Source organism: Limanda limanda, chromosome 4 (genome assembly GCF_963576545.1).
Source record: "Limanda limanda chromosome 4, fLimLim1.1, whole genome shotgun sequence".
Lineage (NCBI taxonomy): Eukaryota > Metazoa > Chordata > Actinopteri > Pleuronectiformes > Pleuronectidae > Limanda > Limanda limanda.
In genome coordinates this window covers 19,029,728-19,162,283 of record NC_083639.1, presented here as the reverse complement: position 1 = coordinate 19,162,283, position 132,556 = coordinate 19,029,728, and the positions used below count along the sequence as shown (strand labels likewise).

Here is a 132,556-nt window from a genome sequence, read left to right as displayed (position 1 = left end):
TGACAGATATTTATGCTGCACAGGGAATAAATCATAATGTGTTTTACATTTATGTTTTTAGTTAAATGTGTTGACGGCAATTGAATTAGTACAAACCCTGCTTGCCTGTTTGAATGTTCTCTCTGTGTGGATGGATGGACATTCATATCCCCTCATATTTCTTGAAACCGGAGAGGGGTTAGTTTGACAATTCCCATCAGTTCCTATTGTGCCAACGTGCATAGTCTCATAAAGTGCTGGGGCGACTTTATACCTTTAGCTCTTTCTAGTTAGACTTAAAAGCACTGCACAACTGCAGCTTTAGCCCTGTTTGTGTCTACAGAGGAAGCATTCAGGCACAATATTTAGTATAGGTCATCTGCATTTTGTCAATGGCTTTGCATAATCCCTGTAGCATTGCACCCTTCAGGTCACAGTTATACAGGTAAAATGCAAGCAGTTTTCCAGTCTGAATGTCAGTCTCAATGCTCCCCTGAGTAGACAAGTTTCAACAGTCCTGTCCAGTTCTCTGAGGCTGGCTCAAAGTTGTTGTGGCTCTGTTAAAATCAAATCTGCGGCTTATTCCCAGTTAGCTGGATCATTGCTTTTCAGGGTGAAACCACAAGAAGCCATTTCCAGATATGAATAAGCCATTGAATTATGGTCACTGTCAAGTGTGAGACCTCACAAACAGTTGTTTGTCTTTCAATTGATCTCACTACAGATGAACTCTAATCAAGGCGAGAAATATCTAAATGATGATCAAGAGTGCTGGCCCCTGAGCCACAAAGGCTCTGAATATTTAAGTCAATGTGATTTGTCAGTGTTTCTTTTTTAACAAATTTGCATCAACATTGTCTTGTTTTATTTACACTATAAACTAAGGTTTTTTTTCCTATTTCAACATAACAAAATGAGAGGAAAACAAAAGTGACTGAATATTATCTGATTGAACTATAAAAAGTCCAAATGATTTAGCTTAACTTGATCTTTAGAACCCTTTTCTTTAGAACCCCTAACCCTTTTCTGGTTTAGAACACAAAATCCCATAATATTTGGCACAGAGCAAATCTGACCTCATCTCCAAAGCATATCCACTCGATTTCTGAAAGACACATGTGAACACGCAGCCTCAGACGAGGATTGAAGCTCCACAGTCCACTGTACACACTGGATAACACATATTGATTTGTTTTGCCACTTGGTTCGTTAATGATGTTGATTTAATTTGCATGCTCGTGTAACTCAAGTGTAAAGTGTTATCAGCCGCCTCTCAGTTAAATCAAATGCACGGCGCCCACGTGGTGCACTCCCGCTTACTCTGCCCCTGGCAGACAGCAAAGGGCAAACTGTCGCCCAGGGCAAGGAAATCAGGTGTATTAACAAGTCATTGAGAAATTCATGTGTGTATAATTTCACAGTGAGCACATCTGACCTTTGTTAATGATGCCACTCAAACCTGCAGGTGGTGTTTCTCAAATAAACTCCCGTGGGAGCTGCGTGCCTTCCTGCTGCTGCTGCTGCCTCTGCGTGAGCGGCTCTTTCCTCCAGACGAGAGGAAGGAAGAACACACACTCAATTAAAGGGAAAAAAGTGAAACTGAATAGGAATCCATTGTCCTAACCACTTTACATCAAAACTCAACGGGGGCGCTGTCTTTAGATTTTTCTTCTTCATTCTGAGTAATTTTTTTGTGGCACTGTCAGAAAAGATATGTCTTGGCATCAAAGTGTTTCTGGTATGCAAACATGTTTCCATTTGAGAGAGCTCATCTGTGCTCTTTCTTTTTTTTTTCTCCCACCAGAGTTGAGAGGAGGGGGGAGGGGCAGGATAAGTGCTGGTTCCTAAACCCTTCCTTTTCAGCAGCTCTAGTGCAGTGAAGAGCCGAGAGTAGAAGGGGGGGTTAGAAAGTCCTTGAAAAGCAATTTATCCTCTTCCATCTACAGCCACCTTCTACCTGCTGGCTCTTCCAACTGTTGTCCACCATCTCCTCTTCTCATCTCCCGGAGCCCTCTTACTCCATCTTAATTTTGTGCTGCGCTTTCATCCCCTGCTGACTCACGCTCTCCATCAGCTGTGCCCACCCCCCCTTACCCTGAGCTATACCTTGCGTATTACTCTCTTTCTCTGAGCCGGATCACACACTTATCACATCTAGTATCGTCAGAATCAAATGTGAAGGCCGGCCACTGTCTCCATGCTTAAATCTCCCCATAATGGAGCCCAAGGGTATCTGAAATTGAGTGTGAAGAAGGCATCAAGGTCATTTACTCCACCCCACAGGATAGTGATGGATGTGTTGTCTGATTGCTCAATTTGGCTGCCCTACTTGAGAGGGGGGGGGGGGGGGCATATCTCATTGCACTTTGCGAGCAAGGGAGTGTTCCTTTTCGCACGGACGGCGAGAGAGTCCTTCCAGGCAGAGAAGGAAAAAGATGGAGGGGTGGGAGGTGGGTGTAATAGGAGAGTGGAGACTGTACAATAGCCACTGCCGCCTGGGAAGAAATGAGTTCTGTGTCTCTGTACCCGAGTAAACATTTGAAGGAATAAAATAAAACATATTGATTGCTGGATGGATGGCGCGCCATCTGTCAATACGCTAATCTACCAAATTGACTGCACCTCGCGGAGTATTGTGCAGCTGCAAACAGCTGGATTCAGTCACTGAGAACCATAAACACCAGCCGGAGTCAGCGGAACCCTTTCCCAAGTGCTTGTGATTTATAATCCCTTGGATTGTGTGTGCGTGCACTTGTGGGAATTACTAGACTGTGGATGGACATGTGGGGCTCAGCCCATGCAGTAGTATTAAAGGGCGTAAAAAGGATCCTTCCCGTAGAGAAGCGTGATCTGAACTACGTTGTGCTTCTCTGCCAGTTTTGTTCGTCCGACCAGCTTCTTAAAAGCAGCATTGTGAAGTGGAAACTGTTGAGCACTATAATCCAGTGTTTATCCTCCAGTTTAAGGGTTTGGTATCTTGAAAGTTCTCTGATTAGCTAAAACCAAGTGCTGTTCTTGTCTACAAATTTGAGCTACTGCAGTTTTACTTGAGTATTTCCATTTTATGATTGATTTTCGTTTTCTGCTGATCATCTTATAACGTACCCGAACAACATAATAAATATAATAAACACTATGTGGAGTATTCGTTCAAACCACGACACTGAGGTATCGCTCACAAATAAACTAGAATGTCATTCAGTAAAGTTCATACCTCCACCAAGACCCATAATTATCCTTAAGAAACCACATTTAAATTGGCTAGATCCACATTTTTATTTAATTTTAACTTGCATACAGTCGTAATTTTATTCACCAAGATCCATGAATTATTCTCTGAGAAATCCTTACACAAAGTTAATCTATCCAGGGCCTTTTGTGTATTCTTGCTTACAGACACACAATCTCTAATTAAAACATCCCTGGCAGAAGTAATGATGCTATGATGTAATATGATGGACTAGAATAAATCGCCATTGTATTATGCATACTTTTACTTTTGACTTATAAGTACATCTTATTGCCAAGTAAACTTTTGAATTGCAAGACTTTTATTTAAGGAGATATTTCAAAAACCTGGCTTTGTTATGTCAGAGAGCACACTGTGACACTGAAAGATCTTACTGAAGGTTATTATTGTGCAGTTGCGTGCTTAACACCAAACACGCTGATCATCTTAGTGAGCGAAGAATTGACTTTTGTTTGCTCCTAATTATCAATTCTTTACCTGATCACAATTTCTCTGCAAAATATAACTTTTCAGGGTGAACAAAATCTGCTTAAAATAACCTGTGACGATTCAGAATTGAGTCACACATTTAACACCCACGAACACAGGGCACAGTTATCCTGCATTACAGGTACAGCAGAATCAGACATGAATCCCAGTGCATGAGTCGGAGTTATTGCGCCGTAAGGCTAATAATCAACAGGCACACACGTGATAGACGAGTGAGGCGGGATTGTCTTAGTCTCTATGCAGTGTTATGTTTGAGGGTTAACAAAGCATAAGATTGGGCCGTGCCTCCGTGCTGCACATTCTCAGCTTGCAGGCCTTTTGTTCAGCAGCCCTTTGTGGAGCCTGCCCCGGATTCATTGAAACTCTCCACTGCTGAGTGAGCTGGAAGAGCTGCTTTTTTTATTGTCACACACCCTTATTCTCTCCTCAACACACGCAGGCATGCACACACACACGTGCACATACACACACAGGCATGCACAAAGGCTGAAGCCCTGCCAGCATTTCGTGGGATAATCTACCTTCCTGGAGGTTCGCTATAAAGCACCCTTCCCTTCCTCCCTTCCAACCGCACAACCCCACTTCTTCTCCTCCCCTCAACCCCTCCTCCCCTCCCAACTCCTTCTACGTCTTATCGGCCCCAGTGTTAGAAGCATGTGGTTTCCTGCCAATTTCTGGGAGCCGTGAGCAGCCTCTCCAAACAGGAACACGCATGAAGACATTCCACTGTTGAAGGAAATGGTGTCCTCAACCGCCCTCCCCTCTTTTTCAAATCCCCACTGGACGCTTCTACACATCCCGGGGTAGAACGCACAAACATCCACAGATGAACAAGAGCGGGCACGGGATATGCAGCCATTCATTACAGCCATGGACACGGCAATGAAGATGGCTGTGTGACCGTGTGTGTGACAGAAACAAACCAGAATAGTGTGAGAAAGAGCGTATGACAGGAACAGAGGAAAAGTGTGCATGGGTTTTACCGTATGAAAAAGAGAAGGGGATGTTTCAGTCAACAAAAAGAACTAAAATTAAGTTTTTTATAGAGAAATGTATCATCATAATCACATCATAATGTATCATCATGTCAGAACTTTGGCTTTGAAATGGGAGTCCGAGAGAAACAGAAAACTCTTTAGCGCGCTTGCTCACCACACTTAACCATAAGTTGTTTGAGAGGTGCTTGTGCTGTATGTTTTTTTATTGGAAATCTATAAAAGCTTCAGTTGAAAAGCAAACATCAGTGTGAAGAGCACTGAGCGAGCTGCTGGAGGGCTGTTATGTGCCTGGTAGAAGAGTTGTTTAACATCGCAGGGAGCTGCTCTTTGAAAGGCAGACGGCAGGTCATGTGGCGAGATGCGGAGAAAAAAGAACAATAGGCACAGACTCACGTGGGCATCATCTGCATGTGGAAGGTCAAGTAGTTCTAATCGAGGTAATACAGTGGAACTGGAACAGACGCACCAACAGCCTCTGTGTCATCCCGACACCACGGAGAAATGAGTCTCGATGACAAAGGCAGCCAAACTGTGAAGAAAGACTGAAGTGTGTAATTAGGAGGTTTAGAAGGAAGCAACCTCAAGGGACTGATTCTCTACAAAAGTCAAACAAAAACTGGGATTCAAGCAAGTTAACGAATCACAATAGCAGGCTTTAAATCATTCAAAATCTTATTTATAAGCTCCGTGCTCGCTCCCCTGGCATGCGAGGCGTATCGATCGGGGAATTTTATTGGAGAATTCTGCAAGAGATGATTAATCATAAGTCACTTTTCTCCCCTGTGCGTAATGGATCAGTGCCAGGGAGAGAGAGGCAGAGAGGGCATGTCCTCAATCTGCCGTGCCGTTTGCCTTTTTAGCAGCCAATTCTCCCACTTCACATCTTATCTGCACTCCGCCGTGACTGAAGGTTTTGGAAGGTAGAGTACACAGAGCGAAATGCCCCAGACAGACGTTGCTCTACTCCCTTCCCTTTCCAAGGTGGTTGTGCTCACCAGGCATGTACGTGGCATGGCTTCTTTTTTGTGTGCCCACATAAATGATTCAGTGCCATATTGATATAACACAGTGAGCTCCTCCGGTGAGAATGCAGAGTTGTTTTGAGTTTCAGGCCAACTGTTGGATGCTCAATACAAAAACCAAACCAAGTACAGATTAAGTTGATCTTTAGTTGCCTTATACCTGATTGTCTTGTCTCTTGCTGAATTAAATAAGGTCTTTGAGGAAATGTCATTTGTTTTTGTGTCATGACAATTAAATCTCCAAGAGAGTCATCCACCATGATCGTTGGATGCCGCTTGATTAAACTGACAATCAAATTTCAATACACTCAATCAGTATACACAAAGTGGTTGGATTTCATGAATTGGTCTAAATTTCTGATAACACATTACATTTTACAAGTCAAAAGACTACATTTAGTTTAATCTTGTTGAGTTAGAGTTTTTTGAAACCCCTGTGAAGTAGTGGATTGTCTCCTTGATTCAGACAAGTAGTTCCAGCCTCGTTTCCTAATCATCATACAGCCCCCCCACCCACCAACCCTCCCATCAAGGGAGACATTTCTTGTCACATGCACATGGCCACGGTTGAGGGTCTGTGTCAGTCTGTGGTACCAAACATCAGACCCTGATCATACATCCCATTCCATTCCAATATTTGACCTGGAGCATGCACAGTTGATGCATATATTTAAGATGGTCAAAACTTTTGATTGGAAGACGACATTTGCATGATGAAGAACATAATGAACCCCTGCACACTGGCAGATGCAGAAACCATGAATTCACCTTAACCCTTCACCCTACCTATTCTGTAAAGCCCTGGAGAGGTACATGAATAACTTTACATAGCTTTCTGCAATATCAGGCCAAAGCCAATTTTGCCAAGTGTGCGCTGCTACCCCCAGTTGTACAAGTATCATGTTTCACCTGTTGCTATGAAAGTCAGCTTTAAGGGGGCTCTTCAGAACAGTTAAAAACATTTTTTTTCCCCAGTCATGTTGAGACAACAATGAAGTTTTGTACTGAAAATACTATAACCTTTGGGGTTGTGGAAAATAATTGGTTATGTCTAATGAATTTATGGTTAAGGTGGGGTTAGGGTTAGGCAACAGAACAGGTTAGAGATTGTGGTTACGGTTAATCAAAGGTGAAAAGTAAAATCCTGACATTCACAACCAGTTCACGCCATGATTCAGCAGCTGTGCAGAGGTGAGAAAAGAGTCATGGTATAAACTTCTCCCCCAAGCTCTCATTTTTCATTCTTTTTCAACTGACTCTGACACTTTTCATGAGAACAACCAAGTGCAACAGTATGACGGTTTTCTAGGAATGACTGTCAGAAAAAATACGCTACATTTTTTAAAGTAACTGCAACCCCCCTCTCTATCGGCTGTTCAATAGAAAGAACTACAAACGCATGATTTCTGATGTGGTTGGACAACATGTTTTACCATCTGGGTTTCATAGAGTTAAGTCCGGCCCTGAATCAGCCAGTGTGCTTCATCAGAACTGGTTCTCTGATGGTTGGCTTCAGAAACCCCCCTCTTTCTTTTTGATATTCACATCAGTTTAACTTGTAGACCCTTTTACAGAGCCTGTTCAAGGCGAGAGTGTTATGCATTCCATTCTGTATAAAGGGTACAAATACGGAATTTGGGGGTTGGTAGGCTATTGTTGTTCCATCATTATGCCAACAGAAGAGATGGTCACATCCTGATCGACAAGACAGACACCAACACTGTTTTGTTAAAGCCATGCCCCTGATTCTGGAGCGTTGGCTTGATGTGTTAGGTCACTCACCAGGCTTTGTGTTTCAGTGAAAAAATATATATATTAAGGGGTCTTCTCAACTGCAATACTGCAAGATCTCTGTATCAGGCCACATCCATCTGTTTCATTTGAAAACGTATTAACTCCTCTGCAGATAGTCCACACTACACCAGAGTTTTAGAGCTACTAAAACAGAACTGTTTGGAAATGCTGCTTGTCCCATTTTTGTCTAAAATCTCCCTGGCTGCATTTTAGTCTTGAAGGTCAAAGACGGATATGTTTTGAGACAATGACATAGACACACACAACCACTTGCTGATTGGGTCTTTTCAGTGAGGACCTACTCTTCGCTGATTCTTCAGGCTCCAATCAAATTAACCCCTTTTTGTAGAAAACAACCTCGGCTGCCAGTGCAGAACACAACATGGATTATCAATTACAAGCATTGCTGACCCTGTTGTCTTCAGAAAGTTAAACTTTTGTGCAGTTAAACTCTAGATTTCCCTTCCTGCCATTGCTGCTTCTGGTTTGTAGCCTAGATCTTTCTGCAACAAACAACTAAGTGCTTCCTCTGTAGACCCGCACAAGCAAAGAAAGCTGGGGAATTATGGTTCCACCTTTGTGCTGCCTGTTGATGTAGTCACCGAGCCGAATCGATGTCTGTGTACAAGGGAGATTTAGAACCGTGGGGACAGACACCAACCCTGTTGTGCCACAGGTCACGCCGCTGATTCCGGAACACTGGCATGATACAGTTTGTCAAATCACACACAGGAATAGCAATATGCCGACTTGTTGGGTTCTGTGTAAAAAAAGGCAAAGGAGGAGCAACAAAATCTCTTAGTAACGGCAATGCAGCTGGATCTCTGTGTGAAAGAGGCTAGTGTAACACAACATCCCCCCCTTCTTTACACAAAGAGCACACTGCTTCCTGTAGTGACACTAGACGTACATAATTCACACATGGACATGATTCATATACTGGAATGTGTATATCCTGTCTCACTGCGATGATGATGTTTGATGGGAATATTGGCTACTGTTGTGGTCGAATCTGTGATTTTTCTACACACCGAACATTACTCAGTTTTTACACATTCATGCCCAGAGGCAGTACAACCTCAATCTTCTACTGTCAGAGGCCGAGCAGCCCTCTGGAGTTATTGCAATTCAAGGCTGCTACGTGCTTCAAACAAACTGCTGCTGACTGACGAAGGATGCAGTCAGATTGAGTCTGAACAGTTTTTATGTCGTGGGTAAACAACAACCTGACAGTGACTCACTTTCCTTGAGTCGACTGGAGTGATTTTTTTTTCCCCGCACAAACATGATTGGCACGACTGTCATCCTCCTTTGCATCATAAAGAGTCCTCAAAGTTGTTCCAGCACATCTCTCCCCTGATAAGTTTCTCCATCTTGATGTCATGCTGTTCAAACTCAGCTGCACACCTCTCATACATTATGAATGAGGGCTAACTGTTTGTCTAGTGAAGTCGTCTGCGAGTAACGCAAGCTCCTTGCTCAAGGGTGTCGTTGATGAGGGGAGAATCCACTCCACAAGTGCACGTCTCTCACCTCAGTGAAATGCCTCTTTTAATATGATCTTCATCCCTGTGGTATCAATAAATTAACCAGTCTGCAGATATTGTGGTCTCTCTGAATAAAATTTAAAAAATAGATGTAGCTCCAAGGACTCATCCAACCTGTGAATATAAATGAACTCAATGCCATAACTCGCAAGTTAAAACAAAAAAAAAAAAAATCAGTTTTCCCAGGAACTCATTACAGAAGCAGTGAGGCAGGGCTTAATGTTGTTTTGACTGAATTGTAGTTATCAGTAGGCCACCGTGATGAGGCTCAATTAGAGCAGCATGCTATGAGCTAAGCAGAGGTAATCACTGGGCGGAGGGCAGACTTATGTGGAGGCACGGATATTCACTCTGAACAGAAAAAAGCCAGGGATTCACAATAGGACCTGGAGCCGTGGAGAGCAGCTAATGAGCCTACATGATTCACGCTTGGTCTCCCCCACAGAGAGCCTTGTCCTGGGCAGAGCGGAGGCGCACAAGAGGTGCAGTTTTTGCTCCAACACATTCCACGAAGCAGCCTGTCAGAGCCAGGAGGGTAACGGGGGCGATTAAAAGTTTCTCTTGCAAATGCTGAGATGAATGAAAGCTTTTTTTTCCTGCATCTTATTTGAATTGTGAATTAATCTGGACATTGTGGACGTGTTTATTTCATTAAACAGAGCAGGACAATGTGTCCTGACACCAAGACTCCATCTTCCCCCATTCAACCTTATGTTGCAGAGAGCTCCCAAGAAAACCTGCTTGTGGTTTTTTAAGGGGTAATTTTGTTGAGAATAACTATTTACACTGCAGACAAGTGATGATCTGAGCAGATATATCTAATCCTCCATGCAGGAAAATTGCTTTAAGATTTAAATGGGACAAATTTAAAACACGGTTGTTTGGTTTTCTTTGTAATATTGTTAGGTCTCGACCTTACTATATTAAGTGACTTAAGATAATGTATGTTGTGGTTTTAAAATTCATATGAATTACTGAGGTGTGAGAGGCATTGCCTAACTGATCTGCGCTATCAGATCATTTAGTCGGTCCTGAGGTAGAACAGGTTGTTCACTAACAAGAAGGTCAGGGCTTCGATCCCAGTCTCCCCCTTTCCACATGCTGAAGGCAAGACACAGAACCCCAAATGCACTGTATGAGTCTGTTTGTATGTAGGGGAAAAAAGGACTGTAAAAGTGCTTCAAGGGGTCATCAGGTTCAACAAGCAGAAGATGGTGCAGTAACTGGTCCATCATGGTTAACTGTATAACACCATAATAATCAAAAAGGTGCTATTATTATCCATAGATTAACAATAATAATAATTATGTCACTGTCATTTCACTGCGCCTTCTAGGCATCCATGGGCACCTCACAATATATCATATATAGACAAATTAGCAAACATGCAGCATATGTGACACAAGAATGGTTGGAAGTTAAACCAAGATCAAAATCAGGTTTAGAGGCAAAGACACCTAACAGTACATCACATGTGAACACAGGAGGGACTAAAGGTAAGACCAGGGGTTAAAAACTGATAAGTAAGATTTTATGTTGACAGATCAAAGCAGATATGTTTTTAGTTGGGATTTGACCAGTCCGGCTGGAAGATGTGAGGTGGCAGGGATGTCCAAAGGCTCTGCCACCCACAGTGCTGAGTTTTAATATGGGGACAAAGAGAAGAGCAGCTGAGGAGGAGCCCAGGGCACAGGAAGATGAAAAAAGTCCAAAAGGTATGTGGGAGCCAGGTTATGGAGGGCTGTATTTATATCGTGATTTTCAAGTCTTGATGAGTGCTTTAGACAGATCAATCCAGGTCCACTAGTCCACCGCCTCTCATGTATTGTTTGTCGGGAGACTGGAATCAAATCGCTGAACCTTTGGTTAAAGGACGATCCGCTTTACCTCCTGAACCACAGTAGCATCTTGAAGAAGATGAACAAGGAGTAGTGTGAGGTATTGATTTAAAAGAGCTGGGAGAGGTGGTGGACTAGTGGCAGAAACTTGGACTATGGGCAGAAAAGGTCTCTGGTTCGTCTCTTGTTCGACTCCACGGAGAAACAACAAAAAGACAAACCTGGATTGATCTGTCCAAAAATCCAAGAGGATTCTCCCTACCCTGTCTAGTGCCCCTGAGCAAGGCACCTTACTCCCCCAACATCTGCTCCCCGGGCGCCGAACATGGCTGCCCACTGCTCTGTGTGTCCTGGATATGGGTTAAAAGCAGAGGTTAAATTCCCCTCCTTGCATGAGTGTGTCTGTGCATGTGTTTGGGACAAATAAATGTATCTGAAATCTTAGAACCTTGTGATGTATTGTTTGCTGGGAGACTGGGATCAAATCGCTGAACCTTCGGTTAAAGGACGATCCGCTTTACCCCCTGAGCCACAGTAGCATCTTGAAGAAGATGAACAAGGAGTGTGACTTGTGAGGTATTGATTTCAATGAGCTGGAATAGTGATCTTGTGTTTCCTCCAGATAAAGGTGAGAATCAAAAAGAGAGTTTTAATATGGGGACAAAGAGAAGAGCCGCTGAGGAGGAGCGCAGGGCACAGGAAGATGAAGAAAGTCCAACAGGTATGTGGGAGCCAGGTTATGGAGGGCTGTATTTATATAGTGATTTTCAAGTCTTGATGAAAGTGCTATACAGTCCTTCACCCATTCACACACACATTCATTAGAACCTTGTGATGTATTGTCGCTGAACCTTTGGTTAAAGGACGACCTGCTTTACCCCCTGAGCCACAGTGGCATCATGAAGAAGATGAACAAGGAGTGGTGTGACTTGTGAGGTATTGATTTAAATGAGCTGGAATAGTGATCTTGTGTTTCTTCCAGATAAAGTTGAGAATCAAAAAGAGATGTTTTTTTTAATCAACAGATCTCCACCTGCCTCCAGAGCTGAAATTATTATATTAAATGTTATCAACATGAGCCACTTGTTGCCTGTGTGTGTGGGTGTGGGGGGGGTCGAGGTGATGTCCATGAAGAACCTCTGGGTTTTTACTCATTAAAAAAAAAGCCACTAAATGAGCGTCCGGACTTTTAAACCTTGGCTCGCTGTGATTGGTCGGCGGCGGACCACGTGGTGCGGTGCAGTGCTGTGCGGAGCCCGGAGCCAGCGCTGAGTGGAGCCTGTCTGCCAGCAGCCTCAGCAGCGGCTCGATCTGGATCCTACTACTCTGACAATTAAACAGGAGGCCGCTTTTCTCCTCTTATTCCCGAGGACCACTCTCCACCATGGGCGACAAGAAGAGCCCCACCAGGTAATAATGCGACCAGCCGGGCTGTGTGGTTTCCCCGAGCCGTGCCGAGCCGTGCCCGTCCCCTCGGCTCGACGTTCGGATGCGTTTCTCCGCTTCTCGGGGATCGTTTCTCTCCCTTTTTTCACTCGCTAGCTAGAACAGTGCCGTCACTATGGCGGCTTCTCTCTCCCCTCGCAGCCCCAGTCGCTTCGCAGACAAAGGGAATTTTTTCGGCGGAGACGCCTGACATTCCCCGGAACGCTCTTCCGTCTCCGAGGAGCCTTTCGGAGAGTCACTGTCGAAATGGACACGGTGTGATCTCCGCTTCGTTAGCCGACATGCTAAGCGTCGATGCCGAAAATCGTGTAGCAGCGCTCCGCCTGCCTGCTAGCTCGTAGCCGGGCGGTGTGGATGGTGGTCCGCTCCTCTGCTAAGGGGGGACACACACACACACACACATCCGAACCGAGGGGCTCCACTAACCGGGACTCGAACCCAATATTCATGACAACACCCGCATGCTTTGTGCAGGACAGCGGCTTTTAACACCGCACAACAGGTTATGTCTGTCACCGCCACCGCCACCGTTCGTGTAAATTCCGCGGAGAGAGAAAACGTTCTTTGACATTTTGTTCAACTAACTTGACCTTAAACGTCTGTGTGTCATTTATTTATTGTGTGATTTTTTTTGATTTTTTTTTTCCTGCAAAAGGCCAAAGAGACAAGCCAAGCAGAGCGCGGACGACGGGTACTGGGACTGTAGCGTGTGCACCTTCAGGAACACCGCCGAGGCTTTTAAATGCAGCATCTGCGACGTGAGGAAGGGCACATCCACAAGGTAACGTAGCTCTCTCTCCAGCTCTCTCTCTCTCTCTCTCTCTCTCTCTCTCTCTCTCTCTCTCTCTCTCTCTCTCTCTCTCTCTCTCTCTCTCTCTCTCTCTCTCTCTCTCTCTCTCTCTCTCTCTCTCTCTCTCTCTCTCTCTCTCTCTCTCTCTCTCTCTCTCTCTCTCTCTCTCTCTCTCTCTCTCTCTCTCTCTCTCTCTCTCTCTCTCTCTCTCTCTCTCTCTCTCTCTCTCTCTCTCTCTCTCTCTCTCTCTCTCTCTCTCTCTCTCTCTCTCTCTCCCCTCCAGTCTGAGCCCCCCCACCCTTGCTTGCTTGGCTGGCTGGCTGCAGCAGCGTTGCATCGCAATTTATGGGAATGACAACTTTGATCGACAGCTTATTTGTCTGCGAGCTAACAGGAGACTTGTTGATTGACCAAAAAAAACAACAACACACAATCTCCTTCAGCCGTTGTCTGGATTAATCCACAGATTTGCCTCCGTGCATTGGTCTAGGTAGGCTGGAGGGGGGGGGCATACTTCATGATGGCTGTACAGCTACAGTGCATCAACAAGAGCAGCAGCAGCGAGAGAGACTGCCTCCCTCCCTCCCTCTCTCTTTCTTTTCTTCCAAGGAGTGAAACGAGGTGAATGCATGCATGGGCATTTCAGGTACCTGTAGGAGTGTGCAGGACATAGATTGGGCTGACAAGTAAGATTTATTGTGCCTGGAGCTGCTGCACAGCGAAGGAATGATTGTGTTTCTCAGGGCAGGAAAAGTGTCTGTAAGCTGGATCAGAGACACCAGCTCCACACGCTGTCATTTTATATTATTTCTCTATTGTGTCATTTTATACTCAACCTGGTGTGACTGTTTAGAGGAGGTTCACTAGATTGTTTTTAAATGTAAAAAAAATAAATAAATGTTTTCGTTAATTCCTATTATTATTAACATAAATTAGGCGATTATTCATTTTTTAAAAATTTAAATCTGCTACAAATTTGCTTTGTTCCTTGAAGTGAATTTTTTTGGCATTTATAGTAACAGGTGGCGTGTATGTTCCAGACAATTCCCCTGAGCTCAACTCTCACAACATCCTGTGATGTCACTCAGAGACAGCGTCTTATGGGAAACTGAGATGAAATCAGCATGTAACCTGAATATCATGACGGGATTCCCTTTCGGTTCTAGTGTATACTGACGCCTCCTCCTTCTGTTCTGGGGGAAGGTGTTTGATGATAAATTGTGTGTGTCACGGTGTGAGTTTGTTTTCTCACATCATCAGTTGTATGAAGAAGTGGAGACAGAGATTAGTCATCTGTGGGTTTGCTGACAAGTCCCCTACACTAACCTTTCCAGCTGTGGTTTTACAATGAGTGGCTCGACTGACACCCATGGTGCACTGCAAAAACGGTGGAGAGCATACTTGGCACTGCTGTACTGAGAATCCTAAAGATTCAGCTCAATCCTAATTGTGTGGCTCCCCTCCCCCTATGAGCTTTTCCCAGCAGCGTGTAGCTTAAGACCACAGCTGATGATGCAGGCTGAGCTCGCTGAGCGAAAGCAGGAAGCGCAGACAAGTGCGTCGGAGTCATCCTGCCACTGTGCTTCTGGCAACAGCCCAGTTGCCTGTATTTTGTAAATGGGAGCACATGACATCACTGGAGTGTGTGTCGCAAGTCACTATTTGATCTGAATTGTTAACCTTTGAGTAATGCAATTTTATAGTTATGGGGCTGCCTCTTATTCTAATGAGTACTAATGAGCTGTCTTTTCTTCACTGTGTGATGTGTTCCAGCAAAGCATGGGACAAAGCAACATGCTCTTAGCCAAAGGATTCACACTCAAGGCGATGTGTGGATGTTTGCCTCGCTGCTTTTTTCTGATGCTCTACTTGAAATGTGCTTTTATGCACGAGGACATGTGTGTTCACTCATTAGAGTTCCTCACTGCCATGATTTGGTGCTACAGGAGAGATCGGTTTAGGTATTGGCTTGTGCAGACACTGACATGATTATATTGTCTGACTTCTCCTGCAGTGACTGTAACTGCTAGTTGACTTGGCCATAGTATTTTATTGACGAATTGTTTTATACCTTGTATTACTGTGTATATATATATGCATATTTATTTAATTCCTATTTATTCAATGTATTAACTTTTAATGTATCAACTTTTTTAATTGCACCCTCGGCACCATTGTAAATGAGGGTCTTATCCCTCAATGTGTCTTCAAAGGCTTAAATAAATATTCAAAATCAATATTGAAGGCATATTTGAAATGGCTTATTTTGGATGGTGTAGCCAGTTCCACACCCTCCTCCCTCTGTTGCCAATTGTAGCTGTTTTTCTCCTGTGTCCTGGGACAAAGGTCAGCTAGTATTGGCTGTAGCGGCTGACTGTAGTAAGAAGAATGTTGATGTAGCAGAAGTTTAGGGCACAAACATGATCAGTCACATATTCATGTATTGTGGAAAAGCTGTTGGTACAACAAGTTGCATTAGTGATGACCTACATTAGTTGTCCCAGCGTGCCCCATGGCCATTCTGGGAACGATGGTGTCGTGTGCATTCATGAATATCAATAGATAATAAAATATATATTTAACATAATGTTTAACATTTAGGTGAGTTAGTAAAATTACCTTTCCCTTGCTTCTATTTTTCTCTCCGCCTCTCTCTCTCCCTCTGGCAGGCTGCTGCTGCAAATTGTATGTAGCAGAAATACTGGGCTGCAGCCAGCAGACAGTAGCGCATTGATGTGGTTTCTAGCTGCACTTTTGAGTCATACAGGGTTATAACCTACCTCACTTAAGTGAAATCTAAATCCGATGAATATTTCCATCCCCTTACGATCGATACATCCATAATTTACAGTCTGCTCGGGGTAATCGATCCTGCTCTTACCTGGTATTAGTCTGAGGTGAGCCAGTCACAAGTGGCTCACCTCAGATCACCCAGGCCACTGTCTGCGGATGCAAATGTGTCCTGGGCCAAAGTGAAAGACCACCTACTCACCTGATGCCCCCTGCACAAGCTGAAGTATTTTCAAAAACGCCCGCTGGGATTCTGTGTGTTATGAGCGTGCACCATATCGTTGGCGATGTGGTTTGCCTGAGAAATTCAAAGGAATAGACCAGGTCTTCATTGTTTCTACTTCTTATAATATCTGGCAGACAGGCACAGGGAGTGCAGTGCTGCCACCTGCCTTTTAAAACACAATTGTTTTTGCATACAGAACTTGTGAATTTATTTGCATATTGAGCAGCACATGGTGACGCATACTAATGCCAGGTGTGAACTGACATACTTAGAGCTGTTCACTTGTGATTGGATTATCCAAGGCCCTTATTAATGCCAGGTATGAACAGGACCGCTCAGATACTAGCTGTTTCCACCAGTGTTGTTTGAGAATATACAGTTAACACGAACCCTGGTAATTTACAGATAACTGCTTACACTTGACAAGACTTGAATCACACCTGGTCCCCTACTAGCGGTAGGTAAGCCAGATAACTGTGGGTCATGCCGTTTTGATTTGTGCTACTGGAGGCAAGAATATGTTAACGAGAGCTGTGGCATCAGCATGCGGAGAGAGGCCCCACTCTCCCCAGCCGAGTGCAGCCTAATGAACCTGTTGACCTAGTCCAGCTCGGTGATGTAACATGATACCCAAGTCGGCTAAATCTAGCTTCTGCCACTCTTGACTCTTAAACAAGAAAGCACATTGCTTTTTGCACCTGACCTCACCGTTATTATACAAGTCCAAGTAGCCAAAGTGTTCAGCCTCTGCATCCAGTGCTGACTTCTTTGGTAATTAGAGAAGGGGTCGTATTGGCATCCCCTGTGAGGCACATGCTATCATATTTAAATGTTTCTGGCATCTGAACCTGATCAGTGTGTGAACGTGACACCTTGTTGCTGTACATCAGTTTGCTTTGTGGTGGTGTTTGGTATGCACCTCTGGCAGCCCGGGGCCCAGGGAGAAACCATTAGGAGCCCTCTAAAGTTGATTGATGGTGGGGATCACAGGAAGTCTTGAGGTACCTCAGTCTTTGACTGCTGCGTTGTTATCTGTGCACTGTTGCTCTGTTGTCAACCATTTCAAGGAGCTTCAATCTGTGCCCTATATAAAACAGAACAAATGGGTGTCTCTCACTTGTCCGCAAAATCCATCACTCTGACTTGAATGAATACATTTATATGGTCCAGACTGCTACAGGCATACACTCAACCAAACCAACTGATATGCTGTGTATATAGCAGTATGATATACAGGGGTTATTTGTATAGGTTTTGAGAATAAGACAAGTAGAAAATGTTCTTAAAAGTTTTAAATGGGTTTAAAAATGTGAGGAGTGAAGAGGACTCTCATCCCTCTAGATAGAACAACATTTATGTCGTCTATGGACGCTTCATATTCACTTAAATTCACACGCCTGTGAGTAAAGCATGTGAATGTTACACGTTGCACCACTTTGAGAACAACAAGCATCGTCAGATGTCAACAATGAAGTGAGCAATGCTCATAACAGATTTAGAAAACAATACTGCAACTTAACAGGAGTATCGCTCAGTAGTGTTAGAGCTAACACACTCACTTGATAGAAACACACAAAGATTTATGCACCTAATCTCTGACATAAACAAATTTGAAAGATCCAGCTTGTTACAAAGACACATGGTATTCCTTACTTTGTGCGAGGGCCACTGTAATATGCAATTGCTGTTAAACTCGAAGACAATATACAGATTCCCTCACAGTGTTTAGTTGTCATTACATAATATTTGGATAGGAATCGCTAAAAGAAATGTTGTTGGTGTATTCTAGCATTACATTTAAGTAAATTAACACTTAAATGTTAACATAACGGTGTGGTAATGCAAGTGAATTCTGGATAAAAGAACAGCTAACAATGAGTAATTGGAAGAATGAATGCCTGTTAGCTAGCTAGACACACATTTCCTCTCTTCTTTACTGTTTGCAAAGGTTCTGTATGTACTCAGGCCTCAAGAGCCCTTCTGGTGCGGGCAGATGCAAAGAAACCTCCCAGCAGGGTGCGCTTTGCAAGCACACTAAAGAATTTTCGCACACATGCGCCTCATCTCCACTGCTACAACTCCATCCCAGGAGAAACGCTGTGATCACTGTGGCAAACTTAAATAAGTCAACAATAGGCAGTTACTGTCACTTGTCCATGACTCAGTGGATATTTACAGATGTTAATGTGCTTAAGTAAATGTGTTTTGCATTTAGTCTGTGGCTTTATAGTGAGACCATATGGGCAACTCATAAATCCCGAGATTATGAATGGTTGAAGCAGGATGGATAAGTAGAGTCAGAATGGATAGAATCTAAGGGACACTTAGCCAAAAAGATGGGGTTAGTATTTGGGCCAAAAAAAAGTTAAAGTGCATCTCTCCCGTTCTGTGACTACAAAATTATTGGAAAGTGATTGCAGTGTGTGTGTGTGTGTGTGTGTGAGTCGTTGTGTGTGTGCCTTTTACAATGATGGAATAGAGTCATTATAATCCGTGGATTCTCCCACTGTCACATTAAGGCAAATTGTCTTGGATAATGGAATTACATAAGAGGGACATGCTGGCGCTCAATTTTTATCTGCACTTCCTAGCCCACCCCTTGCCCCTACAACCGCCCCTGCTCAGAGGAAACTGCTTTTGCTTATCCAGCATTATCAGCATCTGCACTAGAACCCTACGCACGAGCTGTTAGCCCTAATCTTTACGTTAATTGCTGGATTTAAAAGTTCTTAATTACTTCATGGGATTTGGCAGAGTGTGAGTGATTAAATACAATAGCCAATTTGGCAATCTGACAAAACAAGAGAAATGTTTAGAGAGTTGTTGAATTGGGCTCCTCCCATTCAAAAAAAAAAAAGATGAGGCAAGCAAATGAGTGTGACAGAGGGAGAGGGAGAGAGAGAGCTGCTCCGAAAACTACAGGGTAAGAAAGCATATGAGGACAAGGAGGAAGGGAACGAGGGAGTTGTTAAGCATGCAGTCACAGCGAGCTGAGGAGTCAGAAGAGGAAGAGGGCAAAAGAGGACAAGGAAAGAAACAGAGTGGTGAAGCGACGGAGAGGAGTGTAGCGTGTGGACATTTATGTGTGTGTGTGTTGAAGGAAGGGGGGCTATGGATGGCTGTAAGGGGGATGTGCTCACTCAGCCAAGAGTCTCCAGGGGCTAAAGCAGAGCGAAGCACATCATTACCCAGGGAGGGGGTGACTGGACAGCCTCGTCTGTTTCTACCAGCACCACCATCCATGCATGGCAAAAGAACAGAAGCATTCAACGTGCCATTTGCTACAAATGAGAACCAGAATTTTCCTTGTGATTTCAAGCGTTTTCATGCTATTGAGCCTCAGTCCAGTTTCAAATCTAGTTGGCCATGGTTATTCTAAATGTTACTGAGACGTTAAGGTCCAGGAAAAAAAAGATTCAAGGTAAATTTGAATCTTGGCTACAGTTTTAGCTCTCAGGTTTCCCACTTGCTGTTTGATGGCTTTATGTTGCACCCCTTGTGTAGAACATTGACTATATAAGGATAAATGATGCATCACCACTTTCCCTCACTGTACAAAATGGACCCAAAATAGTCTAGATGCAGATGCTACCATATTGTTATAGTGACGTCATAGTGATCAGGAGGTAGAGCTTTGGTATTCAGGTGCGGCCCATAGGACCACTCAGTTACATAGTAAGGCTGTGCAATATAACCCATATCCTGTTATCACCTTATTATTATTTCCAGATAATGGTACATATCACTATATAGTTCATTTATTCTATTGTGATTTAATAGTTATATTGTTCAAAAAATGACCTCATGGAAGGACCCATTTCTCATTCCATTTTCAAATTTTTTTCAACAAATGAAGGACTTTTACACATGTGGTTATTTTTCCTCTATAGAACCTTTGTGACATTTTTGCAATTAAGCATATAACAATATGAAAGAATGGATTATAAATGTGAACACTTTTTGGCTATAGTTGCAATCAAAATAAATACAGGCCTAAAATGCAAATATTTTCAAAAATATCAAAACCAAACATGTAAAGCTGTAACAGTAGAACTCTGCCCCTTTTACAAGCTCATAATATAAATGATTGATTTCGATAGAGGTTTTTGTGTAATCAGAGCCCTATAACAGTGCTGCTGGATGATTTGCTGAATAAATTAAAACCAGGATTACACTAAATCAAATGGGCAGGGAAAATGAGTGGACAGAGAGATTGTCTGCTTGACGGATAACTCATGCCCACCAGAGGCAAGCAGCAGGAGAGAGGGTGAAGAGAGGTGAAGAAGAGACCTACTTAAAGCCGGCAGGATTTACGAAAGGGCGATGGTGGGAGGAGGATAATGTGCAGTTAGAAAGGGAAGACTTGAAGAATGATGGAATAGCAATAGAGAAGAGGATACAGAGCAATGTCACACAGTGCTGCTGATGGAAGTAACTTATACGTGCTTCGTGCCTTTGCAGTGACTTCACTGTCAGTCTACCCGATGCCAGGCAGTTTATAGCCTGAAAGCTCCGGCATGGAATGGGATGAGTTGGGAGTGTGGATATGAAGTGTCTTTTACACATTTTCTCTATAAATTCCCGAATTTCCTCTTGCTCTGTCCCACTCAAATGTAGAGAAACTGGGAGCTACATCCATACTGCTACGTTTTTGTTTGAAAATGCATCAATTCTGCTACGGATAAGCAGGGCACCTAGCTTAGCTTGGAAACTCTGCTGACCCCATTTTCATCTGAAAATTGCTGCTTTTTAGTCTGGATGGGCAGAGAAGAAGATTGTTGGAAACAATGACAGACACTCGCAACCACTTGCTGGTTGGGTCTTTTCAATCAAATGCTTCCTGCCCAGTATACTGTACATGAGTGGACATGTTTTATGCATTTTCAGACGTATTAGTATGGACGGGGATTAAAACTTAGTCGAAATTTTCATGGGGACAGAGATAATGTTCGTTTGAAAAAGTTGAAAAAGACTTTTCAAACTCATTTGTATGGATGCAGCCTCAAATACCCAGACACTGTCAGGAGAAGCAGATAAACACACTCCTGGCAGCCGTCGTGGCGCATAAGGTTCACAGTTGTTGCTGAAAAGTTCAGATATTTCTCTTCAGATTTCCCTGAACTTCCTTCACTCTCTCGTAATATCAGTTCTCAATACTGCGGTTACTGAATGCCAAACCTGACTAATGTGTTATTTTTTTGTTAGATAAAAAGTTGTTAGGTGTAGATGCTTTCTGAGAGATAGCTGTGCACTGTGCGTACTTTACATGTTAATAATAAACACCAACACTAATCCGAAGTTATAAGGGTCAGAGCAGTACTTGAAGTTACTTTGTTAGTGTGATTCACTTTAGAGTTTATGTAACACATTTTTATGAACATTAAAAGAGTGCAAAATTTTTGTGCAGTTCACTCCACAAGAGACGTGACGCCCAAAGACAGGACATCAGGGTTAAAGTGACTGGAACGATCCAGATTCATGATCCAACAATTATCGATCGATTAATAACTAAGTACATGTGATTGTTTTTGTGAGCAACAGAGACGAGCAGACACGCACTCCTGCAGACCGAAGAGAAGTTCTTCAAGATTCAAGATTTTTTATTGTCAAACGACCAGAGATAACATGAAGTAGTCACTGTCAATTAAATGCTTCCACAGATTATGACACAACGCAGCGTCTTAACTTCATTGTTGCAGGAAAACAAAGCCTCTTTATTCATCAACATAAAAATGAATCCAGCAGGTTTTTCTAATGATCGGCTCTACGTGTGAGTGATTAGAAAAGAGCAGAGGCGCAGAATCACTTGTTGGCTGACGCTGAGTATTGCACATCAATGCAGTGGCACTGCCAGCAGGGCCACCTGGACACTGTGATGGCTATAATCAGAGTTTTTTACCACACATCCTTAGTGTATTGGGGCCAGACTGTCGCTGCTGCTAAAAAATCCTAGGGAAACGCTGACTACCTATAGAAATTTGATGGAGACATTGTAGGAGATCCAAAGACCCCCACAAGGAGGGTAAGGAGAGGTGGTTAGAGGGGGGAGAAGTGACAGTAACGTTAAGCCCTCAAAATCCTGACTGGAAGGGAGGGATGAAAGAATGAATGCTTAATGCCTCTGGTGGGCAGTGGGAATGAATTGAGGAGCACTATAGCCCCAGGCGGCTCTTCGGGTGTTATCCTCATTCAACCTCCCTAAGACGCTCACTCACACAGATTGCTTTACCCATGGATGGCTAGAGGTGACAGCACCACTTCAGTCACGCCAGGCATGATCAAGAATGGTCCAACAGGGAATGGGTAGTCACTCTTCAGTTTATTAGGAACACCTTGCTTACACTAATCCAGTCTAATACAACAGGCCTCCAAATATGTGAACAGCAGTAGTAAAGAGGTTTTGATTCAGCGGATTGTTTTAAAGGCTGCAGTTTATGGTGATGTTGAAGTGGGTTGCATTGTACAAAGAGGTGTGTCATTAATTACCCTAGTAAAGAGTAGAAACGCCTGTCAACGTAACAGAATGCAGTTCAACAGGACCACAAACTGCATCCTCCATAATAATGATTCAGTTGTAAATGGTATACATTTATATAGCAGAAGTAGTATTAGCTGGGTGTTTCTAATAAATACAAAATGCAAGTCCTGTGTATTTTATGTAAATACACATGTTAAACTTGGCCCATTTTGTCATAATTTTGTTGGGGCAGGGTCGGGTGGGGAAAAATATTCTAGCTCCAAAGTGGGGCATGACAGAAAAAGTTTGAGAACCTAGAGACTGAACAGGTGCGCAGCAATCAAGCGAAAAGAGGGAAATTTTACTTGTGTGTCGGCGACTTTTGTAAATAATGGGGAAGTGTAAGTTTAACCCATCTTGGTTGCATAAAAGCACGTTTAGTGCGTGGCTAAAACCAGTGGAAGGGAATGCTTTTGAAGCCCACTGTACTCTTTGCAAGAAAACGGTAAAACTTGGAACATTGGTTGTAAGGGCACATGCCCAGTCAAATAAAAACAAAACCCACGTGAAAAGCCAACTAAAAACTCCTGCCATCTCGTCGGTGTTCGCCCCTGCTTCGGGACCATCACCTGTGTCAAATGCTCCATTAGCGAGTGTGCCTGTCATACTGGGTAACTGTTTGAAAAAAAAGCATGTTTATTGATTACAAGTTATTAAGTTAGTAAGGCTCAGTTATTTCTGATTTTATTTGTTACCATTTTGGACTTGTTTGACTTGTGTACTGTTATGTTCAGACATTGTTCTTATGTTGAATGGATATAAATTTACTTTGTAAGTAATTCTGTGACTTATTTCTTCTTTCATAGTAATTTTCCTTCATACTTTTTTGCCAGTATGGTCGTGAAATAGGTCTTAAATGCTATTCAAAGTGGTCTTAAAAAGGTCTTAAAAAGTCTTAAATTTATCTTGTTAAAACCTGTAGGAACCCTGGATTAATCACTTCAATAATCGGTGACTAATCGACTATCAGAATAGTCGTTAGTTGCAGCCCTAGTAGTGATCTGACAATTGGGTCCAGACATTTTCCAGACTTTGTATTTCACATATGAAGAACGCAGCAGAAGATTGTCCAGGTCAGTAGTGTTCACAACAACACGGACATTACTAGGGGGGGCAGGAAAAGTTATGGAAAATATCTGGAGTATCTGACTCAAACATTTGCCTTCTCACATTACAATTTAACCGCACCTCTAGAAATTTCCAAAATTCATTGCATATCTGAAAGTAGCTTTATGGATGTTAAGGTGTTGAAATCGCCCACTGTGTAATAAAGTAGAGACAACATGGTATTACTAGCATTTGACAAGAAAAAATATTATGTTGGCCCATTTTTAGCGTTGACACAATGCTGTGATCTTCAACAATAGATTTTGCTGTCGGCAGCCTCGCTCTTCTGCTGTGTGAGCCTGAACACCTTGTATCACCGGTAACACTGACTACCATGGCAACTTAATATTCTTTGAGGTATTCAATTTGCCAACTAGGGATGCACGATATATATCGGTCCGATATATTATCGGCTCGATAACAGGAATTTAATATTATTATTTATTTATTTACCCTTAGGTGTGCATAAACTTAAGGCTATGAACTTCTTTTTAAGAAAAGTGAAATTATCGGTATCGGCCATGTGAAGAATGTAATTATCGGTTATTAGTATCGGCCGGAAATATCCATATCTTGCATCCCTATTGCCACCTGTTAATTTCACGTCCCAATGAAAAACTGTGTCAGGCAGGGGCTGTGTGGTGCTCTTCTCAGACATGCTTAGTCATTCAGCGTTTAACAAAACAACAATAGACCATACATCTGTATGTATGAATGCCTCTGACTGGTCAACAAACCAGAGTTCCATCCACCCCCATACTTGTTGTGAGGGAGGGGTGGCAGATATCACGTGTTTCTACGTAATAATAAGGGTGTAAAACAAGTGTGCACATGGATCCTCAGTTACATGGTTGACAGCGTTTCATACAGGGGCGTCATGATCAAACATTAGCCCTGTGGCATTCTCACATGTTGAATCTGAGGGATGTGCTCAAAGCAGAGGTTGTGATGGAGGTCACAGCATGTCACTGGCGAAGCACGTGAAGAGCGGATTCATGTTTCCCAACAGCGCTTTATGTCACTGAGCACAAGGAGCCCACGTTCATACTGTGTTATATACAGAGTCTAAATGAGCGAGTGGGTGATGGTAATAGCTGGAGCTCTTCAGTGGCTGTCTCACCCTCGCTCTCATTCTCTCTCTCTCTCTCTCTCCTCTCCCCTCAGCTGTTTGTCATTGCATTCCCTCAGCCTGGCAGGAAATAATTGCTTGTCCTCCACACAGTGCTTCACATAAAAGAGCTGTGTTAATGAGGGCTTTCCTGCACCCCTCTCTCTCTCTCCCTCTCTCCCTCTCACTACCACACCCTCCATCACTCACTCATTGTCTTTATTGCTCTGTATCTCCATGGCGTGTTCAACCTCGTTGTTTTTGGTTGTCTGTAGACATGGTTCAGTCTGCAGCAGCTTCTTGGTGAAAGCGGCATCAACAAGTTTTCCTGGCTAGAGAAGCAGAGCACCAGCTGGGCGGAGGTGTGTCTGTTCCTGCGATGGTTCAGGCAGAGCAGTCTAACTATGGGTGTCAGTCTGACTGAATTAGGAGCTTTTAAGCATGATGATAGTTATTTCTGGGCATCCTGTGGAGGGAGTCTCCGAACCCCTCCTTCCTCTAGAAGGTGGAATTGAGGGGCAAGCATAGGGGGAGCTGTCAATCACGGCCTATTGTTGCACACAGAGGAGGTAATATGCTGTAAGCCCTCACAGTGGGAAATGATTCAACAGAAGGCTTTATGCACTTGACACACACACATGCACACACACACATTCCCCGGTAATATATTGGCAGCAGTTGGAGGTTGGAGCAGCTTTTCACAATTGGACCCGGGGGTTCACTCCTGGTCCGTCTCCCAGTGTCATTTCCAGTACCTGTTTGTAAATACACTAGATCGCTCCTTTTTGATTTGGGTGTTTGCACACTATAATTAATTTGTAGTCAATTTAAACAATGTTTTAGTAATTGGTATATTATATGCTTAACAATGTGCAGATTATTTTATATGAGCTTAATAAATTTGATATCTTAAGTTTATTATTTTCAGGACTGGGGAGACTTTTGCCAGCTGTTTAGGGCCACAACAGTTGAATCAGTTGGGGCGTGTGCACATACACATACACGCACGTGGTGTCATGCTGTCTCCATGCATGTTAATGGGCCTAAGAGCAGTGCCGTGTAAAGCCATGATGTTTGGTCAGTAAATAAATAATTGGGCAAAGACAGTATTGGCTCTATCATGCCAGCAGCACCTCATGGCTGACTTACTGCTGGCACTGAATCATAGTTAAACTACCGGGGCTGCTTCTGACGCCATGCCCACATCTTCTGCAGCCGCTGACACAAATCTCCGGCTCTGACCAGGGCCCCAGCTCCAGAGCAGGCAGAGGAGGTGTGGATCTTTTCCATCAGTCAATCACTACTTCTGTTTTCTTGGCTAATAGCTATCCCTGCCAAAAAAAAGATTTCTGGTCTCTCTGAATGCCGTATGTGTTCAGAATATGTTTACTCATGACTGTGGGTTAGATACACAAATATTTTTTCTTGATGGGTTTATGTGGGTGAGCACATGTCATTATTGTAGCTTTGATCACTGGTAGATTTCTCATGTAGCTCAAACTGCTCACCCAAAACTTGAAGTCTTTGTCAGAGTGCTTCAGTTGCATGTTGACAGTTTCCCACAATATGTTGAGTGGATCAGGAACAGGAATGGTACACCAGGGACCTGCTGGATTCCCCATGGGGTGGACTGTATTGGCAGAAGGACAGCACATGGAAATCCTTGGCTAATAAGTTTATGAGTTTGGAAGAATTTAAATTGATATCCGCCGACATTTTATATCTTTGCTCGTGATCCACACACTGGGAAAATGCAGTTGTGACAACAGACAGGTCAGATTGAGGTAGACATGAGAATTTCAAAAAGGCCATAGAATAAAAAATTTAATAGAACATTCAGAGTATGCATATAATATACACCTTTCACTGTAGTGGCTTGTATAGAAATGTTCTGTAAAAGTAAGTGCAGCATATTGTAATCTGGAGATGACACATGTGCAAAAAGTTTTATCCGTTAGAATTAGTGGAAGTAGTATGAGTGACGTGAGAAAAGAACCATTGCAGTATTTTATTTTTCATTTTGAATGTTATAGAGTCTGACAACAGTGGGAATAAAGGACCTTCGGAAGCGTTCCTTCTTGCACTGTGGGTGGAGCAGTCTGCTGGTGAAAGATCTTGTAAGGGCCCCCACAGTGTCATGTAGGGGGTGAGAGGTGTTGTCCATGATGGAATTCAGCTTGAACCAGTTTTAGTATTTTTCTGTACCTCTCAGTTTGTCCGCACCCCCAGCAGACATTGGTGTAGAACACTGCAGAAGCCACCACAGTGTCGAAAAAAGTCCTTAATAATGTTCTGCACACTCTGAAGGACCTCAGTCTCCCCAGCAGATGGAGATGTCCAGTTTGTTGTTGAGGTCAAAAGCCAGGTATCTGTAGTCCCACCCGATCTCAATGTCCACATCCTGGATGTTCACTGGAGTCTGGTGCGACTTCCTGCCGAAGTCTAATACCATCTCTTTTGTCTTGCTGGTGTTGATGTGCAGGTGATTCAGTTCACACTAATGGAAAAAGTCAGTGACGACCCCCCTATACTCCTCTTTGTTACCCTCCGACACACGACCAACGATGGCTGTGTCATCAGAGAACTTCTGGGGATGACAGTTGTCTGTGTTGTGTCTGAGGTCCGATGTGTATGTGATGAGCAGCAAAGGAGAGAGCACTGTTGTTCCCTGTGGAACTCAGCCGGGGACCTGATTACTCTAGATTGAAATGGAATTGGATCAAATTGATGGGAACGGGCAATTATGACGCTAAGTTGGGATGGGAGGAAAATTGCTCTCCCACATCACCCACTTAATTCTCACTTTCTTCCATGCCCCAGAATGTGCCAAACACAAGGGCAGCAGGTAGAAATATCCCAAGGCTCCGGAGAACCATGACCGCTAATGGATACTGCATCAACAGTCCGGGGCTCATTGCATTTGCCACAGCTGGTCTATTGATTGGAATGTAGTGCAAGCATTACGACATGACGCTCTATTATGGCCCGATGGATTGCTCTCTGATCAGCTGTGCGACCCAACCCCCTCCTCAAGGACAGCTTCTCTCAGTCTGTAATAGGCTGCTGCAGGAGGACACTGAATGAGTGATGGAGCAGCACAGAAAGTTGTAAAATAATTATTCTGAAAACTGGAGAGAAAATGTTACTTTTAAAGTGGGTAGTTACTAAAAGATAGAGAGACTTGAGAGTGAGCTCTGAAAGACTCGAGAGGATTTAAGTGCAGAGACAGGAAAACCAATCTCCATAGCAAGTCACTGATATCTACATCATCAGTCTGAGACAGCCTTGAGCCTCGACAGTGTTTGCCATACATATTTGATTTTAAACTGTACTCTATAGTGGACCGTTCCTACGGCAAAGCCAACAACATTAGTTTTCTCTTGTAGAGCCTTATTTTTCAGCATTTAACACTTGTTTATCTGGCCTGAAGCTCAGACTGCCAGAGTTTCTACAAGTTTCATAACTCTCTACTTGACCACAGGCCTCATAGAGCAGTCCTCGGGATCAAGAGCCCTTAACTTCACTGGTGGAATATCACTAAATATCCTCCTGCCAAAACTGGAATTGGTTTTGCAAGGATTGAGTTATGCTCAGCTAGCGAGTATAACTTGTTGTCTTCCTGTTGAAAGGCCTCCTGAGTGGCTATCGAGCCATGCCAGGCTCTGTGCTTGCAGACTAATCTTTTCAAGTGTGTGTGTGTGAGCACACTTTTGGTGTAGTCCTCACCATGCTTGCCCAGCAATGGCCTGTGATCATCCATGTTGCTGGCTACAGTTAGGTCTCGTGTGAGTCTGTGGAAGACTGCAGTCATCCTTCTCTCTCTCCCTAAGGTACTCAGTTTCCCTCCCAGATGCTGCCAGCTGGTTTCCATTATACTGTAGGTGTGTGTGTACTCAGGTGGTTGGACTTTGATTTAGCATTTTGCATCGAAACTTCAGGCCCTGTTCATCTGCACAGCTGATAGAGCAAGATGCTGCTCTTGCTTGCATGTCTGCCTCAGTTCAGGGGTGACAGTCCATATAAAATGATAGATTTATGTGAACTGCCAGTTTTAGGAAATCCCTGGGATTCTTTTAAAACTTTCATGTGACATTAATCTTCCTGGCATTTATTGTCATTGCTGAGTAAGACAGATCAAACTCAAAAGAGGTTATGGTTTGTATTTGTTGGTGTATGTGTTTGAACAGGGAAGACAGGATGGATCTGTGGTTTCTGGTGAGCTCAGTGTGTAGAGCAGCGTCACCATGTCAACCTGAATCTCAGTCTGTGACGAATGGGGCCAACCCTGCAGTAATCAGATAAGAGGACCTAAGTGACGTGCTGCAAATGTCCCACCTTGTGATCCCGTGCATTCATTTTATTACAGCAGTGAACTAATGAGATTAGCCCTCAAAACAGAGCTGCTCCATCAGGAAGCGGCCGCATGAAGCTACCTCAGCAGCAGCTGGGCGCAGCCCTCCTCTAGGTTCAGTCGCCTCTCTATGTCAGCCGTCGTTTAAATGTGTCACTGCGTCGCCACTGTCACCTTGCAGCTCTGCTATGAGGCTAATCCATGTTTGTGCCTTGGATTCCCTCCACAGGAAACCCCGGATCAACTCCCAGTTGGTTGCCCAGCAGGTGGCTCAGCAATACCCGATGCCTCCCCCACCCAAGAAGGAGCGGAGGGAGAGGAGCGAGCGCACAGAGAAGGAGCGCCCAGACGGAGAAGGCGAACGTGCTAATGGCGAGGGGCGTCCAGAGGGTGAGCGTCCGGAGGGCGAGCATGCCATTGGTGAAGGGCATCCGGAGTGTGAGCGTCCAGAGCGCGAGGGTGAGCGTGCCAATGGCGAGGGCCGTCCGGAGAGCGAGCGTCCGCAGAGCGAGCGTCCAGAGAGCGTGAGGCCAGAGGGAGACACCCCTGAGAAGGACAAGAGCGACAAGGAACAGCCAATCAAAGACAAACCCGACAGAGAGAAGGAAATCATCCCGGCCATCACGAAGAAGCCCAGCAGCAAAAAGACCAGGTCAGCGGAAATGTCAAACTTTCATCTATCTGGATCTTGTCCCTTGTGTTGGTTTTGTCCTAACCTGTTGTGTACGTTGTTTTCTTCCAGACCCAAATCAGACAACCACCAGAGCCCACCCAGTGACAAACACAGCATACAGTCTGGAAAATCAGCAACCAAGACCAACAAGAACTCTCACATTTCCAGGTGTGTAGCAGTATTTCTCACAGAACACACACTTTCACATCTATGGCTTCTCAGCACCTCTGTTTAGAGCAACTCATATAGCACCAGGCTGGTGGGAAACCTCAAATGATTCACAAATGATCTTTTACACTAAACACCCACTCTCACTTTATATACACTTGTTCTGACTGTTCATGTGTCACACAATGAATTTAGCAATTTAGTGTAACCACCCCCACAGTGCTGGCAGCCTCTGTCTTGTTGCTGAAACGCACACATATTGTGGTTGGCCTTTTTGGTCATTAATTTTAGTTTTTTTTGTTTTTCTCTCTTCTTGTCTGTGCCCCTCAGACCCAAACTGAAGAACATCGACCGGAGCACCGCCCAGCAGTTGGCCATTACCGTAGGGAATGTGACGGTTATTATCACAGACTTTAAGGAGAAGACCCGCTCCTCCTCCACGTCCTCATCCACCATCACGTCCAGTGCGGGCTCTGAACAGCAGCACCAGAGCTCTGGCTCCGAGAGCATGGACAAGAGCTCGTCACGCGCCTCTACGCCTAAAGGGGATCTCTCTGTGGGGCATGACGAGTCATTCTGAGGGTCCCGCCTCATTCCTTCCCCACAGTCTTCACCCTGCGCCACTACCCCTTTTTCCCCCCACGTTTTGGACACTATGGATCCCATAGGGGGAGATGTCACCTTTTCCCATTGCTGCCCTGCCTCCATTCCATGAGCCACCCCTGGATGCAGAGAGGATCTGGTTGCCTGAGAGGAACAGTGCGATGCTTCTGTCAGGGAAAACAAACGCCCTGCTTGGAGGACTTCCCTCGTGGTTACAACCGTGGCACAGCAGGGAGAGTTGCTCTACAAAGAGTAATGCACCCACCCCAAACGCCCCCCCTGCGGTAGCATCCAGACACTTGTATGTATTGTTTTATATTTGTATGTGGATGTGAGGCTAAGTCGACTTTTTGTTGTTTTTGTAAAGAAGAATTATTCGCTGGGCACAATAACCACCATCATTTTAATAACTTTAAACTATTATTACCCTTATTTATTACCTGTTGCACCTGTATACTTTGATATTCTCCTTTTTATGTTGATGCTTTGCTGTGTAGCTCTGCCGATCGATCGTTCCTCTGGTGTTTTTCTTACAGTTTGAAAATGATAGGACATGACTCGAGTCACAGACAGACACACATACACACACACACAAACACACACACACTGGTGCTAGATACACTGTGAAGCGGTTTTGCAGATCTGGGACTGCCCATTCACTCAATGTGACAAAGTGCTGATGAATCAAATTCTCATTCACTTTTCTCTACAACACTGTCTCACTCTGAACACTGTCTGGACCTCCATCAGGTCCGTCTGCTTGTTCTGTACAGGTCAATGTGAGTCAGAAGAAAACCACCTGACGTTTTCAACAAGACTGTCTATGATTTAGTATGCTATAGCAGATCTCTTATACAGTATCTTATGTCCTTAACTGTACAGTGTAGGCTGTTGTGTAAAACACTAAAAGCTGTTGATATTTTTCTGCATCCCATACTTACATAATGAGTTTCCTGGCAGAAGGTAGAGCTATTCTCTCATCTCTTGAGCCAGACGGTTTTATTCAGTTGTGACTGAAGGAGGGTTCCGCGTAGTTCCACTTGGTCAAACCAAATTGAACTGTAAAAACAGACCTGTTGTGTCAAGCTGTTGTGAATCAAGTTCATTTTTTATTTTGTGGTGGTCCTGAAGACGACTTTGAATCTTCACTTTTTCAACCTGATAAATCCCTCAAAACAAGTACAAAGACACAAACAAGTTACAAAGATTGACAATTCAATTGACTTGTGTTTATTTTTTTTTATTAATTTAAGACTCCTGTCATTGAAGGCAAAAAAATAAAGTTGCAGTAGTTAATAAAACTTAATTGCTCTTTTCAATTTTTAGAACAGCAAGGCTTATTTAAGGGTTTTAATTCACTTCCACATTAGCTGATACTAGACCAACATAATTTTCTTTAACTGTATGAAATTGTATAAAGAATAAATGTGTATATGATATCTTAGTTTTATTTATTGAAGGACCAAAGGAATTTCATAATGACATGATACATAGACAGATGAATAACAATTTGAAATGCAATTATCTAATGTGTGAGATGAATAACAGTTTAAATAAAGACTAATATAATCCATGTAAATGGTGTTCTTATTGTCCACTTGTCTCTGTGCGCGGCTAAATCTGGGCAGAGAAGGGTCAGAGCAGAGTTAAAGAAAACTCTGGGCTCTGCTCTCAGTGGTGGCCGTGGCCTCGTCGTGCAGGTGATGTGGAGCAGACTGAGTGTGTGTGTGCGAGTGGGTGGGAAGATGAGGAGCGGTCTGGTGCCGCTGAGTTGAAGCCTCAGCAAATCTCCTCTTCACTCTGCTGGACCACCACAGCACATGTCGCCGCCCCTGAGTAACACAGGCTCCCAGAGCATCAAAAACCAGGTTAGTTGAGGAAAACGCATCCCAGTAAACTCCTGAGCGACAGGATTTGATCTGTCTTGACATTAGAAATTCAGCCCTGCAGGTGCACACGTATGGATGATAATCACCTGTGTTGTAAGGAATGTCCAGGAGATGTCTGTTCCTAACTTTTGTTCTGCTCTTATACTGATGGTTATCTTTGTAATTATGTACTTTATACAAATATGGAATCAGTGTTCAAAGTGAGGAAAAGCAATGTGATTACAACTAAAAAAATAAATAAAAAGGGGAAAATGTTCTGTCCGAGTTTTAATGAGAATAAAACTCTGCTTTGTGATGCAATCTGTTAGAAATGGGCCTGAGAAGCCATCTCTTCACCTGCCTTATCTGCAACCGTTCACTTGACTGAGTACTCGAACAGGAAGGATTCATTGTTAAATTATTGATAAATTGCCATTTGCTGAGTATATGAATTATTGCTTGTAAATAGAATTCTAAAAAGGTGCAAAAGCAAACACTATGAATAATGGCATCAGAGCTGAAGTCTTTTGTTCCTGTTTCCTTTCCGCGCAAGCAGTTCTGTTCTTGTGTGCGACCAGTAACCTTAATTTACTGTGTAAAGATGGTTACATTTTTTAGCTTTGTTTGTCAGAGACCCAAATATAGAATGCTTGTTTTAATGACTGTATAACCTTAACCGTGAATTTCCAATTAAGTGTATTATACAAACTAATTTCTTCCTATAACAATGTCTTGTACAATGCTTTTAAAGTTATTGCTCTGTTTAAAAGTAAAAATGGGGGAAAAAATGTAGGGACAGTACAATAATCCATTCTTTGTTTCATCCAGTTTTACTTTTGTTTTACTTATAGCTGATGTGTCATTGTTTCCCCTTGTGAAATGGTCACATTATGTTCCTGGTGTGGAAATGTATGCAGCATTTTCAGCAGATCACAGCTCCTTGTCTAGCTTATAATGTTAAAATACTACATGTTTCTGGCATGTGCACGACTTTTTGCTTATAGGCTAACCTGATCATTTTCCTCTGCTTCAAATAGAAATGTCTATTTATGAATTTTGCTTGTAGTTTTTCACAAATAAAATGTTAAAGTTACCTATTTCCTGGCTGCTCTGTGTCCTTCATTGATGCTATTTGTTCACATGCACACATGTACTTTGCAAACAGGGAGTGTGTATGTATCTGGAGATGGCAGAGTATTGATTGAGATGTCCCAGGGAGAGGAAGCCTCCACAGTGCAGCGACACACGACATGAGGGAGCCCTCACACTGACAACAGCTCTCAATCATGTCTCCCTCCAGGGGCTGGTTAGCAGCCCACTAATGCGCTGCCTAGAAGCTCCGACAGATGACTGCAGTCTTCTGTTGTCACTAATATTCCATGCAGATATGAAAGTAAGCAGAAGAGAATAGTTAATGTTTTGTGCAGAGTCAGTGCGGTCTTGATGTTATCCTCTAAGTCATCATGGCTGATCGCGATTCTCTCCGGTTGATGCATTTATCCGCTCGATCCTCTTGTACCGAAGAACAGCTCTGTGGCTTCATCTTTTAAAGGCTGTCATTGCAAAATGAATATAGGTGGGGGGTCCAATGTTTTCAATCAACAATCAAGACCCTATGAAGCAAACCCCAATTTGTCTCATAGGGCTTAACAAGCTGTGACATCCTCTATCCTCAAGTAAGAAAGAAAAAAATACCCTTTTAGCAGGTGAAAAAAATGTAGAAACCTCAGAGAGAGCCTGTATAAGGAACTCATAGTCATTATATCTCGACCCCCTCCGTATGGGATAACTCCTCTAAGGCTCAAGCCCTATGTTGCCATGTGAAAGAAAGTTTATGGAGGAATGACTCCTCCTGCTGCATGTCCTCCCCAATTTTCTTTTCTCATTCACACATACTGTCCTGTCAATAAAGTCGAAATGCCTGAAACACAATATATATATATGTATTTAAAAAAGGAAAGTGTAAAAAATGTTGCTGGAACCGCCCATTTATCTGGATCCATTTCAAGTTTTAATGGGTTATTCCTGGGGTCATTCCCCACTTTTCTTCTTTCAGGACATTAGTGAGATGCTTATGGATTTTAGTTTCATAAAGGCTAATTTAATAAACATATTTAAAAATATAATAAAGACAGCAGCTCTTCAGCCAGAGCAGGATATTTTGGTCTTCTCTCTGCCCCTGGCTACACATCCCCATATATCCTTGAGATCTGATATTTAACCTGCACCTGCTTCGGGGCCTGCAAAGAGGGAGCACAGATATCTTCCCCTTGAGGGATAAATGTAACTGTATCATAAGAAGACAATTGCTTTTTGGTCACTAACCAAGTAACAAGGACAAAAATCTAACATATAAGGTGCATTTCAGTCTTTTCTCAAATATTGTGAGAGCACATCCGAACAGAGCAGGTGGAGTAATACATCTTTGGTGGATTATTTGGAAAGCTATGAATGAGTCCGGCCCCAGGGGTGACTTTAGGAACATTTTAGGGTGCTCGGGCAGGCACCCTTTAATGTGATCCAAGCACAATACCGTGGACCTGCAGTGTCCAAAAGCCCCTGCCCTAAAAATCATTATGAATGACAGTCATTATATTTTACCAATAGGTGGCGCTATGGCATCATAATCACCAGGCTTTTAACACCAAGTAGCAGAAGAAGCTTGATCTCAAAGCAGACATGTGAACCAATGTAAGTTGGAAATTGAACTGCTGAATGTTCCGACAGAGAAATATGTCGGAGCATTAATGTCAGTTATATTAATGATTATATTAATGTCAGAAAATGTTTTGTAACAGCTCCACAATGTTTCAGAGACCACCAGCTAACGTAGTTCATTCAACATTATCAGCTAATATGAGCTTTCTGAGAATATGAGCTTTCTGTCTACAGGGACAGAGGGCAAGAAGAAGCAGGTGAGAAACAAGTGAAGACCACACTCACAGCAGATTCCATGGACTGAACAGCGATTTCGCTACTTAGCAAGCAGTATGTTTATATAAATGTGGATTCTGACAATCCTCTGACATCTTTTTACTGAATATATGTAATATATGTAAGGTAAAACTGTACTGTAAAGTGCTTTGAGTGGTCATCAGGACTAGAAAAGCATTATACAAATACAGACCATTTACTATTCATCAGATCATGGCAGAGGTGATGTTATTCAGTTCCTACCTACTATATCACACTGTAAGATACTACACTACAAAAAACACACTACACATCCTGCTTTATGAAAATAACTTCATAAAATAAATAAAAAATTAGATACAAATACTTAAGTAAAGTACAGGTACCTTAAATTTGGACTTAAATATAGTGCTTGAGTAAATGTCCCTAGTTACTGTCCAGCACTGATTATATATCATTGTTTTAGTTGAGCTTGTTGTGTGTGTGTGTGTGTGTGTGTGTGTGTGTGTGTGTGCGCGGCTGAGTGTGTGTTTTTGTGTGTCAGTGCAGATAGGGAGAGAGGAGGATGGACTTGGAGAGAAACGAGAGAGAGAGAGAGAGAGAGAGAGAGAGAGAGAGAGAGAGAGAGAGAGAGAGAGAGAGAGAGAGAGAGAGAGAGAGCAGGAGCAAGACGGACCAGGTGAGAAACTGGACACTGGTCAAAACCACATAGTTATAATGCCACGTCAGCGTCTGTTTGGCCCATATTTATTGCATTGGACTCCATTTCCCATAGCAAAGTAACTAGTAATTAGTTCCTAACTTCACTAATATTCTGTATCACACCTTCATACAGTCTGGGTTTCATGGCAAAGGGGCAACAAGGGATAATGAAAGAAGTTTAATTTGTACACACTCACAGCTCTCTAAAAGGCCTCTGAGGTTACATTATTTCAGATCTGCATGCATTCTTAATCAATCATAACCAGCCCAGTCAACACTTTAGGGGGTGCCCTTGGGAAAAATCCATTGTGTCGAAGCAGCTCAACATGTTGTCGGGATGACACTCACCTTGGTCTCTGCCCTGCTGCCTTGCTCGCTTCCGCTTCCAAAACCTACCAAGCTGTCAGGAAGAAGGGAGATTTGTCCAATGCTGAATGCAGAGGGTCTCTATCAGGTTAACATCATACACTTCTGCAGTCAGCTGCACAGCTTGGGATCGTTAGCGTCTTCTGACCCTTCGCTCACAGTGAGTCGAGTCAGAAAAGGAGCTTCCATGCATCTAAATATAATTTCTCCATGAATCAAATGATTTTTTTAATTGATTATACATGGCCACGGTCCTCACAGAGGCTATGTGGCTATTTTCACCTAGCCACTTTTCATCCTAGCCACTAGACCATCAGGGACATTTTTTCTGGATTGGAAGGCACCTTTTCAGGAATTTCTGGCCATTAAAGAGAACCGGAGTTGAAGTAGCACAATCTAAAGACTTAAAGAAGTACGCAGGAGAAGACAGAATGTTTGAAGCAGGGAATGAATGAGGCCATCTTTGTCAACCTGATATAACCATGATGTAATAGAGGAGCCTGTTTAAACCATCTACACCGCAACTTCCAGGGACCTATTTTCTCATACAATAGCGAATGGTTCTATGACTTGCAGGCATCATCAGCCATTCACAGCTTGACTCAGGACCAGAACATTTAACTGAACTGATATGGATTGTGTAACAATGTCCGTCTGATTCATTCACAACATGATTCTCTCCTATGTGCACAAATTTGGTTCCAATTGACATTTTTCAATAGTTTAGTTCCCTGACCTGGAATCGAACCCGGGCCGCGGCGGTGAGAGCGCCGAATCCTAGCCACTAGACCATCAGGGACAGTTTTCTTGGTTTGGAAGGCACTTTTTCAAGAATTTCTGGCCATTAAAAGGAACAGGAGTTGAAGTAGCACCATCTAATGACTTAAAGAAGTAAATAGGAAAAGACAGATTGTTTAAAGCAGGGAATGAAAGAGGCCATATTTGTTGACCTGATATAACCATCATGTAAAAAGGGAGCCTGTTTAAACCATCTACACCGCATATTCCGGGGACCTATTTTCTCATACAATAGCGAATGGTTGTATGACTGGCAGGCATCATCAGCCCTTCACAGCTTGACTTAGGACCAGCCTATTTAACAGAACGGATATGGAACGTGTAACAATCTCCGTCTCATTCATTCTCAACATGATGCTCTCCTATATGCACACATTTGGTTCCAATTGACAGTTTTCAATAACTTAGTTCCCTGACCGGGAATCGAACTCAGGCCGCGGCGGTGAAAACGCTGAATCCTAGCCACTAGACCATCAGGGACATTTTTCCTGGTTTGGAAGGCACTTTTTAAGGAATTTCTGGCCATTAAAAGGAACAGGAGTTGAAGTAGCACCATCTAAAGACTTAAAGAAGTAAATAGGAGAAGACAGATTGTTTGAAGCAGGGAATGAAAGAGGCCATCTTTGTTGACCTTATATAACCATCATGTAGAAGAGGAGCCTGTTTATTACATGGACTTTCATCAAGCTACAATGCACTGTCGTGTTCTCTACCCATTCAGCTCACAAAACATCTACACCGCAATATCCGGGCACCTAATTTCTCATACAATAGCAGGATAGGTCTATGACTTACAGCAATCATCAGCCCTTCACAGCTTGACTTAGGACCAGCCTATTTAACAGAACGGATATGGAACGTGTAACAATCTCTGTCTGATTCATTCTCAACATGATGCTCTCCTATGTGCACAAATTTGGTTCCAATTGACAGTTTTCAATAGTTTAGTTCACTGACCGGGAATCGAACCCAGGCCGCGGCGGTGAGAGCGCCGAATTCTAGCCACTAGACCATCAGGGACATATTTTCCTGGTTTTGGAAGGCACTGTTTCAGTAAAATCTGGCCATTAAAAGGAGCAATAGTTGTAGTAGCACCATCTAATGACTTAAAGAAGTAAATAGGAGAAGACAGATTGTTTGAAGCAGGGAATGAAAGAGGCCATCTTTGTCGACCTGATATAACCATCATGTAAAAGGGGAGCCTGTTTAAACCATCTACAGCGCAACTTCCGGGGACCTATTTTCTCATACAATAGCAAATGGTTCTATGACTGGCAGGCATCATCAGCCATTCACAGCTTGACTCAGGACCAGCACATTTAACTGAACTGATATGGATTGTGTAACATTCTAGGTCTGTTCATTCTCAACATGATGCTCTCCTATGTCCACAAATTTGGTTCCAATTGACAGGTTTCAATAGCTTAGTTCCCTGACCGGGAATCGAACCCAGGCCGTGGGGGTGAAAACGCCGAATCCTAGCCACTGGACCATCAGCGACATTTTTCCTTGTTTGGAAGGCACTTTTTCAGGAATTTCTGGCCATTAAAAGGAACAGGAGTTGAAGTAGCACCATATAAAGACTTAAATAAGTAAATAGGAGAAGACAGATTGTTTGGAGCCTGTTTAAACCATCTACACTGCAAATTTCGGGGACCTATTTTCTCATACAATAGCGAATGGTTCTATGACTTGCAGGCATCATCAGCCATTCACAGCTTGACTCAGGACCAGCACATTTAACAGAACGGATATGGAACGTGTAACAATCTCCATCTGATTCATTCTCAACATGATGTTCTCCTATATGCACAAATTATGTTCCTATTGACAGTTTACAACAGTTTAGTTCCCTGACCGGGAATCGAACCCGGGCTGCGGCGGTGAGAGCGCCGAATCCTAGCCACTAGACCATCAGGGACATATTTTTCCTGGTTTTGGAAGGCACTTTTTCAGTAAAATCTGGCCATTAAAAGGAGCAGGAGTTGTAGTAGCACCATTTAATGACTTAAAGAAGTAGGTAGGAGAAGAAAGATTGTTTGAAGCAGGGAATGAAAGAGGCCATCTTTCTTGACCTTATATAACCATCATGTAAAAGAGGAGCCTGTTTATTGCATGGACTTTCATCAAGCTACAATGCACTGTCGTGTTCTCTCCCCATTCAGCTCACAAAATATCTACACCGCAACATCCGGGGACCTAATTTTTCATACAATAGCAGGATAGGTCTATGACTTACAGCAATCATCAGCCCTTCACAGCTTGACTTAGGACCAGCCTATTTAACAGAACGGATATGGAACGTGTAACAATCTCTGTCTGATTCATTCTCAACATGATGCTCTCCTATGTGCAAAAATTTGGTTCCAATTGACAGTTTTCAATAGCTTAGTTCCCTGACCGGGAATCGAACCCGGGCCGCGGCGGTGAAAACGCCAAATCCTAGCCACTAGACCATCAGGGACATTTTTCCTTGTTTGGAAGGCACTTTTTCAGGAATTTCTGGCCATTAAAAGGAACAGGAGTTGAAGTAGCACCATCTAAAGACTTAAAGAAGTAAATAGGAGAAGACAGATTGTTTGAAGCAGGGAATGAAAGAGGCCATCTTTGTCGACCTGATATAACCATCATGTAAAATGGGAGCCTGTTTAAACCATCTACACCGCATATTCCAGGGACCTATTTTCTCATACAATAGCGAATGGTTCTATGACTGGCAGGCATCATCAGCCATTCACAGCTTGACTCAGGACCAGCACATTTAAATGAACTGATATGGATTGTGTAACTCTCTAGGTCTGATTCATTCTCAACATGATGCTCTCCTATATGCACAAATTTTGGTACCAATTGACAGTTTTCAATAGTTTAGTTCCCTGACCGGGAATCGAACCCGGGCCGCAGCGGTGAGAGCGCCGAATCCTAGCCACTAGACCATCAGGGACATATTTTTCTGGTTTTGGAAGGCACTTTTTCAGTAAAATCTGGCCATTAAAAGGAGCAGGAGGTGCAGTAGCACAATCTAATGACTTAAATAAGTAGGTAGGAGAAGACAGATTGTTTGAAGCAGGGAATGAAAGAGGCCATCTTTGTTGACCTTATATAACCATCATGTAAAAGAGGTGCCTGTTTATTACATGGACTTTCATCAAGCTACAATGCACTGTCGTGTTCTCTCCCCATTCAGCTCACAAAACATCTACACCGCAACATCCGGGGACCTAATTTTTCATACAATAGCAGGATAGGTCTATGACTTACAGCAATCATCAGCCCTTCACAGCTTGACTTAGGACCAGCCTATTTAACAGAACGGATATGGAACGTGTAACAATCTCTGTCTGATTAATTCTCAACATGATGCTCTCCTATGTGCACAAATTTGGTTCCAATTGACAGTTTTCAATAGCTTAGTTCCCTGACCGGGAATCGAACCCCGGTCGCGGCGGTGAAAACGCCGAATCCTAGCCACTAGACCATCAGGGACATTTTTCCTTGTTTGGAAGGCACTTTTTCAGGAATTTCTGGCCATTAAAAGGAACAGGAGTTGAAGTAGCACCATCTAAAGACTTAAAGAAGTAAATAGGAGACGACAGATTGTTTGAAGCAGGGAATGAAAGAGGCCATCTTTGTCGACCTGATATAACCATCATGTAAAAGGGGAGCCTGTTTAAACCATCTACACCGCATATTCCAGGGACCTATTTTCTCATACAATAGCGAATGGTTCTATGACTGGCAGGCATCATCAGCCATTCACAGCTTGACTCAGGACCAGCACATTTAACTGAACTGATATGGATTGAGTAACATTCTAGGTCTGATTCATTCTCAACATGATGCTCTCCTATATGCACAAATTTTGGTTCCAATTGACAGTTTTCAATAGTTTAGTTCCCTGACCGGGAATCGAACCCGGGCCGCGGCGGTGAGAGCACCGAATCCTAGCCACTAGACCATCAGGGACATATCTGCCTGGTTTTGGAAGGCACTTTTTCAGTAAAATCTGGCCATTAAAAGGAGCAGGAGTTGTAGTAGCACCATCTAATGACTTAAAGAAGTAGGTAGGAGAAGAGAGATTGTTTGAAGCAGGGAATGAAAGAGGCCATCTTTGTTGACCTTATATAACCGTCATGTAAAAGAGGAGCCTGTTCATTGCATGGACTTTCATCAAGCTACAATGCATTGTCGTGTTCTCTCCCCATTCAGCTCACAATACATCTACAACGCAACATCCGGGGCCCTAATTTTTCATACAATAGCAGGATAGGTCTATGACTTACAGCAATCATCAGCCCTTAACAGCTTGACTTAGGACCAGCCTATTTAACAGAACGGATATGGAACGTGTAACAATCTCTGTCTGATTCATTCTCAACATGATGCTCTCCTATGTGCACAAATTTGGTTCCAATTGACAGTTTTCAATAGCTTAGTTCCCTGACCGGGAATCGAACCCGGGCCGCGGCGGTGAAAACGCCGAATCCTAGCCACTAGACCATCAGGGACATTTTTCCTTGTTTGGAAGGCACTTTTTCAGGAATTTCTGGCCATTAAAAGGAACAGGAGTTGAAGTAGCACCATCTAAAGACGTAAAGAAGTAAATAGGAGACGACAGATTGTTTGAAGCAGGGAATGAAAGAGGCCATCTTTGTCGACCTGATATAACCATCATGTAAAAGGGGAGCCTGTTTAAACCATCTACACCGCATATTCCAGGGACCTATTTTCTCATACAATAGCGAATGGTTCTATGACTGGCAGGCATCATCAGCCATTCACAGCTTGACTCAGGACCAGCACATTTAACTGAACTGATATGGATTGTGTAACATTCTAGGTCTGTTCATTCTCAACATGATGCTCTCCTATGTCCACAAATTTGGTTCCAATTGACAGGTTTCAATAGTTTAGTTCCCTGACCGGGAATTGAACCCGGGCCGCGGCGGTGAGAGCGCCGAATCCTAGCCACTAGACCATCAGGGACATATTTTCCTGGTTTTGGAAGGCACTTTTTCAGTAAAATCTGGCCATTAAAAGGAGCAGGAGTTGTAGTAGCACCATCTAATGACTTAAAGAAGTAGGTAGGAGAAGAGAGATTGTTTGAAGCAGGGAATGAAAGAGGCCATCTTTGTTGACCTTATATAACCATCATGTAAAAGAGGAGCCTGTTCATTGCATGGACTTTCATCAAGCTACAATGCACTGTCGTGTTCTCTCCCCATTCAGCTCACAAAACATCTACACCGAAACATCCGGGGACCTAATTTCTCATACAATAGCAGGATAGGTCTATGACTTACAGCAATCATCAGCCCTTCACAGCTTGACTTAGGACCAGCCTATTTAACAGAACGGATATGGAACGTGTAACAATCTCCGTCTGATTCATTCTCAACATGATGCTCTCCTATATGCACAAATTTGGTTCCAATTGACAGTTTTCAATAGTTTAGTTCCCTGACCGGGAATCGAACCCAGGCCGTGGGGGTGAAAACGCAGAATCCTAGCCACTGGACCATCAGGGACATTTTTCCTTGTTTGGAAGGCACTTTTTCAGGAATTTCTGGCCGTTAAAAGGAACAGGAGTTGAAGTAGCACCATATAAAGACTTAAATAAATAAATAGGAGAAGACAGATTGTTTGAAGCAGGGAATGAAAGAGGCCATCTTTGTCGACCTGATATAACCATCATGTAAAAGGGGAGCCTGTTTAAACCATCTACAGCGCATATTCCGGGGACCTATTTTCTCATACAATAGCGAATGGTTCTATGACTTGCAGGCATCATCAGCCATTCACAGCTTGACTCAGGACCAGCCTATTTAACAGAACGGATATGGAACGTGTAACATTCTAGGTCTGATTCATTCTCAACATGATGCTCTCCTATGTCCACAAATTTGGTTCCAATTGACAGGTTTCAATAGTTTAGTTCCCTGACCGGGAATCGAACCCGGGCCGCGGCGGTGAGAGCGCCGAATCCTAGCCACTAGACCATCAGGGACATATTTTCCTGGTTTTGGAAGGCACTTTTTCAGTAAAATCTGGCCATTAAAAGGAGCAGGAGTTGTAGTAGCACCATCTAATGACTTAAAGAAGTAGGTAGGAGAAGAGAGATTGTTTGAAGCAGGGAATGAAAGAGGCCATCTTTGTTGACCTTATATAACCATCATGTAAAAGAGGAGCCTGTTCATTGCATGGACTTTCATCAAGCTACAATGCACTGTCGTGTTCTCTCCCCATTCAGCTCACAAAACATCTACACCGCAACATCCGGGGACCTAATTTTTCATACAATAGCAGGATAGGTCTATGACTTACAGCAATCATCAGCCCTTCACAGCTTGACTTAGGACCAGCCTATTTAACAGAACGGATATGGAACGTGTAACAATCTCTGTCTGATTCATTCTCAACATGATGCTCTCCTATGTGCACAAATTTGGTTCCAATTGACAGCTTTCAATAGCTTAGTTCCCTGACCGGGAATCGAACCCGGGCCGCGGCGGTGAAAACGCCAAATCCTAGCCACTAGACCATCAGGGACATTTTTCCTTGTTTGGAAGGCACTTTTTCAGGAATTTCTGGCCATTAAAAGGAACAGGAGTTGAAGTAGCACCATCTAAAGACTTAAAGAAGTAAATAGGAGAAGACAGATTGTTTGAAGCAGGGAATGAAAGAGGCCATCTTTGTCGACCTGATATAACCATCATGTAAAAGGGGAGCCTGTTTAAACCATCTACACCGCAAATTTCGGGGACCTATTTTCTCATAAAATAGCAAATGGTTGTATGACTTGCATTCATCATCAGCCAATCACAGCTTGACTCAGGACCAGCACATTTAACTGAACTGATATGGATTGAGTAACATTCTAGGTCTGATTCATTCTCAACATGATGCTCTCCTATATGCACAAATTTTGGTTCCAATTGACAGTTTTCAATAGTTTAGTTCCCTGACCGGGAATCGAACCCGGGCCGCAGCGGTGAGAGCGCCGAATCCTAGCCACTAGACCATCAGGGACATTTTTCCTTGTTTGGAAGGCACTTTTTCAGGAATTTCTGGCCATTAAAAGGAACAGGAGTTGAAGTAGCACCATCTAAAGACGTAAAGAAGTAAATAGGAGACGACAGATTGTTTGAAGCAGGGAATGAAAGAGGCCATCTTTGTCGACCTGATATAACCATCATGTAAAAGGGGAGCCTGTTTAAACCATCTACACCGCATATTCCAGGGACCTATTTTCTCATACAATAGCGAATGGTTCTATGACTGGCAGGCATCATCAGCCATTCACAGCTTGACTCAGGACCAGCACATTTAACTGAACTGATATGGATTGTGTAACATTCTAGGTCTGTTCATTCTCAACATGATGCTCTCCTATGTCCACAAATTTGGTTCCAATTGACAGGTTTCAATAGTTTAGTTCCCTGACCGGGAATTGAACCCGGGCCGCGGCGGTGAGAGCGCCGAATCCTAGCCACTAGACCATCAGGGACATATTTTCCTGGTTTTGGAAGGCACTTTTTCAGTAAAATCTGGCCATTAAAAGGAGCAGGAGTTGTAGTAGCACCATCTAATGACTTAAAGAAGTAGGTAGGAGAAGAGAGATTGTTTGAAGCAGGGAATGAAAGAGGCCATCTTTGTTGACCTTATATAACCATCATGTAAAAGAGGAGCCTGTTCATTGCATGGACTTTCATCAAGCTACAATGCACTGTCGTGTTCTCTCCCCATTCAGCTCACAAAACATCTACACCGAAACATCCGGGGACCTAATTTCTCATACAATAGCAGGATAGGTCTATGACTTACAGCAATCATCAGCCCTTCACAGCTTGACTTAGGACCAGCCTATTTAACAGAACGGATATGGAACGTGTAACAATCTCCGTCTGATTCATTCTCAACATGATGCTCTCCTATATGCACAAATTTGGTTCCAATTGACAGTTTTCAATAGTTTAGTTCCCTGACCGGGAATCGAACCCAGGCCGTGGGGGTGAAAACGCAGAATCCTAGCCACTGGACCATCAGGGACATTTTTCCTTGTTTGGAAGGCACTTTTTCAGGAATTTCTGGCCGTTAAAAGGAACAGGAGTTGAAGTAGCACCATATAAAGACTTAAATAAATAAATAGGAGAAGACAGATTGTTTGAAGCAGGGAATGAAAGAGGCCATCTTTGTCGACCTGATATAACCATCATGTAAAAGGGGAGCCTGTTTAAACCATCTACAGCGCATATTCCGGGGACCTATTTTCTCATACAATAGCGAATGGTTCTATGACTTGCAGGCATCATCAGCCATTCACAGCTTGACTCAGGACCAGCCTATTTAACAGAACGGATATGGAACGTGTAACATTCTAGGTCTGATTCATTCTCAACATGATGCTCTCCTATGTCCACAAATTTGGTTCCAATTGACAGGTTTCAATAGTTTAGTTCCCTGACCGGGAATCGAACCCGGGCCGCGGCGGTGAGAGCGCCGAATCCTAGCCACTAGACCATCAGGGACATATTTTCCTGGTTTTGGAAGGCACTTTTTCAGTAAAATCTGGCCATTAAAAGGAGCAGGAGTTGTAGTAGCACCATCTAATGACTTAAAGAAGTAGGTAGGAGAAGAGAGATTGTTTGAAGCAGGGAATGAAAGAGGCCATCTTTGTTGACCTTATATAACCATCATGTAAAAGAGGAGCCTGTTCATTGCATGGACTTTCATCAAGCTACAATGCACTGTCGTGTTCTCTCCCCATTCAGCTCACAAAACATCTACACCGCAACATCCGGGGACCTAATTTTTCATACAATAGCAGGATAGGTCTATGACTTACAGCAATCATCAGCCCTTCACAGCTTGACTTAGGACCAGCCTATTTAACAGAACGGATATGGAACGTGTAACAATCTCTGTCTGATTCATTCTCAACATGATGCTCTCCTATGTGCACAAATTTGGTTCCAATTGACAGCTTTCAATAGCTTAGTTCCCTGACCGGGAATCGAACCCGGGCCGCGGCGGTGAAAACGCCAAATCCTAGCCACTAGACCATCAGGGACATTTTTCCTTGTTTGGAAGGCACTTTTTCAGGAATTTCTGGCCATTAAAAGGAACAGGAGTTGAAGTAGCACCATCTAAAGACTTAAAGAAGTAAATAGGAGAAGACAGATTGTTTGAAGCAGGGAATGAAAGAGGCCATCTTTGTCGACCTGATATAACCATCATGTAAAAGGGGAGCCTGTTTAAACCATCTACACCGCAAATTTCGGGGACCTATTTTCTCATAAAATAGCAAATGGTTGTATGACTTGCATTCATCATCAGCCAATCACAGCTTGACTCAGGACCAGCACATTTAACTGAACTGATATGGATTGAGTAACATTCTAGGTCTGATTCATTCTCAACATGATGCTCTCCTATATGCACAAATTTTGGTTCCAATTGACAGTTTTCAATAGTTTAGTTCCCTGACCGGGAATCGAACCCGGGCCGCGGCGGTGAGAGCGCCGAATCCTAGCCACTAGACCATCAGGGACATATTTGCCTGGTTTTGGAAGGCACTTTTTCAGTAAAATCTGGCCATTAAAAGGAGCAGGAGTTGTAGTAGCACCATCTAATGACTTAAAGAAGTAGGTAGGAGAAGAGAGATTGTTTGAAGCAGGGAATGAAAGAGGCCATCTTTGTTGACCTTATATAACCGTCATGTAAAAGAGGAGCCTGTTCATTGCATGGACTTTCATCAAGCTACAATGCATTGTCGTGTTCTCTCCCCATTCAGCTCACAATACATCTACAACGCAACATCCGGGGACCTAATTTTTCATACAATAGCAGGATAGGTCTATGACTTACAGCAATCATCAGCCCTTCACAGCTTGACTTAGGACCAGCCTATTTAACAGAACGGATATGGAACGTGTAACAATCTCTGTCTGATTCATTCTCAACATGATGCTCTCCTATGTGCACAAATTTGGTTCCAATTGACAGTTTTCAATAGCTTAGTTCCCTGACCGGGAATCGAACCCGGGCCGCGGCAGTGAAAACGCCGAATCCTAGCCACTAGACCATCAGGGACAGTTTTCCTTGTTTGGAAGGCACTTTTTCAGGAATTTCTGGCCATTAAAAGGAACAGGAGTTGAAGTAGCACCATCTAAAGACTTAAAGAAGTAAATAGGAGAAGACAGATTGTTTGAAGCAGGGAATGAAAGAGGCCATCTTTGTCGACCTGATATAACCATCATGTAAAAGGGGAGCCTGTTTAAACCATCTACACCGCAAATTTCGGGGACCTATTTTCTCATACAATAGCGAATGGTTCTATGACTTGCAGGCATCATCAGCCATTCACAGCTTGACTCAGGACCAGCCTATTTAACAGAACGGATATGGAACGTGTAACAATCTCTGTCTGATTCATTCTCAACATGATGCTCTCCTATGTGCACAAATTTGGTTCCAATTGACAGTTTTCAATAGCTTAGTTCCCTGACCGGGAATCGAACCCGGGCCGCGGCGGTGAAAACGCCGAATCCTAGCCACTAGACCATCAGGGACATTTTTCCTTGTTTGGAAGGCACTTTTTCAGGAATTTCTGGCCATTAAAAGGAACAGGAGTTGAAGTAGCACCATCTAAAGACGTAAAGAAGTAAATAGGAGACGACAGATTGTTTGAAGCAGGGAATGAAAGAGGCCATCTTTGTCGACCTGATATAACCATCATGTAAAAGGGGAGCCTGTTTAAACCATCTGCACCGCATATTCCAGGGACCTATTTTCTCATACAATAGCGAATGGTTCTATGACTGGCAGGCATCATCAGCCATTCACAGCTTGACTCAGGACCAGCACATTTAACTGAACTGATATGGATTGTGTAACATTCTAGGTCTGTTCATTCTCAACATGATGCTCTCCTATGTCCACAAATTTGGTTCCAATTGACAGGTTTCAATAGTTTAGTTCCCTGACCGGGAATCGAACCCGGGCCGCGGCGGTGAGAGCGCCGAATCCTAGCCACTAGACCATCAGGGACATATTTTCCTGGTTTTGGAAGGCACTTTTTCAGTAAAATCTGGCCATTAAAAGGAGCAGGAGTTGTAGTAGCACCATCTAATGACTTAAAGAAGTAGGTAGGAGAAGAGAGATTGTTTGAAGCAGGGAATGAAAGAGGCCATCTTTGTTGACCTTATATAACCATCATGTAAAAGAGGAGCCTGTTCATTGCATGGACTTTCATCAAGCTACAATGCACTGTCGTGTTCTCTCCCCATTCAGCTCACAAAACATCTACACCGAAACATCCGGGGACCTAATTTCTCATACAATAGCAGGATAGGTCTATGACTTACAGCAATCATCAGCCCTTCACAGCTTGACTTAGGACCAGCCTATTTAACAGAACGGATATGGAACGTGTAACAATCTCCGTCTGATTCATTCTCAACATGATGCTCTCCTATATGCACAAATTTGGTTCCAATTGACAGTTTTCAATAGTTTAGTTCCCTGACCGGGAATCGAACCCAGGCCGTGGGGGTGAAAACGCAGAATCCTAGCCACTGGACCATCAGGGACATTTTTCCTTGTTTGGAAGGCACTTTTTCAGGAATTTCTGGCCGTTAAAAGGAACAGGAGTTGAAGTAGCACCATATAAAGACTTAAATAAATAAATAGGAGAAGACAGATTGTTTGAAGCAGGGAATGAAAGAGGCCATCTTTGTCGACCTGATATAACCATCATGTAAAAGGGGAGCCTGTTTAAACCATCTACAGCGCATATTCCGGGGACCTATTTTCTCATACAATAGCGAATGGTTCTATGACTTGCAGGCATCATCAGCCATTCACAGCTTGACTCAGGACCAGCCTATTTAACAGAACGGATATGGAACGTGTAACATTCTAGGTCTGATTCATTCCCAACATGATGCTCTCCTATGTCCACAAATTTGGATCCAATTGACAGGTTTCAATAGTTTAGTTCCCTGACCGGGAATCGAACCCGGGCCGCGGCAGTGAAAACGCCGAATCCTAGCCACTAGACCATCAGGGACATATTTTCCTGGTTTTGGAAGGCACTTTTTCAGTAAAATCTTGCCATTAAAAGGAGCAGGAGTTGTAGTAGCACCATCTAATGACTTAAAGAAGTAGGTAGGAGAAGAGAGATTGTTTGAAGCAGGGAATGAAAGAGGCCATCTTTGTTGACCTTATATAACCATCATGTAAAAGAGGAGCCTGTTCATTGCATGGACTTTCATCAAGCTATAATGCACTGTCGTGTTCTCTCCCCATTCAGCTCACAAAACATCTACACCGCAACATCCGGGGACCTAATTTTTCATACAATAGCAGGATAGGTCTATGACTTACAGCAATCATCAGCCCTTCACAGCTTGACTTAGGACCAGCCTATTTAACAGAACGGATATGGAACGTGTAACAATCTCTGTCTGATTCATTCTCAACATGATGCTCTCCTATGTGCACAAATTTGGTTCCAATTGACAGTTTTCAATAGCTTAGTTCCCTGACCGGGAATCGAACCCGGGCCGCGGCGGTGAAAACGCCGAATCCTAGCCACTAGACCATCAGGGACATTTTTCCTTGTTTGGAAGGCACTTTTTCAGGAATTTCTGGCCATTAAAAGGAACAGGAGTTGAAGTAGCACCATCTAAAGACTTAAAGAAGTAAATAGGAGAAGACAGATTGTTTGAAGCAGGGAATGAAAGAGGCCATCTTTGTCGACCTGATATAACCATCATGTAAAAGGGGAGCCTGTTTAAACCATCTACACCGCAAATTTCGGGGACCTATTTTCTCATAAAATAGCAAATGGTTGTATGACTTGCATTCATCATCAGCCAATCACAGCTTGACTCAGGACCAGCCTATTTAACTGAACGGATATGGAACGTGTAACAATCTCCATCTGATTCATTCTCAACATGATGTTCTCCTATATGCACAAATTATGTTCCTATTGACAGTTTTCAATAGTTTAGTTCCCTGACCAAATCGAACCCGGGCTGCGGCGGTGAGAGCGCCGAATCCTAGCCACTAGACCATCAGGGACATTTTTCCTTGTTTGGAAGGCACTTTTTTAGGAATTTCTGGCCATTAAATGGAACAGGAGTTGAAGTAGCACCATCTAAAGACTTAAATAAGTAAATAGGAGAAGACAGATTGTTTGAAGCAGGGAATGAAAGAGGCCATCTTTGTCGACCTGATATAACCATCATGTAAAAGGGGAGCCTGTTTAAACCATCTACACCGCAAATTTCAGGGACCTATTTTGTCATACAATAGCAAATGGTTCTATGACTGGCAGGCATCATCAGCCATTCACAGCTTGACTCAGGACCAGCACATTTAACTGAACTGATATGGATTGTGTAACATTCTAGGTCTGTTCATTCTCAACATGATGCTCTCCTATGTGCACAAATTTGGTTCCAATTGACAGTTTTCAATAGCTTAGTTCCCTGACCGGGAATCGAACCCGGGCCGCGGCGGTGAAAACGCCGAATCCTAGCCACTAGACCATCAGGGACAGTTTTCCTTGTTTGGAAGGGACTTTTTCAGGAATTTCTGGCCATTAAAAGGAACAGGAGTTGAAGTAGCACCATCTAAAGACTTAAAGAAGTAAATAGGAGAAGACAGATTGTTTGAAGCAGGGAATGAAAGAGGCCATCTTTGTCGACCTGATATAACCATCATGTAAAAGGGGAGCCTGTTTAAACCATCTACACCGCAAATTTCAGGGACCTATTTTCTCATAAAATAGCAAATGGTTGTATGACTTGCATTCATCATCAGCCAATCACAGCTTGACTCAGGACCAGCACATTTAACTGAACTGATATGGATTGAGTAACATTCTAGGTCTGATTCATTCTCAACATGATGCTCTCCTCTATGCACAAATTTTGGTTCCAATTGACAGTTTTCAATAGTTTAGTTCCCTGACCGGGAATCGAACCCGGGCCGCGGCGGTGAGAGCGCCGAATCCTAGCCACTAGACCATCAGGGACATATTTGCCTGGTTTTGGAAGGCACTTTTTCAGTAAAATCTGGCCATTAAAAGGAGCAGGAGTTGTAGTAGCACCATCTAATGACTTAAAGAAGTAGGTAGGAGAAGAGAGATTGTTTGAAGCAGGGAATGAAAGAGGCCATCTTTGTTGACCTTATATAACCGTCATGTAAAAGAGGAGCCTGTTCATTGCATGGACTTTCATCAAGCTACAATGCATTGTCGTGTTCTCTCCCCATTCAGCTCACAATACATCTACAACGCAACATCCGGGGACCTAATTTTTCATACAATAGCAGGATAGGTCTATGACTTACAGCAATCATCAGCCCTTCACAGCTTGACTTAGGACCAGCCTATTTAACAGAACGGATATGGAACGTGTAACAATCTCTGTCTGATTCATTCTCAACATGATGCTCTCCTATGTGCACAAATTTGGTTCCAATTGACAGTTTTCAATAGTTTAGTTCCCTGACCGGGAATCGAACCCGGGCCGCGGCGGTGAGAGCGCCGAATCCTAGCCACTAGACCATCAGGGACATTTTTCCTTGTTTGGAAGGCACTTTTTTAGGAATTTCTGGCCATTAAAAGGAACAGGAGTTGAAGTAGCACCATATAAAGACTTAAATAAGTAAATAGGAGAAGACAGATTGTTTGAAGCAGGGAATGAAAGAGGCCATCTTTGTCGACCTGATATAACCATCATGTAAAAGGGGAGCCTGTTTAAACCATCTACACCGCAAATTTCGGGAACCTATTTTCTCATACAATAGCAAATGGTTCTATGACTGGCAGGCATCATCAGCCATTCACAGCTTGACTCAGGACCAGCACATTTAACTGAACTGATATGGATTGTGTAACATTCTAGGTCTGTTCATTCTCAACATGATGCTCTCCTATGTCCACAAATTTGGTTCCAATTGACAAGTTTCAATAGTTTAGTTCCCTGACCGGGAATCGAACCCGGGCCGCGGCGGTGAGAGCGCCGAATCCTAGCCACTAGACCATCAGGGACATATTTTCCTGGTTTTGGAAGGCACTTTTTCAGTAAAATCTGGCCATTAAAAGGAGCAGGAGTTGTAGTAGCACCATCTAATGACTTAAAGAAGTAGGTAGGAGAAGAGAGATTGTTTGAAGCAGGGAATGAAAGAGGCCATCTTTGTTGACCTTATATAACCATCATGTAAAAGAGGAGCCTGTTCATTGCATGGACTTTCATCAAGCTACAATGCACTGTCGTGTTCTCTCCCCATTCAGCTCACAAAACATCTACACCGAAACATCCGGGGACCTAATTTCTCATACAATAGCAGGATAGGTCTATGACTTACAGCAATCATCAGCCCTTCACAGCTTGACTTAGGACCAGCCTATTTAACAGAACGGATATGGAACGTGTAACAATCTCCGTCTGATTCATTCTCAACATGATGCTCTCCTATATGCACAAATTTGGTTCCAATTGACAGTTTTCAATAGTTTAGTTCCCTGACCGGGAATCGAACCCAGGCCGTGGGGGTGAAAACGCAGAATCCTAGCCACTGGACCATCAGGGACATTTTTCCTTGTTTGGAAGGCACTTTTTCAGGAATTTCTGGCCGTTAAAAGGAACAGGAGTTGAAGTAGCACCATATAAAGACTTAAATAAATAAATAGGAGAAGACAGATTGTTTGAAGCAGGGAATGAAAGAGGCCATCTTTGTCGACCTGATATAACCATCATGTAAAAGGGGAGCCTGTTTAAACCATCTACAGCGCATATTCCGGGGACCTATTTTCTCATACAATAGCGAATGGTTCTATGACTTGCAGGCATCATCAGCCATTCACAGCTTGACTCAGGACCAGCCTATTTAACAGAACGGATATGGAACGTGTAACATTCTAGGTCTGATTCATTCCCAACATGATGCTCTCCTATGTCCACAAATTTGGATCCAATTGACAGGTTTCAATAGTTTAGTTCCCTGACCGGGAATCGAACCCGGGCCGCGGCGGTGAAAACGCCGAATCCTAGCCACTAGACCATCAGGGACATATTTTCCTGGTTTTGGAAGGCACTTTTTCAGTAAAATCTGGCCATTAAAAGGAGCAGGAGTTGTAGTAGCACCATCTAATGACTTAAAGAAGTAGGTAGGAGAAGAGAGATTGTTTGAAGCAGGGAATGAAAGAGGCCATCTTTGTTGACCTTATATAACCATCATGTAAAAGAGGAGCCTGTTCATTGCATGGACTTTCATCAAGCTACAATGCACTGTCGTGTTCTCTCCCCATTCAGCTCACAAAACATCTACACCGCAACATCCGGGGACCTAATTTTTCATACAATAGCAGGATAGGTCTATGACTTACAGCAATCATCAGCCCTTCACAGCTTGACTTAGGACCAGCCTATTTAACAGAACGGATATGGAACGTGTAACAATCTCTGTCTGATTCATTCTCAACATGATGCTCTCCTATGTGCACAAATTTGGTTCCAATTGACAGTTTTCAATAGCTTAGTTCCCTGACCGGGAATCGAACCCGGGCCGCGGCGGTGAAAACGCCGAATCCTAGCCACTAGACCATCAGGGACATTTTTCCTTGTTTGGAAGGCACTTTTTCAGGAATTTCTGGCCATTAAAAGGAACAGGAGTTGAAGTAGCACCATCTAAAGACTTAAAGAAGTAAATAGGAGAAGACAGATTGTTTGAAGCAGGGAATGAAAGAGGCCATCTTTGTCGACCTGATATAACCATCATGTAAAAGGGGAGCCTGTTTAAACCATCTACACCGCAAATTTCGGGGACCTATTTTCTCATAAAATAGCAAATGGTTGTATGACTTGCATTCATCATCAGCCAATCACAGCTTGACTCAGGACCAGCCTATTTAACTGAACGGATATGGAACGTGTAACAATCTCCATCTGATTCATTCTCAACATGATGTTCTCCTATATGCACAAATTATGTTCCTATTGACAGTTTTCAATAGTTTAGTTCCCTGACCAAATCGAACCCGGGCTGCGGCGGTGAGAGCGCCGAATCCTAGCCACTAGACCATCAGGGACATTTTTCCTTGTTTGGAAGGCACTTTTTTAGGAATTTCTGGCCATTAAATGGAACAGGAGTTGAAGTAGCACCATCTAAAGACTTAAATAAGTAAATAGGAGAAGACAGATTGTTTGAAGCAGGGAATGAAAGAGGCCATCTTTGTCGACCTGATATAACCATCATGTAAAAGGGGAGCCTGTTTAAACCATCTACACCGCAAATTTCAGGGACCTATTTTGTCATACAATAGCAAATGGTTCTATGACTGGCAGGCATCATCAGCCATTCACAGCTTGACTCAGGACCAGCACATTTAACTGAACTGATATGGATTGTGTAACATTCTAGGTCTGTTCATTCTCAACATGATGCTCTCCTATGTGCACAAATTTGGTTCCAATTGACAGTTTTCAATAGCTTAGTTCCCTGACCGGGAATCGAACCCGGGCCGCGGCGGTGAAAACGCCGAATCCTAGCCACTAGACCATCAGGGACAGTTTTCCTTGTTTGGAAGGGACTTTTTCAGGAATTTCTGGCCATTAAAAGGAACAGGAGTTGAAGTAGCACCATCTAAAGACTTAAAGAAGTAAATAGGAGAAGACAGATTGTTTGAAGCAGGGAATGAAAGAGGCCATCTTTGTCGACCTGATATAACCATCATGTAAAAGGGGAGCCTGTTTAAACCATCTACACCGCAAATTTCAGGGACCTATTTTCTCATAAAATAGCAAATGGTTGTATGACTTGCATTCATCATCAGCCAATCACAGCTTGACTCAGGACCAGCACATTTAACTGAACTGATATGGATTGAGTAACATTCTAGGTCTGATTCATTCTCAACATGATGCTCTCCTATATGCACAAATTTTGGTTCCAATTGACAGTTTTCAATAGTTTAGTTCCCTGACCGGGAATCGAACCCGGGCCGCGGCGGTGAGAGCGCCGAATCCTAGCCACTAGACCATCAGGGACATATTTGCCTGGTTTTGGAAGGCACTTTTTCAGTAAAATCTGGCCATTAAAAGGAGCAGGAGTTGTAGTAGCACCATCTAATGACTTAAAGAAGTAGGTAGGAGAAGAGAGATTGTTTGAAGCAGGGAATGAAAGAGGCCATCTTTGTTGACCTTATATAACCGTCATGTAAAAGAGGAGCCTGTTCATTGCATGGACTTTCATCAAGCTACAATGCATTGTCGTGTTCTCTCCCCATTCAGCTCACAATACATCTACAACGCAACATCCGGGGACCTAATTTTTCATACAATAGCAGGATAGGTCTATGACTTACAGCAATCATCAGCCCTTCACAGCTTGACTTAGGACCAGCCTATTTAACAGAACGGATATGGAACGTGTAACAATCTCTGTCTGATTCATTCTCAACATGATGCTCTCCTATGTGCACAAATTTGGTTCCAATTGACAGTTTTCAATAGTTTAGTTCCCTGACCGGGAATCGAACCCGGGCCGCGGCGGTGAGAGCGCCGAATCCTAGCCACTAGACCATCAGGGACATTTTTCCTTGTTTGGAAGGCACTTTTTTAGGAATTTCTGGCCATTAAAAGGAACAGGAGTTGAAGTAGCACCATATAAAGACTTAAATAAGTAAATAGGAGAAGACAGATTGTTTGAAGCAGGGAATGAAAGAGGCCATCTTTGTCGACCTGATATAACCATCATGTAAAAGGGGAGCCTGTTTAAACCATCTACACCGCAAATTTCAGGAACCTATTTTCTCATACAATAGCAAATGGTTCTATGACTGGCAGGCATCATCAGCCATTCACAGCTTGACTCAGGACCAGCACATTTAACTGAACTGATATGGATTGTGTAACATTCTAGGTCTGTTCATTCTCAACATGATGCTCTCCTATGTCCACAAATTTGGTTCCAATTGACAAGTTTCAATAGTTTAGTTCCCTGACCGGGAATCGAACCCGGGCCGCGGCGGTGAGAGCGCCGAATCCTAGCCACTAGACCATCAGGGACATATTTTCCTGGTTTTGGAAGGCACTTTTTCAGTAAAATCTGGCCATTAAAAGGAGCAGGAGTTGTAGTAGCACCATCTAATGACTTAAAGAAGTAGGTAGGAGAAGAGAGATTGTTTGAAGCAGGGAATGAAAGAGGCCATCTTTGTTGACCTTATATAACCATCATGTAAAAGAGGAGCCTGTTCATTGCATGGACTTTCATCAAGCTACAATGCACTGTCGTGTTCTCTCCCCATTCAGCTCACAAAACATCTACACCGAAACATCCGGGGACCTAATTTCTCATACAATAGCAGGATAGGTCTATGACTTACAGCAATCATCAGCCCTTCACAGCTTGACTTAGGACCAGCCTATTTAACAGAACGGATATGGAACGTGTAACAATCTCCGTCTGATTCATTCTCAACATGATGCTCTCCTATATGCACAAATTTGGTTCCAATTGACAGTTTTCAATAGTTTAGTTCCCTGACCGGGAATCGAACCCAGGCCGTGGGGGTGAAAACGCAGAATCCTAGCCACTGGACCATCAGGGACATTTTTCCTTGTTTGGAAGGCACTTTTTCAGGAATTTCTGGCCGTTAAAAGGAACAGGAGTTGAAGTAGCACCATATAAAGACTTAAATAAATAAATAGGAGAAGACAGATTGTTTGAAGCAGGGAATGAAAGAGGCCATCTTTGTCGACCTGATATAACCATCATGTAAAAGGGGAGCCTGTTTAAACCATCTACAGCGCATATTCCGGGGACCTATTTTCTCATACAATAGCGAATGGTTCTATGACTTGCAGGCATCATCAGCCATTCACAGCTTGACTCAGGACCAGCCTATTTAACAGAACGGATATGGAACGTGTAACATTCTAGGTCTGATTCATTCCCAACATGATGCTCTCCTATGTCCACAAATTTGGATCCAATTGACAGGTTTCAATAGTTTAGTTCCCTGACCGGGAATCGAACCCGGGCCGCGGCGGTGAAAACGCCGAATCCTAGCCACTAGACCATCAGGGACATATTTTCCTGGTTTTGGAAGGCACTTTTTCAGTAAAATCTGGCCATTAAAAGGAGCAGGAGTTGTAGTAGCACCATCTAATGACTTAAAGAAGTAGGTAGGAGAAGAGAGATTGTTTGAAGCAGGGAATGAAAGAGGCCATCTTTGTTGACCTTATATATCCGTCATGTAAAAGAGGAGCCTGTTCATTGCATGGACTTTCATCAAGCTACAATGCATTGTCGTGTTCTCTCCCCATTCAGCTCACAATACATCTACAACGCAACATCCGGGGACCTAATTTTTCATACAATAGCAGGATAGGTCTATGACTTACAGCAATCATCAGCCCTTCACAGCTTGACTTAGGACCAGCCTATTTAACAGAACGGATATGGAACGTGTAACAATCTCTGTCTGATTCGTTCTCAACATGATGCTCTCCTATGTGCACAAATTTGGTTCCAATTGACAGTTTTCAATAGCTTAGTTCCCTGACCGGGAATCGAACCCGGGCCGCGGCGGTGAAAACGCCGAATCCTAGCCACTAGACCATCAGGGACAGTTTTCCTTGTTTGGAAGGCACTTTTTCAGGAATTTCTCGCCATTAAAAGGAACAGGAGTTGAAGTAGCACCATCTAAAGACTTAAAGAAGTAAATAGGAGAAGACAGATTGTTTGAAGCAGGGAATGAAAGAGGCCATCTTTGTCGACCTGATATAACCATCATGTAAAAGGGGAGCCTGTTTAAACCATCTACACCGCAAATTTCGGGGACCTATTTTCTCATACAATAGCGAATGGTTCTATGACTTGCAGGCATCATCAGCCATTCACAGCTTGACTCAGGACCAGCCTATTTAACAGAACGGATATGGAACGTGTAACAATCTCCATCTGATTCATTCTCAACATGATGTTCTCCTATATGCACAAATTATGTTCCTATTGACAGTTTTCAATAGTTTAGTTCCCTGACCAAATCGAACCCGGGCTGCGGCGGTGAGAGCGCCGAATCCTAGCCACTAGACCATCAGGGACATTTTTCCTTGTTTGGAAGGCACTTTTTTAGGAATTTCTGGCCATTAAAAGGAACAGGAGTTGAAGTAGCACCATCTAAAGACTTAAATAAGTAAATAGGAGAAGACAGATTGTTTGAAGCAGGGAATGAAAGAGGCCATCTTTGTCGACCTGATATAACCATCATGTAAAAGTGGAGCCTGTTTAAACCATCTACACCGCAAATTTCAGGGACCTATTTTGTCATACAATAGCAAATGGTTCTATGACTGGCAGGCATCATCAGCCATTCACAGCTTGACTCAGGACCAGCACATTTAACTGAACTGATATGGATTGTGTAACATTCTAGGTCTGTTCATTCTCAACATGATGCTCTCCTATGTGCACAAATTTGGTTCCAATTGACAGTTTTCAATAGCTTAGTTCCCTGACCGGGAATCGAACCCGGGCCGTGGCGGTGAAAACGCCGAATCCTAGCCACTAGACCATCAGGGACAGTTTTCCTTGTTTGGAAGGGACTTTTTCAGGAATTTCTGGCCATTAAAAGGAACAGGAGTTGAAGTAGCACCATCTAAAGACTTAAAGAAGTAAATAGGAGAAGACAGATTGTTTGAAGCAGGGAATGAAAGAGGCCATCTTTGTCGACCTGATATAACCATCATGTAAAAGGGGAGCCTGTTTATTGCATGGACTTTCATCAAGCTACAATGCATTGTCGTGTTCTCTCCCCATTCAGCTCACAATACATCTACAACGCAACATCCGGGGACCTAATTTTTCATACAATAGCAGGATAGGTCTATGACTTACAGCAATCATCAGCCCTTCACAGCTTGACTTTGGACCAGCCTATTTAACAGAACGGATATGGAACGTGTAACAATCTCCATCTGATTCATTCTCAACATGATGTTCTCCTATATGCACAAATAATGTTCCTATTGACAGTTTTCAATAGTTTAGTTCCCTGACCAAATCGAACCCGGGCTGCGGCAGTGAGAGCGCCGAATCCTAGCCACTAGACCATCAGGGACATATTTTCCTGGTTTTGGAAGGCACTTTTTCAGTAAAATCTGGCCATTAAAAGGAGCAGGAGTTGTAGTAGCACCATTTAATGACTTAAAGAAGTAGGTAGGAGAAGAAAGATTGTTTGAAGCAGGGAATGAAAGAGGCCATCTTTCTTGACCTTATATAACCATCATGTAAAAGAGGAGCCTGTTTATTACATGGACTTTCATCAAGCTACAATGCACTGTCGTGTTCTCTCCCCATTCAGCTTACAAAACATCTACACCGCAACATCCGGGGACCTAATTTTTCATACAATAGCAGGATAGGTCTATGACTTACAGCAATCATCAGCCCTTCACAGCTTGACTTAGGACCAGCCTATTTAACAGAACGGATATGGAACGTGTAACAATCTCTGTCTGATTCATTCTCAACATGATGCTCTCCTATGTGCACAAATTTGGTTCCAATTGACAGTTTTCAATAGCTTAGTTGCCTGACCGGGAATCGAACCCGGGCCGCGGCGGTGAAAACGCCGAATCCTAGCCACTAGACCATCAGGGACAGTTTTCCTTGTTTGCAAGGCACTTTTTCAGGAATTTCTCGCCATTAAAAGGAACAGGAGTTGAAGTAGCACCATCTAAAGACTTAAAGAAGTAAATAGGAGAAGACAGATTGTTTGAAGCAGGGAATGAAAGAGGCCATCTTTGTCGACCTGATATAACCATCATGTAAAAGGGGAGCCTGTTTAAACCATCTACACCGCAAATTTCGGGGACCTATTTTCTCATACAATAGCGAATGGTTCTATGACTTGCAGGCATCATCAGCCATTCACAGCTTGACTCAGGACCAGCCTATTTAACAGAACGGATATGGAACGTGTAACAATCTCCATCTGATTCATTCTCAACATGATGTTCTCCTATATGCACAAATTATGTTCCTATTGACAGTTTTCAATAGTTTAGTTCCCTGACCAAATCGAACCCGGGCTGCGGCGGTGAGAGCGCCAAATCCTAGCCACTAGACCATCAGGGACATTTTTCCTTGTTTGGAAGGCACTTTTTTAGGAATTTCTGGCCATTAAAAGGAACAGGAGTTGAAGTAGCACCATCTAAAGACTTAAATAAGTAAATAGGAGAAGACAGATTGTTTGAAGCAGGGAATGAAAGAGGCCATCTTTGTCGACCTGATATAACCATCATGTAAAAGTGGAGCCTGTTTAAACCATCTACACCGCAAATTTCAGGGACCTATTTTGTCATACAATAGCAAATGGTTCTATGACTGGCAGGCATCATCAGCCATTCACAGCTTGACTCAGGACCAGCACATTTAACTGAACTGATATGGATTGTGTAACATTCTAGGTCTGTTCATTCTCAACATGATGCTCTCCTATGTGCACAAATTTGGTTCCAATTGACAGTTTTCAATAGCTTAGTTCCCTGACCGGGAATCGAACCCGGGCCGCGGCGGTGAAAACGACGAATCCTAGCCACTAGACCATCAGGGACAGTTTTCCTTGTTTGGAAGGGACTTTTTCAGGAATTTCTGGCCATTAAAAGGAACAGGAGTGGAAGTAGCACCATCTAAAGACTTAAAGAAGTAAATAGGAGAAGACAGATTGTTTGAAGCAGGGAATGAAAGAGGCCATCTTTGTCGACCTGATATAACCATCATGTAAAAGGGGAGCCTGTTTATTGCATGGACTTTCATCAAGCTACAATGCATTGTCGTGTTCTCTCCCCATTCAGCTCACAATACATCTACAACGCAACATCCAGGGACCTAATTTTTCATACAATAGCAGGATAGGTCTATGACTTACAGCAATCATCAGCCCTTCACAGCTTGACTTTGGACCAGCCTATTTAACAGAACGGATATGGAACGTGTAACAATCTCCATCTGATTCATTCTCAACATGATGTTCTCCTATATGCACAAATTATGTTCCTATTGACAGTTTTCAATAGTTTAGTTCCCTGACCAAATCGAACCCGGGCTGCGGCAGTGAGAGCGCCGAATCCTAGCCACTAGACCATCAGGGACATATTTTCCTGGTTTTGGAAGGCACTTTTTCAGTAAAATCTGGCCATTAAAAGGAGCAGGAGTTGTAGTAGCACCATCTAATGACTTAAAGAAGTAGGTAGGAGAAGAGAGATTGTTTGAAGCAGGGAATGAAAGAGGCCATCTTTGTTGACCTTATATAACCATCATGTAAAAGAGGAGCCTGTTCATTGCATGGACTTTCATCAAGCTACAATGCACTGTCGTGTTCTCTCCCCATTCAGCTCACAAAACATGTACACCGCAACATCCGGGGACCTAATTTTTCATACAATAGCAGGATAGGTCTATGACTTACAGCAATCATCAGCCCTTCACAGCTTGACTTAGGACCAGCCTATTTAACAGAACGGATATGGAACGTGTAACAATCTCTGTCTGATTCATTCTCAACATGATGCTCTCCTATGTGCACAAATTTGGTTCCAATTGACAGTTTTCAATAGCTTAGTTCCCTGACCGGGAATCGAACCCGAGCCGCGGCAGTGAAAACGCCGAATCCTAGCCACTAGACCATCAGGGACATTTTTCCTTGTTTGGAAGGCACTTTTTCAGGAATTTCTGGCCATTAAAAGGAACAGGAGTTGAAGTAGCACCATCTAAAGACTTAAAGAAGTAAATAGGAGAAGACAGATTGTTTGAAGCAGGGAATGAAAGAGGCCATCTTTGTCGACCTGATATAACCATCATGTAAAAGGGGAGCCTGTTTAAACCATCTACACCGCACATTTCGGGTACCTATTTTCTCATACAATAGCAGGATAGGTCTATGACTTACAGCAATCATCAGCCCTTCACAGCTTGACTTAGGACCAGCCTATTTAACAGAACGGATATGGAACGTGTAACAATCTCTGTCTGATTCATTCTCAACATGATGCTCTCCTATGTGCACAAATTTGGTTCCAATTGACAGTTTTCAATAGCTTAGTTCCCTGACCGGGAATCGAACCCGGGCCGCGGCGGTGAAAACGCCGAATCCTAGCCACTAGACCATCAGGGACAGTTTTCCTTGTTTGGAAGGCACTTTTTCAGGAATTTCTGGCCATTAAAAGGAGCAGGAGTTGTTGTAGCACCATCTAATGACTTAAAGAAGTAGGTAGGAGAAGAGAGATTGTTTGAAGCAGGGAATGAAAGAGGCCATCTTTGTTGACCTTATATAACCGTCATGTAAAAGAGGAGCCTGTTCATTGCATGGACTTTCATCAAGCTACAATGCATTGTCGTGTTCTCTCCCCATTCAGCTCACAATACATCTACAACGCAACATCCGGGGACCTAATTTTTCATACAATAGCAGGATAGGTCTATGACTTACAGCACTCATCAGCCCTTCACAGCTTGACTTAGGACCAGCCTATTTAACAGAACGGATATGGAACGTGTGTAAAAATCTCCGTCTGATTAATTCTCAACATGATGCTCTCCTATATGCACAAATTTGGTTCCAATTGACAGTTTTCAATAGTTTAGTTCCCTGACCGGGAATCGAACCCGGGCCGCGGCGGTGAGAGCGCCGAATCCTAGCCACTAGACCATCAGGGACATTTTTCCTTGTTTGGAAGGCACTTTTTTAGGAATTTCTGGCCATTAAAAGGAACAGGAGTTGAAGTAGCACCATATAAAGACTTAAATAAGTAAATAGGAGAAGACAGATTGTTTGAAGCAGGGAATGAAAGAGGCCATCTTTGTCGACCTGATATAACCATCATGTAAAAGGGGAGCCTGTTTAAACCATCTACACCGCAAATTTCAGGAACCTATTTTCTCATACAATAGCAAATGGTTCTATGACTGGCAGGCATCATCAGCCATTCACAGCTTGACTCAGGACCAGCACATTTAACTGAACTGATATGGATTGTGTAACATTCTAGGTCTGTTCATTCTCAACATGATGCTCTCCTATGTCCACAAATTTGGTTCCAATTGACAGGTTTCAATAGTTTAGTTCCCTGACCGGGAATCGAACCCGGGCCGCGGCGGTGAGAGCGCCGAATCCTAGCCACTAGACCATCAGGGACATATTTTCCTGGTTTTGGAAGGCACTTTTTCAGTAAAATCTGGCCATTAAAAGGAGCAGGAGTTGTAGTAGCACCATCTAATGACTTAAAGAAGTAGGTAGGAGAAGAGAGATTGTTTGAAGCAGGGAATGAAAGAGGCCATCTTTGTTGACCTTATATAACCATCATGTAAAAGAGGAGCCTGTTCATTGCATGGACTTTCATCAAGCTACAATGCACTGTCGTGTTCTCTCCCCATTCAGCTCACAAAACATCTACACCGCAACATCCGGGGACCTAATTTTTCATACAATAGCAGGATAGGTCTATGACTTACAGCAATCATCAGCCCATCACAGCTTGACTTAGGACCAGCCTATTTAACAGAACGGATATGGAACGTGTAACAATCTCTGTCTGATTCATTCTCAACATGATGCTCTCCTATGTGCACAAATTTGGTTCCAATTGACAGTTTTCAATAGCTTAGTTCCCTGACCGGGAATCGAACCCGGGCCGCGGCGGTGAAAACGCCGAATCCTAGCCACTAGACCATCAGGGACATATTTTCCTGGTTTTGGAAGGCACTTTTTCAGTAAAATCTGGCCATTAAAAGGAGCAGGAGTTGTAGTAGCACCATTTAATGACTTAAAGAAGTAGGTAGGAGAAGAAAGATTGTTTGAAGCAGGGAATGAAAGAGGCCATCTTTCTTGACCTTATATAACCATCATGTAAAAGAGGAGCCTGTTTATTACATGGACTTTCATCAAGCTACAATGCACTGTCGTGTTCTCTCCCCATTCAGCTTACAAAACATCTACACCGCAACATCCGGGGACCTAATTTCTCATACAATAGCAGGATAGGTCTATGACTTACAGCAATCATCAGCCCTTCACAGCTTGACTTAGGAACAGCCTATTTAACAGAACGGATATGGAACGTGTAACAATCTCTGTCTGATTCATTCTCAACATGATGCTCTCCTATATGCACAAATTTGGTCCCAATTGACAGTTTTCAATAGCTTAGTTCCCTGACCGGGAATCGAACCCGGGCAGCGGCGGTGAAAACGCCGAATCCTAGCCACTAGACCATCAGGGACATTGTTCCTTGTTTGGAAGGCACTTTTTCAGGAATTTCTGGCCATTAAAAGGAACAGGAGTTGAAGTAGCACCATCTAAAGACTTAAATAAGTAAATAGGAGAAGACAGATTGTTTGAAGCAGGGAATGAAAGAGGCCATCTTTGTCGACCTGATATAACCATCATGTAAAAGGGGAGCCTGTTTAAACCATCTACACCGCAAATTTCAGGGACCTATTTTCTCATACAATAGCAAATGGTTCTATGACTGGCAGGCATCATCAGCCATTCACAGCTTGACTCAGGACCAGCACATTTAACTGAACTGATATGGATTGTGTAACATTCTAGGTCTGTTCATTCTCAACATGATGCTCTCCTATGTCCACAAATTTGGTTCCAATTGACAGGTTTCAATAGTTTAGTTCCCTGACCGGGAATCGAACCCGGGCCGCGGCGGTGAGAGCGCCGAATCCTAGCCACTAGACCATCAGGGACATATTTTCCTGGTTTTGGAAGGCACTTTTTCAATAAAATCTGGCCATTTAAAGGAGCAGGAGTTGTAGTAGCACCATCTAATGACTTAAAGAAGTAGGTAGGAGAAGAGAGATTGTTTGAAGCAGGGAATGAAAGAGGCCATCTTTGTTGACCTTATATAACCATCATGTAAAAGAGGAGCCTGTTCATTGCATGGACTTTCATCAAGCTACAATGCACTGTCGTGTTCTCTCCCCATTCAGCTCACAAAACATGTACACCGCAAAATCCGGGGACCTAATTTTTCATACAATAGCAGGATAGGTCTATGACTTACAGCAATCATCAGCCCTTCACAGCTTGACTTAGGACCAGCCTATTTAACAGAACGGATATGGAACGTGTAACAATCTCTGTCTGATTCATTCTCAACATGATGCTCTCCTATGTGCACAAATTTGGTTCCAATTGACAGTTTTCAATAGCTTAGTTCCCTGACCTGGAATCGAACCCGGGCCGCGGCGGTGAAAACGCCGAATCCTAGCCACTAGACCATCAGGGACATTTTTCCTTGTTTAGAAGGCACTTTTTCAGGAATTTCTGGCCATTAAAAGGAACAGGAGTTGAAGTAGCACCATCTAAAGACTTAAAGAAGTAAATAGGAGAAGGCAGATTGTTTGAAGCAGGGAATGAAAGAGGCCATCTTTGTCGACCTGATATAACCATATTGTAAAAGGGGAGCCTGTTTAAACCATCTACACCGCAAATTTCAGGGACCTATTTTCTCATACAATAGCAAATGGTTCTATGACTTGCATTCATCATCAGCCATTCACAGCTTGACTCAGGACCAGCACATTTAACTGAACTGATATGGATTGAGTAACATTCTAGGTCTGATTCATTCTCAACATGATGCTCTCCTATATGCACAAATTTTGGTTCCAATTGACAGTTTTCAATAGTTTAGTTCCCTGACTGGGAATCGAACCCGGGCCGCGGCAGTGAGAGCGCCGAATCCTAGCCACTAGACCATCAGGGACATATTTTCCTGGTTTTGGAAGGCACTTTTTCAGTAAAATCTGGCCATTAAAAGGAGCAGGAGTTGTTGTAGCACCATCTAATGACTTAAAGAAGTAGGTAGGAGAAGAGAGATTGTTTGAAGCAGGGAATGAAAGAGGCCATCTTTCTTGACCTTATATAACCATCATGTAAAAGAGGAGCCTGTTTATTACATGGACTTTCATCAAGCTACAATGCACTGTCGTGTTCTCTCCCCATTCAGCTCACAAAACATCTACACCGCAACATCCGGGGACCTAATTTCTCATACAATAGCAGGATAGGTCTATGACTTACAGCAATCATCAGCCCTTCACAGCTTGACTTAGGACCAGCCTATTTAACAGAACAGATATGGAACGTGTAACAATCTCTGTCTGATTCATTCTCAACATGATGCTCTCCTATATGCACAAATTTGGTCCCAATTGACAGTTTTCAATAGCTTAGTTCCCTGACCGGGAATCGAACCCGGGCCGCGGCGGTGAAAACGCCGAATCCTAGCCACTAGACCATCAGGGACATTTTTCCTTGTTTGGAAGGCACTTTTTCAGGAATTTCTGGCCATTAAAAGGAACAGGAGTTGAAGTAGCACCATCTAAAGACTTAAAGAAGTAAATAGAAGAAGACAGATTGTTTGAAGCAGGGAATGAAAGAGGCCATCTTTGTCGACCTGATATAACCATCATGTAAAAGGGGAGCCTGTTTAAACCATCTACACCGCAAATTTCAGGGACCTATTTTCTCATACAATAGCAAATGGTTCTATGACTGGCAGGCATCATCAGCCATTCAGAGCTTGACTCAGGACCAGCACATTTAACTGAACTGATATGGATTGTGTAACGTTCTAGGTCTGTTCATTCTCAACATGATGCTCTCCTATGTCCACAAATTTGGTTCCAATTGACAGGTTTCAATAGTTTAGTTCCCTGACCGGGAACCGAACCCGGGCCGCGGCGGTGAGAGCGCCGAATCCTAGCCACTAGACCATCAGGTACATATTTTCCTGGTTTTGGAAGGCAATTTTTCAGTAAAATCTGGCCATTAAAAGGAGCAGGAGTTGTAGTAGCACCATCTAATGACTTAAAGAAGTAGGTAGGAGAAGAGAGATTGTTTGAAGCAGGGAATGAAAGAGGCCATCTTTGTTGACCTTATATAACCATCATGTAAAAGAGGAGCCTGTTCATTGCATGGACTTTCATCAAGCTACAATGCACTGTCGTGTTCTCTCCCCATTCAGCTCACAAAACATCTACACCGCAACATCCGGGGACCTAATTTCTCATACAATAGCAGCAGGGGCGGCTCCTGGCATAGGCGAAGTAGGCGGTTGCCTAGGGCGCAAAATGCCGAGAGGGCGGCACAAGGGACTGATTTATCATGACGTGACACATGCAATATAAACCAATACATTCACATCACAACATCATCTTCTAAACCCGGGGACGCACCGGAGATAGAAGCGCCGCGAAAGCTGTCCGCTTCCTTTCCGCGCCCATGTTAAATAATTGGGCTGTTCGCACCGGCAGCGCCGCGGCCGCTCGCGATCTGCAGCGATGGTTTCGGGGTCTGTTCTATTTTTTTCGCTCGCTGCGAGCAAATCGGGCCGGAAAACACATTGAAAATTGATATATTTCAAACGATATAACATAAGTGATATATTATATACATGATTAAATATACATCCCATACTTTCGATTTCTCCGCTGTTCTCCTGGAGTTTAATTTCCCTGTTTATTGCCGCCACATGATAAAAATGTCCCCATCTTCAATTATGTCCTTAATCCCAGTGTTTGGAGTGTAACGCGTTACTGTAATTCCACTACTTTTAGCGGTAACCAGCATGTAATGAAGTATTTTTTTTTAAATCAAGTAACGCAGTTACAATTACTGAAATTTAAATGAGTTCGTTAGCCTCACTACGGAGTCCCTCTGGTACGGACTCTGGTGACATCGGTAGATTTTTTATTTATTTAACGAAATTAAAGAATTGTTAATATGCGGCCTCAAATTAATTATTGCGTGGTAAGTTACCAGCAAGACGGAGACGAACGGATCCCAAAGCTCCATTACGCACACGACGCGCTTCTGTGCGCTTTGGAGAGGTTGCTTTGTTATTTAAGATAAACATTAATTCGTTAATTAAAAATAATTCCACCGATGTCATGTCACTACAGTTATGATGTCGGAAATGGCAACAGAGTTGTTAGTGCTGTTGTGGCGATCTCAGGGTAATCTGCCGTGACTTTAATCCAGGACACCGGCAGAGTTGTTTATATTTTTAAGGCCGCCCTCATTTGCGATCTCCAGCAGCTGATCTTCTTCTTAACCAGACATGCTGGATTCACCTGGTTTGTTGACAAATGGGTCCGACAAATACCGTGCTGGTTTGTGTTCGGCGAAAAAGTGACGTGACCGAGACAAGCGTCTTGACATGCATAAAGCAAGAGTCATAACGCAGAGAATCCGGTCATTTTTCAAAATAAAACGGTTTTATTTTGAAAAATTACCGGATAATAGATAAAACAGAAAACATGTAAAATGTTTATTCTTTCTGTGCGGCCTGGTACCGACCTGGTGTTAGACTGTGGTAAGAGTTGAAGATGAGTCAAAAAAGGATTAAATTATCAGGTGCACGATTCAGAAACCGCAGCAAAGTAGGGGAGGAGAAGAAAGAACAATATAGAGGTAGAATCACCCCGATTGCGGACATCATTAATGTTTATTTATGTCGACATGACATGATATGCTGTCAGTACAGCTGATTTCAGACTTTTTATATTTTTATTATATATTTTTATTATTTTTTATAGCTTAGAATTTTGTCTGCCTGTGTGTGCATCTGTATACAGTCCAAAAGTTCTTGGGGATGCATGACAATTTGCGTGTGTATGTTGGGGGGGCGCCATTCTGAAATCCCGCCTAGGGCGCCAACATTGCCAGGGCCGGCCCTGAATAGCAGGATAGGTCTATGACTTACAGCAATCATCAGCCCTTCACAGCTTGACTTAGGACCAGCCTATTTAACAGAACGGATATGGAACGTGTAACAATCTCTGTCTGATTCATTCTCAACATGATGCTCTCCTATATGCACAAATTTGGTCCCAATTGACAGTTTTCAATAGCTTAGTTCCCTGACCGGGAATCGAACCCGGGCCGCGGCGGTGAAAACGCCGAATCCTAGCCACTAGACCATCAGGGACATTTGTCCTTGTTTGGAAGGCACTTTTTCAGGAATTTCTGGCCATTAAAAGGAACAGGAGTTGAAGTAGCACCATCTAAAGACTTAAAGAAGTAAATAGAAGAAGACAGATTGTTTGAAGCAGGGAATGAAAGAGGCCATCTTTGTCGACCTGATATAACCATCATGTAAAAGGGGAGCCTGTTTAAACCATCTACACCGCAAATTTCAGGGACCTATTTTCTCATACAATAGCAAATGGTTCTATGACTGGCAGGCATCATCAGCCATTCAGAGCTTGACTCAGGACCAGCACATTTAACTGAACTGATATGGATTGTGTAACGTTCTAGGTCTGTTCATTCTCAACATGATGCTCTCCTATGTCCACAAATTTGGTTCCAATTGACAGGTTTCAATAGTTTAGTTCCCTGACCGGGAACCGAACCCGGGCCGCAGCGGTGAGAGCGCCGAATCCTAGCCACTAGACCATCAGGTACATATTTTCCTGGTTTTGGAAGGCAATTTTTCAGTAAAATCTGGCCATTAAAAGGAGCAGGAGTTGTAGTAGCACCATCTAATGACTTAAAGAAGTAGGTAGGAGAAGAGAGATTGTTTGAAGCAGGGAATGAAAGAGGCCATCTTTGTTGACCTTATATAACCATCATGTAAAAGAGGAGCCTGTTCATTGCATGGACTTTCATCAAGCTACAATGCACTGTCGTGTTCTCTCCCAATTCAGCTCACAAAACATCTACACCGCAACATCCGGGGACCTAATTTTTCATACAATAGCAGGATAGGTCTATGACTTACAGCAATCATCAGCCCTTCACAGCTTGACTTAGGACCAGCCTATTTAACAGAACGGATATGGAACGTGTAACAATCTCTGTCTGATTCATTCTCAACATGATGCTCTCCTATGTGCACAAATTTGGTCCCAATTGACAGTTTTCAATAGCTTAGTTCCCTGACCGGGAATCGAACCCGGGCCGCGGCGGTGAAAACGCCGAATCCTAGCCACTAGACCATCAGGGACATTTTTCCTTGTTTGGAAGGCACTTTTTCAGGAATTTCTGGCCATTAAAAGGAACAGGAGTTGAAGTAGCACCATCTAAAGACTTAAAGAAGTAAATAGAAGAAGACAGATTGTTTGAAGCAGGGAATGAAAGAGGCCATCTTTGTCGACCTGATATAACCATCATGTAAAAGGGGAGCCTGTTTAAACCATCTACACCGCAAATTTCAGGGACCTATTTTCTCATACAATAGCAAATGGTTCTATGACTGGCAGGCATCATCAGCCATTCAGAGCTTGACTCAGGACCAGCACATTTAACTGAACTGATATGGATTGTGTAACGTTCTAGGTCTGTTCATTCTCAACATGATGCTCTCCTATGTCCACAAATTTGGTTCCAATTGACAGGTTTCAATAGTTTAGTTCCCTGACCGGGAATCGAACCCGGGCCGCGGCGGTGAGAGCGCCGAATCCTAGCCACTAGACCATCAGGGACATATTTTCCTGGTTTTGGAAGGCAATTTTTCAGTAAAATCTGGCCATTAAAAGGAGCAGGAGTTGTAGTAGCACCATCTAATGACTTAAAGAAGTAGGTAGGAGAAGAGAGATTGTTTGAAGCAGGGAATGAAAGAGGCCATCTTTGTTGACCTTATATAACCATCATGTAAAAGAGGAGCCTGTTCATTGCATGGACTTTCATCAAGCTACAATGCACTGTCGTGTTCTCTCCCAATTCAGCTCACAAAACATCTACACCGCAACATCCGGGAACCTAATTTTTCATACAATAGCAGGATAGGTCTATGACTTACAGCAATCATCAGCCCTTCACAGCTTGACTTAGGACCAGCCTATTTAACAGAACGGATATGGAACGTGTAACAATCTCTGTCTGATTCATTCTCAACATGATGCTCTCCTATGTGCACAAATTTGGTTCCAATTGACAGTTTTCAATAGCTTAGTTCCCTGACCGGGAATCGAACCCGGGCCGCGGCGGTGAAAACGCCGAATCCTAGCCACTAGACCATCAGGGACAGTTTTCCTTGTTTGGAAGGCACTTTTTCAGGAATTTCTGGCCATTAAAAGGAACAGGAGTTGAAGTAGCACCATCTAAAGACTTAAAGAAGTAAATAGGAGAAGACAGATTGTTTGAAGCAGGGCATGAAAGAGGCCATCTTTGTCGACCTGATATAACCATCATGTAAAAGGGGAGCCTGTTTAAACCATCTACACCGCAAATTTCGGGGACCTATTTTCTCATACAATAGCGAATGGTTCTATGACTTGCAGGCATCATCAGCCATTCACAGCTTGACTCAGGACCAGCCTATTTAACAGAACGGATATGGAACGTGTAACAATCTCCATCTGATTCATTCTCAACATGATGTTCTCCTATATGCACAAATTATGTTCCTATTGACAGTTTTCAATAGTTTAGTTCCCTGACCAAATCGAACCCGGGCTGCGGCAGTGAGAGCGCCGAATCCTAGCCACTAGACCATCAGGGACATATTTTCCTGGTTTTGGAAGGCACTTTTTCAGTAAAATCTGGCCATTAAAAGGAGCAGGAGTTGTAGTAGCACCATTTAATGACTTAAAGAAGTAGGTAGGAGAAGAAAAATTGTTTGAAGCAGGGAATGAAAGAGGCCATCTTTCTTGACCTTATATAACCATCATGTAAAAGAGGAGCCTGTTTATTACATGGACTTTCATCAAGCTACAATGCACTGTCGTGTTCTCTCCCCATTCAGCTTACAAAACATCTACACCGCAACATCCGGGGACCTAATTTCTCATACAATAGCAGGATAGGTCTATGACTTACAGCAATCATCAGCCCTTCACAGCTTGACTTAGGACCAGCCTATTTAACAGAACGGATATGGAACGTGTAACAATCTCTGTCTGATTCATTCTCAACATGATGCTCTCCTATATGCACAAATTTGGTTCCAATTGACAGTTTTCAAAAGTTTAGTTCCCTGACCGGGAATCGAACCCGGGCCGCGGCGGTGAGAGCGCCGAATCCTAGCCACTAGACCATCAGGGACATTTTTCCTTGTTTGGAAGGCACTTTTTTAAGAATTTCTGGCCATTAAAAGGAACAGGAGTTGAAGTAGCACCATCTAAAGACTTAAATAAGTAAATAGGAGAAGACAGATTGTTTGAAGCAGGGAATGAAAGAGGCCATCTTTGTCGACCTGATATAACCATCATGTAAAAGGGGAGCCTGTTTAAACCATCTACACCGCAAATTTCAGGGACCTATTTTCTCATACAATAGCAAATGGTTCTATGACTGGCAGGCATCATCAGCCATTCACAGCTTGACTCAGGACCAGCACATTTAACTGAACTGATATGGCTTGTGTAACATTCTAGGTCTGTTCATTCTCAACATGATGCTCTCCTATGTCCACAAATTTGGTTCCAATTGACAGGTTTCAATAGTTTAGTTCCCTGACCGGGAATCGAACCCGGGCCGCAGCGGTGAGAGCGCCGAATCCTAGCCACTAGACCATCAGGGACATATTTTCCTGGTTTTGGAAGGCACTTTTTCAGTAAAATCTGGCCATTAAAAGGAGCAGGAGTTGTAGTAGCACCATCTAATGACTTAAAGAAGTAGGTAGGAGAAGAGAGATTGTTTGAAGCAGGGAATGAAAGAGGCCATCTTTGTTGACCTTATATAACCATCATGTAAAAGAGGAGCCTGTTCATTGCATGGACTTTCATCAAGCTACAATGCACTGTCGTGTTCTCTCCCCATTCAGCTCACAAAACATCTACACCGCAACATCCGGGGACCTAATTTTTCATACAATAGCAGGATAGGTCTATGACTTACAGCAATCATCAGCCCTTCACAGCTTGACTTAGGACCAGCCTATTTAACAGAACGGATATGGAACGTGTAACAATCTCTGTCTGATTCATTCTCAACATGATGCTCTCCTATGTGCACAAATTTGGTTCCAATTGACAGTTTTCAATAGCTTAGTTCCCTGACCTGGAATCGAACCCGGGCCGCGGCGGTGAAAACGCTGAATCCTAGCCACTAGACCATCAGGGACATTTTTCCTTGTTTAGAAGGCACTTTTTCAGGAATTTCTGGCCATTAAAAGGAACAGGAGTTGAAGTAGCACCATCTAAAGACTTAAAGAAGTAAATAGGAGAAGGCAGATTGTTTGAAGCAGGGAATGAAAGAGGCCATCTTTGTCGACCTGATATAACCATCATGTAAAAGGGGAGCCTGTTTAAACCATCTACACCGCAAATTTCAGGGACCTATTTTCTCATACAATAGCAAATGGTTCTATGACTTGCATTCATCATCAGCCATTCACAGCTTGACTCAGGACCAGCACATTTAACTGAACTGATATGGATTGAGTAACATTATAGGTCTGATTCATTCTCAACATGATGCTCTCCTATATGCACAAATTTTGGTTCCAATTGACAGTTTTCAATAGTTTAGTTCCCTGACCGGGAATCGAACCCGGGCCGCGGCGGTGAGAGCGCCGAATCCTAGCCACTAGACCATCAGGGACATATTTTCCTGGTTTTGGAAGGCACTTTTTCAGTAAAATCTGGCCATTAAAAGGAGCAGGAGTTGTTGTAGCACCATCTAATGACTTAAAGAAGTAGGTAGGAGAAGAGAGATTGTTTGAAGCAGGGAATGAAAGAGGCCATCTTTCCTGACCTTATATAACCATCATGTAAAAGAGGAGCCTGTTTATTACATGGACTTTCATCAAGCTACAATGCACTGTCGTGTTCTCTCCCCATTCAGCTCACAAAACATCTACACCGCAACATCCGGGGACCTAATTTCTCATACAATAGCAGGATAGGTCTATGACTTACAGCAATCATCAGCCCTTCACAGCTTGACTTAGGACCAGCCTATTTAACAGAACGGATATGGAACGTGTAACAATCTCTGTCTGATTCATTCTCAACATGATGCTCTCCTATATGCACAAATTTGGTCCCAATTGACAGTTTTCAATAGCTTAGTTCCCTGACCGGGAATCGAACCCGGGCCGCGGCGGTGAAAACGCCGAATCCTAGCCACTAGACCATCAGGGACATTTTTCCTTGTTTGGAAGGCACTTTTTCAGGAATTTCTGGCCATTAAAAGGAACAGGAGTTGAAGTAGCACCATCTAAAGACTTAAAGAAGTAAATAGAAGAAGACAGATTGTTTGAAGCAGGGAATGAAATAGGCCATCTTTGTCGACCTGATATAACCATCATGTAAAAGGGGAGCCTGTTTAAACCATCTACACCGCAAATTTCAGGGACCTATTTTCTCATACAATAGCAAATGGTTCTATGACTGGCAGGCATCATCAGCCATTCAGAGCTTGACTCAGGACCAGCACATTTAACTGAACTGATATGGATTGTGTAACGTTCTAGGTCTGTTCATTCTCAACATGATGCTCTCCTATGTCCACAAATTTGGTTCCAATTGACAGGTTTCAATAGTTTAGTTCCCTGACCGGGAATCGAACCCGGGCCGCGGCGGTGAGAGCGCCGAATCCTAGCCACTAGACCATCAGGGACATATTTTCCTGGTTTTGGAAGGCAATTTTTCAGTAAAATCTGGCCATTAAAAGGAGCAGGAGTTGTAGTAGCACCATCTAATGACTTAAAGAAGTAGGTAGGAGAAGAGAGATTGTTTGAAGCAGGGAATGAAAGAGGCCATCTTTGTTGACCTTATATAACCATCATGTAAAAGAGGAGCCTGTTCATTGCATGGACTTTCATCAAGCTACAATGCACTGTCGTGTTCTCTCCCAATTCAGCTCACAAAACATCTACACCGCAACATCCGGGGACCTAATTTTTCATACAATAGCAGGATAGGTCTATGACTTACAGCAATCATCAGCCCTTCACAGCTTGACTTAGGACCAGCCTATTTAACAGAACGGATATGGAACGTGTAACAATCTCTGTCTGATTCATTCTCAACATGATGCTCTCCTATGTGCACAAATTTGGTCCCAATTGACAGTTTTCAATAGCTTAGTTCCCTGACCGGGAATCGAACCCGGGCCGCGGCGGTGAAAACGCCGAATCCTAGCCACTAGACCATCAGGGACATTTTTCCTTGTTTGGAAGGCACTTTTTCAGGAATTTCTGGCCATTAAAAGGAACAGGAGTTGAAGTAGCACCATCTAAAGACTTAAAGAAGTAAATAGAAGAAGACAGATTGTTTGAAGCAGGGAATGAAAGAGGCCATCTTTGTCGACCTGATATAACCATCATGTAAAAGGGGAGCCTGTTTAAACCATCTACACCGCAAATTTCAGGGACCTATTTTCTCATACAATAGCAAATGGTTCTATGACTGGCAGGCATCATCAGCCATTCAGAGCTTGACTCAGGACCAGCACATTTAACTGAACTGATATGGATTGTGTAACGTTCTAGGTCTGTTCATTCTCAACATGATGCTCTCCTATGTCCACAAATTTGGTTCCAATTGACAGGTTTCAATAGTTTAGTTCCCTGACCGGGAATCGAACCCGGGCCGCGGCGGTGAGAGCGCCGAATCCTAGCCACTAGACCATCAGGGACATATTTTCCTGGTTTTGGAAGGCAATTTTTCAGTAAAATCTGGCCATTAAAAGGAGCAGGAGTTGTAGTAGCACCATCTAATGACTTAAAGAAGTAGGTAGGAGAAGAGAGATTGTTTGAAGCAGGGAATGAAAGAGGCCATCTTTGTTGACCTTATATAACCATCATGTAAAAGAGGAGCCTGTTCATTGCATGGACTTTCATCAAGCTACAATGCACTGTCGTGTTCTCTCCCAATTCAGCTCACAAAACATCTACACCGCAACATCCGGGAACCTAATTTTTCATACAATAGCAGGATAGGTCTATGACTTACAGCAATCATCAGCCCTTCACAGCTTGACTTAGGACCAGCCTATTTAACAGAACGGATATGGAACGTGTAACAATCTCTGTCTGATTCATTCTCAACATGATGCTCTCCTATGTGCACAAATTTGGTTCCAATTGACAGTTTTCAATAGCTTAGTTCCCTGACCGGGAATCGAACCCGGGCCGCGGCGGTGAAAACGCCGAATCCTAGCCACTAGACCATCAGGGACAGTTTTCCTTGTTTGGAAGGCACTTTTTCAGGAATTTCTGGCCATTAAAAGGAACAGGAGTTGAAGTAGCACCATCTAAAGACTTAAAGAAGTAAATAGGAGAAGACAGATTGTTTGAAGCAGGGCATGAAAGAGGCCATCTTTGTCGACCTGATATAACCATCATGTAAAAGGGGAGCCTGTTTAAACCATCTACACCGCAAATTTCGGGGACCTATTTTCTCATACAATAGCGAATGGTTCTATGACTTGCAGGCATCATCAGCCATTCACAGCTTGACTCAGGACCAGCCTATTTAACAGAACGGATATGGAACGTGTAACAATCTCCATCTGATTCATTCTCAACATGATGTTCTCCTATATGCACAAATTATGTTCCTATTGACAGTTTTCAATAGTTTAGTTCCCTGACCAAATCGAACCCGGGCTGCGGCAGTGAGAGCGCCGAATCCTAGCCACTAGACCATCAGGGACATATTTTCCTGGTTTTGGAAGGCACTTTTTCAGTAAAATCTGGCCATTAAAAGGAGCAGGAGTTGTAGTAGCACCATTTAATGACTTAAAGAAGTAGGTAGGAGAAGAAAAATTGTTTGAAGCAGGGAATGAAAGAGGCCATCTTTCTTGACCTTATATAACCATCATGTAAAAGAGGAGCCTGTTTATTACATGGACTTTCATCAAGCTACAATGCACTGTCGTGTTCTCTCCCCATTCAGCTTACAAAACATCTACACCGCAACATCCGGGGACCTAATTTCTCATACAATAGCAGGATAGGTCTATGACTTACAGCAATCATCAGCCCTTCACAGCTTGACTTAGGACCAGCCTATTTAACAGAACGGATATGGAACGTGTAACAATCTCTGTCTGATTCATTCTCAACATGATGCTCTCCTATATGCACAAATTTGGTTCCAATTGACAGTTTTCAAAAGTTTAGTTCCCTGACCGGGAATCGAACCCGGGCCGCGGCGGTGAGAGCGCCGAATCCTAGCCACTAGACCATCAGGGACATTTTTCCTTGTTTGGAAGGCACTTTTTTAAGAATTTCTGGCCATTAAAAGGAACAGGAGTTGAAGTAGCACCATCTAAAGACTTAAATAAGTAAATAGGAGAAGACAGATTGTTTGAAGCAGGGAATGAAAGAGGCCATCTTTGTCGACCTGATATAACCATCATGTAAAAGGGGAGCCTGTTTAAACCATCTACACCGCAAATTTCAGGGACCTATTTTCTCATACAATAGCAAATGGTTCTATGACTGGCAGGCATCATCAGCCATTCACAGCTTGACTCAGGACCAGCACATTTAACTGAACTGATATGGCTTGTGTAACATTCTAGGTCTGTTCATTCTCAACATGATGCTCTCCTATGTCCACAAATTTGGTTCCAATTGACAGGTTTCAATAGTTTAGTTCCCTGACCGGGAATCGAACCCGGGCCGCAGCGGTGAGAGCGCCGAATCCTAGCCACTAGACCATCAGGGACATATTTTCCTGGTTTTGGAAGGCACTTTTTCAGTAAAATCTGGCCATTAAAAGGAGCAGGAGTTGTAGTAGCACCATCTAATGACTTAAAGAAGTAGGTAGGAGAAGAGAGATTGTTTGAAGCAGGGAATGAAAGAGGCCATCTTTGTTGACCTTATATAACCATCATGTAAAAGAGGAGCCTGTTCATTGCATGGACTTTCATCAAGCTACAATGCACTGTCGTGTTCTCTCCCCATTCAGCTCACAAAACATCTACACCGCAACATCCGGGGACCTAATTTTTCATACAATAGCAGGATAGGTCTATGACTTACAGCAATCATCAGCCCTTCACAGCTTGACTTAGGACCAGCCTATTTAACAGAACGGATATGGAACGTGTAACAATCTCTGTCTGATTCATTCTCAACATGATGCTCTCCTATGTGCACAAATTTGGTTCCAATTGACAGTTTTCAATAGCTTAGTTCCCTGACCTGGAATCGAACCCGGGCCGCGGCGGTGAAAACGCTGAATCCTAGCCACTAGACCATCAGGGACATTTTTCCTTGTTTAGAAGGCACTTTTTCAGGAATTTCTGGCCATTAAAAGGAACAGGAGTTGAAGTAGCACCATCTAAAGACTTAAAGAAGTAAATAGGAGAAGGCAGATTGTTTGAAGCAGGGAATGAAAGAGGCCATCTTTGTCGACCTGATATAACCATCATGTAAAAGGGGAGCCTGTTTAAACCATCTACACCGCAAATTTCAGGGACCTATTTTCTCATACAATAGCAAATGGTTCTATGACTTGCATTCATCATCAGCCATTCACAGCTTGACTCAGGACCAGCACATTTAACTGAACTGATATGGATTGAGTAACATTATAGGTCTGATTCATTCTCAACATGATGCTCTCCTATATGCACAAATTTTGGTTCCAATTGACAGTTTTCAATAGTTTAGTTCCCTGACCGGGAATCGAACCCGGGCCGCGGCGGTGAGAGCGCCGAATCCTAGCCACTAGACCATCAGGGACATATTTTCCTGGTTTTGGAAGGCACTTTTTCAGTAAAATCTGGCCATTAAAAGGAGCAGGAGTTGTTGTAGCACCATCTAATGACTTAAAGAAGTAGGTAGGAGAAGAGAGATTGTTTGAAGCAGGGAATGAAAGAGGCCATCTTTCCTGACCTTATATAACCATCATGTAAAAGAGGAGCCTGTTTATTACATGGACTTTCATCAAGCTACAATGCACTGTCGTGTTCTCTCCCCATTCAGCTCACAAAACATCTACACCGCAACATCCGGGGACCTAATTTCTCATACAATAGCAGGATAGGTCTATGACTTACAGCAATCATCAGCCCTTCACAGCTTGACTTAGGACCAGCCTATTTAACAGAACGGATATGGAACGTGTAACAATCTCTGTCTGATTCATTCTCAACATGATGCTCTCCTATATGCACAAATTTGGTCCCAATTGACAGTTTTCAATAGCTTAGTTCCCTGACCGGGAATCGAACCCGGGCCGCGGCGGTGAAAACGCCGAATCCTAGCCACTAGACCATCAGGGACATTTTTCCTTGTTTGGAAGGCACTTTTTCAGGAATTTCTGGCCATTAAAAGGAACAGGAGTTGAAGTAGCACCATCTAAAGACTTAAAGAAGTAAATAGAAGAAGACAGATTGTTTGAAGCAGGGAATGAAATAGGCCATCTTTGTCGACCTGATATAACCATCATGTAAAAGGGGAGCCTGTTTAAACCATCTACACCGCAAATTTCAGGGACCTATTTTCTCATACAATAGCAAATGGTTCTATGACTGGCAGGCATCATCAGCCATTCAGAGCTTGACTCAGGACCAGCACATTTAACTGAACTGATATGGATTGTGTAACGTTCTAGGTCTGTTCATTCTCAACATGATGCTCTCCTATGTCCACAAATTTGGTTCCAATTGACAGGTTTCAATAGTTTAGTTCCCTGACCGGGAATCGAACCCGGGCCGCGGCGGTGAGAGCGCCGAATCCTAGCCACTAGACCATCAGGGACATATTTTCCTGGTTTTGGAAGGCAATTTTTCAGTAAAATCTGGCCATTAAAAGGAGCAGGAGTTGTAGTAGCACCATCTAATGACTTAAAGAAGTAGGTAGGAGAAGAGAGATTGTTTGAAGCAGGGAATGAAAGAGGCCATCTTTGTTGACCTTATATAACCATCATGTAAAAGAGGAGCCTGTTCATTGCATGGACTTTCATCAAGCTACAATGCACTGTCGTGTTCTCTCCCAATTCAGCTCACAAAACATCTACACCGCAACATCCGGGGACCTAATTTTTCATACAATAGCAGGATAGGTCTATGACTTACAGCAATCATCAGCCCTTCACAGCTTGACTTAGGACCAGCCTATTTAACAGAACGGATATGGAACGTGTAACAATCTCTGTCTGATTCATTCTCAACATGATGCTCTCCTATGTGCACAAATTTGGTCCCAATTGACAGTTTTCAATAGCTTAGTTCCCTGACCGGGAATCGAACCCGGGCCGCGGCGGTGAAAACGCCGAATCCTAGCCACTAGACCATCAGGGACATTTTTCCTTGTTTGGAAGGCACTTTTTCAGGAATTTCTGGCCATTAAAAGGAACAGGAGTTGAAGTAGCACCATCTAAAGACTTAAAGAAGTAAATAGAAGAAGACAGATTGTTTGAAGCAGGGAATGAAAGAGGCCATCTTTGTCGACCTGATATAACCATCATGTAAAAGGGGAGCCTGTTTAAACCATCTACACCGCAAATTTCAGGGACCTATTTTCTCATACAATAGCAAATGGTTCTATGACTGGCAGGCATCATCAGCCATTCAGAGCTTGACTCAGGACCAGCACATTTAACTGAACTGATATGGATTGTGTAACGTTCTAGGTCTGTTCATTCTCAACATGATGCTCTCCTATGTCCACAAATTTGGTTCCAATTGACAGGTTTCAATAGTTTAGTTCCCTGACCGGGAATCGAACCCGGGCCGCGGCGGTGAGAGCGCCGAATCCTAGCCACTAGACCATCAGGGACATATTTTCCTGGTTTTGGAAGGCAATTTTTCAGTAAAATCTGGCCATTAAAAGGAGCAGGAGTTGTAGTAGCACCATCTAATGACTTAAAGAAGTAGGTAGGAGAAGAGAGATTGTTTGAAGCAGGGAATGAAAGAGGCCATCTTTGTTGACCTTATATAACCATCATGTAAAAGAGGAGCCTGTTCATTGCATGGACTTTCATCAAGCTACAATGCACTGTCGTGTTCTCTCCCAATTCAGCTCACAAAACATCTACACCGCAACATCCGGGAACCTAATTTTTCATACAATAGCAGGATAGGTCTATGACTTACAGCAATCATCAGCCCTTCACAGCTTGACTTAGGACCAGCCTATTTAACAGAACGGATATGGAACGTGTAACAATCTCTGTCTGATTCATTCTCAACATGATGCTCTCCTATGTGCACAAATTTGGTTCCAATTGACAGTTTTCAATAGCTTAGTTCCCTGACCGGGAATCGAACCCGGGCCGCGGCGGTGAAAACGCCGAATCCTAGCCACTAGACCATCAGGGACAGTTTTCCTTGTTTGGAAGGCACTTTTTCAGGAATTTCTGGCCATTAAAAGGAACAGGAGTTGAAGTAGCACCATCTAAAGACTTAAAGAAGTAAATAGGAGAAGACAGATTGTTTGAAGCAGGGCATGAAAGAGGCCATCTTTGTCGACCTGATATAACCATCATGTAAAAGGGGAGCCTGTTTAAACCATCTACACCGCAAATTTCGGGGACCTATTTTCTCATACAATAGCGAATGGTTCTATGACTTGCAGGCATCATCAGCCATTCACAGCTTGACTCAGGACCAGCCTATTTAACAGAACGGATATGGAACGTGTAACAATCTCCATCTGATTCATTCTCAACATGATGTTCTCCTATATGCACAAATTATGTTCCTATTGACAGTTTTCAATAGTTTAGTTCCCTGACCAAATCGAACCCGGGCTGCGGCAGTGAGAGCGCCGAATCCTAGCCACTAGACCATCAGGGACATATTTTCCTGGTTTTGGAAGGCACTTTTTCAGTAAAATCTGGCCATTAAAAGGAGCAGGAGTTGTAGTAGCACCATTTAATGACTTAAAGAAGTAGGTAGGAGAAGAAAGATTGTTTGAAGCAGGGAATGAAAGAGGCCATCTTTCTTGACCTTATATAACCATCATGTAAAAGAGGAGCCTGTTTATTACATGGACTTTCATCAAGCTACAATGCACTGTCGTGTTCTCTCCCCATTCAGCTTACAAAACATCTACACCGCAACATCCGGGGACCTAATTTCTCATACAATAGCAGGATAGGTCTATGACTTACAGCAATCATCAGCCCTTCACAGCTTGACTTAGGACCAGCCTATTTAACAGAACGGATATGGAACGTGTAACAATCTCTGTCTGATTCATTCTCAACATGATGCTCTCCTATATGCACAAATTTGGTTCCAATTGACAGTTTTCAAAAGTTTAGTTCCCTGACCGGGAATCGAACCCGGGCCGCGGCGGTGAGAGCGCCGAATCCTAGCCACTAGACCATCAGGGACATTTTTCCTTGTTTGGAAGGCACTTTTTTAGGAATTTCTGGCCATTAAAAGGAACAGGAGTTGAAGTAGCACCATCTAAAGACTTAAATAAGTAAATAGGAGAAGACAGATTGTTTGAAGCAGGGAATGAAAAAGGCCATCTTTGTCGACCTGATATAACCATCATGTAAAAGGGGAGCCTGTTTAAACCATCTACACCGCAAATTTCAGGGACCTATTTTCTCATACAATAGCAAATGGTTCTATGACTGGCAGGCATCATCAGCCATTCACAGCTTGACTCAGGACCAGCACATTTAACTGAACTGATATGGATTGTGTAACATTCTAGGTCTGTTCATTCTCAACATGATGCTCTCCTATGTGCACAAATTTGGTTCCAATTGACAGTTTTCAATAGCTTAGTTCCCTGACCGGGAATCGAACCCGGGCCGCGGCGGTGAAAACGCCGAATCCTAGCCACTAGACCATCAGGGACATTTTTCCTTGTTTGGAAGGCACTTTTTCAGGAATTTCTGGCCATTAAAAGGAACAGGAGTTGAAGTAGCACCATCTAAAGACTTAAAGAAGTAAATAGGAGAAGACAGATTGTTTGAAGCAGGGAATGAAAGAGGCCATCTTTGTCGACCTGATATAACCATCATGTAAAAGGGGAGCCTGTTTAAACCATCTACACCGCACATTTCGGGTACCTATTTTCTCATACAATAGCAAATGGTTCTATGACTTGCATTCATCATCAGCCATTCACAGCTTGACTCAGGACCAGCACATTTAACTGAACTGATATGGATTGAGTAACATTCTAGGTCTGATTCATTCTCAACATGATGCTCTCCTATATGCACAAATTTTGGTTCCAATTGACAGTTTTCAATAGTTTAGTTCCCTGACCGGGAATCGAACCCGGGCCGCGGCGTGAGAGCGCCGAATCCTAGCCACTAGACCATCAGCGACATATTTTCCTGGTTTTGGAAGGCACTTTTTCAGTAAAATCTGGCCATTAAAAAGAGCAGGAGTTGTTGTAGCACCATCTAATGACTTAAAGAAGTAGGTAGGAGAAGAGAGATTGTTTGAAGCAGGGAATGAAAGAGGCCATCTTTCTTGACCTTATATAACCATCATGTAAAAGAGGAGCCTGTTTATTACATGGACTTTCATCAAGCTACAATGCACTGTCGTGTTCTCTCCCCATTCAGCTCACAAAACATCTACACCGCAACATCCGGGGACCTAATTTCTCATACAATAGCAGGATAGGTCTATGACTTACAGCAATCATCAGTCCTTCACAGCTTGACTTAGGACCAGCCTATTTAACAGAACGGATATGGAACGTGTAACAATCTCTGTCTGATTCATTCTCAACATGATGCTCTCCTATATGCACAAATTTGGTCCCAATTGACAGTTTTCAATAGCTTAGTTCCCTGACCGGGAATCGAACCCGGGCCGCGGCGGTGAAAACGCAGAATCCTAGCCACTAGACCATCAGGGACATTTTTCCTTGTTTGGAAGGCACTTTTTCAGGAATTTCTGGCCATTAAAAAGAACAGGAGTTGAAGTAGCACCATCTAAAGACTTAAAGAAGTAAATAGAAGAAGACAGATTGTTTGAAGCAGGGAATGAAAGAGGCCATCTTTGTCGACCTGATATAACCATCATGTAAAAGGGGAGCCTGTTTAAACCATCTACACCGCAAATTTCAGGGACCTATTTTCTCATACAATAGCAAATGGTTCTATGACTGGCAGGCATCATCAGCCATTCAGAGCTTGACTCAGGACCAGCACATTTAACTGAACTGATATGGATTGTGTAACGTTCTAGGTCTGTTCATTCTCAACATGATGCTCTCCTATGTCCACAAATTTGGTTCCAATTGACAGGTTTCAATAGTTTAGTTCCCTGACCGGGAATCGAACCCGGGCCGCGGCGGTGAGAGCGCCGAATCCTAGCCACTAGACCATCAGGGACATATTTTCCTGGTTTTGGAAGGCAATTTTTCAGTAAAATCTGGCCATTAAAAGGAGCAGGAGTTGTAGTAGCACCATCTAATGACTTAAAGAAGTAGGTAGGAGAAGAGAGATTGTTTGAAGCAGGGAATGAAAGAGGCCATCATTGTTGACCTTATATAACCATCATGTAAAAGAGGAGCCTGTTCATTGCATGGACTTTCATCAAGCTACAATGCACTGTCGTGTTCTCTCCCAATTCAGCTCACAAAACATCTACACCGCAACATCCGGGGACCTAATTTTTCATACAATAGCAGGATAGGTCTATGACTTACAGCAATCATCAGCCCTTCACAGCTTGACTTAGGACCAGCCTATTTAACAGAACGGATATGGAACGTGTAACAATCTCTGTCTGATTCATTCTCAACATGATGCTCTCCTATGTGCACAAATTTGGTTCCAATTGACAGTTTTCAATAGCTTAGTTCCCTGACCGGGAATCGAACCCGGGCCGCGGCGGTGAAAACGCCGAATCCTAGCCACTAGACCATCAGGGACATTTTTCCTTGTTTGGAAGGCACTTTTTCAGGAATTTCTGGCCATTAAAAGGAACAGGAGTTGAAGTAGCACCATCTAAAGACTTAAAGAAGTAAATAGGAGAAGACAGATTGTTTGAAGCAGGGAATGAAAGAGGCCATCTTTGTCGACCTGATATAACCATCATGTAAAAGGGGAGCCTGTTTAAACCATCTACACCGCACATTTCGGGTACCTATTTTCTCATACAATAGCAAATGGTTCTATGACTTGCATTCATCATCAGCCATTCACAGCTTGACTCAGGACCAGCACATTTAACTGAACTGATATGGATTGAGTAAGATTCTAGGTCTGATTCATTCTCAACATGATGCTCTCCTATATGCACAAATTTTGGTTCCAATTGACAGTTTTCAATAGTTTAGTTCCCTGACCGGGAATCGAACCCGGGCCGCGGCGGTGAGAGCGCCGAATCCTAGCCACTAGACCATCAGGGACATATTTTCCTGGTTTTGGAAGGCACTTTTTCAGTAAAATCTGGCCATTAAAAGGAGCAGGAGTTGTTGTAGCACCATCTAATGACTTAAAGAAGTAGGTAGGAGAAGAGAGATTGTTTGAAGCAGGGAATGAAAGAGGCCATCTTTCTTGACCTTATATAACCATCATGTAAAAGAGGAGCCTGTTTATTACATGGACTTTCATCAAGCTACAATGCACTGTCGTGTTCTCTCCCCATTCAGCTCACAAAACATCTACACCGCAACATCCGGGGACCTAATTTCTCATACAATAGCAGGATAGGTCTATGACTTACAGCAATCATCAGCCCTTCACAGCTTGACTTAGGACCAGCCTATTTAACAGAACGGATATGGAACGTGTAACAATCTCTGTCTGATTCATTCTCAACATGATGCTCTCCTATATGCACAAATTTGGTCCCAATTGACAGTTTTCAATAGCTTAGTTCCCTGACCGGGAATCGAACCCGGGCCGCGGCGGTGAAAACGCAGAATCCTAGCCACTAGACCATCAGGGACATTTTTCCTTGTTTGGAAGGCACTTTTTCAGGAATTTCTGGCCATTAAAAGGAACAGGAGTTGAAGTAGCACCATCTAAAGACTTAAAGAAGTAAATAGAAGAAGACAGATTGTTTGAAGCAGGGAATGAAAGAGGCCATCTTTGTCGACCTGATATAACCATCATGTAAAAGGGGAGCCTGTTTAAACCATCTACACCGCAAATTTCAGGGACCTATTTTCTCATACAATAGCAAATGGTTCTATGACTTGCATTCATCATCAGCCATTCACAGCTTGACTCAGGACCAGCACATTTAACTGAACTGATATGGATTGAGTAACATTCTAGGTCTGATTCATTCTCAACATGATGCTCTCCTATATGCACAAATTTTGGTTCCAATTGACAGTTTTCAATAGTTTAGTTCCCTGACCGGGAATCGAACCCGGGCCGCGGCGGTGAGAGCGCCGAATCCTAGCCACTAGACCATCAGGGACATATTTTCCTGGTTTTGGAAGGCACTTTTTCAGTAAAACCTGGCCATTAAAAGGAGCAGGAGTTGTTGTAGCACCATCTAATGACTTAAAGAAGTAGGTAGGAGAAGAGAGATTGTTTGAAGCAGGGAATGAAAGAGGCCATCTTTCTTGACCTTATATAACCATCATGTAAAAGAGGAGCCTGTTTATTACATGGACTTTCATCAAGCTACAATGCACTGTCGTGTTCTCTCCCCATTCAGCTCACAAAACATCTACACCGCAACATCCGGGGACCTAATTTCTCATACAATAGCAGGATAGGTCTATGACTTACAGCAATCATCAGCCCTTCACAGCTTTACTTAGGACCAGCCTATTTAACAGAACGGATATGGAACGTGTAACAATCTCTGTCTGATTCATTCTCAACATGATGCTCTCCTATATGCACAAATTTGGTCCCAATTGACAGTTTTCAATAGCTTAGTTCCCTGACCGGGAATCGAACCCGGGCCGCGGCGGTGAAAACGCAGAATCCTAGCCACTAGACCATCAGGGACATTTTTCCTTGTTTGGAAGGCACTTTTTCAGGAATTTCTGGCCATTAAAAGGAACAGGAGTTGAAGTAGCACCATCTAAAGACTTAAAGAAGTAAATAGAAGAAGACAGATTGTTTGAAGCAGGGAATGAAAGAGGCCATCTTTGTCGACCTGATATAACCATCATGTAAAAGGGGAGCCTGTTTAAACCATCTACACCGCAAATTTCAGGGACCTATTTTCTCATACAATAGCAAATGGTTCTATGACTGGCAGGCATCATCAGCCATTCAGAGCTTGACTCAGGACCAGCACATTTAACTGAACTGATATGGATTGTGTAACGTTCTAGGTCTGTTCATTCTCAACATGATGCTCTCCTATGTCCACAAATTTGGTTCCAATTGACAGGTTTCAATAGTTTAGTTCCCTGACCGGGAATCGAACCCGGGCCGCGGCGGTGAGAGCGCCGAATCCTAGCCACTAGACCATCAGGGACATATTTTCCTGGTTTTGGAAGGCACTTTTTCAGTAAAATCTGGCCATTAAAAGGAGCAGGAGTTGTAGTAGCACCATCTAATGACTTAAAGAAGTAGGTAGGAGAAGAGAGATTGTTTGAAGCAGGGAATGAAAGAGGCCATCTTTGTTGACCTTATATAACCATCATGTAAAAGAGGAGCCTGTTCATTGCATGGACTTTCATCAAGCTACAATGCACTGTCGTGTTCTCTCCCCATTCAGCTCACAAAACATCTACACCGCAACATCCGGGGACCTAATTTTTCACACAATAGCAAATGGTTCTATGATTTGCATTCATCATCAGCCATTCACAGCTTGACTCAGGACCAGCACATTTAACTGAACTGATATGGATTGTGTAACATTCTAGGTCTGTTCATTCTCAACATGATGCTCTCCTATGTCCACAAATTTGGTTCCAATTGACAGTTTTCAATAGCTTAGTTCCCTGACCGGGAATCGAACCTGGGCCGCGGCGGTGAAAACGCCGAATCCTAGCCACTAGACCATCAGGGACAGTTTTCCTTATTTGGAAGGCACTTTTTCAGGAATTTCTGGACATTAAAAGGAACAGGAGTTGAAGTAGCACCATCTAAAGACTTAAAGAAGTAAATAGGAGAAGACAGATTGTTTGAAGCAGGGAATGAAAGAGGCCATCTTTGTCGACCTGATATAACCATCATGTAAAAGGGGAGCCTGTTTAAACCATCTACACCGCAAATTTCGGGGACCTATTTTCTCATACAATAGCGAATGGTTCTATGACTTGCAGGCATCATCAGCCATTCACAGCTTGACTCAGGACCAGCCTATTTAACAAAACGGATATGGAACGTGTAACAATCTCCATCTGATTCATTCTCAACATGATGTTCTCCTATATGCACAAATTATGTTCCTATTGACAGTTTTCAATAGTTTAGTTCCCTGACCAAATCGAACCCGGGCTGCGGCGGTGAGAGCGCCGAATCCTAGCCACTATACCATCAGGGACATATTTTCCTGGTTTTGGAAGGCACTTTTTCAGTAAAATCTGGCCATTAAAAGGAGCAGGAGTTGTAGTAGCACCATCTAATGACTTAAAGAAGTAGGTAGGAGAAGAGAGATTGTTTGAAGCAGGGAATGAAAGAGGCCATCTTTGTTGACCTTATATAACCATCATGTAAAAGAGGAGCCTGTTCATTGCATGGACTTTCATCAAGCTACGAAGCACTGTCGTGTTCTCTCCCCATTCAGCTCACAAAACATCTACACCGCAACATCCGGGGACCTAATTTTTCATACAATAGCAGGATAGGTCTATGACTTACAGCAATCATCAGCCCTTCACAGCTTGACTTAGGACCAGCCTATTTAACAGAACAGATATGGAACGTGTAACAATCTCTGTCTGATTAATTCTCAACATGATGCTCTCCTATGTGCACAAATTTGGTTCCAATTGACAGTTTTCAATAGCTTAGTTCCCTGACCTGGAATCGAACCCGGGCCGCGGCGGTGAAAACGCCGAATCCTAGCCACTAGACCATCAGGGACATTTTTCCTTGTTTAGAAGGCACTTTTTCAGGAATTTCTGGCCATTAAAAGGAACAGGAGTTGAAGTAGCACCATCTAAACACTTAAAGAAGTAAATAGGAGAAGACAGATTGTTTGAAGCAGGGAATGAAAGAGGCCATCTTTGTCGACCTGATATAACCATCATGTAAAACGGGAGCCTGTTTAAACCATCTACACCGCACATTTCGGGTACCTATTTTCTCATACAATAGCAAATGGTTCTATGACTTGCATTCATCATCAGCCATTCACAGCTTGACTCAGGACCAGCACATTTAACTGAACTGATATGGATTGAGTAACATTCTAGGTCTGATTCATTCTCAACATGATGCTCTCCTATATGCACAAATTTTGGTTCCAATTGACAGTTTTCAATAGTTTAGTTCCCTGACCGGGAATCGAACCCGGGCCCGACGGTGAGAGCGCCGACTCCTAGCCACTAGACCATCAGGGACATATTTTCCTGGTTTTGGAAGGCACTTTTTCAGTAAAATCTGGCCATTAAAAGGAGCAGGAGTTGTTGTAGCACCATCTAATGACTTAAAGAAGTAGGTAGGAGAAGAGAGATTGTTTGAAGCAGGGAATGAAAGAGGCCATCTTTGTTGACCTTATGTAACCGTCATGTAAAAGAGGAGCCTGTTCATTGCATGGACTTTCATCAAGCTACAATGCACTGTCGTGTTCTCTCCCCATTCAGCTCACAATACATCTACAACGCAACATCCGGGGACCTAATTTTTCATACAATAGCAGGATAGGTCTATGACTTACAGCAATCATCAGCCCTTCACAGCTTGACTTAGGACCAGCCTATTTAACAGAACGGATATGGAACGTGTGTAAAAATCTCCGTCTGATTAATTCTCAACATGATGCTCTCCTATATGCACAAATTTGGTTCCAATTGACAGTTTTCAATAGTTTAGTTCCCTGACCGGGAATCGAACCCGGGCCGCGGCGGTGAGAGCGCCGAATCATAGCCACTAGAACATCAGGGACATTTTTCCTTGTTTGGAAGGCAATTTTTTAGGAATTTCTGGCCATTAAAAGGAACAGGAGTTGAAGTAGCACCATCTAAAGACTTAAATAAGTAAATAGGAGAAGACAGATTGTTTGAAGCAGGGAATGAAAGAGGCCATCTTTGTCGACCTGATATAACCATCATGTAAAAGGGGAGCCTGTTTAAACCATCTACACCGCAAATTTCAGGGACCTATTTTCTCATACAATAGCAAATGGTTCTATGACTGGCAGGCATCATCAGCCATTCACAGCTTGACTCAGGACCAGCACATTTAACTGAACTGATATGGATTGTGTAACATTCTAGGTCTGTTCATTCTCAACATGATGCTCTCCTATGTCCACAAATTTGGTTCCAATTGACAGGTTTCAATAGTTTAGTTCCCTGACCGGCAATCGAACCCGTGCCGCGGCGGTGAGAGCGCCGAATCCTAGCCACTAGACCATCAGGGACATATTTTCCTGGTTTTGGAAGGCACTTTTTCAGTAAAATCTGGCCATTAAAAGGAGCAGGAGTTGTAGTAGCACCATCTAATGACTTAAAGAAGTAGGTAGGAGAAGAGAGATTGTTTGAAGCAGGGAATGAAAGAGGCCATCTTTGTTGACCTTATATAACCATCATGTAAAAGAGGAGCCTGTTCATTGCATGGACTTTCATGAAGCTACAATGCACTGTCGTGTTCTCTCCCCATTCAGCTCACAAAACATCTACACCGCAACATCCGGGGACCTAATTTTTCATACAATAGCAGGATAGGTCTATGACTTACAGCAATCATCAGCCCTTCACAGCTTGACTTAGGACCAGCCTATTTAACAGAACAGATATGGAACGTGTAACAATCTCTGTCTGATTAATTCTCAACATGATGCTCTCCTATGTGCACAAATTTGGTTCCAATTGACAGTTTTCAATAGCTTAGTTCCCTGACCTGGAATCGAACCCGGGCCGCGGCGGTGAAAACGCCGAATCCTAGCCACTAGACCATCAGGGACATTTTTCCTTGTTTAGAAGGCACTTTTTCAGGAATTTCTGGCCATTAAAAGGAACAGGAGTTGAAGTAGCACCATCTAAACACTTAAAGAAGTAAATAGGAGAAGACAGATTGTTTGAAGCAGGGAATGAAAGAGGCCATCTTTGTCGACCTGATATAACCATCATGTAAAACGGGAGCCTGTTTAAACCATCTACACCGCACATTTCGGGTACCTATTTTCTCATACAATAGCAAATGGTTCTATGACTTGCATTCATCATCAGCCATTCACAGCTTGACTCAGGACCAGCACATTTAACTGAACTGATATGGATTGAGTAACATTCTAGGTCTGATTCATTCTCAACATGATGCTCTCCTATATGCACAAATTTTGGTTCCAATTGACAGTTTTCAATAGTTTAGTTCCCTGACCGGGAATCGAACCCGGGCCCGACGGTGAGAGCGCCGACTCCTAGCCACTAGACCATCAGGGACATATTTTCCTGGTTTTGGAAGGCACTTTTTCAGTAAAATCTGGCCATTAAAAGGAGCAGGAGTTGTTGTAGCACCATCTAATGACTTAAAGAAGTAGGTAGGAGAAGAGAGATTGTTTGAAGCAGGGAATGAAAGAGGCCATCTTTGTTGACCTTATGTAACCGTCATGTAAAAGAGGAGCCTGTTCATTGCATGGACTTTCATCAAGCTACAATGCACTGTCGTGTTCTCTCCCCATTCAGCTCACAATACATCTACAACGCAACATCCGGGGACCTAATTTTTCATACAATAGCAGGATAGGTCTATGACTTACAGCAATCATCAGCCCTTCACAGCTTGACTTAGGACCAGCCTATTTAACAGAACGGATATGGAACGTGTGTAAAAATCTCCGTCTGATTAATTCTCAACATGATGCTCTCCTATATGCACAAATTTGGTTCCAATTGACAGTTTTCAATAGTTTAGTTCCCTGACCGGGAATCGAACCCGGGCCGCGGCGGTGAGAGCGCCGAATCATAGCCACTAGAACATCAGGGACATTTTTCCTTGTTTGGAAGGCAATTTTTTAGGAATTTCTGGCCATTAAAAGGAACAGGAGTTGAAGTAGCACCATCTAAAGACTTAAATAAGTAAATAGGAGAAGACAGATTGTTTGAAGCAGGGAATGAAAGAGGCCATCTTTGTCGACCTGATATAACCATCATGTAAAAGGGGAGCCTGTTTAAACCATCTACACCGCAAATTTCAGGGACCTATTTTCTCATACAATAGCAAATGGTTCTATGACTGGCAGGCATCATCAGCCATTCACAGCTTGACTCAGGACCAGCACATTTAACTGAACTGATATGGATTGTGTAACATTCTAGGTCTGTTCATTCTCAACATGATGCTCTCCTATGTCCACAAATTTGGTTCCAATTGACAGGTTTCAATAGTTTAGTTCCCTGACCGGGAATCGAACCCGGGCCGCGGCGGTGAGAGCGCCGAATCCTAGCCACTAGACCATCAGGGACATATTTTCCTGGTTTTGGAAGGCACTTTTTCAGTAAAATCTGGCCATTAAAAGGAGCAGGAGTTGTAGTAGCACCATCTAATGACTTAAAGAAGTAGGTAGGAGAAGAGAGATTGTTTGAAGCAGGGAATGAAAGAGGCCATCTTTGTTGACCTTATATAACCATCATGTAAAAGAGGAGCCTGTTCATTGCATGGACTTTCATGAAGCTACAATGCACTGTCGTGTTCTCTCCCCATTCAGCTCACAAAACATCTACACCGCAACATCCGGGGACCTAATTTTTCATACAATAGCAGGATAGGTCTATGACTTACAGCAATCATCAGCCCTTCACAGCTTGACTCAGGACCAGCCTATTTAACAGAACGGATATGGAACGTGTAACAATCTCTGTCTGATTCATTCTCAACATGATGCTCTCCTATGTGCACAAATTTGGTTCCAATTGACAGTTTTCAATAGCTTAGTTCCCTGACCGGGAATCGAACCCGGGCCGCGGCGGTGAAAACGCCGAATCCTAGCCACTAGACCATCAGGGACATTTTTCGTTGTTTGGAAGGCACTTTTTCAGGAATTTCTGGCCATTAAAAGGAACAGGAGTTGAAGTAGCACCATCTAAAGACTTAAAGAAGTAAATAGGAGAAGACAGATTGTTTGAAGCAGGGAATGAAAGAGGCCATCTTTGTCGACCTGATATAACCATCATGTAAAAGGGGAGCCTGTTTAAACCATCTACACCGCACATTTCGGGTACCTATTTTCTCATACAATAGCAAATGGTTCTATGACTTGCATTCATCATCAGCCATTCACAGCTTGACTCAGGACCAGCACATTTAACTGAACTGATATGGATTGAGTAACATTCTAGGTCTGATTCATTCTCAACATGATGCTCTCCTATATGCACAAATTTTGATTCCAATCGACAGTTTTCAATAGTTTAGTTCCCTGACCGGGAATCGAACCCGGGCCCGACGGTGAGAGCGCCGAATCCTAGCCACTAGACCATCAGGGACATATTTTCCTGGTTTTGGAAGGCACTTTTTCAGTAAAATCTGGCCATTAAAAGGAGCAGGAGTTGTTGTAGCACCATCTAATGACTTAAAGAAGTAGGTAGGAGAAGAGAGATTGTTTGAAGCAGGGAATGAAAGAGGCCATCTTTGTTGACCTTATATAACCGTCATGTAAAAGAGGAGCCTGTTCATTGCATGGACTTTCATCAAGCTACAATGCATTGTCGTGTTCTCTCCCCATTCAGCTCACAATACATCTACAACGCAACATCCGGGGACCTAATTTTTCATACAATAGCAGGATAGGTCTATGACTTACAGCAATCATCAGCCCTTCACAGCTTGACTTAGGACCAGCCTATTTAACAGAACGGATATGGAACGTGTGTAAAAATCTCCGTCTGATTAATTCTCAACATGATGCTCTCCTATATGCACAAATTTGGTTCCAATTGACAGTTTTCAAAAGTTTAGTTCCCTGACCGGGAATCGAACCTGGGCCGCGGCGGTGAGAGCGCCGAATCCTAGCCACTAGACCATCAGGGACATTTTTTCTTGTTTGGAAGGCACTTTTTTAAGGAATTTCTGGCCATTAAAAGGAACAGGAGTTGAAGTAGCACCATATAAAGACTTAAATAAGTAAATAGGAGAAGACAGATTGTTTGAAGCAGGGAATGAAAGAGGCCATCTTTGTCGACCTGATATAACCATCATGTAAAAGGGGAGCCTGTTTAAACCATCTACACCGCAAATTTCAGGGACCTATTTTCTCATACAATAGCAAATGGTTCTATGACTGGCAGGCATCATCAGCCATTCACAGCTTGACTCAGGACCAGCACATTTAACTGAACTGATATGGATTGTGTAACATTCTAGGTCTGTTCATTCTCAACATGATGCTCTCCTATGTCCACAAATTTGGTTCCAATTGACAGGTTTCAATAGTTTAGTTCCCTGACCGGGAATCGAACCCGGGCCGCGGCGGTGAGAGCGCCGAATCCTAGCCACTAGACCATCAGGGACATATTTTCCTGGTTTTCGAAGGCACTTTTTCAGTAAAATCTGGCCATTAAAAGGAGCAGGAGTTGTAGTAGCACCATCTAATGACTTAAAGAAGTAGGTAGGAGGAGAGAGATTGTTTGAAGCAGGGAATGAAAGAGGCCATCTTTGTTGACCTTATATAACCATCATGTAAAAGAGGAGCCTGTTCATTGCATGGACTTTCATCAAGCTACAATGCACTGTCGTGTTCTCTCCCCATTCAGCTCACAAAACATCTACACCGCAACATCCGGGGACCTAATTTTTCATACAATAGCAGGATAGGTCTATGACTTACAGCAATCATCAGCCCTTCACAGCTTGACTTAGGACCAGCCTATTTAACAGAACGGATATGGAACGTGTAACAATCTCTGTCTGATTCATTCTCAACATGATGCTCTCCTATGTGCACAAATTTGGTTCCAATTGACAGTTTTCAATAGCTTAGTTCCTTGACCGGGAATCGAACCCGGGCCGCGGCGGTGAAAACGCAGAATCCTAGCCACTAGACCATCAGGGACAGTTTTCCTTGTTTAGAAGGCACTTTTTCAGGAATTTCTGGCCATTAAAAGGAACAGGAGTTGAAGTAGCACCATCTAAACACTTAAAGAAGTAAATAGGAGAAGACAGATTGTTTGAAGCAGGGAATGAAAGAGGCCATCTTTGTCGACCTGATATAACCATCATGTAAAACGGGAGCCTGTTTAAACCATCTACACCGCACATTTCGGGTACCTATTTTCTCATACAATAGCAAATGGTTCTATGACTTGCATTCATCATCAGCCATTCACAGCTTGACTCAGGACCAGCACATTTAACTGAACTGATATGGATTGAGTAACATTCTAGGTCTGATTCATTCTCAACATGATGCTCTCCTATATGCACAAATTTGGTTCCAATTGACAGTTTTCAATAGTTTAGTTCCCTGACCGGGAATCGAACCCGGGCCGCGGCGGTGAGAGCGCCGAATCATAGCCACTAGAACATCAGGGACATTTTTCCTTGTTTGGAAGGCAATTTTTTAGGAATTTCTGGCCATTAAAAGGAACAGGAGTTGAAGTAGCACCATCTAAAGACTTAAATAAGTAAATAGGAGAAGACAGATTGTTTGAAGCAGGGAATGAAAGAGGCCATCTTTGTCGACCTGATATAACCATCATGTAAAAGGGGAGCCTGTTTAAACCATCTACACCGCAAATTTCAGGGACCTATTTTCTCATACAATAGCAAATGGTTCTATGACTGGCAGGCATCATCAGCCATTCACAGCTTGACTCAGGACCAGCACATTTAACTGAACTGATATGGATTGTGTAACATTCTAGGTCTGTTCATTCTCAACATGATGCTCTCCTATGTCCACAAATTTGGTTCCAATTGACAGGTTTCAATAGTTTAGTTCCCTGACCGGGAATCGAACCCGGGCCGCGGCGGTGAGAGCGCCGAATCCTAGCCACTAGACCATCAGGGACATATTTTCCTGGTTTTGGAAGGCACTTTTTCAGTAAAATCTGGCCATTAAAAGGAGCAGGAGTTGTAGTAGCACCATCTAATGACTTAAAGAAGTAGGTAGGAGAAGAGAGATTGTTTGAAGCAGGGAATGAAAGAGGCCATCTTTGTTGACCTTATATAACCATCATGTAAAAGAGGAGCCTGTTCATTGCATGGACTTTCATGAAGCTACAATGCACTGTCGTGTTCTCTCCCCATTCAGCTCACAAAACATCTACACCGCAACATCCGGGGACCTAATTTTTCATACAATAGCAGGATAGGTCTATGACTTACAGCAATCATCAGCCCTTCACAGCTTGACTCAGGACCAGCCTATTTAACAGAACGGATATGGAACGTGTAACAATCTCTGTCTGATTCATTCTCAACATGATGCTCTCCTATGTGCACAAATTTGGTTCCAATTGACAGTTTTCAATAGCTTAGTTCCCTGACCGGGAATCGAACCCGGGCCGCGGCGGTGAAAACGTCGAATCCTAGCCACTAGACCATCAGGGACATTTTTCCTTGTTTGGAAGGCACTTTTTCAGGAATTTCTGGCCATTAAAAGGAACAGGAGTTGTAGTAGCACCATCTAATGACTTAAAGAAGTAGGTAGGAGAAGAGAGATTGTTTGAAGCAGGGAATGAAAGAGGCCATCTTTGTTGACCTTATATAACCATCATGTAAAAGAGGAGCCTGTTCATTGCATGGACTTTCATCAAGCTACAATGCACTGTCGTGTTCTCTCCCCATTCAGCTCACAAAACATCTACACCGCAACATCCGGGGACCTAATTTTTCATACAATAGCAGGATAGGTCTATGACTTACAGCAATCATCAGCCCATCACAGCTTGACTTAGGACCAGCCTATTTAACAGAACGGATATGGAACGTGTAACAATCTCTGTCTGATTCATTCTCAACATGATGCTCTCCTATGTGCACAAATTTGGTTCCAATTGACAGTTTTCAATAGCTTAGTTCCCTGACCGGGAATCGAACCCGGGCCGCGGCGGTGAAAACGCCGAATCCTAGCCACTAGACCATCAGGGACATATTTTCCTGGTTTTGGAAGGCACTTTTTCAGTAAAATCTGGCCATTAAAAGGAGCAGGAGTTGTAGTAGCACCATTTAATGACTTAAAGAAGTAGGTAGGAGAAGAAAGATTGTTTGAAGCAGGGAATGAAAGAGGCCATCTTTCTTGACCTTATATAACCATCATGTAAAAGAGGAGCCTGTTTATTACATGGACTTTCATCAAGCTACAATGCACTGTCGTGTTCTCTCCCCATTCAGCTTACAAAACATCTACACCGCAACATCCGGGGACCTAATTTCTCATACAATAGCAGGATAGGTCTATGACTTACAGCAATCATCAGCCCTTCACAGCTTGACTTAGGAACAGCCTATTTAACAGAACGGATATGGAACGTGTAACAATCTCTGTCTGATTCATTCTCAACATGATGCTCTCCTATATGCACAAATTTGGTCCCAATTGACAGTTTTCAATAGCTTAGTTCCCTGACCGGGAATCGAACCCGGGCAGCGGCGGTGAAAACGCCGAATCCTAGCCACTAGACCATCAGGGACATTGTTCCTTGTTTGGAAGGCACTTTTTCAGGAATTTCTGGCCATTAAAAGGAACAGGAGTTGAAGTAGCACCATCTAAAGACTTAAATAAGTAAATAGGAGAAGACAGATTGTTTGAAGCAGGGAATGAAAGAGGCCATCTTTGTCGACCTGATATAACCATCATGTAAAAGGGGAGCCTGTTTAAACCATCTACACCGCAAATTTCAGGGACCTATTTTCTCATACAATAGCAAATGGTTCTATGACTGGCAGGCATCATCAGCCATTCACAGCTTGACTCAGGACCAGCACATTTAACTGAACTGATATGGATTGTGTAACATTCTAGGTCTGTTCATTCTCAACATGATGCTCTCCTATGTCCACAAATTTGGTTCCAATTGACAGTTTTCAAAAGTTTAGTTCCCTGACCGGGAATCGAACCCGGGCCGCGGCGGTGAGAGCGCCGAATCCTAGCCACTAGACCATCAGGGACATTTTTTCTTGTTTGGAAGGCACTTTTTTAAGGAATTTCTGGCCATTAAAAGGAACAGGAGTTGAAGTAGCACCATCTAAAGACTTAAAGAAGTAAATAGGAGAAGACAGATTGTTTGAAGCAGGGAATGAAAGAGGCCATCTTTGTCGACCTGATATAACCATCATGTAAAAGGGGAGCCTGTTTAAACCATCTACACCGCACATTTCGGGTACCTATTTTCTCATACAATAGCAAATGGTTCTATGACTTGCATTCATCATCAGCCATTCACAGCTTGACTCAGGACCAGCACATTTAACTGAACTGATATGGATTGAGTAACATTCTAGGTCTGATTCATTCTCAACATGATGCTCTCCTATATGCACAAATTTTGATTCCAATCGACAGTTTTCAATAGTTTAGTTCCCTGACCGGGAATCGAACCCGGGCCCGACGGTGAGAGCGCCGAATCCTAGCCACTAGACCATCAGGGACATATTTTCCTGGTTTTGGAAGGCACTTTTTCAGTAAAATCTGGCCATTAAAAGGAGCAGGAGTTGTTGTAGCACCATCTAATGACTTAAAGAAGTAGGTAGGAGAAGAGAGATTGTTTGAAGCAGGGAATGAAAGAGGCCATCTTTGTTGACCTTATATAACCGTCATGTAAAAGAGGAGCCTGTTCATTGCATGGACTTTCATCAAGCTACAATGCATTGTCGTGTTCTCTCCCCATTCAGCTCACAATACATCTACAACGCAACATCCGGGGACCTAATTTTTCATACAATAGCAGGATAGGTCTATGACTTACAGCAATCATCAGCCCTTCACAGCTTGACTTAGGACCAGCCTATTTAACAGAACGGATATGGAACGTGTGTAAAAATCTCCGTCTGATTAATTCTCAACATGATGCTCTCCTATATGCACAAATTTGGTTCCAATTGACAGTTTTCAAAAGTTTAGTTCCCTGACCGGGAATCGAACCCGGGCCGCGGCGGTGAGAGCGCCGAATCCTAGCCACTAGACCATCAGGGACATTTTTTCTTGTTTGGAAGGCACTTTTTTAAGGAATTTCTGGCCATTAAAAGGAACAGGAGTTGAAGTAGCACCATATAAAGACTTAAATAAGTAAATAGGAGAAGACAGATTGTTTGAAGCAGGGAATGAAAGAGGCCATCTTTGTCGACCTGATATAACCATCATGTAAAAGGGGAGCCTGTTTAAACCATCTACACCGCAAATTTCAGGGACCTATTTTCTCATACAATAGCAAATGGTTCTATGACTGGCAGGCATCATCAGCCATTCACAGCTTGACTCAGGACCAGCACATTTAACTGAACTGATATGGATTGTGTAACATTCTAGGTCTGTTCATTCTCAACATGATGCTCTCCTATGTCCACAAATTTGGTTCCAATTGACAGGTTTCAATAGTTTAGTTCCCTGACCGGGAATCGAACCCGGGCCGCGGCGGTGAGAGCGCCGAATCCTAGCCACTAGACCATCAGGGACATATTTTCCTGGTTTTCGAAGGCACTTTTTCAGTAAAATCTGGCCATTAAAAGGAGCAGGAGTTGTAGTAGCACCATCTAATGACTTAAAGAAGTAGGTAGGAGGAGAGAGATTGTTTGAAGCAGGGAATGAAAGAGGCCATCTTTGTTGACCTTATATAACCATCATGTAAAAGAGGAGCCTGTTCATTGCATGGACTTTCATCAAGCTACAATGCACTGTCGTGTTCTCTCCCCATTCAGCTCACAAAACATCTACACCGCAACATCCGGGGACCTAATTTTTCATACAATAGCAGGATAGGTCTATGACTTACAGCAATCATCAGCCCTTCACAGCTTGACTTAGGACCAGCCTATTTAACAGAACGGATATGGAACGTGTAACAATCTCTGTCTGATTCATTCTCAACATGATGCTCTCCTATGTGCACAAATTTGGTTCCAATTGACAGTTTTCAATAGCTTAGTTCCCTGACCGGGAATCGAACCCGGGCCGCGGCGGTGAAAACGCCGAATCCTAGCCACTAGACCATCAGGGACAGTTTTCCTTGTTTGGAAGGCACTTTTTCAGGAATTTCTGGCCATTAAAAGGAACAGGAGTTGAAGTAGCACCATCTAAAGACTTAAAGAAGTAAATAGGAGAAGACAGATTGTTTGAAGCAGGGAATGAAAGAGGCCATCTTTGTCGACCTGATATAACCATCATGTAAAAGGGGAGCCTGTTTAAACCATCTACACCGCAAATTTCGGGGACCTATTTTCTCATACAATAGCGAATGGTTCTATGACTTGCAGGCATCATCAGCCATTCACAGCTTGACTCAGGACCAACCTATTTAACAGAACGGATATGGAACGTGTAACAATCTCCATCTGATTCATTCTCAACATGATGTTCTCCTATATGCACAAATTATGTTCCTATTGACAGTTTTCAATAGTTTAGTTCCCTGACCAAATCGAACCCGGGCTGCGGCAGTGAGAGCGCAGAATCCTAGCCACTAGACCATCAGGGACATATTTTCCTGGTTTTGGAAGGCACTTTTTCAGTAAAATCTGGCCATTAAAAGGAGCAGGAGTTGTAGTAGCACCATCTAATGACTTAAAGAAGTAGGTAGGAGAAGAGAGATTGTTTGAAGCAGGGAATGAAAGAGGCCATCTTTGTTGACCTTATATAACCGTCATGTAAAAGAGGAGCCTGTTTATTGCATGGACTTTCATCAAGCTACAATGCATTGTCGTGTTCTCTCCCCATTCAGCTCACAATACATCTACAACGCAACATCCGGGGACCTAATTTTTCATACAATAGCAGGATAGGTCTATGACTTACAGCAATCATCAGCCCTTCACAGCTTGACTTAGGACCAGCCTATTTAACAGAACGGATATGGATCGTGTGTAAAAATCTCCGTCTGATTAATTCTCAACATGATGCTCTCCTATATGCACAAATTTGGTTCCAATTGACAGTTTTCAATAGTTTAGTTCCCTGACCGGGAATCGAACCCGGGCCGCGGCGGTGAAAACGCCGAATCCTAGCCACTAGACCATCAGGGACATTTTTCCTTGTTTGGAAGGCACTTATTCAGTAAAATCTGGCCATTAAAAGGAGCAGGAGTTGTAGTAGCACCATCTAATGACCTAAAGAAGTATGTAGGAGAAGAGAGATTGTTTGAAGCAGGGAATGAAAGAGGCCATCTTTGTTGACCTTATATAACCATCATGTAAAAGAGGAGCCTGTTCATTGCATGGACTTTCATCAAGCTACAATGCACTGTCGTGTTCTCTCCCCATTCAGCTCACAAAACATCTACACCGCAACATCCGGGGACCTAATTTTTCATACAATAGCAGGATAGGTCTATGACTTACAGCAATCATCAGCCCTTCACAGCTTGACTTAGGACCAGCCTATTTAACAGAACGGATATGGAACGTGTAACAATCTCTGTCTGATTCATTCTCAACATGATGCTCTCCTATGTGCACAAATTTGGTTCCAATTGACAGTTTTCAATAGCTTAGTTCCCTGACCGGGAATCGAACCCGGGCCGCGGCGGTGAAAACGCCGAATCCTAGCCACTAGACCATCAGGGACATATTTTCCTGGTTTTGGAAGGCACTTTTTCAGTAAAATCTGGCCATTAAAAGGAGCAGGAGTTGTAGTAGCACCATCTAATGACTTAAAGAAGTAGGTAGGAGAAGAGAGATTGTTTGAAGCAGGGAATGAAAGAGGCCATCTTTGTTGACCTTATATAACCGTCATGTAAAAGAGGAGCCTGTTTATTGCATGGACTTTCATCAAGCTACAATGCATTGTCGTGTTCTCTCCCCATTCAGCTCACAATACATCTACAACGCAACATCCGGGGACCTAATTTTTCATACAATAGGAGGATAGGTCTATGACTTACAGCAATCATCAGCCCTTCACAGCTTGACTTAGGACCAGCCTATTTAACAGAACGGATATGGAACGTGTGTAAAAATCTCCGTCTGATTAATTCTCAACATGATGCTCTCCTATATGCACAAATTTGGTTCCAATTGACAGTTTTCAATAGTTTAGTTCCCTGACCGGGAATCGAACCCGGGCCGCGGCGGTGAAAACGCCGAATCCTAGCCACTAGACCATCAGGGACATTTTTCCTTGTTTGGAAGGCACTTTTTCAGGAATTTCTGGCCATTAAAAGGAACAGGAGTTGAAGTAGCACCATCTAAAGACTTAAAGAAGTAAATAGGAGAAGACAGATTGTTTGAAGCAGGGAATGAAAGAGGCCATCTTTGTTGACCTGATATAACCATCATGTAAAAGGGGAGCCTGTTTAAACCATCTACACCGCACATTTCGGGTACCTATTTTCTCATACAATAGCAAATGGTTCTATGACTTGCATTCATCATCAGCCATTCACAGCTTGACTCAGGACCAGCACATTTAACTGAACTGATATGGATTGAGTAACATTCTAGGTCTGATTCATTCTCAACATGATGCTCTCCTATATGCACAAATTTTGGTTCCAATTGACAGTTTTCAATAGTTTAGTTCCCTGACCGGGAATCGAACCCGGGCCCGACGGTGAGAGCGCCGAATCCTAGCCACTAGACCATCAGGGACATATTTTCCTGGTTTTGGAAGGCACTTTTTCAGTAAAATCTGGCCATTAAAAGGAGCAGGAGTTGTTGTAGCACCATCTAATGACTTAAAGAAGTAGGTAGGAGAAGAGAGATTGTTTGAAGCAGGGAATGAAAGAGGCCATCTTTGTTGACCTTATATAACCGTCATGTAAAAGAGGAGCCTGTTCATTGCATGGACTTTCATCAAGCTACAATGCATTGTCGTGTTCTCTCCCCATTCAGCTCACAATACATCTACAACGCAACATCCGGGGACCTAATTTTTCATACAATAGCAGGATAGGTCTATGACTTACAGCAATCATCAGCCCTTCACAGCTTGACTTAGGACCAGCCTATTTAACAGAACGGATATGGAACGTGTGTAAAAATCTCCGTCTGATTAATTCTCAACATGATGCTCTCCTATATGCACAAATTTGGTTCCAATTGACAGTTTTCAATAGTTTAGTTCCCTGATCGGGAATCGAACCCGGGCCGCAGCGGTGAGAGCGCCGAATCCTAGCCACTAGACCATCAGGGACATTTTTCCTTGTTTGGAAGGCACTTTTTTAGGAATTTCTGGCCATTAAAAGGAACAGGAGTTGAAGTAGCACCATATAAAGACTTAAATAAGTAAATAGGAGAAGACAGATTGTTTGAAGCAGGGAATGAAAGAGGCCATCTTGTCGACCTGATATAACCATCATGTAAAAGGGGAGCCTGTTTAAACCATCTACACCGCAAATTTCAGGGACCTATTTTCTCATACAATAGCAAATGGTTCTATGACTGGCAGGCATCATCAGCCATTCACAGCTTGACTCAGGACCAGCACATTTAACTGAACTGATATGGATTGTGTAACATTCTAGGTCTGTTCATTCTCAACATGATGCTCTCCTATGTCCACAAATTTGGTTCCAATTGACAGGTTTCAATAGTTTAGTTCCCTGACCGGGAATCGAACCCGGGCCGCGGCAGTGAGAGCGCCGAATCCTAGCCACTAGACCCTCAGGGACATATTTTCCTGGTTTTGGAAGGCACTTTTTCAGTAAAATCTGGCCATTAAAAGGAGCAGGAGTTGTAGTAGCACCATCTAATGACTTAAAGAAGTAGGTAGGAGAAGAGAGATTGTTTGAAGCAGGGAATGAAAGAGGCCATCTTTGTTGACCTTATATAACCATCATGTAAAAGAGGAGCCAGTTCATTGCATGGACTTTCATCAAGCTACAATGCACTGTCGTGTTCTCTCCCCATTCAGCTCACAAAACATCTACACCGCAACATCCGGGGACCTAATTTTTCATACAATAGCAGAATAGGTCTATGACTTACAGCAATCATCAGCCCTTCACAGCTTGACTTAGGACCAGCCTATTTAACAGAACGGATATGGAACGTGTAACAATCTCTGTCTGATTCATTCTCAACATGATGCTCTCCTATGTGCACAAATTTGGTTCCAATTGACAGTTTTCAATAGCTTAGTTCCCTGACCGGGAATCGAACCCGGGCCGCGGCGGTGAAAACGCCGAATCCTAGCCACTAGACCATCAGGGACAGTTTTCCTTGTTTGGAAGGCACTTTTTCAGGAATTTCTGGCCATTAAAAGGAACAGGAGTTGAAGTAGCACCATCTAATGACTTAAAGAAGTAAATAGGAGAAGACAGATTGTTTGAAGCAGGGAATGAAAGAGGCCATCTTTGTCGACCTGATATAACCATCATGTAAAAGGGGAGCCTGTTTAAACCATCTACACCGCAAATTTCGGGGACCTATTTTCTCATACAATAGCGAATGGTTCTATGACTTGCAGGCATCATCAGCCCTTCACAGCTTGACTCAGGACCAGCCTATTTAACAGAACGGATATGGAACGTGTAACAATCTCCGTCTGATTAATTCTCAACATGATGCTCTCCTATATGCACAAATTTGGTTCCAATTGACAGTTTTCAATAGTTTAGTTCCCTGACCGGGAATCGAACCCGGGTGAGAGCGCCGAATCCTAGCCACTAGACCATCAGGGACATTTTTTCTTGTTTGGAAGGCACTTTTTCAGGAATTTCTGGCCATTAAAAGGAACAGGAGTTGAAGTAGCACCATCTAAAGACTTAAAGAAGTAAATAGGAGAAGACAGATTGTTTGAAGCAGGGAATGAAAGAGGCCATCTTTGTCGACCTGATATAACCATCATGTAAAAGGGGAGCCTGTTTAAACCATCTACACCGCACATTTCGGGTACCTATTTTCTCATACAATATCAAATGGTTCTATGACTTGCATTCATCATCAGCCATTCACAGCTTGACTCAGGACCAGCACATTTAACTGAACTGATATGGATTGAGTAACATTCTAGGTCTGATTCATTCTCAACATGATGCTCTCCTATATGCACAAATTTTGGTTCCAATTGACAGTTTTCAATAGTTTAGTTCCCTGACCGGGAATCGAACCCGGGCCGCGGCGGTAAAAGCGCCGAATCCTAGCCACTAGACCATCAGGGACATATTTTCCTGGTTTTGGAAGGCACTTTTTCAGTAAAATCTGGCCATTAAAAGGAGCAGGAGTTGTTGTAGCACCATCTAATGACTTAAAGAAGTAGGTAGGAGAAGAGAGATTGTTTGAAGCAGGGAATGAAAGAGGCCATCTTTGTTGACCTTATATAACCGTCATGTAAAAGAGGAGCCTGTTCATTGCATGGACTTTCATCAAGCTACAATGCATTGTCGTGTTCTCTCCCCATTCAGCTCACAATACATCTACAACGCAACATCCGGGGACCTAATTTTTCATACAATAGCAGGATAGGTCTATGACTTACAGCAATCATCAGCCCTTCACAGCTTGACTTAGGACCAGCCTATTTAACAGAACGGATATGGAACGTGTGTAAAAATCTCCGTCTGATTAATTCTCAAAATGATGCTCTCCTATATGCACAAATTTGGTTCCAATTGACAGTTTTCAATAGTTTAGTTCCCTGACCGGGAATCAAACCCGGGCCGCGGCGGCGAGAGGGCCGAATCCTAGCCACTAGACCATCAGGGACATTTTTCCTTGTTTGGAAGGCACTTTTTTAGGAATTTCTGGCCATTAAAAGGAACAGGAGTTGAAGTAGCACCATATAAAGACTTAAATAAGTAAATAGGAGAAGACAGATTGTTTGAAGCAGGGAATGAAAGAGGCCATCTTTGTCGACCTGATATAACCATCATGTAAAAGGGGAGCCTGTTTAAACCATCTACACCGCAAATTTCAGGGACCTATTTTCTCATACAATAGCCAATGGTTCTATGACTGGCAGGCATCATCAGCCATTCACAGCTTGACTCAGGACCAGCACATTTAACTGAACTGATGTGGATTGTGTAACATTCTAGGTCTGTTCATTCTCAACATGATGCTCTCCTATGTCCACAAATTTGGTTCCAATTGACAGGTTTCAATAGTTTAGTTCCCTGACCGGGAATCGAACCCGGGCCGCGGCGGTGAGAGCGCCGAATCCTAGCCACTAGACCATCAGGGACATATTTTCCTGGATTTGGAAGGCACTTATTCAGTAAAATCTGGCCATTAAAAGGAGCAGGAGTTGTAGTAGCACCATCTAATGACTTATAGAAGTAGGTAGGAGAAGACAGATTGTTTGAAGCAGGGAATGAAAGAGGCCATCTTTGTTGACCTTATATAACCATCATGTAAAAGAGGAGCCTGTTCATTGCATGGACTTTCATCAAGCTACAATGCAGTGTCGTGTTCTCTCCCCATTCAGCTCACAAAACATCTACACCGCAACATCCGGGGACCTAATTTTTCATACAATAGCAGGATAGGTCTATGACTTACAGCAATCATCAGCCCTTCACAGCTTGACTTAGGACCAGCCTATTTAACAGAACGGATATGGAACGTGTAACAATCTCTGTCTGATTCATTCTCAACATGATGCTCTCCTATGTGAACAAATTTGGTTCCAATTGACAGTTTTCAATAGCTTAGTTCCCTGACCGGGAATCGAACCCGGGCCGCGGCGGTGAAAACGCCGAATCCTAGCCACTAGACCATCAGGGACATTTTTCCTTGTTTGGAAGGCACTTTTTCAGGAATTTCTGGCCATTAAAAGGAACAGGAGTTGAAGTAGCACCATCTAAAGACTTAAAGAAGTAAATAGGAGAAGACAGATTGTTTGAAGCAGGGAATGAAAGAGGCCATCTTTGTCGACCTGATATAACCATCATGTAAAAGGGAAGCCTGTTTAAAACATCTACACCGCTTATTCCAGGGACCTATTTTCTCATACAATAGCGAATGGTTCTATGACTGGTAGGCATCATCAGCCATTCACAGCTTGACTCAGGACCAGCCTATTTAACAGAACGGATATGGAACGTGTAACAATCTCCGTCTGATTCATTCTCAACATGATGCTCACCTATGTGCACAAATTTGGTTCCAATTGACAGTTTTCAATAGTTTAGTTCCCTGACCGGGAATCGAACCCGGGCTGCGGCGGTGAGAGCGCCGAATCCTAGCCACTAGACCATCAGGGACATTTTTCCTTGTTTGGAAGGCACTTTTTCAGGAATTTCTGGCCATTAAAAGGAACAGGAGTTGAAGTAGCACCATCTAAAGACTTAAAGAAGTAAATAGGAGAAGACAGATTGTTTGAAGCAGGGAATGAAAGAGGCCATCTTTGTCGACCTGATATAACCATCATGTAAAAGGGAAGCCTGTTTAAAACATCTACACCGCTTATTCCAGGGACCTATTTTCTCATACAATAGCGAATGGTTCTATGACTGGTAGGCATCATCAGCCATTCACAGCTTGACTCAGGACCAGCCTATTTAACAGAACGGATATGGAACGTGTAACAATCTCCGTCTGATTCATTCTCAACATGATGCTCTCCTATGTGCACAAATTTGGTTCCAATTGACAGTTTTCAATAGTTTAGTTCCCTGACCGGGAATCGAACCCGGGCCGCGGCGGTGAGAGCGCCGAATCCTAGCCACTAGACCATCAGGGACTATCCCGGTTTTGGAAGGGACTTTTTCAGTAAAATCTGGCCATTGAAAGGAGCAGGAGTTGTAGTAGCACCATCTAATGGCTTAAAGAAGTAGGTAGGAGAAGACAGATTGTTTGAAGCAGGGAATGAAAGAGGCCATCTTTGTTGACCTTATATAACCATCATGTAAAAGAGGAGCCTGTTTATTACATGGACTTTCATCAAGCTACAATGCACTGTCGTGTTCTCTCCCCATTCAGCTCACAAAACATCTACACCGCAACATCCGGGGACCTAATTTCTCATACAATAGCAGGATAGGTCTATGACTTACAGCAATCATCAGCCCTTCACAGCTTGACTTAGGACCAGCCTATTTAACAGAACATATATATGGAACGTGTAATAATCGCCGTCTGATTCATTCTCAACATGATGCTCTCCTATGTGCACAAATTTGGCTCCAATTGACAGTTTTCAATGGTTTAGTTCCCTGACCGGGAATCGAACCCGGGCCGCGGCGGTGAAAACGCCCGAATCCTACCCACTATACCATCGGGGACATATTTTCCTGGTCTGGAAGGCAGTTTTTCAGGAAAATCTGCCCATTAAAAGGAACAGGAGTTGTAGTAGCACCATCTAATGACTTAAAGAAGTAGGTAGGAGAAGAGGCCATCTTTTTCGACCTGATATAACCATCATGTAAAAGAGGAGTCTGTTTAAACCATCTACACTGCAAATTCCAGTTAAGTTCCACTTCCCTGACCCTTGTATTTCATCTCAGGCCTTACACACAGATTTAAAAGGATGCATTCTTGCTGTGACCACAAAAGACAATAAATGTTTTGAATGTGTGTATTGAGTGTAGTTCAGGGGCGTTTCTAGGATTGAAAGAAAGGGGGGGCTTAGCCCCTAAGGAAGTTGAATGTTTACGCGCGCAGCGCGCGCCAATTTTCAGAGTGTGATTTTTCTCTGTATTTTTGCTTGCATTCATTCAGTATAAGATAACAGAAGAGACAGAATTTCAGGGTCATTGTGAAATTTGACAACACAAATATGAACTTTCATTTTCAGAGAAATCATTTTCCTGCTTGTAAAGGAAAGACGGATATGCTTGTTTTGACTAGGGCGGAGCTGTCACCTCTGCTAAAGAATCTTCTTATATCCATCTGGTCAATGAATTGGATGATATACCAGTACAATAGCGTTATGAGGGACACTATGACATTTAGTTTTCACTAGCATTAACTGATTATAAACATCAACATTCTATAGGCACTGATATTATTGTTTTAAAATACTAGAGATAGATATTAATGCATAGAGAGCTGTCGATAGTTATTTCTTACATTTCAAATTTGCAAACAAAATAGCTAGCTAGCTAGCTTAGTGTTAACATAGCTCATTACAATATTCCCTTTCATTTGCCTCAAGTAAACCTAAATTTAAGCAGGTAACAATCATTAACAACTACAGATAGCCACATACTGTAACTACCTGTACTTACAATTTCAGTCCGTGCATCATTTACTATGAGCTACACTCCTTGGCTGTAATCCTGCTGTCTTGATGAGACTTGACAGAGTGAGAAAGCCAGCGCAGCAGCGATGCAGACTCCCCAAGGTCCTAGTACCCGTTCTTTTATTGTTAAGTATGATGAGAGGCTATCGGATTGTAATTTGTAGGGGGAGAAAACATACAAACCAGAAACGCACTCACATATATAGCATGTTAGTGTGACGGTCTGTGCTTGTACTGCTGCTCTTTTCACTCATCTCTCATGACTCAGGCTTGGTAGAACAATTAAACTTTATTCTCTGTAACCACAAATGGAACACAATCATTCGGTGTAGTGGAAACTGAATCTCTCTGACACGTGATCGTATAGATTTGCCTTAAACTACTATAAACAAACATACCTGTAACCACAAATGGAACACAATCATCTATAAAAGAAAAGTTACAAAAAATGCATATTATTAAACACTAAATTAACCATAATTAACTAAAACACTGACAGACAGAAGGGTCACAACTTACTCGGTGTAGTGGAAACTGCATCTGAAGGAAAAAAGAGGTTTTCTCCCGCTAATCCCCACTAATCCCCGGAAGTTCCTGTTGTGGCCCTTCAAAATAAAATAAACACGGCAAAATAAAAGAAATACACAAAAAACAATGACTGCAGTTCCAAGTTGAACAGGATTTTAACAATTAACATATTTACCCCGTTACATACACCCCCCTAAAATTCTGTTCAACCCCAGACAAATCCCAAGCATTATCCAAACAACAATAGAAAAGAAAAAAAAATTTGGAGCTACTTTAAGTGAAACCAAATCACTGATGTCAAATACAGTCGATACAAATCCTCCTGGAAGGAGCGTAAAAGGATAGGGAGGTACCAAGCCCAATACCTTTAACAGACTAGTAGAAGATGCCATTTACATCTCCTGAACATCACACTCAAGGCAATACACATTACATACTCCAAATTTACAAAAAATACAAATACTAGTTGGACATTACCAACACAAAACTGGAATGAAAAAAAAATCCTTGTTTAAACCTCGTCTAAACCTCAAATAGTCTATGGAAGAATGCAAAAACAGGATTTGAAACAGGGAAGGTATTCTCAACCTTGTGTGACATCTTATGAATCAGCTTTTTAGGAGGTCTAATGTGTCTCCCATATCTGCTTGTAACTAAACCCTCAAGGCCTGTATGAACACTATCAGGTTGTGTGCAAATAGCAGGGTTCTCATCAACATCATCTGTTGGAGTTAACTGAGACACGCTAACTGAGTTTGGATCAGGTAAGTGAGCTTCACTGACGGGGTCTGGATCTGATAAGTGAGCTACACTGACAGGGTCTGGATCTGGTAAGTGATCTACACTGACGGGGTCTGAATCTGGTGAGTCAACTACACTGACAGGGTCTGGAGAGTCAACTACACTGACAGGATCTGGGTCTGGAGAGTCAACCACACTGACAGGATCTGGGTCTGGTGAGTCAACTACACTGACAGGATCTGGGTCTGGTGAGTCCATAAGCCAGTCCATAGTCCGGTTGTAGCCATCCACATTGTTCCTTTCCTCGGAGCCTTGACCACTTCCACATGCCACATCCCCGTCATCTGAGTCGATAAGGGAAGCAGGAGTTTCAGGCACATCCAAGGTAAGAAAGTCAACTGGGAGAAGGAGGTTCCGGTGCACAACTCTCTCTTTGTCAGTTAGAGCATCTCTTATCCTGTACACGTTGATTCCTATGGTGTAGAGTCCCATTTGTCAGCGAGCTTCCTCTTGCCTCTTTCACCACGGTTGGCCAGCAAAACTCGATCACCCACAGCCAGTGGAGAGCCTTTGACTTTGCGGTTATACAGCCTGGCGTGACGTGCTTGCTCATCAAAGCTGTGTTTCCGAGCCATCCGCGATGCTTCAGACAAGTCCTGCTTCAACCGAGAGACAAACTCATTCTGGCAGATCACTTTGTCATCCTGTAACACATACTGGAACATGATATCGATAGGAAGACGTGGAACCCGTCCGAATGTGAGATAAAATGGGGCAAAGCCGGTTGTCTCATGTATCGTACAGTTGTAGCAAAAAGTGAGCGTCCGCAACACCTGGGGCCATCTGGCTTTTGCTACTGGGGGAAGAGTTCTTAACATGTTCCCGAGGGTCCTGTTAAAGCGTTCTGTGACACCATTACCCATCGGGTGGTAAGGTGTGGTGTGAGACTTCCGCACCCCTGCCATCTCCAAAAGTTCCTTCAGGAGCTTACTCTCAAAGTTGGCACCTTGATCTGAGTGAATCCTCTTGGGAAAGCCATAGACACAGAAGAAGTCATCCCACAATCGGCGTGCAACGTGTTTCGCAGATTGACTTTGACAGGGGAAGGCGTGTGCCATTTTAGAGAAGTGGTCAGTGATGACCAAAACATCAACGGTTTTCTTGTCACTCAGTTCAGCGGTCCAGAAGTCAATGCACACCAGTTCCATTGGTTCAGATGTCTGAATGCTTTCAAGAGGTGCACGGCCTTCAGGTTCAAGGGTCTTGCCAACTACACATCTCTCACATCGACGTACATGGTTAATTATGTCTCTTTCCATTCCGATCCAGAAAAACCTCTCCCTGGCGAGGGAAAGGGTTCGTGCACGGCCCTGATGACCAGCATTGTCGTGGAGCCCAAGGAGAATCTGACACTTAAGGCCATCTGGCACAATGAACTGGGACAGCTTCTTGTTCAGCCGGTTATCTTTTCTTAGCCTGTACAGAATCCCATTCTGTATTTTCAGCTTTTTCCAGTGTCGGAGGAGCTTATTGATGCTATCCGGTTCAGATGCGGCCTCACGTCTGGTAGCTCTCCTTTTCCGTCGCACATAGAAGAGGACCCTGCTTATTGTTCGGTCTTGCTCCTGGAGACTCAAAAGCTGGCTCTGGGGAATAGCAGTGGAAGCGTCTTCTTCAGGCAGCTGTGGTAGTGGTAGATTAGCTCCGAGCAGACCAAAACCAGCATGAGCGTTCAACGCAGCTGACACTTCATCTGAACTGATGGAACTTCCAACAGGCTGAACAACAGGATCAGCACCAGGGTCCTGTGTCTTTGACCTTGTGCTCTGGAAAATCTGACAGTTGTTAGTGAGCCTAAAAGCATCTTGCACCGTACCCCTGACAACGCCATTTACTTCATCTAATAGTGCAACATAGGGTTCTTTCAACAAACGGTAACCGACACATGACTGCACAAATGGTTCGCGGCTCAGAGCATCTGCAACAATATTTTTAGCTCCTGGAACATACTTAAGCTCAAAATCGTACGCTGCCAGCTTGGCCACCCATCTTTGTTCACATGCATCTAAGCGTGGTTTTGTCAGAATGTAGGACAAGGGGTTGTTATCTGTCCAGGCGGTGAAGTGTTTCCACTTCAACCAATGACCAAACTTGTCGCATACGGCCCATTTCAGCGCTAAAAACTCCAGCCTGTGTGCCGGATAGTTCATTTGAGACCGGGTCAGCGTCTTGCTGGCAAAAGCGACCGGACGCGCAACTGTCTCACCAGGTGACACTTGTGACAAGACAGCACCAATGCCATCAAAAGAAGCGTCAACAGCAAGGATGAAAGGCTCATCAAAGTTCGGGTGAGCCAATGTGACGCCATGACTAAGTTCATTTTTCAGGGTTTGGAAGGATTCCTGACATGCAGCTGTCCAGTCGCTTGGTGTAAGAGCTGGTGGAGCGGAGAATTTCCTCTTCGGCTTCCTGCCTTTCTTGGCCTGTGATTGAACTTGTCGCCCAGACATGAGCCTGAACAGAGGTTTGGCTTTTGCAGAGCAGTCAGCGATGAAATGCTGATAGTAAAAGACCATGCCCAGAAAAGACCTGATTTTTTTCCAGGATGGCGTGACACCATCACTCTCCATCAACTCTGCCTCTCCTACATCAGCGATGACTTTCACCTTGTCAGAATCTGTCCTAACTCCATCTGCACAGATGACATGTCCGAGAAACTTAACTGAGCTCTTCAGGAGATGACATTTCTTGGGGGCCAGCTTAAGTTTGTGATTTTTCAGACGTGAAAACACCATCTCCAGACGCTCAAGAGCAAGCTGCTCGTTGGGGGCGAAGACCAACAGGTCGTCCAGGTAACAAAGTAAGCTGCTGAAGTTTTCATCTCCGAAGATCGATAACATCATCCGCATGAAGGTCGCAGGGCTGTTACATAGACCTTGGGGCATCCTATTATACTCATGGAGGCCAAAGGGTGAAGAAAACGCTGTGAACTTCTTGTGTGCCTCATCCAGTGGAACATTGTAGAATCCAGAAGTCAAGTCCATAGTGGAAAAGAACACATTCCCTCCAAGCGCAGCAAGGGCATCTGCTTGGTGAGGCAGTGGGTGTGCATCTTTCACAGTCTTTGCATTGAGCAATCTGAAGTCAGTACAGATGCGCAGACTGCCATCTTTCTTCCACACCAAGACCAGTGGGGATGCATACTCGCTGTGCGACTTTCGGATTATGCCTCTTTCCTCCATCTCATTAAGTGCTGTTCTCAGCTTCTCATACTGGCCTGGTGGTACTCGGCGGTAGGGCAGGCGAAATGGTCTCTCATCCACGAGGTGTATTTTGTGGACGAAGTCCGTAGCCTCCCCGCAGTCCATCTTGTCCCTCGAAAAAACAGACTCATATTTCTCAACAAGCTGCAAAAGTCTATCTTTCCACTGGTCAGAAACCTCACAGCCCTCTAAGTCTAAGTCTTGTAGTTCCAACTTGTTTAAAGAATCCTTTCTCTGCTCAGGGGACTTTGCTGTTACAGAGGCCTGTGTAACACCATGGTTATTGACTGAAATTTTCTCAGGTGAAGACAGCTCCTCTACTGCAACACACGGGAAGACATCTGCAATCTTGCAGTTTCTCCTAAGAGTCACTGCCCTACTACTAGGATTGATAAGTTTAAGAGGAACCCACCTATCCCCCCACATAGGTGTGACAACACGGCCAACCATCACATTTCTGGGCCTGGATCTTGATTGTGTCGGCTCAACAATCACTGTGCTCCCCACTGATAAAGGTGCAGATGCGGGCAGTTTACCCCAGACAAGGTGTTCACGAAGGGGTTCAAGTGTAACATTCTGCCTCAACTTTACCGTGCCGATCTTTTCAGGCATGGGCCCTCCCCGCCATTTCTCAGTGTTTGAGAGCAGGGACAAGAACTGGCCACATTCATCATCTGCAATGTCAACTGGTGCAGCCAGGAGTCTCCAATAGTCCTCAGACTCTTTCATCAAGTGTATTAACAGCTTGATAGCATTACTACCAACAATCATATCATCCACTTGTCCAGGGATGACTAGTGTTGGGATGAGCAACTTGAAGCCATAAATAACCACCTCCAAATCATAGACAGCTGTAGGGTAAACATGGTGTCCTCCAGCACCCACAACAACAATATCATCAGCAGGACTACTCTTCAAATCAGGGCTTTGCAGCAAAAGGCGTGAAGCAGCAGCTTCACTTAGAGAACATGACATAGAACCACTATCAATCATTCCTTTCAGTTGAACACCACCTGCGGCACAAACACCTGTGTAGAACAAGCTGTCAGATTTCTGAAGTCTGTGTGTCAATTGAAAAATAACAGTCTTTCCAGACGGTGCAAATGAAGAAAGAGATTCATACAAGGATTCAATGTCATCACTATCACAACTGGGAGGGTCACTATCATAATCCACACTATCCTCCCTAAGGTGCGGATCCTCTAGTTTCCCTGCTGCTGATGAGCGGCTGACGACATCCTGCCAGGACAAGCAAGCCTAGAGTGGTTTGGTGAGTGGCACTGGAAACAGAGTCTATGGTCGCGACAGTGGGTAAAGGTGGAGTGAGAAGCATCATGACAAACAGAACAAGGCATCTCATGTAACCCTTCAATCCTAGGCCGCCGTGGGCCAGACTGTCTGGCTGGGCCCGAGTGAACAGGTCTCTGCAGCAGCACCTTCTCCAGCATGCCTATAAGGCGTTCCAGGGTTGCAGAGTCTGTGGCCTGCGGCTGCGGTGAGCCCTGCCCCCCAGAGGCTGTCGGAGTGGCAGTGTGCTGCGTGTTCATTGTCACCCTCTCCTTAGTTGCTTTGCTCACTGTGGAGGTCAAACCTGAATGATACTCATATAAAATGTCCTGAACTTCATTAGCTGTCCACTTTTCCATTATCTTGGAGCGAAAGGTCATAGAAAGGTCAGGAGAAGGACAGTTCCTTATGAACATGCGCGTCACCTCAGTACCAGGACAGTCAAGCGATTTGCCCTGCTCTTTAAGACGTTCAATGGCAAGGTCAACAGCACGGTGCAGCCTGAGCCAGTAGTCAAATGCACCCTCACCTCTCTCAGGCAAAGTGGTGTAAAAGTCAGCTAATGGGAGTGGTGAGCATGGGGCAGAGTCAAAGTGCCTTCGAAGGAGACCATAGATTGCCTCAGGGTCACGGGTGAGGTCAATTTCACTGTTTCTGGTCCCAAACTTGACAACATCTCTAGCTTTGCCTCTAAGATGAATGAGGATCTCCTCTGCTTGTTCATCAGGTCTCAGATTTCCTCTCTTAATGAAAGCCCTCATGAGGTCTTCCCATTCTCTCACGGAAACAGGGTCAGAGCTGTCCCCTCTGAAGCATGGGGGATCTTTCAGCTTTCTGTGAGACACAAGCTGCACATGAGAGGCATCAAGTGTGTTTGAGGTTGACATGTCATCTTTGGTCGGTGGGGTGGGAGCACAGGTCAAAGGTGCACTAACAGATGGGCTAAGTTGGGTTATAATGTTCTGTAACACCTTCTGGCTAACCTGCTGGATCACATCCCCCATCTGACTGACAATCTCAGTAGCAAGGGCATCAGGGCTAGGAATATTAGAACTGGTGTTTTGAGATTCATGTGTAATGCCTACAGGGCGACTAAGGGGAAACGCTACATCCATATTGGTGGAAAGGAGCTCTGGTCTGCTCTGACTAACCCCCGCAACATTACCATGTCCCCTAACAGGAGTTTCAAACTGCAAGAATTTAGGAGAACTCAACAATCCTCTTCCCCTACCCCTGCCTAAGCTATAGGGTGTGCTAGTATCTTCCCCACCAACACTCATCATCAAATAAAAAAATATACAATATCAGAAATAAAATGAAACACTCAGTGTAAAAAGAAAAAAAGTGTAAAAGGCTAAGCACAGACAAATAGGAAAAAAATGCTTAATATATGTGCATCCAGCTCAACACAGTTCAAGTTAAAAGTCCACCTGGTCACGCAGAGAAGATCAGCAGCAGCAGAAAAATCCCCGGATCGGCGCTGAAGAATCCACCATCCAGCAGGAGAATCGACGGGTCACGGCACCAATGTGACGGTCTGTGCTTGTACTGCTGCTCTTTTCACTCATCTCTCATGACTCAGGCTTGGTAGAACAATTAAACTTTATTCTCTGTAACCACAAATGGAACACAATCATTCGGTGTAGTGGAAACTGCATCTCTCTGACACGTGATCGTATAGATTTGCCTTAAACTACTATAAACAAACATACCTGTAACCACAAATGGAACACAATCATCTATAAAAGAAAAGTTACAAAAAATGCATATTATTAAACACTAAATTAACCATAATTAACTAAAACACTGACAGACAGAAGGGACACAACTTACTCGGTGTAGTGGAAACTGCATCTGAAGGAAAAAAGAGGTTTTCTCCCGCTAATCCCCACTAATCCCCGGAAGTTCCTGTTGTGGCCCTTCAAAATAAAATAAACACGGCAAAATAAAAGAAATACACAAAAAACAATGACTGCAGTTCCAAGTTGAACAGGATTTTAACAATTAACATATTTACCCCGTTACATTAGCGTAATAAATAACTTGTCCATGTGTAAAACAATAGTTTAATTTAAAAAAAAAAAATTAAATTTTTTTTTTTATTTTTTAAATCCCAATAATTATTTGGGGGGGCTGGGCTTCAGCCCCCATAAAACAAGCCTAATGACGCCCCTGGTGTAGTTACAGCATCATTGGTGGATTTGTGTTTCCTTTGTAAATTTCAGCTACTTTCACGCCATTGGAACAACAAGTTCTTTCTTAGAGTTGCTCCCACTCTGGTTTATTATTTACTGGTGCTGGTGGTCCCATATTGTCTTTTATCTAGTTCTTTTGGTGAGGGGTTGTTTTCAATTCTATTTTAATGTTTTTTTATGTTGGTGTTTCGCATGACCTGGTTTACTTTAGCATGAGCTTGAATAAAATGTTCTCGGGACCAATTGGTTGGATTCAGGATTGGACTCAATGGTTTTTGGTGTTGGGATTAGCCTCCAGAGCGTAAGGTCATTACAGTGGAATGGGAGGCATCTAGTCTGACCTGCTTTATAAATCAGCACCGTAAATGCCTCTTCGATGCTTCAGGCAGTATAGTCCCTGCATGTACCCGGGGCGCTTCCCCATGTTGTTATATAAATGATGACCCTCTGCACAACCTCATCGGCTTGCACAACACAGGGCTGTGTGAAGACCACAGAATATTCATCAGCATTTGTTAAACAGAGGTAACACCATGTCTTGTCATATTAAAGAAGGAACACCAAGAATAAGGAAAATGGTTTCAGTAGTTTTTGAGTAATGCTGCTCACAATCTCCTCCTCTCCTTAGAGGTGTATAGTCCTGGGCTATATGTTTGTAGGATCGATTGATAGGAAAAAATTCACATCAATCGATATCAGTAATTGTAAAGATGAATGACAGATTTTTGCTCCTGAGTGAAGATTGTGGTTTTTAAACATTTCTTTATCAGCAGAGAATGACACTTGATGAATCTGAGGTAGAGCAACGTTTTATGGCACCTCACTGTGCTTACACAGTGTATTAGCATTATTTTGGATTGTGTTATATTGCTTTTTAAAATAATATTGTAATTATTATTTATATTGATTTATCGCCCAGCGCTAGGAGGTAATAATAACCATCCCCATTACTTATCAACAGCAGACAGTTAAAATGTACCAGTGAGAATATATCAACAGTTCAAGCAGCCATGAAACAGTTTCCTTCACATTGATCCCAAATGTTCCTGCATTGTATTAAGAAATCAACCATGCACACCCATAACAGAGTGAAGATGATGATACTGTCATATAATCACGCTGACCACTCAAGGGAAATTCATTTTCCAGTTTTTGTTTTTCTACATCTGGAGGTTTTCTTGGAAGGGTTGTGTAACCGGATGACTCATCCTTTTTGACATTTTTCCCCCTCTTTACATTCTGGTGTTTCCTAAACATCTGAAGGTGTGTTGGATTACCTGGTATAAAGCAAGAAGTACAAATGTATATTATTTTTTTCTTTTCTTTTTTTTAACTCATCTACCTACTCATGTTTCCAACCACTTTAATTTTTCAAATGTTTCTGGACAACTGACAGCATATGTGCATATGTATCTCTAAAATACCGTAAATGCTTTTTTTCCCATCTTGTCAGCAGCTGATAAATGCACTATAATAAATAATTCTTGATTGTTCCTCTGCCCTACTAGCCTTCTCTTTGGAATAACTGTTCTGTGCAGCATTTTTGCAGCCCATGCGGATGTGCGTGATCAGCTTAGTTTCTATCAGACTGATAATGTGAAGATAGTGTGGCAGCATCTGGAGCTTTTAAAAGCAGTTCTCTGCCAGCTCCGCCTCGCACTCTTCATCTCTATTCAGTGTTCCATCAGGAAAGAAGATAATGATTACTGATGATTTAATAAGTGTCTTTAATGTTAATTGCTCTAGTAAAGCTTCAAATGAATAGTGATTCTGATTGTGACTTTATAAAGGATAGGTGGCTTGAAAAATGAGCGTTGTTCCAGCAATGGCACAAAAGACTTGATGCAATGGCATAAATAGCCAGCTCACCTTACCAAAACACTTTCAGAGGATGATGACGGAAATCAAAGGGGGTTTCACACCGTGTGGATCCTGTCTGCTGATATCCCTGTTTACACGCTTCATTTTATTCACACAGGTCATTTTTCTGTGTTGGATTTCACCGATCAACAGCTTTAAGATTTCATTTTGGGTTCTTCAAATCTATTGGGCCCTTTATTATTTTTTTAAGACTTATTAACAAGTCACCAAATTAGCTTACTGATGGATTTACTTGTTGATTTATTGCCTCTTATTTTCTCAATTAATCTGTTATTAAAATGATCATTCCACGTTACATTATTCTAAGAATAATAACTGTGTAATGCCTTCCTTAACACTGACAAAAGATAAATAATAAAAATCATAAATAATACAAATAAATCATTTTAATACAGTTAGTTCTCAACTGTGACCACTGGAATGCAGCAATCAATGATTCTGAAAATCCAGCAAGTAGATCTGATACTCTAAATCAGGGGTCACCAACTGGCGGACTCCGGTCCAAATCATTAAAAAAGAACAAATTCTAAATAACATCGGCGGCCTAGTTTGACTTTTAAGAGACTTTTAATCAGGCATAATGACGCCAACCCAGTGGAGCCAATTGGGTCCCATGTGTTGCTATCATATACTGTGTAGCCGGGTTGCTTGGTAGAGAGAAGCACGCAGACAGAGACACACGGATGAAGGCGAAATATGGCGTTATCAAAAGTAAGGATAGTTCACGTTGAAAACCGAGCCTTCCGACCAGAGTGGACAGAAAAGTATGTGTTTGTTCTTCCTGCAGTGAGCTCAACGAGACCTTGCTTTGAGTCTGTTGCGGTTGTCAAAAGCGGCAATCTAAAACGCCATTATGAAACCAAACACAGACACTTTGAAGACTTGTACCCGCAGCAGTCGGAGGTAAGGACGCGGGAAATAAATGAACTCAAAGCCCAGTATGAGCAATCTACGCTGGTCCTCTCTCTTTCCCTCTCCGCACAACAGCCAACATACGAGTGTTCACTGAGAATACAGTGGATTTTGGGACCGATAAAAAGCCCTTCACAAATGGGAGCATTGTTAAAGAGTGCATGAATGGTGTGTCCCAAACACTTCTGGATGGAGAGAAAGCTGTGAACTGAGAGAAAATATTGAAAAAATCACTCTCTCAGCCACAAGACGCACAGAAATATTAGGAGAGGATGTTCAGTCACAGCTCACTGCTGCTATCACGAGTGCACCTTGCATAGCCTTAGCAGTTAATGAGTCAACTGGTATTAGTGACAATGCTCAACTTTTGGTTTATGTCAGATTTTACCGCGCAGAGAGGAAAGATTTCTGTGAGGACATTTTAGGCATCACAGCACTTACAACGCACACCAGAGGGGAAGACATATACTTCGCTATAAAAGAAATGTTAACACAGAGAGGTATCAGTATGAAGGATTTGTCCATCACCACAGATGGAGCTCCCTCTATGATGGGTAAAGAAAAAGGAGCAGTTACTCGAATGAGAGAGGACAATCTTGACCTCTCCTCATACCACTGCATTATCCACCAGTCTTTTCTCAGCTCTACTCTTTCAGAACAGTATGCAGAGGTATGAATACTGTGATGAAACTTATCAACTTTCTCAGGGCATCGTCATCACATAAACAACTCCTCCTTTGAGAATTCCTGACGGAAGTTGGTGCAAATTCAATGACCTACTGCTACACTGCAATGTTAGATGGTTGAGCAAAGGCAGAGTTCCAGCTCGCGTTTGGGCCAATTGAAATGAATTAAAAATGTTCCTAGAACAACAGAATAATAAGCCAGACAGATTGCTCAGTTTTTGGAAGATGAGAGAGAAAAAAAATGTTTATGGCCTTCTTAGTTGACATAACCTCACACCTAAATGACCTCAACTTAAAACATTTACATTCCTGTTTGAGACTCAATCATTCAGATCAACCTTAGGCACTTTATGTTTGTCTTTGATGGTAAAAGGGAATTTAGGCCTATATGTAAATTCCAAGACAGAATGATAAAGAATTTATCGAGTAGCAGCCACAGCGCTCATAAAGTGGAACAGTAAATCTCTGTTGAAGAACTCTACCTCTTTTTTTTCTTCAGCCTGTATGTGGGCGGACTTTTTTCCTTTCACAGCTGCTGCATATTTTCTTAATATGTTGTGACAGGAGCTAAACAAAAAAACAAGAAATTGTCCTCTCAGACAATCCTGTACATCTTGGAAAATTGTCTACACATGGCAATAGCACATGGCAATATCTATTTTCCTCTTTGTTATTATCTGTAGCTCGTCAAGATAATACAAGATAATGAGGGCCATTTTATAACTGTAACTCACTGTTTATGTATGTTTTTCTGTGTGTGTATTGAACAAATGTCTGAGTGTGGTCATGCACGTTGAATGTGGGCATATATGAAGCCTACATAATGAGCATGTGTAAGGATGGTGTTAACATCACCGGCGGTGCAGTAAATTATTGATGAGCCTCGGAGCTTTGAGAGGTCAGAAACTCAGCCTCTGATATCTGTCACAACTTGCCCTCAGGGCCCTGCTAGCTGCGTTCTGACACCATTTAGACATCATACTTAGATCATGAATCCATTAAACAAGACTGCCACGGGTTTATTTGGTTTGGATGGGTCTTTCTTCCACTCAGGATTGATTTTCCAACCTCAAGAGTACACACATTATAGAGGAGATTATGCCATCCAAAAATTAACTTTGGATCTTTGCTGCTGCATGTGTTGTTGTGGCTCTTAGGCAGTTTCCTCCTAACTCCTCTGTCTTGCATTGCTTAATCATTAAAGCTAATTATTACTGAACAAATGGTTTCTCACTGCCTGTCAGCCTGCAGTGTGGAATCAGACTTGACCCGCTCACTGAACTTCATGTTTTAAGTATATGAACTGTGCAATATTCGCCCTACTTGATTATTAATAGGACCAAACTGCATTGGACGCACCATCCATTTAATTGGGGCTCCCATAACTGCGGTTTCACAGCCCAGTCAGTGGAGAGGAAGAGGATGAAGCCAAGATGAAGCAACGAGAGCTCGGGAAGACACCTATCAAAAAATGTGAAAGACAACAATACATCGTCCTGTACAAGAAATTCTAATGAATTTATGGAATTATAAGATGACTTTCGGTGGAATATCCACCTCTTCCAAATATTTATTCCTAGCACAAGGGTCATATACAGGTGTTATTATCACTAGATCAAAATCGGAAGTAATTTTTTTTGTCATACACTTGACATATTCAGAAGGTACGCTGGAAAATGTTCTGTCTTCAAAGGAGGAACCCTAACCAGCCCCCAGCAGTGAGTGCAGAATTAGCTGTTAGCAAGTATAAACCCTGAATTTCAATAAGGTAGTGGAGAGTTGGTTTTGCATTAAACCTTGATGCCGTTGCAAAATTCAAAATGTCTGTTTTTTAGCATTTTTATTCTGTTACCAGAAGCTAAAAGTGATCCGTGAGGGAGATGCTGATAACTAATACAGATGACATACTGAAGGCTTCAGAAAGGGGATTTTTTGTGAAAGTTTATTTACTTGAGTAAAATTTTAGTAGGTCTCAAACAGGATATTTATGTATATTCTTGGACTGGCTATGCATACCCATGTATCCATTAGCTATGATATTTAATCTGTACCTGCTCCAGGGCTTGCCAAATGGTGATTTGTCCACATGTGGAACTGGACCAGCAATACTTTTGAGAGAGCAGTTTCTGGCTTTTGTTTTTTGTGTCAAAAAATGTGTTTTGCACAGAGGGATCAATTTCAAAAGGCTACCGGTCCGAAAGAGGCACTTAGAATGAATTGGTAAAACTAGAAAATATATTATAAATACAGTCCATCCACAATTTCCACAAAACTTGGTGGAATGTGAGACACAGAGACAAAATATCCCACTAGTTTATGAATCTGAGTGGCAGATCCAGGAACGGATCTTTCACTACCTTTGACCATTTTCAAGATTTCCCAGGGATAATAAGGGAAACTGCGATAAATCTTGATGAAAAAAATAAAGCATGTTTAGGGGAGTCATATCTCTGAGTTTGTGCAATTTGGTGAAGCGTCATTGAATTTACATGGACAATTAAGATTATACACTATTGGGCCTTTGTGGAGGTATGTATTCTACTGAGTCTGTATGTGCATACAGACTTAGCTCTAAACAGGCTTCTTAATAGTGAAAATGTGCTTTTGTTATCATATTAATTATGATATTGCTTTTCTCAAATCCTCAGACCCGTCCACAGAGCAAACACACTATTTGAAAACCCTTATGTTCACATGTTCTGTTTTTGTGTCACATTTGAACACTCACTTGAGTCGGAACAAGCTGCTCTGAGTGATTGACTCAGTTGGATGCAAAGTTTGCTCCGCTGACAGCCCCGGAGGACAACTCCATCCAAGTAGTCGGCCATCATTCACGCTGGAAATCATGCGCGAAGCTGACAGCTTGGCCCAGCTCCAAACGTGTGTTTCCAATTGGGAGCCATCCAAACATAACTCTGAGTGCCGAGCTCCTAATGAGCGAGCCAGGGAACTGGAGGTGGGCTAACATGAACTCATTCACTTGGACGATGCTGGACTGCAGGAAGACCCCCCCCCTCTTCTTTTCCCTTGGAATTCCAATTTTACAGTGGATGAAAAGGAATCCACTCTGAGGTTTCTTAGTCACTCTGTTTCTCTGAAATGTTCTCTTTCACGTCAACAAGAATACTGAGCCCCCAAGTACACAGTTTGACAGGTCTGCTGTTGGGTGTTTGAGATGAAGATGAGATAATGAAGTGCTGAAAACAGGACCTTTTCCTCTTTTTCCATCTGGGGGGGATGTTTGATGCCAATGTACAGTTGCAGCACCTCTGTGGCTGCTTTTTTGTACAGATGTCAAAATGAAACTCATAAATCTTCTGAAAACTTGCAAATGTATGTCCTCTATCTTATGAAGTGTCACAGAAACAATGCACCAGGTTTTCTAGTCATGATTAATGCCTCAGTTTAGTCTTGCAGACAGATGTTTGGGTGGCTTCACTTAAGCTGTTGACAGACATGAAGTGAGAAAGTCCGGATCCAATTGAATGGATTGTTTGCCTTTCACTCGTGAACAGTGGGTTCACAACAACGCAGAAATCCCCAGAGCTATCAGGTGAGGGGTGGCACAACAGGCAAAGGCACGATGTAACATGTTAATTCCACTGCAGATATGAGCTTTTGTTTACAGCACATTGACACCAGTGTTGGCCCTTATCACCAACAGCTGTATGTGTATGGCTCTGTATTTTCATCCTGAAGTACTGCTATGTTTCCTTTTTTTTCAGTTTTGCATCCATCAAGTGTTAAGAAATGTTATCACACCACCCGCTCACTCGTGGTGGACCCTCCTGAGGATCTCCTGCTGCGTTCTCACATGGACTCATATGGACATTATGCAGACTTTTTACTTGGGGTGTGTTGAGCCCGGTCCCTTCTGGACCAGACAGCGTGTTCGTTGATTCGAGGTTCAAGTGGGAAAGGTTAATAATTCAGACAAGATCAGTGTTCAAAAGTTTCACAGTAATACATTTATTGTATAAGAACAATACTTACAGAGAGTCTCTGGAGTTCTCCAGGACACGTCACCAGGTCACTGGATCATGTCGAGAAGAAGCCCCCACTTTTCCAAGTCCACAGTATTTGTAAAAGACACAGAGTGCAACACAGAGGCGGTTCTTTTCTTGAGGGCACGCAGCAATTGGCCAGATGTGAACTGTCTCTCAAAGTGCAGTTTTTTGCAAGCACATCATTGTGAGAGAAGGTTTACTCCACCAGGTGTCTCTATCAAGAAGGGAGTTTTTTACAGTGGAGAGACCAAGCAGATTAGACCTTAGAGGAGGATTTCATATGTTTTTCCCATAATAATTCATGAAATGGTTCATTGTTTTAGTCCTCTCTCCTTCCTGAGAATCCGTGCTTTCATTATCTCAAATCTCAAGATGAATTTCCTTCTCAGGCTTTCCCCAAGTTGCACTTTGCAGTCAGTTTAACACTCAAATGGTTACACTCTGTGTTTGACCCTGTGCCTGAGTCCAGAAGTTATACATTACTCCAGATGAAACAAACAGTTGTAATATTGTTAATTCTATAGACTATACAGCTAATATTGATTCACAGGGTATAAATGTAGGTAAAATATAGTAAAATATATTCATAAGATAGAGAACAAAACATAGATATCTCAACAGGTGTCAGTAGAATCTTGCCCGGGGTCTCTCACTTACGTTCACACATACAGCCCCTCTGGAGAATGTTTAGAGATTATCTGGAGATCGGTGCATGTCTGAAAGCAGCTTTAATATGAAAGAGCCAAAAACGTAAGAGACTGAGCACCAACAGCTCAGATTGTTTGAAGGAGTGCTGTTCACTATGACACAAGGAGACCCTTGTGTAATAAAACACCTCACATCAGGGGGAGAGAGGAACATTATCAGCTCACAGATATCATAATAAGTGGGTTTTATACGGATTTCACCTGTCAGTGCCTGTGAAGATGCCTGCAACACTGCACTGTTTGTCTGTGTCATGTTCTAGTCAGTGATTTGGAAGCGTCTGATCTTCACGGAGGCGACGAGGTTCACGGCAGCTACTGCCTGCGCCGCTGCAGCTGCAGTGCTCCTAACAGCGACTGATAATGAGGACGGTGCACGAGGAGGAGGAGGATGAGGAGAAGGAGGATAAAAATGTGAGGGGAGGAAAAACAAAGATGCTGCTGCTGGGACATTGAATTCACAAGTGAGCGGTTGTTATGCACAGGTGTGATTGAGAAGCGCTTAAGCTACTGCCTGATTATTTCCCAAGGTTTTATGCACAGCAGTGAAAACCCCTCATCTCTGCAGCAGGGAGCATAATGAGATATGGAGGGGGGATATAGAGCACAGTGTGTGTGATCCCCAGTCTTACTTCAGGCTCTGGTGAGGATAGATGTCTAGATTCAGGAGAGTGGGGGTGGTAGTGGGGGCATATGGGATGTTAGAATCCTGTTGAAGATGTCAGTACCTACAAGGGCTGTAAGCAGTGCCAACTGACGGCACCCTGCTGCCAACTGGCACGACCAGCGCTGCATATTGAGCATCTCTGCTGCAGCACCCACAAAGCATGGTGGGGCCCCTCAAGAGTCAGCGAGCCAGTGAATCATTAATGTTCTCTATCCCCCCCTTTTTTGCTATGTACTGTAAGGAGATTTAAGTGTAAGTCAGAATGAAAATATTGCAGCCCAGCTTTGTTTGCAACAGTCAGGAATTACATTTTTAGGGCCCGAGCACCTCCGGTGGGAGGCCCTATTGAAATTGAAATGATTCTTATTATTATTCTCCGCCAAGTTAAATTGGCTTTTTGAGGGCTTTCCCATGCTCAAAAAGTTTCTAAACTTTGCAGTAAATTAGAAATGTGTGAAAATGGCCATATTCTGTAGTATTTGGAAATAGGCGTGGCAAAATAGCTCAACAGCGCCACCTACAGAAAGCCCCCTCAGTTAACTTTCACCGATACTCACGAAAAAAGAGATGGTTGTGTATCATGACCAGACGCACAAAAAAGTCTCTCAGTGCGTTATTAAAAAAACAACAGGAAGTCCGCCATTTTGGATTTAGTCGCCATTTTGGCGATATTCCACGTTTTTACTTTGATGTACTTGTCGTAGGGCTTTCATCGGATCAACTTAAAATTTAGACGAGTGTCATCACAACAATATGGACTACTAAAGTTATCAAAAAAATCAACTTTTCGTCAGAGCCTGTGACCGTGGCGTGGCGTCAAAGTTTGATTAAACGCCATCAAAACACGGGCGTCTGTATCTTGGACATATTTGGTCTAATCAAGTCCAAACTACACACAGAATACAAGAGTCACGACCCAAAGACAACAACACAGAAATCGTGACTTAAAATCACAGCGCCCCCTGGTGGCAGCAGGAAATGTCTTGTTTTTTGTACGTCTTACACTTGGAAGTATTACTCCTCATCCACTTTGCGCAACCATGTCAAACTGTGGCGAATGGGTCTCAAGGCATTGATAATGAAGATATAAGATTACTGTGACTTTTCGTCAAACGCCATATTAATGGCGTGGCATCAAAGTTCATCAACTCGCCATGACACACGAAATCGCTGTAACTTCTGTGTTCAAAGTTCAATCTCCCTCAAACTAAACGTGTGTGTCAACAGCCCCCCCCTGAAGACTGTCAGATGGGTTTAAGAAATGGGCGTGGCAAAATAACTGACCAGCGCCCCCTAAAGGGCAGCCCCGGCACTATGATTGGCCTACAGCTACGAAAATCAACGGGAACATGTGTCTTTTCATGACAAAGAAATAAGTCTCTTGGATAAATATGCTAGAGTAAACAGGAAGCCCGCCATTTTGGATTTGGTGGCCATTTTGGCCATATTCTGCATATTTACTTTGATATACTTGTCGTAGACCTTTCCTCAGATCAACTTAAAATTTATATGAGTCTAATCACAACAAGTTGGAGATCGAAAGTTATCAAAATTTTATTTTTTCGTTAGAGCCTCTGACCATGGCGTGGCGTCAAAGTTTGATGAAACGCCATCAACACACGAGTTTCTGTATCTCAGACATATTTGGTCTGATCATATCCAAACTAGACACATAAGACAAGATTCCCGACCTGAAGACATCTACAGAGAAATCGTGACTTAAAATCACAGCGCCCCCTGGTGGCTACAGGAAGTGAAGCGTTAATCCTTGCCGCAGTGCCGAACGCATGCAACGCGGAGACGAGCGCTTGCTCATCCAACGCTCTCTCTTCCCCGGCCGCAACAGACTTGGAACGCGCGTGTACTCGGGCCCGTTAGTGCTACAACGTAGCCCTAGTTAGGGCCCGAGCACCTCCGGTGGGAGGCCCTATTGAAATTGAAAGGAACAAATGAATTGGCTTTTTGAGGGCTTTCCCTTGCTCAAAAAGTTGTTAAACTTTGCAGGGAGTTAGAAATGGGTGAAAATTTACGTATTCTGGAGTATTTGGAAATGGGCGTGGCAAAATAGCTCAACAGCGCCACCTACGGAAAGCCCCCTCAGTTAACTTTCACCGATCCTCACGAAAAAAAAGGTGGTTATGTATCATGACAAGACGCACAAAAAAGTCTCTCAGTGCGTTATGAAATATGCAACAGGAAGTCCACCATTTTGGATTTAGTGGCCATTTTGGCCATATTCAACATTTTTACTTTGATGTACTTGTCGTAGAGCTTTCATCGGATCAACTTAAAATTTAGACGAGTCTAATCAGAACAATATGGAGTACTAAAGTTATCAAAAAATCAACTTTTCGTCAGAGCGTGTGACCGTGGCGTTGCGTCAAAGTTTGATTAAACGCCATCAAAACACGGGCGTCTGTATCTCTGACATATTTGGTCCGATCGAGTCCAAACTAGACACATAAGACAAGAGTCACGACCCGAAGACATCTACACAGAAATCGTGACTGAAAATCATAGCGCCCCCTGGTGGCAGCAGGAATGTCTTGTTTTGGGTACGTCTTACACTTGGAAGTATTCCTCCTCATCCACTTTGCAAAACCATGTGAAACTATGTCAAATGGCTCTCAAGACATTAATAATGGAGATATAAGATTACTGTGACTTTTCGTCAAACGCCATATTAATGGCGTGGCATCAAAGTTCATCAACTCGCCATGACACACGAAATCGCTGTAACTTCTGTGTTCAAGGTTCATCTCCCTCAAACTACATGTGTGTGTCAACAGCCCCCCCCTGAAAGCTGTCAGACGGGTTTAAGGAATGGACGTGGCAAAATAACTGACTAGCGCCCCCTAAAGGGCAGCCCCAGCACTACGATTGGCTTACTTCTACAAAAATCGACAGGGACATGTGCCTTGTCATGACAAAGAAATAAGTCTCTTGGATACATATGGTAAACCAAACAGGAAGTCCGACATTTTTGATTTAGTGGCCATTTTGGCCATAATCCATATTTTTACTTCGATGTACTTGTCGTAGAGCTTTCTTCGGATCAACTTCAAATTTAGACGAATATCTTCACAACAAGATGGAGATCTAAAGTTATTGGAATTTTAACGTTTCGTCATACCCTGTGACCGTGGCCTGGCGTCAAAGTTTGATTACACGCCATCGAAACACGAGCTTCTGTATCTCAGGCATATTTGGTTCAATCAAGTCCAAACTAGGCATGTAAGATGAGAGTCGAGTCCTGATGACATCTACAATGACACAATGACTAAAAATCACAGCGCCACCTACTGGCTACAGGAAGTGAAGCGTTTATCGTTGCCGCAGTGCGCAAACGCATGCACGCGGAGACGAGCGCTTGGTCATTGAACGCTGTCTCTTCACCGACCGCAACAGACTTCAAACGTGCGTGTGCTCGGGCCCGTTAGTGCTACAACGTAGCCCTAGTTTTATTTACATCACAAGCCAAACATCTGTCCTCTCTCTTCCGTCTCAGCCTCAGTCAGACTGATGTTTTTTTCAGTCGGAGATGCAGGGGATGATCAGCCCGGTCTCTCTTCATCAGTGTGCCGATGCCGCACCACACCAAGCCCAGACAGAATGATGTGAAGGGGATGTCTGTTGCTTTAAAGATAGAAATTGCCTCTGCTCCTCTCACATACTGTATTTCATCAGCACTGGAACTCACCTCCATTCTCTGGAATTAATGGCAAGAATTTCTATGAATGTGAAAGCAGGCTGCTGTGCTGTTATGCACCTCTGCTGTTCTGTGCTGCCGTGGAAACAGGGAGAGGCAGCCAGCTTCAGCAGACAGCCCCTCAACCAAAAATCTAAACTACACTGGTACTGTGTCAGTGAGTTCAGTCAGACTACACTCTCTGTAATGCTCTATGCTAGTACATTTTCAGTCTCTTTAATTTGATAAAACATTGCAGAGGCTTTTAGTTGTTCCAGTCTAAAATTATTAACAGAGTCTGTTTACCACAGCAGTGGTTTGGTGTACGAGACACTTGGTGGCTGTCTGTTGACTCATTATATCATCAGGTTGTTTCACTGTCAGTGGGGCCAGTGGTTGGTTTTCTCCCCTGAACTACATTATGAATTTTCGAATGTTGAGTTCCTTGTGTTACCTCACAGTAAGAAGGTCCTTGGTTTGAATCCCGGCTGGGGTCTTTCTGCGTGGAGTTCTCATGTTCCCCCTCAGTGTCAGTGTGGTTTTTTTCCAGGTACTCCTGCTTCCTCCCAAAGACAAACACATAAGGGTTAGAATAATTGGAGACTATATTATAGTCATACCATGTGTGAATGGTTGTCTGTGTGTGTGTATGTTGTCCCTGTGAAACGCTGGTGACCTCTTCAAGGTTTACCAGCCTCCTGCCCAATGTCAGCTTGAATGGCCTCCTGCTTCCCCGGTGACCTTCAATGTACAGATGGATCAATTCCTCACATGAGTGTCGTTGTCACTATCGCTCATAAAACCATCAACTTTTCTTCCTTGCTGAGAGGATGTGAGGATCACTCTTGTATTCGTGTCAAGTATGTCTTGGCGTGTCTGAGTGCTGCTAGGCAACCAGTGCAGACTTCACTAGCAAGACTCTGCATCAGTATGTAACCACAACTTTACCCTTAAAGTTGCTCTTGGATGAATTAAGCCTGAGTTTAGTGATCTTCAGGAGATTTTATGCTGAGTTTAATCAATCACCTCTTGGCTCCACCTTTATGCGCATGTCATAAAGACATGGGATGAACAAAGTGAGTCAGTGAGTGACAGTTTTTTCTCAGCCCAGGTTCGATCCTTCCACCAAATTTCAGTCTGGCAGATTTTGCGCAATCCTGCAAAAAGTTTGACGAACAGAGAAACAATGCATGAAAATAAAACATTTTTAATTCAATTGCTATATTCCATTTTCACCACCAATGTGTGCAAATGACCTGCTTAATACACGTCTTCTTTCTTTGACCCTGCATTCAGGTTTACTGAATTGTCCATACAGGCATTATTTTACTGATCCCTGGTGTCAGGTCAAAAGGGCAACTCTCTCTGAGGCCTTCTGGGAGATATGGTGCCTTCAGTAATTCCTGGGTCTGCTTTGGGGTCTCATCCTCCTCCCAGTGTTTTTTTTGCCTGGAACACCTTCAAAGCAAGCTGCCTCAGATATATCCTTACCAGGCACCAGAGACACATTGGATTGTGGAGCAGTGTCATCTGGACACAGAGGTCATCATGTATCTCTGGAGTGTTAGACTCACCAGGTATTAGCTGCTTCAGTCTTATTCTTTCAGACAGTCAGTAACCCCGAGCTTGTGAACATTGACAATGTCAAGGTTGAAAGTAGGTCGAAAAAGTAAATCGATAGCTTAATGGCTTTTCTTGACTTTAATTCATATCCTTTAGACAATCGCACCCTCATACCTGGACAGAACGGGTGATTGTTTTCTTGCAGAGTCTGACCTACTGACATTGATTCAACCTATTCAAAAGCATACAGGTCTGATGAAAGCTGCTTTAATAGCACAACATATAAAAGCCAAAACATGGAGAGGAAAGGGAATGAATGACTTTAACAGCTGACACACAAAACAGACCAAGCATATATTACTTTTTTCTTCTTTTCTCCAACTGCAGGATAGAATCTGTTTCGATCTGGTCTCCATCTTAGCAGTTTGGTTTGGACTTTGTCAAAGAGGAAACTCAAGACATAATGTACTAATGCACCATTATGTGTCGCAGTCAAGATTATGATTTAGCTTTGTATATCAACTCAGGAAACAAATTGATTTCTAGAAAATAAGCTCTGAGTGCATTTGTGTTTTGGCGTGTGGCTTTTGGCTTATTAAACAAATAAATGTATGCATAGTGGGACAGACTACCTGGCAGATGTCCTTGAATGTGACTTTGTTGGCAAATCTGTGCCGTGCGGCCTTCCAAGAAAGAGGCTGAAAAAACGCAGGAATGGCTCAATCAGTCAAACACCATGTATCTGTTGTCTGTGCCAACCACTGGAAATCCAGGCTCCTTCTCTCGCCTGCATAGCGGGAGAGCCAGAGAACATGTTCACTTGGGCTTGGTCTGCAGGCAGAGCCAG

At 43.1% G+C, this 132,556-nt stretch overlaps 1 protein-coding gene and 111 non-coding genes across 112 annotated transcripts; 1 reads left to right on the top strand and 111 right to left on the bottom strand.

The window, feature by feature from the left end:
• Positions 1–12,198: 12,198 nt before the first annotated feature.
• rybpb (RING1 and YY1 binding protein b) lies at positions 12,199–33,661 on the top strand. The gene is made up of 5 exons (XM_061070170.1): positions 12,199–12,327; positions 13,019–13,144; positions 29,482–29,904; positions 29,995–30,093; positions 30,424–33,661. The coding sequence occupies exons 1-5, from the start codon at positions 12,302–12,304 to the stop codon at positions 30,671–30,673; spliced, it is 924 nt and encodes a 307-aa protein (XP_060926153.1). The 5' UTR covers positions 12,199–12,301; the 3' UTR covers positions 30,674–33,661.
• Positions 33,662–37,272: 3,611 nt separating this feature from the next.
• Positions 37,273–37,344, bottom strand: trnae-cuc (transfer RNA glutamic acid (anticodon CUC)). The gene has a single exon. It is a non-coding gene; the product is annotated as a tRNA-Glu (tRNA).
• Positions 37,345–39,192: 1,848 nt separating this feature from the next.
• On the bottom strand, positions 39,193–39,264 carry trnae-cuc (transfer RNA glutamic acid (anticodon CUC)). Its single transcript has one exon. It is a non-coding gene; the product is annotated as a tRNA-Glu (tRNA).
• A 471-nt stretch (positions 39,265–39,735) lies between these two features.
• Positions 39,736–39,807, bottom strand: trnae-uuc (transfer RNA glutamic acid (anticodon UUC)). The gene has a single exon. It is a non-coding gene; the product is annotated as a tRNA-Glu (tRNA).
• Positions 39,808–40,215: 408 nt separating this feature from the next.
• On the bottom strand, positions 40,216–40,287 carry trnae-cuc (transfer RNA glutamic acid (anticodon CUC)). The gene has a single exon. It is a non-coding gene; the product is annotated as a tRNA-Glu (tRNA).
• Positions 40,288–40,757: 470 nt separating this feature from the next.
• Positions 40,758–40,829, bottom strand: trnae-uuc (transfer RNA glutamic acid (anticodon UUC)). The gene has a single exon. It is a non-coding gene; the product is annotated as a tRNA-Glu (tRNA).
• A 408-nt stretch (positions 40,830–41,237) lies between these two features.
• On the bottom strand, positions 41,238–41,309 carry trnae-cuc (transfer RNA glutamic acid (anticodon CUC)). The gene has a single exon. It is a non-coding gene; the product is annotated as a tRNA-Glu (tRNA).
• Positions 41,310–41,779: 470 nt separating this feature from the next.
• On the bottom strand, positions 41,780–41,851 carry trnae-uuc (transfer RNA glutamic acid (anticodon UUC)). The gene has a single exon. It is a non-coding gene; the product is annotated as a tRNA-Glu (tRNA).
• A 406-nt stretch (positions 41,852–42,257) lies between these two features.
• trnae-cuc (transfer RNA glutamic acid (anticodon CUC)) lies at positions 42,258–42,329 on the bottom strand. Its single transcript has one exon. It is a non-coding gene; the product is annotated as a tRNA-Glu (tRNA).
• A 949-nt stretch (positions 42,330–43,278) lies between these two features.
• trnae-cuc (transfer RNA glutamic acid (anticodon CUC)) lies at positions 43,279–43,350 on the bottom strand. The gene has a single exon. It is a non-coding gene; the product is annotated as a tRNA-Glu (tRNA).
• Positions 43,351–43,820: 470 nt separating this feature from the next.
• trnae-uuc (transfer RNA glutamic acid (anticodon UUC)) lies at positions 43,821–43,892 on the bottom strand. Its single transcript has one exon. It is a non-coding gene; the product is annotated as a tRNA-Glu (tRNA).
• Positions 43,893–44,300: 408 nt separating this feature from the next.
• trnae-cuc (transfer RNA glutamic acid (anticodon CUC)) lies at positions 44,301–44,372 on the bottom strand. Its single transcript has one exon. It is a non-coding gene; the product is annotated as a tRNA-Glu (tRNA).
• A 406-nt stretch (positions 44,373–44,778) lies between these two features.
• Positions 44,779–44,850, bottom strand: trnae-cuc (transfer RNA glutamic acid (anticodon CUC)). The gene has a single exon. It is a non-coding gene; the product is annotated as a tRNA-Glu (tRNA).
• Positions 44,851–45,799: 949 nt separating this feature from the next.
• On the bottom strand, positions 45,800–45,871 carry trnae-cuc (transfer RNA glutamic acid (anticodon CUC)). Its single transcript has one exon. It is a non-coding gene; the product is annotated as a tRNA-Glu (tRNA).
• Positions 45,872–46,341: 470 nt separating this feature from the next.
• trnae-uuc (transfer RNA glutamic acid (anticodon UUC)) lies at positions 46,342–46,413 on the bottom strand. The gene has a single exon. It is a non-coding gene; the product is annotated as a tRNA-Glu (tRNA).
• Positions 46,414–46,821: 408 nt separating this feature from the next.
• On the bottom strand, positions 46,822–46,893 carry trnae-cuc (transfer RNA glutamic acid (anticodon CUC)). Its single transcript has one exon. It is a non-coding gene; the product is annotated as a tRNA-Glu (tRNA).
• A 470-nt stretch (positions 46,894–47,363) lies between these two features.
• On the bottom strand, positions 47,364–47,435 carry trnae-uuc (transfer RNA glutamic acid (anticodon UUC)). Its single transcript has one exon. It is a non-coding gene; the product is annotated as a tRNA-Glu (tRNA).
• A 407-nt stretch (positions 47,436–47,842) lies between these two features.
• trnae-uuc (transfer RNA glutamic acid (anticodon UUC)) lies at positions 47,843–47,914 on the bottom strand. Its single transcript has one exon. It is a non-coding gene; the product is annotated as a tRNA-Glu (tRNA).
• A 406-nt stretch (positions 47,915–48,320) lies between these two features.
• trnae-cuc (transfer RNA glutamic acid (anticodon CUC)) lies at positions 48,321–48,392 on the bottom strand. Its single transcript has one exon. It is a non-coding gene; the product is annotated as a tRNA-Glu (tRNA).
• Positions 48,393–49,341: 949 nt separating this feature from the next.
• trnae-uuc (transfer RNA glutamic acid (anticodon UUC)) lies at positions 49,342–49,413 on the bottom strand. The gene has a single exon. It is a non-coding gene; the product is annotated as a tRNA-Glu (tRNA).
• Positions 49,414–49,883: 470 nt separating this feature from the next.
• Positions 49,884–49,955, bottom strand: trnae-uuc (transfer RNA glutamic acid (anticodon UUC)). Its single transcript has one exon. It is a non-coding gene; the product is annotated as a tRNA-Glu (tRNA).
• Positions 49,956–50,838: 883 nt separating this feature from the next.
• trnae-uuc (transfer RNA glutamic acid (anticodon UUC)) lies at positions 50,839–50,910 on the bottom strand. The gene has a single exon. It is a non-coding gene; the product is annotated as a tRNA-Glu (tRNA).
• Positions 50,911–51,318: 408 nt separating this feature from the next.
• Positions 51,319–51,390, bottom strand: trnae-cuc (transfer RNA glutamic acid (anticodon CUC)). The gene has a single exon. It is a non-coding gene; the product is annotated as a tRNA-Glu (tRNA).
• Positions 51,391–51,860: 470 nt separating this feature from the next.
• On the bottom strand, positions 51,861–51,932 carry trnae-cuc (transfer RNA glutamic acid (anticodon CUC)). The gene has a single exon. It is a non-coding gene; the product is annotated as a tRNA-Glu (tRNA).
• A 406-nt stretch (positions 51,933–52,338) lies between these two features.
• trnae-cuc (transfer RNA glutamic acid (anticodon CUC)) lies at positions 52,339–52,410 on the bottom strand. The gene has a single exon. It is a non-coding gene; the product is annotated as a tRNA-Glu (tRNA).
• A 949-nt stretch (positions 52,411–53,359) lies between these two features.
• trnae-uuc (transfer RNA glutamic acid (anticodon UUC)) lies at positions 53,360–53,431 on the bottom strand. The gene has a single exon. It is a non-coding gene; the product is annotated as a tRNA-Glu (tRNA).
• Positions 53,432–53,901: 470 nt separating this feature from the next.
• trnae-uuc (transfer RNA glutamic acid (anticodon UUC)) lies at positions 53,902–53,973 on the bottom strand. Its single transcript has one exon. It is a non-coding gene; the product is annotated as a tRNA-Glu (tRNA).
• Positions 53,974–54,856: 883 nt separating this feature from the next.
• trnae-uuc (transfer RNA glutamic acid (anticodon UUC)) lies at positions 54,857–54,928 on the bottom strand. The gene has a single exon. It is a non-coding gene; the product is annotated as a tRNA-Glu (tRNA).
• A 408-nt stretch (positions 54,929–55,336) lies between these two features.
• On the bottom strand, positions 55,337–55,408 carry trnae-cuc (transfer RNA glutamic acid (anticodon CUC)). The gene has a single exon. It is a non-coding gene; the product is annotated as a tRNA-Glu (tRNA).
• Positions 55,409–55,878: 470 nt separating this feature from the next.
• On the bottom strand, positions 55,879–55,950 carry trnae-cuc (transfer RNA glutamic acid (anticodon CUC)). The gene has a single exon. It is a non-coding gene; the product is annotated as a tRNA-Glu (tRNA).
• A 406-nt stretch (positions 55,951–56,356) lies between these two features.
• Positions 56,357–56,428, bottom strand: trnae-cuc (transfer RNA glutamic acid (anticodon CUC)). The gene has a single exon. It is a non-coding gene; the product is annotated as a tRNA-Glu (tRNA).
• Positions 56,429–57,377: 949 nt separating this feature from the next.
• trnae-uuc (transfer RNA glutamic acid (anticodon UUC)) lies at positions 57,378–57,449 on the bottom strand. The gene has a single exon. It is a non-coding gene; the product is annotated as a tRNA-Glu (tRNA).
• Positions 57,450–57,919: 470 nt separating this feature from the next.
• trnae-uuc (transfer RNA glutamic acid (anticodon UUC)) lies at positions 57,920–57,991 on the bottom strand. Its single transcript has one exon. It is a non-coding gene; the product is annotated as a tRNA-Glu (tRNA).
• An 883-nt stretch (positions 57,992–58,874) lies between these two features.
• On the bottom strand, positions 58,875–58,946 carry trnae-uuc (transfer RNA glutamic acid (anticodon UUC)). Its single transcript has one exon. It is a non-coding gene; the product is annotated as a tRNA-Glu (tRNA).
• Positions 58,947–59,954: 1,008 nt separating this feature from the next.
• Positions 59,955–60,026, bottom strand: trnae-uuc (transfer RNA glutamic acid (anticodon UUC)). Its single transcript has one exon. It is a non-coding gene; the product is annotated as a tRNA-Glu (tRNA).
• An 883-nt stretch (positions 60,027–60,909) lies between these two features.
• Positions 60,910–60,981, bottom strand: trnae-uuc (transfer RNA glutamic acid (anticodon UUC)). The gene has a single exon. It is a non-coding gene; the product is annotated as a tRNA-Glu (tRNA).
• A 1,008-nt stretch (positions 60,982–61,989) lies between these two features.
• trnae-uuc (transfer RNA glutamic acid (anticodon UUC)) lies at positions 61,990–62,061 on the bottom strand. Its single transcript has one exon. It is a non-coding gene; the product is annotated as a tRNA-Glu (tRNA).
• Positions 62,062–62,469: 408 nt separating this feature from the next.
• trnae-uuc (transfer RNA glutamic acid (anticodon UUC)) lies at positions 62,470–62,541 on the bottom strand. The gene has a single exon. It is a non-coding gene; the product is annotated as a tRNA-Glu (tRNA).
• Positions 62,542–63,011: 470 nt separating this feature from the next.
• On the bottom strand, positions 63,012–63,083 carry trnae-cuc (transfer RNA glutamic acid (anticodon CUC)). The gene has a single exon. It is a non-coding gene; the product is annotated as a tRNA-Glu (tRNA).
• Positions 63,084–63,489: 406 nt separating this feature from the next.
• On the bottom strand, positions 63,490–63,561 carry trnae-cuc (transfer RNA glutamic acid (anticodon CUC)). The gene has a single exon. It is a non-coding gene; the product is annotated as a tRNA-Glu (tRNA).
• A 470-nt stretch (positions 63,562–64,031) lies between these two features.
• Positions 64,032–64,103, bottom strand: trnae-uuc (transfer RNA glutamic acid (anticodon UUC)). The gene has a single exon. It is a non-coding gene; the product is annotated as a tRNA-Glu (tRNA).
• A 470-nt stretch (positions 64,104–64,573) lies between these two features.
• trnae-uuc (transfer RNA glutamic acid (anticodon UUC)) lies at positions 64,574–64,645 on the bottom strand. Its single transcript has one exon. It is a non-coding gene; the product is annotated as a tRNA-Glu (tRNA).
• A 406-nt stretch (positions 64,646–65,051) lies between these two features.
• trnae-cuc (transfer RNA glutamic acid (anticodon CUC)) lies at positions 65,052–65,123 on the bottom strand. Its single transcript has one exon. It is a non-coding gene; the product is annotated as a tRNA-Glu (tRNA).
• Positions 65,124–65,593: 470 nt separating this feature from the next.
• On the bottom strand, positions 65,594–65,665 carry trnae-uuc (transfer RNA glutamic acid (anticodon UUC)). Its single transcript has one exon. It is a non-coding gene; the product is annotated as a tRNA-Glu (tRNA).
• Positions 65,666–66,073: 408 nt separating this feature from the next.
• On the bottom strand, positions 66,074–66,145 carry trnae-cuc (transfer RNA glutamic acid (anticodon CUC)). The gene has a single exon. It is a non-coding gene; the product is annotated as a tRNA-Glu (tRNA).
• Positions 66,146–66,615: 470 nt separating this feature from the next.
• Positions 66,616–66,687, bottom strand: trnae-uuc (transfer RNA glutamic acid (anticodon UUC)). Its single transcript has one exon. It is a non-coding gene; the product is annotated as a tRNA-Glu (tRNA).
• Positions 66,688–69,301: 2,614 nt separating this feature from the next.
• trnae-uuc (transfer RNA glutamic acid (anticodon UUC)) lies at positions 69,302–69,373 on the bottom strand. Its single transcript has one exon. It is a non-coding gene; the product is annotated as a tRNA-Glu (tRNA).
• A 948-nt stretch (positions 69,374–70,321) lies between these two features.
• Positions 70,322–70,393, bottom strand: trnae-uuc (transfer RNA glutamic acid (anticodon UUC)). The gene has a single exon. It is a non-coding gene; the product is annotated as a tRNA-Glu (tRNA).
• Positions 70,394–70,799: 406 nt separating this feature from the next.
• Positions 70,800–70,871, bottom strand: trnae-cuc (transfer RNA glutamic acid (anticodon CUC)). The gene has a single exon. It is a non-coding gene; the product is annotated as a tRNA-Glu (tRNA).
• A 470-nt stretch (positions 70,872–71,341) lies between these two features.
• Positions 71,342–71,413, bottom strand: trnae-uuc (transfer RNA glutamic acid (anticodon UUC)). The gene has a single exon. It is a non-coding gene; the product is annotated as a tRNA-Glu (tRNA).
• Positions 71,414–72,360: 947 nt separating this feature from the next.
• trnae-cuc (transfer RNA glutamic acid (anticodon CUC)) lies at positions 72,361–72,432 on the bottom strand. The gene has a single exon. It is a non-coding gene; the product is annotated as a tRNA-Glu (tRNA).
• Positions 72,433–72,838: 406 nt separating this feature from the next.
• trnae-cuc (transfer RNA glutamic acid (anticodon CUC)) lies at positions 72,839–72,910 on the bottom strand. Its single transcript has one exon. It is a non-coding gene; the product is annotated as a tRNA-Glu (tRNA).
• Positions 72,911–73,860: 950 nt separating this feature from the next.
• trnae-cuc (transfer RNA glutamic acid (anticodon CUC)) lies at positions 73,861–73,932 on the bottom strand. Its single transcript has one exon. It is a non-coding gene; the product is annotated as a tRNA-Glu (tRNA).
• Positions 73,933–74,402: 470 nt separating this feature from the next.
• trnae-uuc (transfer RNA glutamic acid (anticodon UUC)) lies at positions 74,403–74,474 on the bottom strand. Its single transcript has one exon. It is a non-coding gene; the product is annotated as a tRNA-Glu (tRNA).
• Positions 74,475–74,880: 406 nt separating this feature from the next.
• Positions 74,881–74,952, bottom strand: trnae-cuc (transfer RNA glutamic acid (anticodon CUC)). The gene has a single exon. It is a non-coding gene; the product is annotated as a tRNA-Glu (tRNA).
• A 470-nt stretch (positions 74,953–75,422) lies between these two features.
• On the bottom strand, positions 75,423–75,494 carry trnae-uuc (transfer RNA glutamic acid (anticodon UUC)). The gene has a single exon. It is a non-coding gene; the product is annotated as a tRNA-Glu (tRNA).
• A 406-nt stretch (positions 75,495–75,900) lies between these two features.
• Positions 75,901–75,972, bottom strand: trnae-cuc (transfer RNA glutamic acid (anticodon CUC)). Its single transcript has one exon. It is a non-coding gene; the product is annotated as a tRNA-Glu (tRNA).
• A 470-nt stretch (positions 75,973–76,442) lies between these two features.
• On the bottom strand, positions 76,443–76,514 carry trnae-uuc (transfer RNA glutamic acid (anticodon UUC)). The gene has a single exon. It is a non-coding gene; the product is annotated as a tRNA-Glu (tRNA).
• Positions 76,515–77,461: 947 nt separating this feature from the next.
• Positions 77,462–77,533, bottom strand: trnae-cuc (transfer RNA glutamic acid (anticodon CUC)). The gene has a single exon. It is a non-coding gene; the product is annotated as a tRNA-Glu (tRNA).
• Positions 77,534–77,939: 406 nt separating this feature from the next.
• Positions 77,940–78,011, bottom strand: trnae-cuc (transfer RNA glutamic acid (anticodon CUC)). Its single transcript has one exon. It is a non-coding gene; the product is annotated as a tRNA-Glu (tRNA).
• A 950-nt stretch (positions 78,012–78,961) lies between these two features.
• Positions 78,962–79,033, bottom strand: trnae-cuc (transfer RNA glutamic acid (anticodon CUC)). Its single transcript has one exon. It is a non-coding gene; the product is annotated as a tRNA-Glu (tRNA).
• Positions 79,034–79,503: 470 nt separating this feature from the next.
• Positions 79,504–79,575, bottom strand: trnae-uuc (transfer RNA glutamic acid (anticodon UUC)). The gene has a single exon. It is a non-coding gene; the product is annotated as a tRNA-Glu (tRNA).
• A 406-nt stretch (positions 79,576–79,981) lies between these two features.
• Positions 79,982–80,053, bottom strand: trnae-cuc (transfer RNA glutamic acid (anticodon CUC)). Its single transcript has one exon. It is a non-coding gene; the product is annotated as a tRNA-Glu (tRNA).
• A 470-nt stretch (positions 80,054–80,523) lies between these two features.
• On the bottom strand, positions 80,524–80,595 carry trnae-uuc (transfer RNA glutamic acid (anticodon UUC)). The gene has a single exon. It is a non-coding gene; the product is annotated as a tRNA-Glu (tRNA).
• Positions 80,596–81,001: 406 nt separating this feature from the next.
• On the bottom strand, positions 81,002–81,073 carry trnae-cuc (transfer RNA glutamic acid (anticodon CUC)). Its single transcript has one exon. It is a non-coding gene; the product is annotated as a tRNA-Glu (tRNA).
• A 470-nt stretch (positions 81,074–81,543) lies between these two features.
• Positions 81,544–81,615, bottom strand: trnae-uuc (transfer RNA glutamic acid (anticodon UUC)). Its single transcript has one exon. It is a non-coding gene; the product is annotated as a tRNA-Glu (tRNA).
• Positions 81,616–82,562: 947 nt separating this feature from the next.
• Positions 82,563–82,634, bottom strand: trnae-cuc (transfer RNA glutamic acid (anticodon CUC)). Its single transcript has one exon. It is a non-coding gene; the product is annotated as a tRNA-Glu (tRNA).
• Positions 82,635–83,040: 406 nt separating this feature from the next.
• On the bottom strand, positions 83,041–83,112 carry trnae-uuc (transfer RNA glutamic acid (anticodon UUC)). The gene has a single exon. It is a non-coding gene; the product is annotated as a tRNA-Glu (tRNA).
• A 949-nt stretch (positions 83,113–84,061) lies between these two features.
• trnae-uuc (transfer RNA glutamic acid (anticodon UUC)) lies at positions 84,062–84,133 on the bottom strand. The gene has a single exon. It is a non-coding gene; the product is annotated as a tRNA-Glu (tRNA).
• A 406-nt stretch (positions 84,134–84,539) lies between these two features.
• On the bottom strand, positions 84,540–84,611 carry trnae-cuc (transfer RNA glutamic acid (anticodon CUC)). Its single transcript has one exon. It is a non-coding gene; the product is annotated as a tRNA-Glu (tRNA).
• Positions 84,612–85,081: 470 nt separating this feature from the next.
• On the bottom strand, positions 85,082–85,153 carry trnae-uuc (transfer RNA glutamic acid (anticodon UUC)). Its single transcript has one exon. It is a non-coding gene; the product is annotated as a tRNA-Glu (tRNA).
• Positions 85,154–85,561: 408 nt separating this feature from the next.
• Positions 85,562–85,633, bottom strand: trnae-cuc (transfer RNA glutamic acid (anticodon CUC)). Its single transcript has one exon. It is a non-coding gene; the product is annotated as a tRNA-Glu (tRNA).
• A 470-nt stretch (positions 85,634–86,103) lies between these two features.
• On the bottom strand, positions 86,104–86,175 carry trnae-uuc (transfer RNA glutamic acid (anticodon UUC)). The gene has a single exon. It is a non-coding gene; the product is annotated as a tRNA-Glu (tRNA).
• A 408-nt stretch (positions 86,176–86,583) lies between these two features.
• Positions 86,584–86,655, bottom strand: trnae-cuc (transfer RNA glutamic acid (anticodon CUC)). The gene has a single exon. It is a non-coding gene; the product is annotated as a tRNA-Glu (tRNA).
• A 470-nt stretch (positions 86,656–87,125) lies between these two features.
• Positions 87,126–87,197, bottom strand: trnae-uuc (transfer RNA glutamic acid (anticodon UUC)). Its single transcript has one exon. It is a non-coding gene; the product is annotated as a tRNA-Glu (tRNA).
• A 406-nt stretch (positions 87,198–87,603) lies between these two features.
• trnae-cuc (transfer RNA glutamic acid (anticodon CUC)) lies at positions 87,604–87,675 on the bottom strand. Its single transcript has one exon. It is a non-coding gene; the product is annotated as a tRNA-Glu (tRNA).
• A 468-nt stretch (positions 87,676–88,143) lies between these two features.
• trnae-uuc (transfer RNA glutamic acid (anticodon UUC)) lies at positions 88,144–88,215 on the bottom strand. Its single transcript has one exon. It is a non-coding gene; the product is annotated as a tRNA-Glu (tRNA).
• Positions 88,216–89,162: 947 nt separating this feature from the next.
• On the bottom strand, positions 89,163–89,234 carry trnae-uuc (transfer RNA glutamic acid (anticodon UUC)). The gene has a single exon. It is a non-coding gene; the product is annotated as a tRNA-Glu (tRNA).
• A 408-nt stretch (positions 89,235–89,642) lies between these two features.
• trnae-cuc (transfer RNA glutamic acid (anticodon CUC)) lies at positions 89,643–89,713 on the bottom strand. The gene has a single exon. It is a non-coding gene; the product is annotated as a tRNA-Glu (tRNA).
• A 472-nt stretch (positions 89,714–90,185) lies between these two features.
• Positions 90,186–90,257, bottom strand: trnae-cuc (transfer RNA glutamic acid (anticodon CUC)). Its single transcript has one exon. It is a non-coding gene; the product is annotated as a tRNA-Glu (tRNA).
• Positions 90,258–91,205: 948 nt separating this feature from the next.
• On the bottom strand, positions 91,206–91,277 carry trnae-uuc (transfer RNA glutamic acid (anticodon UUC)). The gene has a single exon. It is a non-coding gene; the product is annotated as a tRNA-Glu (tRNA).
• A 408-nt stretch (positions 91,278–91,685) lies between these two features.
• trnae-cuc (transfer RNA glutamic acid (anticodon CUC)) lies at positions 91,686–91,756 on the bottom strand. The gene has a single exon. It is a non-coding gene; the product is annotated as a tRNA-Glu (tRNA).
• Positions 91,757–92,228: 472 nt separating this feature from the next.
• On the bottom strand, positions 92,229–92,300 carry trnae-cuc (transfer RNA glutamic acid (anticodon CUC)). The gene has a single exon. It is a non-coding gene; the product is annotated as a tRNA-Glu (tRNA).
• A 406-nt stretch (positions 92,301–92,706) lies between these two features.
• trnae-cuc (transfer RNA glutamic acid (anticodon CUC)) lies at positions 92,707–92,778 on the bottom strand. Its single transcript has one exon. It is a non-coding gene; the product is annotated as a tRNA-Glu (tRNA).
• A 470-nt stretch (positions 92,779–93,248) lies between these two features.
• trnae-uuc (transfer RNA glutamic acid (anticodon UUC)) lies at positions 93,249–93,320 on the bottom strand. The gene has a single exon. It is a non-coding gene; the product is annotated as a tRNA-Glu (tRNA).
• Positions 93,321–93,728: 408 nt separating this feature from the next.
• Positions 93,729–93,799, bottom strand: trnae-cuc (transfer RNA glutamic acid (anticodon CUC)). Its single transcript has one exon. It is a non-coding gene; the product is annotated as a tRNA-Glu (tRNA).
• Positions 93,800–94,271: 472 nt separating this feature from the next.
• On the bottom strand, positions 94,272–94,343 carry trnae-cuc (transfer RNA glutamic acid (anticodon CUC)). The gene has a single exon. It is a non-coding gene; the product is annotated as a tRNA-Glu (tRNA).
• A 407-nt stretch (positions 94,344–94,750) lies between these two features.
• Positions 94,751–94,822, bottom strand: trnae-cuc (transfer RNA glutamic acid (anticodon CUC)). Its single transcript has one exon. It is a non-coding gene; the product is annotated as a tRNA-Glu (tRNA).
• A 470-nt stretch (positions 94,823–95,292) lies between these two features.
• trnae-uuc (transfer RNA glutamic acid (anticodon UUC)) lies at positions 95,293–95,364 on the bottom strand. The gene has a single exon. It is a non-coding gene; the product is annotated as a tRNA-Glu (tRNA).
• Positions 95,365–95,771: 407 nt separating this feature from the next.
• trnae-cuc (transfer RNA glutamic acid (anticodon CUC)) lies at positions 95,772–95,843 on the bottom strand. Its single transcript has one exon. It is a non-coding gene; the product is annotated as a tRNA-Glu (tRNA).
• Positions 95,844–96,249: 406 nt separating this feature from the next.
• On the bottom strand, positions 96,250–96,321 carry trnae-cuc (transfer RNA glutamic acid (anticodon CUC)). Its single transcript has one exon. It is a non-coding gene; the product is annotated as a tRNA-Glu (tRNA).
• Positions 96,322–96,791: 470 nt separating this feature from the next.
• Positions 96,792–96,863, bottom strand: trnae-uuc (transfer RNA glutamic acid (anticodon UUC)). Its single transcript has one exon. It is a non-coding gene; the product is annotated as a tRNA-Glu (tRNA).
• A 468-nt stretch (positions 96,864–97,331) lies between these two features.
• trnae-uuc (transfer RNA glutamic acid (anticodon UUC)) lies at positions 97,332–97,403 on the bottom strand. Its single transcript has one exon. It is a non-coding gene; the product is annotated as a tRNA-Glu (tRNA).
• Positions 97,404–97,873: 470 nt separating this feature from the next.
• Positions 97,874–97,945, bottom strand: trnae-uuc (transfer RNA glutamic acid (anticodon UUC)). The gene has a single exon. It is a non-coding gene; the product is annotated as a tRNA-Glu (tRNA).
• A 406-nt stretch (positions 97,946–98,351) lies between these two features.
• On the bottom strand, positions 98,352–98,423 carry trnae-cuc (transfer RNA glutamic acid (anticodon CUC)). Its single transcript has one exon. It is a non-coding gene; the product is annotated as a tRNA-Glu (tRNA).
• A 409-nt stretch (positions 98,424–98,832) lies between these two features.
• Positions 98,833–98,903, bottom strand: trnae-cuc (transfer RNA glutamic acid (anticodon CUC)). Its single transcript has one exon. It is a non-coding gene; the product is annotated as a tRNA-Glu (tRNA).
• A 472-nt stretch (positions 98,904–99,375) lies between these two features.
• On the bottom strand, positions 99,376–99,447 carry trnae-cuc (transfer RNA glutamic acid (anticodon CUC)). The gene has a single exon. It is a non-coding gene; the product is annotated as a tRNA-Glu (tRNA).
• A 407-nt stretch (positions 99,448–99,854) lies between these two features.
• Positions 99,855–99,926, bottom strand: trnae-cuc (transfer RNA glutamic acid (anticodon CUC)). The gene has a single exon. It is a non-coding gene; the product is annotated as a tRNA-Glu (tRNA).
• A 470-nt stretch (positions 99,927–100,396) lies between these two features.
• Positions 100,397–100,468, bottom strand: trnae-uuc (transfer RNA glutamic acid (anticodon UUC)). Its single transcript has one exon. It is a non-coding gene; the product is annotated as a tRNA-Glu (tRNA).
• A 949-nt stretch (positions 100,469–101,417) lies between these two features.
• trnae-uuc (transfer RNA glutamic acid (anticodon UUC)) lies at positions 101,418–101,489 on the bottom strand. The gene has a single exon. It is a non-coding gene; the product is annotated as a tRNA-Glu (tRNA).
• Positions 101,490–101,957: 468 nt separating this feature from the next.
• On the bottom strand, positions 101,958–102,029 carry trnae-uuc (transfer RNA glutamic acid (anticodon UUC)). The gene has a single exon. It is a non-coding gene; the product is annotated as a tRNA-Glu (tRNA).
• A 472-nt stretch (positions 102,030–102,501) lies between these two features.
• trnae-uuc (transfer RNA glutamic acid (anticodon UUC)) lies at positions 102,502–102,573 on the bottom strand. Its single transcript has one exon. It is a non-coding gene; the product is annotated as a tRNA-Glu (tRNA).
• Positions 102,574–102,981: 408 nt separating this feature from the next.
• On the bottom strand, positions 102,982–103,052 carry trnae-cuc (transfer RNA glutamic acid (anticodon CUC)). The gene has a single exon. It is a non-coding gene; the product is annotated as a tRNA-Glu (tRNA).
• A 472-nt stretch (positions 103,053–103,524) lies between these two features.
• On the bottom strand, positions 103,525–103,596 carry trnae-cuc (transfer RNA glutamic acid (anticodon CUC)). Its single transcript has one exon. It is a non-coding gene; the product is annotated as a tRNA-Glu (tRNA).
• Positions 103,597–104,001: 405 nt separating this feature from the next.
• Positions 104,002–104,073, bottom strand: trnae-cuc (transfer RNA glutamic acid (anticodon CUC)). Its single transcript has one exon. It is a non-coding gene; the product is annotated as a tRNA-Glu (tRNA).
• Positions 104,074–104,543: 470 nt separating this feature from the next.
• trnae-uuc (transfer RNA glutamic acid (anticodon UUC)) lies at positions 104,544–104,615 on the bottom strand. Its single transcript has one exon. It is a non-coding gene; the product is annotated as a tRNA-Glu (tRNA).
• Positions 104,616–105,493: 878 nt separating this feature from the next.
• Positions 105,494–105,565, bottom strand: trnak-uuu (transfer RNA lysine (anticodon UUU)). The gene has a single exon. It is a non-coding gene; the product is annotated as a tRNA-Lys (tRNA).
• Positions 105,566–106,037: 472 nt separating this feature from the next.
• On the bottom strand, positions 106,038–106,109 carry trnae-cuc (transfer RNA glutamic acid (anticodon CUC)). Its single transcript has one exon. It is a non-coding gene; the product is annotated as a tRNA-Glu (tRNA).
• Positions 106,110–106,515: 406 nt separating this feature from the next.
• On the bottom strand, positions 106,516–106,587 carry trnae-cuc (transfer RNA glutamic acid (anticodon CUC)). The gene has a single exon. It is a non-coding gene; the product is annotated as a tRNA-Glu (tRNA).
• Positions 106,588–107,057: 470 nt separating this feature from the next.
• trnae-uuc (transfer RNA glutamic acid (anticodon UUC)) lies at positions 107,058–107,129 on the bottom strand. The gene has a single exon. It is a non-coding gene; the product is annotated as a tRNA-Glu (tRNA).
• A 407-nt stretch (positions 107,130–107,536) lies between these two features.
• On the bottom strand, positions 107,537–107,608 carry trnae-cuc (transfer RNA glutamic acid (anticodon CUC)). Its single transcript has one exon. It is a non-coding gene; the product is annotated as a tRNA-Glu (tRNA).
• A 407-nt stretch (positions 107,609–108,015) lies between these two features.
• trnae-cuc (transfer RNA glutamic acid (anticodon CUC)) lies at positions 108,016–108,087 on the bottom strand. The gene has a single exon. It is a non-coding gene; the product is annotated as a tRNA-Glu (tRNA).
• Positions 108,088–132,556: the final 24,469 nt, after the last annotated feature.

Bases quoted from the DNA above. Each gene is read 5' to 3' on its own strand.
- rybpb (XM_061070170.1), top strand. From the start codon at position 12,302: ATGGGCGACAAGAAGAGCCCCACCAG. The intron at 12,328-13,018 runs GTAATAATGCGA...TTCCTGCAAAAG, and splicing joins GACAAGAAGAGCCCCACCAG to GCCAAAGAGACAAGCCAAGC. The intron at 13,145-29,481 runs GTAACGTAGCTC...TTCCCTCCACAG, and splicing joins AGGAAGGGCACATCCACAAG to GAAACCCCGGATCAACTCCC.